The sequence below is a fragment of the Phodopus roborovskii genome, unplaced genomic scaffold (assembly GCF_943737965.1).
Source record: "Phodopus roborovskii unplaced genomic scaffold, PHOROB, whole genome shotgun sequence".
NCBI classification, from domain to species: domain Eukaryota; kingdom Metazoa; phylum Chordata; class Mammalia; order Rodentia; family Cricetidae; genus Phodopus; species Phodopus roborovskii.
Window position 1 is genome coordinate 937,379 of NW_026126638.1, and position 139,533 is coordinate 1,076,911.

Sequence of the window (139,533 nt, forward strand, 5' to 3'; positions counted from 1 at the left end):
CAATCTGCCTACATACCTCCTGGATACCCTATTTTTTCCATTTAGTATTGATCAAATAGAAAGAAACTGAGAATCTCTGCCCCCTATCTTTTCCTGACTAACCTTGGATCCTTTCCCCCCAGGGAATTGTGTAGAATAAACCTTTCTCTTTGGATCAGGTTCCACAAGGTACCAATGTGGCTGACAGCCAAAGTAAAGAACTAGAGAGAGAGTTTTGAGTTTGGATCTCTGTGGGTCAAAGTCTACCTAATACAGTTCAGATCCTCTGACCCAAAGAGGAGGGCTCTGAAGCTTAGCCAGACTTTGTGCAAGACAATTAGTATGTCAAAATATCAGCCTTTGGCTTTGGACTCAGGCCTCTTGGGCTTACTTTGTAGCTCCGCCCCTGGGTGATTCTGCTTAATTTAAGTATCCACCTCTTTATTCTTCTAAACTTTAGCCCCTTGACCTACCCACCTGCTTAGAGGAAAGCAAGTGTCTGAGGACCTAACAGCTAGAGGAAAACGGGCTGCAATGTAGCGTACTGGTAGAGCACGTGCCTGGCATGCACGAGGCCCTGAGCACCAAAACCAAAAAACAGACGACAAATACCAAACAGCCTTCAGAACTAAGGCGATTGCCCAGGCTCGCCCTTCACAAACAGACAGGTCGAGTGGTTTAGAAAAGCCTAAGCCAACACGGAGTCCTAAGGCGCTAAATTCCAGCCTGGCCCAGGGGCGCCCTCTGGCGGCAAGTCTCCCAACCCGGATCCCCTTTCCTTGTGGGCCTTTGCCAAACCCCAACTAGACCTGAGCTAAAGTGTCACCACTCCTCCGCGTCAATCCGACGTCTCTCCTCCATCCAGAGGACCGTTCAGCCACCCCTCCTCCCGTGCGTTTAAAGGTCCCCACCGGGATCCGCCCCACCGGGATCCGCCCCACCGGGATCCGCCCCACCGGGATCCGCCCCACCGGTCGCCCACAGACAGCGCCGGCCCCCGCGAGGAAGGTGCGGCGCACCCAGCCCCCACGCCGCGTTCAGCCGGCCCCTCCCGACTCCGCCCCGCCCTCCCCCACCTTCGCGGGAGCCTCTTCCTGTCCCTAGATCCCCGAGCCCGCTTAATGAGGCCGCCCACCGGCCCCAGAGCACCCGCCCTCCCGGGCTCCGCCGCGCGCGCGCGCGCGCGCGCCGCCCCCTCCCATGCCGGTGGGCGGGGCCCCGCGGCCCGCCCCGGGGGCTGCCCGCCGTGACGTCACTTCCGCCCGGGCCTGGCCGAGGTTCGGCTCCGCGGGCCGAGGGCGGGGGTACGGAGGTGGCAGCTGAGGCTGGAGGCGGTGCGGCAGGCGAGAAGCTCCCGCGCGGACCAATCCCTGCGTCCCGGGCCGCGACCCTGCTCCTGCAGCGCTCCGAGGAGAGGCCGGCCGGATGGGCCGCTGAGCCCGAGTCGGGGACCGGTGAGGCTGGGGCGCCGAGGCCTGCCTGCGCGGTTGCAGGATGGCGAGCCCGGGAGCGGATCTCCCTCTCCGGCTCGCCCGGCGGGAGGCGCGGGCTGGCTGGGACAGCCGCGGACCGGCTCGGTGGGCAGTGATGTCGGCCGGGGAGGCCTGGCAGAGGCCGGCGCCAGCAGAAGGCGGAGCAGTTGGGGTCATTAATGGGGCGGCGGGCCGCCGTTCGGGATTCTCGTCGAGCCTGGCGTCGGAGGAGGAGCTGACCATGGCTCGGGGAAGAGGATGGCGGGCGGGGGTGGGGGGGCCACACTGAGAGGCTTGGGAAAAATTCCATGACCCGTGAGATGGATTTGGAGAGCCGCTGGCTCCCGGGACTGGAAGGTTGTGTGGTCCACCTGCCGAAGGGTCTCCCTGGAGTTTGCAGGGGTCAGTGACAGTGTGTGTAAGAGACAGCTTTAAGAGTAGCTGCACTGAGCCGGGGTGCAGAAGCCCGGCCGCCTGCATGGAACTCGGCCTCCGTGTCTTCGCAGTGTGGAACCCCCTGGAGCTGAGATCAGGATGTTCCGCTTCATGAGGGACGTGGAGCCTGAAGATCCCATGTTCCTGATGTGAGAACCCCCCCATCCCACCCCCCACCCCCAGTGCTTAGCGCTCATCCCACACTGCCTCGGGTCTGAGCAGTTCAGACAGACCTCTGGGTTCCCGTCTGGAACTGGTTAGAACTAGCTGGGTACTCAGCTGCAGCTCTGTTAGAGGGAAGTTGGCTTCGGTGCCACTATGTGGCCCTGCCTTATTTTGGGGAGGTGGGGAAGACTGGGTTTTGACAGCTTGGTCTTTTTGCCACGTATGTTATATGCTCACTCCACAGGGACCCCTTTGCAATTCACCGTCAGCACATGAGCCGCATGTTGTCAGGTGGCTTTGGATACAGCCCCTTCCTTAGCATCACAGATGGTAACATGCCAGCGACCAGGCCTGCCAGCCGCAGGATGCAGGTAACAGTTGGAATATACCTGAGATGCAGGGTGGTTAGTAAAGCAAGCTGTTACCAGCTTAAAAGGGACATGCTCAGTGTGGCAGGCTGAGGGGTGGGGCCAGGAGTCTGGGAAAGGGGCATTGGGAGTCTTAAATGGAGGGCGCTGGCCTTGCTCGGTATTTAAGGTGGAATGGTCTCTAACTTGTGTTCCTCATGTATTCCTGTAGGCTGGGGCTGTCTCTCCCTTCGGGATGTTGGGAATGGTGAGTCTTTCCGTTCTTGTTCCCCTGTATTTCAGATACATGTACAGACTTAGATGTTGTTTCCAAATGTACCCCTTAGGATAATTCAGAGCCCATAGGGTATATAAATCCAGGAGCTAGGACTGGAAAGATGGCTCCACAATCAAGAGCACTTGGCTGCTCTTCCAGACGACCAAGTTCGATTACCAGCACCAAACGGCAGCTCACAACTGTCTTATCTCCAGCCCCAGGGGATCCAATGCCATCTTCTGGCCTTTACCATACATTGCACCAATGTAGTACACAGACATACATGCAGACAAAACACCCATACATGTAAAAATAATGTTCATACACACACACACATACACACACACACGTACGTGCGTGCGTGCACACAGAATCGTAGAACTAGATACTTCTGATGCCTCTAAGTTCTTGGTCACTGAGGAAAATACTATTGTATAGCATCCTTGGGTGTATCCTGAGAGCCAGGGAAATAGAGTTTGGGATACTCTCATGACTGTTAGAATGTTAGAGGCTTTAATCGATTGACTTTGACTCATATAAGGAAATGCAGCAAGAGAAGGATCAGAGCAGCCACCGAGCCTGAGGAGGCGGCCAGCGTTGATGGAGGAGGAGTTGGGTGTTCTAGTTAGATGTATAGGAGGAAGAGGAGGGGCCTGTCCTCAAAGCTGGGTGGTAGCTGCAAAACAGCATTGCCATATCCCCTTTGCTTTCCTGACTGTCTTTCATCTTTCCTCAGTCTGGTGGCTTCATGGACATGTTTGGGATGATGAATGACATGATTGGGAACATGGTATGACTCTTACTCCATGTCCCTCCCGGGCCCTTTCTCAGTGGCCGCCACCACCCTTGGCCCCTTATGTAAGGCAGGAAGGGGAGAAGTACGCTAAGAAGAGGGTGGATTGGGTGAAGTAACTGAGCCAGAGGCCCTGCCTGCTGTCCTTCCTGTGAATGGTGACCTGTGGGGAGTTGGGGGGGTGAGGGTGTTTCCCTATGCTTGCATAGTTTAAGAACAAACAGCTGAAGGGTGGGCGCTCTTCCAGAGTAGCTTCCCTCATCAGTCTGACCCTCCCCCTTCTCCTCAGGAACACATGGCCGCTGGAGGCAACTGTCAGACCTTTTCTTCCTCCACTGTTATCTCCTACTCCAACACTGGGGATGGTGCCCCGAAGGTTTACCAGGAGACATCTGAGATGCGCTCTGCCCCAGGCGGGGTGAGTAAGGAGCCCCCCCACCTCAGGAGTGGGTCATGGGGTTGGTGCAGCCAGGGCTTTGGGAGGTAAACTGAACGTGCCACATTCACCTCGTCCCAGATCCGGGAGACACGGAGGACTGTCCGGGACTCAGACAGTGGGTTAGAGCAGATGTCCATTGGGCATCACATTCGGGACAGGGCTCACATCCTCCAGCGCTCCCGAAATCACCGCACAGGGGACCAGGAAGAGCGACAGGACTATATCAACCTGGATGAAAGTGAGTCTGCCTTCCTTCTGAGTAGCAGCCCCAGGTCTAGTCCCTGCGAACAGATCAGAGCGTTCTCTCCCACCGCACAGCATCTCAGGCAGAGTTGAGGGTGCGCCCTAGGCTTAGGCCTTGTTGCCAGCTTCAGGGCTGAGTCAGGTGTTGCCAGGGAGGGGGCAGACCTGTGCCTGTAGTCAAGTGTTGCTGGTCTTTACCCTTCCATATCTAGATCGGTGATTGGGTTGTTATTTTTCCTGCCTTTACTTCATCTTTCTTAAATTAGTGGCTTTATTAAATCCCCCTGGTGTGTGACTCCTGGTGGCTTTCTCCGGTGTGGTTGTACCAAAATGGCTTCCTGCCCTCGTTCTAACATGCACCCTCTCAAGCCTGGTTTCTGGTCTTGGAAGCTGTGGCTCATGCCCCCTCCTCCCCCTGCACTGTATCATCCTTAGGTGAGGCAGCAGCATTTGATGATGAGTGGCGAAGGGAGACATCCCGATTCAGGCAGCAGCGTCCTCTGGAATTTCGGCGCCATGAGGCTTCTGTAGGTGGGGGACGAAGGGCCGATGGGCCGCCCCGCCTGGCTATCCAGGGACCTGAGGACCCCCCCTCCCGACAGTCCCGTCGCTATGACTGGTGAAGGCCCCAGGCTCTCAGCCTCTCTTGTAAGTGCCTGAATGGAAAGATGACAGACCAGAGGAGGCTGGGTGGCAGACCTGTGTGCCTTTTGGGTTCCCAGCTAGTCATGCCCTTGGTAGTGTAACTCCGCTGTCATGGTAAGAGACGCTTGCTCCCTGTGAGTGGCTGGAACAGTAGCCCCAACCAAGGCGCCTGTGTCTTCTCTCCCTGTGACTCACTCATTCATCTTTTCTTCTCCAGGTACAGGGTGAGAGGCTGAGAGACCATCCCGTGAAACAACGTTGTCCTTTCCAACTTCATCCCAATTCAATATTAAATTAACAGGCAAGCTGGCCCCACCTCTCCCTGGGGTCTCGGAGCCTTTTACTGCCCCGTTTACCTACTTTTTCCGTCTTTTATCCCCTCACCACGATGACCCCACCCATCTTGTATCCACTAACTTGAGTTTTCATTTCCTGCTCCATCTCCAAGACTCTTCATCTTCCTCTGAGCCCCTGCCACACATTGAAGGTTTCGGGGTGCAAGCTCTGGGTTTAGGGGTCACCACCCCTCAGCTCCCCTGGATCCTGCCCGCCTCTTCCTCAGAGCCCTTTGAGGGCTGAGGAGGGAGTGGACTAGTTCCCAGCTCTTTGTCCCTTCTCCCACCCCACATCACTAAAATACTTTCCTATACCCTTCTCTGCCTTTATAAAAATAAATGATTTGTGCAACTTGTAACTAGGTGTTTATGGAATAAAGGAGAATGGAAAAAAGTAAGATTCTGGCTGTACTTTAATTCTGTTTTTCCCTTAGTTCAGTCCTCCTGTGTCCTAGTCACTTCCTTACCTCCCCTCTTGGCTCCACATGTGGGCCAGCTCTCTTAGGGTTCCTTTTGCTGTGATGACACAGATGACACAGGCCTGGTGCTGGAGCAGTAGCTGAGAGCTACAAGCAAGAGACTGGGAATGAAGCCTCAAACCGGGACACCTCCTAGTCCTTCCTAAACTCCATCACAGTGGAGACCCATTCAAATTATGGACCTGTGCTGGCCACTTAGTCAAACCACCACAGCAGCTCCTCGGTCAGAATGTACCCTATGGGGTTGGCCAGCTCTTTCTTGGGGCAGACATTTGTACAGGTAACCTTACACAAGTCTAGAGGGAAGGACCAGGGATCAGCATTCCCTGAACTCATCAACCCCACAAATGCTAAGAATTTGAGCCAGGAAAGGGAGCAGTCGAGGACAGGAGGAGCTCACATTTCTCAGCATGCTCACTCTTGCTTTGCAGCCAAATAGGTCACTCTGTCCCTCCTGCATGCTAGGCAAGCACTCTGCCACTGAGCTGTGTCCCCAAGCCAGGTTTCCGGTTTTTACCCCCTTCTGCAGACATAGACTCTTGCAGTCCCAGATTGGCTAAATAGCTAAGAATGACCTTAAATTTTGAATCTCCTGCCTCTGCCTCTTGAGTGGTGGGATTACAGGCATGTGCAACCATGCCTGGAAGCATTTCAGGTTTCTGCTGTTCAGTTATCTTTCTGCTGATAAAAGCCAAACTGCAGGGCCAGGCGTGGTGGTAGTGAACGCCTTTAATCCCAGCATCTGGAAGCAGAGACAGGTGGGTCTCATAATTGAGCTTAGCCCGAGCCACATAGTGAGAATCCTGTCTCAAAAAACACAACAAACCACAGGTAAAAAGACCTTAAGGTTATGATCTCTCTCAAAGAAGAAAGGATTCCCTACGAATGATAGACAAATAGATCCCAGTGGATAAGTGATTGTCTAGTTGACCAAGAAGCAGAGAGATGAAATTGAGCCTAAGATTCAGGCCCTGGCTTACTTTACTAGCCCAGAACAGTTAACACCTTTGGTTAGAAGGCTGGTGAAGATGCATGCCTGCAGGGGCAGCCTTGTGTGGGTTTTGAAGCTGGTAGGTTAAAACAAGGCACTCCAGCCCTTTAAGTGTAAGCTCTAACATGGGTGGGGAGGCACACACTTCTTGAGTGTAGAAGCAGCTCTCATGGGTGAAGGAGGACCAGAGGCTTGGTCCCCAGGCCGCTCTAACTTGGTCTTGGACAAGTTTTGCACTTATCTGGGCCTTACATTCCAATTGCAAGAGATCTAAAGTGTGCTTCACGCCCAGACTCTTTCTGCATCACAATATTGGTGGTGTCAGGGCATTCCAGTGATCTTTCCATTCTGTTCGCTTTGTGGGATGGGATCTCATATACCTCAGGCTGGCCTTAAACTCAATGTGGAGCTGAAGATGACCTTGAACTTCTGATCCTCCCAGGGGCTAGAATTCCAGGCTTGAGCTACCACACCACAGCCAGCTTTTAAGTGTAGTTATGGATGGACTAGAGCAGGGCAAGGACCTAAGTGCCACCACCCAACCTGTGTTCCACACTCACTCATGTCCCAGGTCTCAGGTATAGGTGAGTGGGGTTTGTTTTGTTTCTGTAGTGCTGGTGACAGGATGGGATCTGGGCTTTCTCACACATGCGAGTCAAGTGTCCTACAGGCCCCAGCCCTAAGGGAACTAATTTTCCCCTGGTCACCTGCTGTAGTGGTTGGTCATTTCACCTTGCTTCAGCCAGAGTCATGTGGTTGTAGTGTTCTGCAGGGACATACTGTAGGACACAGGGAGCCAGTAGAAGACTGGGTTAGAAAAGGACTACCATTCTGGGTGCCCCAGCACCTCACCTCTGAGAGCAATCACAGTGAGGGACAGCCAAAGAGCAGGGAAGTAGTGCTGTACCCCTTCAGTCCCAGTATGGGGAGGCAGAGGTAGTGGATCTCTGAGTTTGAGGCCAGTCTGGTCTGTATGAGTTCCAGGACAGCCAGGGCTATGCAAAGAGTCATCATTTTTTTTTTTTTTTTTTTTTTTTTTTTCCTAGATGGGTTCTCTGTATAGTCCTGGCTGTCCTGGAACTCTCTCTGTGTAAACCGGGAGCCCTTGAACTCAGAAATTGCCTGCTTCTGCCTCCTTTGTGCTGGGATTTAAAGGCATGTGCCATGGAAGGAAGGAAGGAAGGAAGGAAGGAGGCAGGAAACGACTCTCCTGAGAATGCTAGCATTTTACTCCGGGCTCAGCCTCAGGGCAATGCCCTCTCTCAGCCCTAGACACTGGGTAGACAAACTCAGGTCTGGCTCCACCCCAGAAAAGTACAGGTCAGAAGAGACTGGTCCCGGGTGTGAGACGAGCAGGGAAGTGCAGATAATGCAGTCAATAATGAGCAAAACGTAGCCAAGCTCAGCCCCTTAGGGGCAACGCCGCTGAGCGGCCTTCCTCCTCCCAGTACTAGTTCCCCGCGTCAGAAGGACTTTCTGGACATTGGAGGCCTGGGTTCATGGGGTCACACCTCAGAACTCTGAGGGGGCTGCAGAGGACACAGTGCATGAGGACCAAGCAGCGTTCTGCTTCTGATGTTTCTACTACCCTTTGGTGCTCTCTGGTGCCCCTTAGCCCCCACTCTCCTCAGAGCGCTAAGGCACTTCAGATGCAAACTGGAAGTCATCCTCTTGGCCTGGACTTGGCCCCTAACCATCCATTCTCCCAGGTGGCTTCCCCCATGTCTCAGCTCTCCCTGTGATGGCAAGTGGAAACAAGTGTGGCTCTGCTCTGCCGCGGTTTGGATTTTCTCTCTCTCCTACTGTAATGGCCCAGCTTTGGTACTTTCTCCGTCTTCCTTTACTCTGTGTCCAAGTCGCTTATAGATGCTGTTGCCTGGAGAACCAGAAACCAACCTGTAGGAGGATCACAGAAATCCCAGGCATGGTGACACGTGACTATAATCCCAGCGCCTTCACTCTCGAGGCTGAGGAAGAACTGAATTCATGACCAGCCTGGGCTACATACTGTCATAGCTAGATGCCAGCCCCAGGCTATGTAATGTCTCAAAAGAAACTAAACTGAACTAACCCCAGTAGTCTGTGTTATCAGTTCAGATTTTATTCACTTATCTATTTACCTGTTTTATTTTTTGTTTTGTTTTGTTTCTGGCAAGGTCTCTCTATATAGCCCTGGATGTCCTGGAATTTACTATGTAGCCTAGACTGGCCTTGAACTCACAGATCTGTCTGCTCTTCCTCCTGAGTGCTGGGATTAGAATCACGAGTCACCACTCCCAGCTCAGCTCAAGTCTACTTGATTACACATGTCAAAACAAGTCCAGCTCTTGAGGTTCAGGGCTGAGGGGGCAGTGAGGAGAGAAGCTTTACCTCTTGCTGTTTTGTGTTAGTGGGGAGTTCAGGTTTTTTGTTGTTGTTGTTGTTGTTTTAGATAGGGGCTTGCTATGTAGCCCAGGCTGGCCTTGAACTTGGCACTTCCCTGTTGCCTCAGCCTGGGAAGTGCTGAGATGACATGATACCTTGCCCAGCCTTTGTATGTACATGATTGCCATTCCAGACAACACGCCCTCATTTAGCTATATCTCCAGCCCTCTTTGCTGTCTTTTTCGAGGCAAGTTCCTCTATGAAGCTTTTAATTCACCTCCTACCCCAGTTTCCCTGAGTAGCTCAGGTCAGAAGCATGTACTTCCACACTCATTACCTCTTGCTCTCCCACTGTGTGGGAGAGAGGATGAAGAGGGGGAATTATGGCCTCATTGGTCCTAGGAGGGGAAAGAAACGAGCCCCTGCTGGTGCCCAGACTAGAGCCTTTGTGTGGCTGCTTTCCCAGAAGGGGCCCTGCTTGAGGGAAAGCTACCTTGAGGGATCTGTCCTACTGAAAGCTGCTGGCCCCTGGTCTGCGGAAGGCTTTGTGGGTGGTCCTGGGATAGGTGAGTTCCATTGTTTGGAGCTCCTTGCCCTTCCTCTGCCCTTTAACATTCTTCCTCCCTGAACGCCACCCCTCCGATGGTGTGCTGTGACCTTTCCTGCTTCTCCCAGCAGCGTCCATCCCTCTTCATGCTTGTTCCCTGCCATGTGGAGGGGGTGCAGGTTCTGCACCATCATCTTCAGTGACAGCAGTGGCAGTGTCCTCCAGCCAGGAGCCTGACCAAGTGACTGAGGGGGTTGAAGGAAGAGAGGAGAGGAGGTACCTAGATATGGGACCATGGTTGGGGTTCTAAAAGACGAGAGGAAGATCAGGGTGATGGCGAAGTGGGAAATGGTGTGGTGGGAGAAAGCAAAGCCACACTTCTTAGGGAATTTAGGGGAAGACATCCTGGGGCTAAGGGTATATAGGTCAGTTGGCAAAGGGCTTGCCTGGTTTGTACAAGGCCCTGATTCCCACCCAGCAAAATGTATTTACATAATTTCCATTCTGAGTTTTCCATAGGGATAAATGCCAATTCACAGAGATTGTGGTAGGAAGAAACAAATTGATCCCAAGTATAGAGGGGACTTAATTTATGATAGACATATCAATTTCAGAATTGAAAGACTGATCTCAGCTACTCAGGAGGCAGGAGCAGGAAAATCAAAAGCTCAAGGCCTGCGGGCTGGAGAGATGGCTCAGGAGTTGAGAGGACTGGCTACTATTGCAGGGGACCAAAGTTCAGAAGCCAGGGCAGGGGACCAGAGTTCAGATGCCAGCAGCTACACTGGGTGACTTACAACTAACGGCAACCCAGCTCCAGGGAATCCCAACATCTGCTGGCCTTTTTGAGCACGGGCTAATGCATGCACAGACAGACAGACACACACACATACACACAGAAAGAGAGAGAGAGAGAGAGAATAATTTTTTGTTGTTTGAGACTATGTAGCCCAGGTTAGCTTTGAACTACAAATCTTCCCGTCTCAGTCTCCCCACCTAGGATTCTGGGATTCTGGTAGGCACATGCCACCATGCTAGCCCTTACTTTCGCATTTGTTTTATCGCGCTGGGTTGAACCCACCATCTTGTCCAGGCTTTTCACTGTTTTGGTTTTTGAGAGGGTCTCATTCTGAACTCCAGACTGACCTAATTATGTGGCAATCTTGTACCAGAGCCTGATGAATACTGAGATTACAGGTATCGTCACCATGTCCTGCTATCCATTCCAGAACTAAGATACATTCCCAGCCCTGTTTATTTATTTAGCTAAAGACTGGGTATCATGTAGCCCAGCCTGGCATTTATTCTCTATGCAGGCAAGGATGACTTTAAAATTCTGGTCCTTCTGCTGTCTCGGCTGAGACTGGGATTCTAGGTGTATGTGCAACCACACCCAGCTTTATGTGGTGCTGGTGTCTGAGCCCAGGACTTCGTGCAAGCTAGGCAGGCACTCTATCAACCAAATTATGTTTCCAGCTCTGTATCGTTTGTTTTAAATTTGTTGAGATTTACAACACAGGATATAATTGGTCTTACTAATTGTCCCATGTATACTTGAAAAAAGTGTGTACTCTGCTACTCCAAGGGCAGTATTTTTCCTTTCATTCTTTCCAGTGGTGGTTTTGTTTTTGTTTTTTGAGACAGGGTCTCACTATGTACCCTAGGCTGGTCTAGAACTACATAGACCAGGCTGACCTCAAACCCAGAGATCTATCTGCTGCTGTCTCCTGAGTGCTGGGATTAAATACGTACACCACACATCTGACCCTTTTAAAATTAAAAAAAAAAATGTGTATGGGTATTTTGCTGCATGTATGTCTGGGCATCATGTGTGTGCCCAGTGCCCATGGAGATCAGAAAGGAGCATCGGATCTCCTGGAACTAGAGTCACAGACAATCCTGAGTACCATGCGTGTACTGAGACTTGGACCCCAGAACTCTGCTGAGCAGCTCCAACCTCAGAATGTTTGCCAAGTGTCAATTCAATCCTGCTGGTTGGTGGAATTGTTCGGTTCTGTATCTTGCTGTTTAGTTGCTGGTGATTGAGGTTATTGAGGTTATTGCTACTCCAGTTTCTTTATGTGGCTGTGATAAATATTCTGACCAACAGCAGCTTGGGAAAGGAAAAGGTTTATTTCAGCTTACAGGTGAGAGTTCATCATCAAGCAGGAACCGGAAGCAGGAACTGAAACAGAGAGGCCTTGCTAAGGCCGGGCCACTTGCTCCGATACCCTTTCTTATATAGTTCAGGCACACATACCTAGGGATGGCGCCACCCACAGTGGGAAGGCCTTCCTACATCAACAACAATTAAGCCTCCCAGCTGCAGTCACAGGCCAGTCTGATCTTGGTAATTCTTCAGTTGAGGGTCCCTCTTCCCAGGCTACCCAGCCGAAGCTAAAGTAACATGAAGGGCTGTCTATCCTGCCTGATCATGGCTAACATGGTGCCAGCAGGTCTAGCCCTCTCCTCTTCCTTGCTAAACCGTTAGATCACATTCCTAAAGCTAGCCACCAAGGTCTGTTCCCTTATTTAATCACTTCCTTATGCCCAACTAAAACACCAAGGTCCAACTATCAAAACACCAAAGTCCAGCAATCAAAATTCATTATTTGCCTACACTGGCTAACCTGTCCAATCAGGACACCAACTCATCACAACACAGAGTTCCCCCTTTTCTCCTGAAATCTCACTCCGGCAACAGGGCGGTGGTGGCCTACGCCTTTAATCCCAGCACTCAGGAAGCAGAGGCAGGCGGCTCTTCATGAGTTTGAGGCCAGCCAGATCACAGAGCAAGTTTCAGGACAGCCAGGGTTACTCAGAGAAACCCTGTCTTGAGGGAAAAAACAAAAAACAAAACCACCCGGGCAGAGTACCCTGCTGTCTTCACCAGATCTAGAGGCAACACTCCTGCTGCCTCTCTGGGGTAATACATCTCCTTTGCTCTGAGAATTTGGTGTCTGTGTGTGCTCTGTGGTGACTCAGAGGCCCCTTCATAACAGGTGTCTTCAATTGTATTTGTGGTTATCCATGTCTCTTAAGATCTATCTTCCTATGGCTTGAAGCTCTATAGTTATAAACATAAGTTACATTTACATACATTGTTTTCTTGGGACAAGGTTTTTTGAGACAAGGTTTTTCTGTAGCTTTGGAGGCTGTCCTGGAACTTGCTCAGTAGACCAGGCTGGCCTTGAACTCACAGAGAACTGCCTGCCTCTGCATCCCAAGTGCTGGGATCAAAGGCCTGCACCACTGCTGCCTGGCTGAAAAACTTTCTTTCTTTCTTTTTTTCTTTTTTTGTCATTATGTAATGTCCCCTTTTATCTGTTAACTGATAATACTACAACCAATTTTCTTTTTTACTGAAAAAATTTTTTATTATTTTATGTCTATATGGGTATTTTGTCTGAATGTACGTCGATGTACCACGTGTGTGATGGCTGGTGCCTGTATAGACCAAAAGAGGGCATCATATTGCCTTGTAGCTGCCAAGTGGGTGCTTGGAATTGAGCCTGACTCCTTTGGAAGAACAAGGAAACCTGGGGCAAGTGTGGCTCAGTACCTGTGGCTCCTCCCATCACTTCTCACCCTGCCCCCGGGCTTGGCTTCCCTTCCTCCCCAGCTTCTATATAAACTGGCCATTTTAGCCATGCAATCTGTTGACTTCGTTTGTCCACTCTTTCCCACCCATCCTCACCTCTCAGTCAGGAAGGCCCCCTCCAGAAGTGCCTGGCTGAACTCTCCCTCATATCTACAATAAAACTCTTCTCAGCCATACCTAGGAGAGGTCAAGAGCTCATCTTCATTCATTAACCTGAGTCATATCTCATGCCCCTTAATTAAAATGTTTTGGCATTTAGTGTGTGTGTGTGTGTGTGTGTGTGTGTGTGTGTGTGTGTGTGCGCGCGCGCGCGCACGTGTGTGTGTGTGTGTGTGTGTGTGAGAAGATAACTTTCAGGAGTCCTGAGAATCAAACAGGACGTCATATTTGGCAGAAGAGTCCTTTTGTTAGCTGAACCATCTTGCCTGTTCCAATTTAACTTATTTTGTTTAGTGTTTGATGGTGTATTTTCCCTAGTCTTTTATTTTTAACCCACTGTAGGATTTTTGGAAATAGCATATGGTTGAACATTTTAAAATTTGTTTTGATGAGTTGTTTTAATTGGAATGTGTAGGTAGGTGACTTATATTTAAGAGCTATTAATATGTTTGATTTATTTCTATCACTGTGTTTGTTTTTTGCTTCATATTTGTAATACCCATCACAACTTTCCAGATTTGTTCAGGTTCATTTGAGTGTTCTTTAGTATTCTGTTTTATTTTTTTAAGATTTATTTTTATTATTTTTGACATTTTGACTGTGAGTCTAATCTCTAATGGCTGAGCCATTTCTCCAGCCCTACTTTTATTATTTTAAGTTATGTATGTGTATGTGTGGTGTGTGTGTGTGTGTCTGCATGTGGGTATGCACGTGAGTGTGCATGTGCCTGCGGACGCCAGAGGCATTGGACCCCTTGAGCTGGTGCTTGGGATCTGCGTGGTGTGGGGGCTGGGAACAGAAACTGAGTTCTCTGGAGAAGCAGCCAATGCTCTTAACCATTAGGTCATTTCTCCAGCCCCTTTATTTTGTTATTTGAGACAGGGTCTCATTATGGAGCCCAGGTTAGGGATATTCCCACCTCTGCCTCCCAAGTGTTGGGATTCCAGGCCTCTATTACTGCACCCTGCAGGTAATGTATTGATTTTTTTCATTAAATTCTTTCTGCATACATATTTTTAGTGGTTGTTGGGTAGGGATTGGCAAGCTTCTCCCGTGGCCTGATGATAAATATGTTGGGCTTTATAAGCCCGATATCTGTTCCAACACTCATCTTAGACACCGTGATACAAAAGCAACCTTATGCAGTATCTAAATAAATGAGGCATAATTATGTTAAAAATTTTATTCATAAAAATGTGGGGGCAGGAGAGATCCTCCATGTATAAAAGTGCTTGCCTTAGAACCCGTTAGTTCCCAGAGCCTGCATTTAGAAACCAATGGCAGCAGGGTGCTGGGGAGAGGAAGACAACACTGGCTCACCCGCCTGGCCCGCTAGTGAGTGTCACTGAGAAACAAAATCAAAAACAAAACAGAAACCAGGGATGGTACCTGAAGAACAATACCCAAGGTTGTCCTTTGACCTACACCACACATGCATACCTGTGTGTGAAATGCATCCACCCACACATGAACACCTCCCCAAACACACACACACCAGGTGAGGTAGTGAGCCTGAGGACTATGGCTTACCAAGTCCTTCTCTAGGGATTACAGTAGGCACACTTGCCGATGTATACTTAGAATTTGTTTATCACCTTAAGTGAAACATGCAGGTAAGTTGCCAGCACACAGGTCCCTTTCCAGTCTTTTCTTGTTGTTTTAGGACCAGGATTTCTCTGTGTAGTCCTGGCTGTCCTGGATTTCACTCTGTAGACCAGGCTGGCCTGCCCAGCCACTGCCACTGTGCTGTTATTGCCATGGTCTCCAGGTACAGCTTAGGGGAATCAGCAGGAGAGACTTTATGGCAGCGCTATGTCAGTCTGCAGCTCATGGATACCCTCCTGTGCAGGCTGCCTTAGGGTCCCATTCTGGCAATAAAGGAGAGGGTAAGCCGGTACACTGAATCTCAGGCTCTTTCTGCTAACACTTTTCTGAGATCCACGCATTCCAATTGGGGGTGTAACCTACCTGGAGGAGATGAGAACATTCTAAAGAGACATTTGGGTCCCCTGCTTTGGCTATCAGTTGGGGGGAAAAAAAAGACTCCAAGAAAACTGGAATCCTTCACCCCCAACTACCCCCTCCCCCAAGACATGGGTTTGTTTCCCTGTATAACAGCCCTGACTGTTCTAGAACTCACTCACTTTGTAGACAAGGTTGGCCTTGAACTCAGAGATCTGCCTGCCCCCTGGTTTCCCCATAAATTTCATGCTGGGAAAGAGACGTTTAAAGCCTAAGCCAGCCAGCAGAGAAACTTTTCCCTTGGAAAGAGATTTACAACTGTGGAAAAGATGACGGGTCAGCAGTGGGCTGTCCCACATCCTGACCTAGTCCGCTTTAGATTGGCATGACTCTGACCCTCCACTTAAACCTTAATCTCACTTCAGGACCTCAAAGACGACTGCCATGGGCTGCCAGTGCAGGGGTGGCCACTGGGTCTCTGTTCCTTTTTCCAGTGTGGTCACACTAAGTCCTTTTTCCTCTTTTTCACTATTAAGTTGGTTCTTTAACTCACTTAATGAGTACAGATGCTAAGTCCAGCTTGCTGGGGATACAGGCTGGCCTTCTAAGTCCAATAATGAGAACAGGAGAATGACAGAGTAATATATATGCCTATTGATTCCAAAGATGCATTGACTTTTAAGTCTATGGGTGTTTTTGCCTGCGTGTATGTCTGTGCACCATGTGCATGCAGTGCCCATAGTGGCCAGAAGATCCTTTGGAAGGGATTGTTTGATGCTATGTGGATGCTGGGAAGCAAACTTGGGTCCTTAGCAAAAGCAACAGGTGCTCTTAACCACTAAGTCATCTCTCCAGCTCCAGCAAATAGATTCAGGCAACAAACAAACAAGCAAACAACACAAAAATCACCCCAGTTTCCAATGCCCAGAATGTTTATATTGTGTATTATCTAGGGTTTTCAGTCAATATATATTTACCAAACATCTAACCAAAATAAACGAACAACTCCCCCCCAGAACGGCCTGTATACCCTGCCCCACGTATCTCCTACTTGGCAGAGCAGCAGGTGGTAGGAGCTGGAACTGGTCCTGCTCTCCTCCCTAGGGTGTTACCTTTCCTCCTCATCCTGCCTCAGGGTGTGGCTTTCCCAGGCGACCACTCTTTAGCTCATCCAATACTTCTTAGCTCATAAACCTTCAATTTATAACCACACACTGGAGAACATCAAAGGACACGTTCTGTCTTGCTCACTGTCATGCATGTACTCAGCTTCACCTTGCTCATCCTTCCCGGATGGTGGCTGGGCCTTTGCCTGTTGTCCAGAGCCCTGAGGTATCCATCAGCCTTCACGCCATCCATGTTATCATTCATCTGGGCAAGGGTGCTTCACACCCAGGACTTCACAGTTTAGAACTGAGAGCCACACAGGCTAGAGAAAACATGTTCTAGAGATTCTTATATTTAGTGTATGTGGCCATGTGTGGGCATGTTCCTACCATGTACACATGAGTGTATGAAGTTATGAGGGAGGTTTACCCACTAAACCATAAACCATATCAAATTCAAATTCCCTTTTAAGACATATAATCTGATAAGAATTGGCACAGGGATTTTTTTTTTTTTTTTTTCAAGACAGGGTAACTTCAGAGCCTGTTCTGGAACTCACTCTGTAGACCAGGCTCAAACTCTGAGATCTGTCTGCCTCTGCCTCCAAGTGCTGAGATTACAGGTGTTTGCTGCCTCTGCCTGGCTTGCGGTTTTGAAATACTGCCACAGAAACACTGCCTTTGGTGAGGAATTTCCATCATGGCTGCCAATGCTCCATGCTTTCTGCCAGGCTCACCTTATGTAAAAAAAAAAAAAAAAAAAAAAAAAAAAATAATGCCACCCTCTTGAGCACAGACCGGATCGTTCAGTGGTGGAAATGGGCTGTCACTCTCTGACTTCACCTTGTTGGTGGGGTCTTTCTGGTTCTTGCTGTGATGGTGAGGGCTACGTGAGTGGCCACCAACTATTGCCCAGTGTCTTCCTCAGCACAACTACCCGTGAAGTGGTTCCTGTTGACAACTGAGTCTAGAGGGAAGTCTGCCTCACTTGAGCCTTGAGAGAGCCATGGTCCGATTTAATATCCTTTCTTTTTAATGGTACTGGGGATCAAACCTATGACAGGCAACTGAGCCACTCAACAGCTCACACTTAAATTGTAGCCTTGTGAGAACCCCGAGGCAAGAGTTCGGCTCAGCTGTACATAATTTCTTACCATAGAATCAACGACAGTAGATGCTGGGGACTTTTCTCGTGACAGGAACTTGCTACATAAGCCTGGATAGCCTGGTGCTACATAAGCCTGGATAGCCTGGTGCCACATAAGCCTGGATAGCCTGGTGCCACATAAGCCTGGATAGCCTGGTGCCACATAAACCTGGATAGCCTGGTGCTACATAAGCCTGGATAGCCTGGTGCCACCTAAGCCTGGATAGCCTGGTACTACATAAGCCTGGATAGCCTGGTGCCACATAAGCCTGGATAGCCTGGTGCCACATAAGCCTGGATAGCCTGGTGCCACATAAGCCTGGATAGCCTGGTGCCACATAAGCCTGGATAGCCTGGTGCCACATAAGCCTGGATAGCCTGGTGCCACATAAGCCTGGATAGCCTGGTGCCACATAAGCCTGGATAGCCTGGTACCATGTATCCCAGGCTGGCCTCAAACTTGCAGGAATTCTACCTCATCAATGCTGGGGTTACAGGTGTGCACCATCATACCATAATGCCTACCTAAACAGGCTGATCTGTTGCAGCAGCAACTCAATGCTTTATGTTTCTCAAGTCTGTTCCATTCACCTGTTCGACTAAGTTCACCTAAGAAGAAACTTTTCCTACCACTTTTGAGTTTTAGTAGTTTTTTTTTTTTTTTTTTTTTTTAAAGACAGGGTTTCTCTGTGGCTTTGAAGGCTGCTCTGGAACTTGCTCTGTAGATCAGGCTGGTCTTGAACTCAGAGATCCACCTGCCTCTGCCTCCCGAGTGCTGGGACTAAGGCATGCACCACCACCACCTGGCTTTAGTAGCCTTTTTATGGATTTCACCAGATTTTCTTGAGTTATTTTTAGAGGACATGTGTATTTGTGTGTGGTTATCTTCAAGGGGATGCAGGTGCCAATCATCAAATCCCCACGGAGCTGAAGTTACAGTTGTAAGGCATCTACTATGGGGTCCTATGTAGTAATACGCACTCTTGACAACGGAGCCCTCTCTCCAGCCTCTGGGAATTTCTGATCTCTAACAGTATTTTATAAAACAGTACACAGGGAGTTCCAGGCCAGGCTCTGCTATATAGCAAGATTCTGAAGGTACATATGATGGTACATACCTATAATCCCAGCCCTCGGAGGAAGCAAGAGGACCAGGGATTCAAAGCCACACAGTAGGCTCTGAGCCAGCCGGGGCTACATGAAACCCTGGCTCCAAAACACAAACTAAACAAAGACAAGCAGGAGGTGGGGAGCAATCTCCGTAGCAAAACTAAGGATGACAAAGCCTATGGAAACCCACTATTTTGTAAGTTCTCAGGGTCTGGAGAGATGACTTCCAAATAAGAGCACGGACCCAGGTTTGATTCCCAGCACCCACATGGTGGCTCACAACTTCAGTTACAGGGGATGATACCCTCTTCTGACCTCTGCAGGAACTGTCAGAGCAGACACATGGTACACAGACACACAAGCAGGCAAACACAGACATTAAATTAAAATCTTAAAATACAAGCTGGGTGGTGGCAGTGCAAGCCCAGCACTCAGGAGGCACAGGTGGGCTGACTTCTGTTGAGTTCAAGGCCAGCCTGGTCTACAGAGCAAGTTCCAGGATAGCCAGAACTGTTTCACTGAGAACCCTGCCCCCCCAAAAAAAAAAAAAAAAAAAAAAAAACAAAAAAAAAAAAATACAAATATAACAAGCAAAGGAAAAAAACAGACTATGCATGTTGCATTATCTGCTACTGTCTTACTTCTGCTTGTTTTTTTTTTTTAAAGATTTATTTATTATGTATACAGTATTCTATCTGCATGTATCCCTACAGGTCAGAAGAGGGGAGCAAATGTCATTGCAGATGGTTGTGAGCCACCATGTGGTTGCTGGGAATTGAACTCAGAACCTCTGGAATAGCAGTCAGTGCTCTTAACCTCTGAGCCCTCTCTCCAGCCCACTTCTGCTTGTTTTTAACCTATTAAATTTATTTATGCATTCACACACACACACACACACACACACACACACACACACACGTACGTACGTCAGGGGATAACCTGCAGTAGTTCCCTCATTCCATGCGGAGCCCAGGGATGGAACTCAGTTTTATCAGAACTGGAGGCAAGAGAGCCTTACATGTTCAGCCTTCTTTGCCAGCTTAAGGCAGTGAGTACTTATGACACAGGGTGGTGGTATTAGGGATCAAAATCATGGTCTTAAGAGCAGTAAACACTCTACCAATGAACAATACAGCCCTAGCTGTTGTTCTTTTTGAGAGAGGACTTTAATATGTAGCTCAGACTAGCCTTGAACTTAAGAGCCTCCTGCCTCATCCTCTCAAGCTGGAACAAGAATGCACCAACCACTGTGTCTGCCTGGCTTCACCTTTTTAAGTCTTTATGTGAGTCTGGGAGGCCAGGACAACATTGGGTCAGTCCTCACCTTCTGTCTCATTTGGAAGTTTCTTGTTAGCACAAGCACACTCCCTCCTCCCCCCGCAGTGCATCCTGGTTAGCTGGCCCATGACCTTCAGGGTATTCTGTCTTCACAGCCCATGTCCTGGAAGCACTGCACCTGCAGCCACACCCTTCCAGATTCGACAATGGATCTGGGAGTATGAACTCAGGCCTCAAGCTTGCACAGCAAATGTGTCATCTACTGAGCCATGTCTTCCTCCAGCCCCTGGCTTAATCATTTGTCATGTTTCATGTATGTGAACTCTGGACTTGCATGATTTTTAGGGTTGGATATCTAAGACTGCAACACAGAAGGGATATGGGTATGCTTGTAGGTGTTATGATTCTTGTTTAGAGGACTCCCTTAGCGCCCTGAGCACATGGAATCCTTAACCTTTGAACAAATTTCATGATTAAAAACCAAGCCCTCACTGAGCATTGGTGGCTCATACCTTTAGTTCCAGCATTTGAGAGGCAGGAGGATCTCTGTGAGTCTGAGGCCAGTCTGGTATATAGAGTTAGTTCCAGGACAGGCTCCAAAGCAATACAGAGAAACCCTGTCTCGAAAAACAAAACACACACAAAAAACACAAAAATCTGAAAACCAACCAAACAATTCCCCGCCTTTAATCCCAGCACTTGTGAGGCAGAGGCAGGGAGAGGTTTGTGAATTTGAGGCCAGCTTGGTCTACACAGAGAGTTCCAAAGAGCCAGGGCTAAGTAGAGAAATGCTGTCTCAAAAAAAAAAAAAAAAAAAAAAAAAAAAAAAAAAACAAAACAAAAACAAAAACCAACTTAGCCCTCACTACTTCCCCAGTAACCATCTCCTTTCCTTATGCTTTGAAAGCAGGAATCTTCGGTACACCAAAGCCAGACTGCACTAATGTGCCCTGAGGGATGTGAGTGTGTGTGTGTGTGTGTGTGTGAGAGAGAGAGAGAGAGAGAGAGAGAGAGAGAGAGAGAGAGAGAGAGAGAGTGTGTGTGTGTGTGTGTGTGTCCCGCCCAGGCAGTTCAAAGCCAGTTTGGGGTTTTAGAGCTATTAATGTGAAACGTAGAAATAGTGGTCTGGGACCAACCTCCAAAAGGAGATAACTAAGCTCCAGGGGAAACTGGGTCCTAGGTAGGGGCCAGAGGGCAGATCAAAACACCAGAAGCTGGCACCTTCTGTACACTGGAGGGTCTGGGACAAAAACTTTGTTTCAGAAGCAAGAGAATCAACTAGCTTATCTAAGGCAAAGCTGAGACACCATGAGTAACAAGACGGTTTGGTGGTACACACCTGCAATCCCAGCATTCAGCTGGACACAGGAGCGTCCGGATCCAAGGTCATCCTTAGCCATACAGTACATTCCAGGCTAGCCTGGAATGCACGAGACTGTCTCAAAACAGTTAACTACCCCCAAACAAACAAACAAACAAACAAAAAAACACAGTACCAGGACTTTGACCTTACTTCCTGGTCCAATGACTGACTGCTAGGGGCAAGTAAGAGTAATTTATCTATAGCCAGGCATAGTGGTGTGCGTCTTTAATCCCAGTAGTCTGTGAGTCTAGGCCAGCCTGCTCAATATAGGGAGTAACAGGACAGTCAGGGCTACAATGACCCTGTCAAAAAAAAAAAAAAAAAAAAAAAAAAAAAAAAAGCAACTTGTCCTAAATCCCCAGCTGAACACGGAACAAGCCCTACGAGTCCCCTCGAAGACACGTGAGGGGTCAACTGCCCACCTTCAACTGTGTTCCCCACCTCTAAGAAGCAAGCAGTGTTCTAGGCCGATTTCCTGCCATACTTCTTGGAAAACTCGAATCTGGACAAAAGGGTCAAAGATCAACAAAGCTGATAGTTTTATGAGTTTTCAGTGTGAAAATTCAAGTTCCCTACCAACACCTCCCCTTGTAATTCTATGAGGTGAAGGAACAGACTAGACTGCAGGTCCTCGAGCGTAGCGACAGTGACGGTCAGTCTGCATCTCCACTGTCAGGACATAGCGGTGCTCAGGAGGTGCCCATTACTTCTGAACATGGGCTGAGGTATGGAGCAATCTGTCCAGGGTCTAGGCCTCCTGGCTGCTAGCCAAGAGTCTGCAAACAGTATCTGGTTCTTTTCACTTCCCAGCACTCGGCTTTAGAGTGGACTGGGATTAGTCTTCTCCCTGTTAACAAACATCAAAGACAGAAGAGGCCCAGTTCCTGGCATTTTTGTACACAGATTTCTCATAGATTTATTTCTGTGTCATGTTATATATAGACCTATTCATATATACCATTTTTCTGTAATATACAATCTATATTCCCTTCCCCACCAAAATCACAAGAAGAAATACAAATCCTTCCAGGATTTCCACTGGGTTTCCTAAGATGATTAGCTAACAAAGAACCATTTCTTAGCATCTCAAAAATAGCTGTTCTGGGGCTCTGGGGGGGGGGGGGTCACTGAAGCAGCAGTATTCCCAGGCCCAAGGAGATGAGACAGGACAAGAAACAACTGTAGTGTGATGGGATCTGGGGTGAAAGTGTCCATTGACTCCCAGAATGGCAGACTGGCTCCAGAACTCTAAGGCTGGGATGAAGGTGGCGGACACCCTTCCCCAAGGCTTTTCAGTTGCAGCCCAACAGGCACAGGGAAGGAGGAGGAACTGCAGATTAGGCATGCAGGGGTAGGCGTGGTAGAGAACACCTGCGGGTGTCGAAGAGAAAGCGCCCTCCACAGGACTGCCAACCTGATCCATGACAGGGGTAATGGACAGAAACAGTGCCGAGCGAAGACGAGAGCCAGCATGGCAGGGGAGAGGCAGTGGAGCACACAGGGAGCGCAGACAAAACGTGACCGTACTGGCCTTCTCCCTACGGAGGGTGTGGCTTATGCTTGGGGGTGGAGGAGATGAAAGTCATGAGCTAGGATTATCAGCTGGCCAGGGGCACAGAAGGCTCTGAGGACTCCTAAGGGGTAGACAGGAAGGCAGCTGGGACCCCACATTCCCAGGGAAGAAACAAGTCCTTTCAGTTCGACTTGGACCAAATCTTGGCGCTCCCTCGGAGTCTGGCAAGGGGAAGAGAGAAAGAGGGGATGCAAGGGTCTCCTAATTCCTGCAGGACACCCCCATTCCCGACCCCATGCAAAAGACTAAAGCAAGAGGAGCAGCCAGGCTGAGGCCCCGGAGGTAGAAGTGGGGTACCCAGAAGCAAGCGGCTCCCCGCACGGGCTCACCCCTTGCCCTTTGAGGCTTTCTTGCTGGGCTGGCGCTGGTTGGTGCCAGGAGCTGGTTCTCTCAGCTCGGTCAGGTGTTGTTCAGGGTCCTGAGAAGTGGCTGCAGCAGCTGCCGCTGTTGTAACTTTAATGGTTTTTTTAAGGTTGGCAACCTATCAGGATGAAAGGAATGGCGGATACAAAGTAGGTCCTGGTTATCTTATCAGTTTGCCTCTGCCACATCCAGCCTGTGCACAGGCCAGGGGCCCAGGCTGGAGCTGCAGTTAACCCCCTTCCCTGCCTGCTTACCTCACTCTCGATCTGCTGCTTCAGGCCCAGCTGCTGCTCCTTGTGCTGGTTGGCACGGCTGACTTGCTCCTCGATGCCGGACAGCACAACCTCACAGCCTACGCACCTGTGGGAATCAGAGCAGATGAAGTGTTAGTAGAAGAAGGCTGTGATCAGACTCACAAAAACAAAAAAAACCCCAAAAACTCCAAGGGCGTTGGTGGTGCACTCGGGAGGCAGAGGCAGTCGGATGTCTGTGAGTTCAAGGCCAGCCTGGTCTACAGAGCTAGTTCCAGAACAGGCTCCAAAGCCACAGAGAAACCCTGACTCAAAACAAACAAACGAACAAAGAACAACAACAAACCCTCAAAAGCAAGCCTCCAAACTTGAGTGGAAACCCTTGCCTAAGCTGGGAGCCCTCACCAGGCACCTGGGAACCAGCTCCAACAGTATTCTCATCAGCAACACCCTGGAGTAGGATAAGAAAGAGCTAAGACAGTAGTTGAGTGACACATACAGCGTGGGCGGGGCTGAAGGTTGGCGGGGAAATGGCTCAGTGGTGAAGATTGCTCTTCAGAGAGCCTGAGTTTGGTTCCCAGCACCCACACCGGGGAGCTCCAGGGGCATCTGACAACTCTGGCCTCTGTGAGTGCCTGCCCTCATCTGTCATCTGTGCACCTACTACTCCTCTACTGCATACACACATAACTAACAGTTAAAGTAAATTAAAACAACAAAAAGATGAGCGTAGGAACCACACACAAAATAGGAGTTCCGGGCACGGTGGTGTATAATGGTGCACGCCTGTAATCTCAACATCTCAATACAGGGAAGCAGAGGCAGAAAGACTTTGAGTTCAAGGCCGCCCTGGATTACACAGCGAGATCACAATGAAGTTATGCAGGGATGCAAAGAAGAAATTGAAAGAGAGACCCACTGCCCATGGTGCTATGTGCCACTGTACTAAATTCAGCCTATGACAGTGGCAAGCCTCAAGAACACCACTCACATTCCCTTCCCCAATTGCTGCTCCAACAATCCTGCCTCTTAGCACCCAGTGACTCCTTCAAGCCCCCAGAGGAAATTACCGGTCTCTTTCTCCCCACTGGGCTAACCCTCTGCACCCCAATCCCTGCTCTCTACTGCTCACATAAGGGGATGGTTAAGGCCTGACAAGTTCTCACCACTCCTGCAGGGTTCGGGCAATGGCACTGAGGTCCTGGCGCTGGATGTCCCTCCCGATGCTGTAGTCTACCTCCAGCCGCTGATTGCGCTGGTCCAGGGAGCCACGAAGGATATCGGCATACACAGCCTCAATCACAAGGTCTTCCAGCTGGCGCACGTTACGAAGGGCAAGGGCCTCCAGCAACACTGCATATGGGATACACTGGGTCCAGGGGTCAGACCAGGATTTGTGGGGTTCAAAATCAGAGAAGGGCTTTCCATAACCCTCCTCCCTGTTTTCCCTACTGCTGAGTCCACATCCCCTCCATTCCTATCCCTAAACCATTTCCTAGAAAATGGTAGTTCTAAAGCAAAATGTATCACCACCTCAAAACATCATCAGAAAAGGACAAACCTTTTCTCTTTCTTTAATGTATTTTGACCCAGGCTCTCATTCTATAGCCCAGGCTAGCTTGAACTATGCACTCAGTATGTAGTCCAGGCTAGACTTGATCTCACACTAATCCTTCTGCCTCAGCCTCCCAAGTGTTGGGTTACATAAGTCATGACACCAGATTAAAAAAGACATTCTTAACACAATGACAGATGCTCTCCTACTATGCCTCACCTGCCACAGCACAGCAAAAGAGTGTGACACCTTCCTGGTGCCATTTCTTTGGCAGTCGCTAAGGCTATTGTATTACATCAGCTTGACATCAGAGGATTACATATAGGAGGGGTCTGGAGTTACTCTGCTTAACACTTGGACTTAGCCAAGTTACAAACTGGCCTCACCTTTGAGGCATCCACAACTATGAGCCTGATCCCAGCAAAAGTCACCAAGACTCAATCCTAACACACACCCAGGAGAGTGGAGACTAGGGACACATGATGTAATGTAACAAAAGGCTGCTCCCACAGGGACACAGACACTTCTGAGGTGCACAGTATGTCTTCCATGGGAGAAGAACCCATTTCCAGCTCTGAGGCTTTGTTGGCCTGGAACTCTGTACGGTGAATGAAAGAGGATATCGGCGGCCCAGCGGCTATTTTGACACCAAACACAAAAGTTGGTAACTTAGAACTTCTGTTCAAACTGAGAGACTACAGCCTCCATGACTACAGTTGAGACCAAGTCAGAGGGAGGTCAACAGCTCTCCTGGTGCAGACTCCCAGTAACAAACAAAAGGCTGTTTCTGGCTGTGGACTGCTAGGTGGCAGGACTGTCACTTACCTTGACTTTGGCAGCCAGAGTGACAACTGACAGATGCCGAAGCTTATTCTTCTGAGCCTCAGTAAGTGGGGGAAGATTCCTGGCTTCAGCTAGGGAAGGGGACAGAAGCCCAGGCATCTTATTTTTAGCAGTTTCTTACAAGTTTTCTGCACCAATTACGGTCGTAGGCTGCCCAGGGTCACTTATGGCATCTAAGTAGGGCATCCCAGGAATTTCTTCCAAGTCTCTCCAGAAGCAACAACCACCACCAACAACACCACCCCCCACCCCCACCCCCCGGTCTCTACAGATCCAGCCCCTATTTACCTAAGTAGTCAGCATAGGTCCCGTAGGCAAACACTGTAAGCAGCCGGAAGGTGGAGGCAAAGTCACTTTCTGCCAACTGCAAGAACATAAGGAAGTGACAAGAAGGAACTATTTTGAACTCAACTTTTTGACCCATTCTTCCCAAGAGTTCCTATCCTGGCTCACCAAGAGGCTTTCTCTACATCTCCGAACACTCACCGTTTCCCTAAGGGCTCACTTCTACCTCTAGCCCTTTGTTAGGCTATGCGTCAAATTCCTACTCTAAATCAGGGATGGAGACATTCCGTGTTCAGAGTATCACATGCACACACGTGAGATATTGTTATGTTATTTTTGCCCTCAGAAGACATAGGATTTATGGCCTCTGCTTCAGACTGTCCTCAGTGAGGTGGTCTTCTATTATCCACTAGTATTTCCTATCACCGCTCACTGCTCCTGGTACATCACCCCGCAGGTTCTCAGTCAGTACCCTTTAACAAGGCGACCCAGCATTACTAGTCTACAAGGATGCGCAGGACGGCAGCCCTCAAAGCAGACCCTTGCTAAACACCTGACAAACGTTTTCATCCATTTATCTGATCTCTTTAACGGAATACAAGCTTGAAGGGCAAGCCTGTCGTCTTACACATTGCAGCACATTAAACACTGTAAGGCAATTGGGAACTTTTTTTTTTTTTTTTTTTTTTTACTTAAGGATAAACTTTAGTTCACTGTAGATAAAACAGGCAAGCCAAAAAAAAAAAAAAAAAAAAAAACATTATATCCTGATTCAACCACAGAGGCCTCCTAAAATCAGCTCAATTTAGCCACACACTACTGTCAGCATCTCAGGGCAGAGGCTGGTGCTATAGTATTGGCAATCCATTTGCTCTATACTTTAAGCTTTGGACTGGCCATGTCTATGAATGGTTCTCTTTGCTGTGTTCATAACAGTTCACCATTGTCTTTGGAAAGAAGACAGTGTCTTCATTATCTACCATAAATGAATCCGTATATTCCACACTTGGGGAGGTAACATAGCAAGGTAATATGCTCATCTTTCTATTTTTAGGAGACTTTAGCTTTCCCATAATTTTACTTCTGTAATTGTTAGAGACAGTACTTTTTAGGTTTTTCCTTTTTGCAGTTCTAAGAATTCAAGCTATAGAGAGCCTTGCATTCGATAAGGGTGCTTTCACGGAGCTACATCCCTACTCCTTTTTGAGATGGAGTCTAAGTTGCATAGGTTGGCCCAAAATTTGTGATTTCCTGCCTTAGTATCCCAAATTCTGAAAAGGAACCCAAGGCCCCATTAATGCTAGGCAAGCATTCTATCAACTGAATTATGTTCCAGTTTCTCATCATCATTTTTAAGAGAAAACTGAGCATTTTAATAAGGTTTCTCTGATTGAAATGACATGATTTTTTTTATCTTTTTTTTTTTTTTGAGACAGGGTTTCTCTGTGTACTTTTGGAGCCTGTCCTTGAACTCACTCTGTAGACCAGGCTGGCCTTGAACTCAGAGGTCTGTTTGCCTGTGCAGGCTTTTTTTTTTTTTTTTGGTTTTATGAGACAGGGCTTCTCTGTGTTAACAGCATCGGTGGTTTTGAAACTCACTCTAGACCAGGCTGGCCTCTAACTCAAGAGTTCTATCTCCCTCTGACTCCTGAGTGCTGGATTTAAAGGTGTACCCTCCACTACCGAGCTGATGACATGATTATTAAGAGGTATCACACTGGTGAACAGACAGGCTGAAGTTACAAGTAGTATTCTGAATGACATGTACATTTGCTTAAAAATAAAAATTCCAGCTGGGTGGTGCACGACTTTAGTCTCAGCACTCAGGAGGCAGGGGCACTTGAATCTCTGTGAGTTCAAGGCCAGCCTGGTCTACGAAGCAAGTTCCAGGACAGCTAGAGCTGTTACAGAAAGAAACCCTGTCTTGAAAAACAACAGAATCTTTGGAAGCACACATACACAAATTGGGCTGATACAGAGAAGATCAGCATGGCCGAGCAGAATGACATGCAAATTCGTGGAGGGTTCCACATTTTTAAATAAGAAAAAAATTAAAATTCAGCACAAGGCATAAGCAGGAGAGTTGTCACAGTCCAAGGCCAAGCCAGACGATGACGACTACTAGTCTAGGGCAGCCAGGCCTTCACAGAGAAACCTTGTCTCAAAAAGCGTGTGTGTAGAGGGAGGGGACATTAAGTTTACAGATCCCTTTATCTCCAAAGAGAAATGAAGACCTTAAATGGATTGATGGTTAATTATCAATACCCCTGTTCACCTGATTGGTTACTGGTTACAAAATGAGCCCACGCATTCTTCGAAGAGACTTCGGCCCCAAGGTTCTCTGTGCACTACCCGGGCAAGCAACCCACCTCTCTAACATTGGGCATATCCAGCAGTTCCCCAAACACGTAGACACCAGGGGCCTCCAGCACCTGATGGATGAGTGTGGCCAGCGCTGCCCCCTTGGCCGACTTGGCAAGGAGCAGAAACTGCTCCTGGTTCTGCCCTGTCACCTTCACCTCCGCACTCATGGCGGCACCGAGGTGCAGGGCTCTGGTCTCAAGTTGTCTGGAGCTGCAAGGAAAAGAGGATCGTGAAGCTGAAGGTCCCTGGATGGGTCAGCTCAGGGGCAGAGAACGGCCCTCCAGAGGCACCGAGCCACTTCTGCAGTGAGAAATCGGGTCAAGAGGTCTAAAAACCAGCTCTAGGTTCCTTAAAGTCAGCCAGCCACATCCAGGCTGCCACGCCCACCCTGCCCCCCAATCTGGTGCCAAATCCCAAGCCCCACCACGTGCATCCCATTGAGCCCCAGGACAGAAGAGGCGGTGAGGGATGCAGTGGCACATGGTGTCCACCCCAACGACGACGCACCCCCAGCTCTGAACTCGTGTCCTGCACGTGCCCGCGACCACGTGACCTCACCTCCACGCTCCTCGCTCGTGGCTCCACCCCCTCCCTTAAAGAGGCAGCCCCGGGGACCGCGGGTCCGCGCGCAAGGCCGGGTCGTAGCCTGGAACAGTCTGCGGCAGCACCCGGGAAGCCTCGTCCTCCAGCGCACGGGGCGGGGCGGCCGCTCCGTCACCTCCGGCCGCTGCTCCCAGCCTTTCCTGCCACCTCCTGCAGGGCCGCTCTAGTCACCGCCTCTATGGCCAGCTTCCGGCCGTCTTTCCGCTCTCGGGAGGCGGGGTCCTGGCGGCGGTGGCCTGCTTCCGCTTTCCCACCGCCCGGGACGTGAGGTCTACGGCGCGGCTGATGGAGTTTATTGGTGCAAGAGCAGTGGCTGCAGGATGCTGAGGAGACGCCAGCTCCGGGGAGATCCTGGGTCGCAGGGCCGCCCGGGAGCTGCAGGAGGGGACAGGAGGAGCAGAGGGTCAGTGGCAGGCGAGAAGACACAGACAGGAAAAAATGGGGAGAGGACGGGAACGTGACGAAGTTAGTGGTAGACATAGTTTGGGTAGTTCAACCACTCATGCTTTAAAAAGTAAAGGAGCCGGTAGTGGAGGCACATGCCTCCTCTCCTTGCATCTACAGGGGGATGGAGAGTTCAAAACCAGCCTCAGCCCCATAGCAGTTTGGGCTATATGAGAACCTGTCTCGAAAGGAAACAAGTGGTAAAGGGGTGGGGGGTGTATTAGTGGGACTTTTAAGGTTTCCTTCCGTTAAATTTTCAGAGCTTTATTGTGTGACCAGACTTGGCCTTGGTTACCACACGTAATCCTTTTGACTACTTGAATCTCAGTTGATAGTAAAGTGAGGTGGAGGCAGAATAGAAAACTTAAAAGGTTTAAATGGGAACTTGTAATCCCACCATTCAGGAGGCTGAAGCAGGAGGATTGCTTTGAATTCGAGGCTAGCCTGAGCTACAGTGTGAGAGACCCTGCTTTAAAAACTTTCCGATCTTGGGGTGGTGGTGCACACCTTTAATCCCACCACTGGGGAGGCAAGGGAGGTGGACTCCTTAGTTGCAGGCCAGCAACTTCTGCATAGGGAATTAATTCCAGGATACCCAGAGCTACTGCATAGTGAGAGCATGTCACAGACAAAACAAAAACCCTTTAGTATATAAGGTAAAGCCATATGTCCCTGGTGCATATCTGTAATCCCATCACTCAGGAGGAGGCTGAGGCCTAAGAATCCAGAGTTCATAGAATGACCTCATATCTTGAGAGAGAGAGAGAAAGACAGAGGCCTAGAAATGTGAGCTTCCTAAGTAACCTGTGAGACGAAAGGACATACTTATCTTACCCCATCACTTTACAAAAGAAAGCGAGGCACAGTGGTACATGCTTGTAATCTAGCACTTGGGAGGTAGACGGGAGGATCTTAGGTCCAAAGGTAATCCAGGCTGCCTCGTGAGTAATGACTTCGGGCCAGTGTGAGTTACATACTAGTGGGAGAGTGTTGGGGAGAGGGGAGAAGAGGGTTAGAAAAGAAGGCAACAAGGAAGGGGAAAGGAGAGATGATCTTGAGTTTTAGTCTTGATTCGCCGTAACCCACCTGTCTAGTTGGCCTTAGTTTGCCTTGGAACTCAGAGAGCTCCGACTGCTTGTGCCTCCCCAGTGCTGGGGACTAAAGGCATGCGCCATCACTGCCCGGCCTAGTTCGCTTTCTATTGCCATAAAACACTGCCCAAACACAGCTTGAGGAGGAAAGAGTTTATTTTATTTGGCTTCCATGTCCTGATCACAGTCCATCTTGAAGGGACTTCAGGACAGGAACTGAGCCGAGGCCGTGAGGAACGCTGCTGCTGCTTACCGATTCGCTCCACAGGGCTCACATTCAAACCCTTTCTTGTGCCTTTATCACCCGCCATGGGCTGGGCCCTGCCACATAAGGTATTAATCAAGAAAATGACCCCAGGGCTAGAAAGATGATGCAACATTGAAGAATTCTTGTGAGGGTGGTGGTGTCACAAGCCTTTAATCCCAGCACTTGGGGGGCACAGGCAGGACAGCCAGATCTTTTGCACAGAGGAACCCTGTCTCGAAAAACCAAAACAACAACAAAAGAAGAACACTTGTTGCTCTGGCAGAGGACCTGGGTTTGATTCTCAGCACCCACAGCCATCCATAACTAGTTTCAGGGAATTGGATGGGCCATGAGAAATCACGTATGCATATGGTGCACATACATAACATACATGACAAACACATAAAGTAAGTAGTTTTTTTTGATTGGTTTTTGTTTTTTGAGACAGGGTTTCTCTGTGTAGCCCTGGCTGTCTTGGAACTTGCTCAGCATACTAGGCTGTTCTCCCAATTCATAAGATTTTTTTTTTAATCCTTTTTTTTTTTTTGTTTTCAAGATGAGGTTTCTCTGTGTAACAGCTCACTTGGTAGACTAGGCTGGCCTAAATATCATCGATTAGCTTGCTTCTGCAAGAAAATGGCTTTACAGGCAGGAATGGTGGCACACACCTATGATACCAAGAGTTGGGAGGCTGAAATAGGATCACAAGTTCAAGGCCAGCCTGGGCTATATAGTAAGATCCTTTCTCAGGAAAAAAAAAATCTAAAATAATGTAAAGGCAAGTCATAAAAAACTTTTAAATTGTACGTTATAAGCTGGAGAGGTGGCTCAGCTTTTAAAGGCTAGGCTGACAACTAAAGAGTTCATTTGAATTTTATAAAACATTTTCCAGAAAACAGGAAAACTTAGAATGAGGCCAGAACTATTTTGATAAAATCAGACAGAGGCAAAACTAGATCGGAAACTGTAAGTCAGCATCACTCAACCAATACCAAAATTGTCAGTAAAATATGAATCCCAAAGTGTAAACAAAGGAGGGTATCAGGACATCTTGAAGCCAGATGTGATGGTTTGTGCCTATCATACCAACATTTAGGATGCCAAGTAGGAGGATTGCTCTGAGTTCAAGGCCAACCTACAGTGTGAGATGAAGTCTTAAACTCCCCAATCAGAAGGTACATGGGAATAGAGGAGGCCTAGAATACATACATACATACATATATAATTTATTTATATGTGTATGTGTGGGTGCATATGTACCACAATGAGTGTGTAGAAGTTCTCTCCTACGTTCCACCGTGGTCCTGGGGATTAGACTCAGGTCATCAGGCTTGGCAGCCAGTGAGTGCCTTTACCCCCCCAAGCCAGCTCACTGCTTACCAAGAAGATATTCTCAAAGAGGACCAAGATATAAACACTAGCTTTATCACTTACCAAGACCTATACTAGGATGTATACAAGACCATAGGTATAGTTCTGTGGTAGACTGCATGCTTAGCATATATGAGGCCGTAGCTCAATCTCCAGTACACAAAGGGTAACACGCCTTTAATCCCAACACTCGGGGCAGAGGCAAGTGGGTCTCTGAGTTGGAGGCCAGCCTGGTCTATAAATTGAGTTCCCGGACAGCCAGGGCTACACAGAGAAACCCTGTCTGGAAAAAAACAACAAAAAAGAAAGCATACTGTTGATATAATAGTCCAGATCAGATTCACACATATAGACAACTTGATGTGTAACTGTTTGCACTTTCAAGCAGGAAATAATGAACATTTCCCTGATTCTGAGATGATTCTGAGAACTGGATATATATGAAGAAAGATAAAATTGACTCCTTACGTCTAATCATGCACAAAAATCTATTCCCAGTACACTACAGAGTAAATATAAAGGGCCCTAGGAAATAATTCTGAAGAATATAGCCATGGATTCAAGACAGGGGAGTACTTACTTATTTTCACTTTTTGAGAGAGGTTGTCTCTATAGTCCTGCCTGGCCTGGAATTCTCTAGATGTCTTCCTCTGCTTCTTGATTATAGTCTGGGACATAGGATAGGTGAGGACTGTTAATGTTCATTCTAACTATAAGGTGAAAATACAGGTACATTTGGCAACATTTGTTCATCAAAAGACAGGCCACCAGATGGGGATATGGGTCAGTAGAGTGCTTGGCTAATATTTACAAAGCACTGGGATTAATCCCTGGTACCACATACAGCATTTGGTGCTGCAAGCCTGTAATCCCAACACTCAGGAGACTGAGGTAGGAAGATCATTGTGGATACCTAGTGTATGAGGCCAGCTGGATTTTGTGAGACCCTATCCAAGAAAGACACCAGTGAGAAGAAGAATTGGGCTAGGGAGATGGCTCACTGAGTAAGGTGCTTTCCCACACAAGTATATATGGATGCTATCAGTTCCCAGTACTCATGTAAACCACGCTGGGCATAGCAGCATACACGTGTAATCCCAGTTCAGGAGATAGGGAGACCGGATTCCTGGAGTTCACTGTCCAGTTAAGACTAGCAGAACTGGCAAGCCTCAGCCCAATGGGAGACCCCTTCTCAAACAAGGTGGATAGCTTCTGAGGAATGACACCCAAGGTTGTTTTCTGGCACGCACACACACACACACACACACACACAGAGAGAGAGAGAGAGAGAGAGAGAGAAACATGACTAACAACAAAAGAATGGTCATGATGAGGCCCCAGGTCCAATCCCCAGTACTACAAAGAGAAAGAGAAGAATGCTTCAAAGTACTTATTCTTATTTAAAAGATGTGTCCACGATGCAAAAAAAAAAAAAAAAAAAAAAAAAAAAAAAAACCCCACAGGAAAAAGAAGAACAAAGCTGAAAGCCTTAACAATAAAGTTATAAATGTGAACTAGAAGTTTGAACTAACACATTAGAAAAGAAATCTGCAAATCAACAAACAGAAGAAAACTTCCTCAATTTCATTTGTAATGACGGAAATGCAAATTATGGCCACAATAAGTAGCATTGTCCACACCAGAGCTGCTAAAATTAAAGCCTCAAAATACCAGATGTTGCCTGGGATTCTGAAATGCCCCTACACAGATAATGAGAATACTAGTGGTTAAACGTTTTGTTTTTAAACATAACCGTCCCAGATTGCCCTCAAATTTAGCTGTTTCCTGACTTAGAGTGTTGGAATACAGGACTGTAGTACCATGCCTATACTTAAATCACTTTGGAAAAAGTTTAGCATTATCTAATAAAGTAACATAATTTACCACGTATATAGAAATACATATGACATTATTACATACATTATCTCCAAAATTAAACAAACTATATTGTTAAGGAATACATACCCATTCATAGAAACTACGAAGAAAAATCCGGGGGCTGAGGCTAGAACTCAGTGGAGTACTTCCTAGCATGCACACATCCCTGGCTTTGAGATACAGCATGGTATAAACTGAGCATGTAGCCTGTGCCTGTAATCTCAGCATTCAGGAGGTGGAGACGGAAGGATCAGGCGTTCAAGGTCCTCCTGAGCTACACGGCAGTTTGGGCTATGTGAAACAATGTCTCTAAAAAAAAAAAAAAAAAAAAAAAAAGAATAAAAGGAAGCTGGTAGTAATATCACCTTTAATCCCAGCACTTGGGAGACAGAGGTAGGTGGATATCTGTGAGCTTGAGGCTAGCCTGGTCTACAGAGCGAGTTCCAGAGTAAGCAGAACTAGTGAGAGACCCTGTCTAGAAAAAAGTGAGAGAAAGAAAAGAACAAGGAAGTAATTTTCATAAAAATCACTATGCTACCTCTCACTGGTGAGGAATGAAAAACATAATTGGGCAGGACCTACTGTCTTTTGAATTACATACAAAGCTATTTTTATTACAGTGATTAAACAGTGTGAATGCTGTTACTCTGTAACTATTCCCTCTAAGTACTCATTTATTTTACGTTTTGCTACCTTTATATTTCTGTCTATTACATTTCAAAATAAGAAAGGCTTTAAAAGCATTTCATCCCGAGCTGGAAAGACAGCTAGCTCAATAGTTCAGAACATGTATTGTTCTCGCTGATGGTCAGGGTTTGGTTCCTGGCTGGTACATCAGCTGCCTCACAACTGCCAGTCCCTGTGGATCCGATGCCCTCTTCTGACTTCTGCAGGCACCTGCATGCACATGGCACACAGTCATGCAAGTACACACGCATACACATAAATAAAAAGTAAACATAAATCTTAAAAAAAGCAATAGACTGAAAAAAACATTAAACACCTCTACATGATAGAAATTCTAGGAATCTAGAAGTGTCTTCCTTAATTTGTAGTAAACATTATATTTACTGTTCATTTGTTTTTTTTTTAGACAGGGTTTTTGTTTTTTAGACAGAAACCCTGTCTAATAATATAATAAATTATAAAACAAAACAAGCAATAGAAAGATAGCTTAAATCTATTATCAGGAAATTTCAATATTAAAAAGTAGTGGTTATGGGCATTGGTGGCACACATCTTTAATCCCAGTACTTGGGAGGCAGAGGCAGGCAGATCTCTGTGAGCTTGAGGCCAGCCTGGTCTACAAATTGAGTTTTAGGACAGCCAGAACCACAGAGAAAACCTGTCTTGGAAAAAGAAAGGAAAGGAAGAAAGGGAGGAGGGAAGGAAGGTAGGTTGAGGCTAGAGAGTTGACTGAACAGTTAAGAGCACTTGCTGATCTAGTAGAGGATGGATGCAGGTTTGGTTCCCATAATCTAAATAGTGGCTTACCACCCTCTGTAACTCCTGTCCCAGGGAACCTGGTGACCTCTTCTGGCTTCTGCAGGGACTAGGTACACACGTGATGATCATACATACATTCAGGAAAAAACTCATAAAATACAATAATCTTTTAAAGAATTCAAGACCAGCTTGGAATATTTTTATTTATATTTATGTAATCTGTATGCATGTTTTGTTTGCATGTATGTCTGCGTTACCACATGTGTGCCTGGTGTTCAAGGAGGCCAGAACTGGGATCTTTGGGATGGCTGTTACAGATGATGGTGAGCTGCCATGTGTGTACTGGGTCCTCTGCAAGTAACCTTTTTGTTTTGTTTTGTTTTGTTTTTGGAGACAGGGATTCTCTATGTAGCTCTAGCTGTCCGGAACTCACTCTGTACACCAGGCTGGCCTCAAACTCAGAGATCCAACTGCCTCTGCCTCCCGATTGCTGAGAGTAAAGGTGTGAGCCACCACTGTCTGGTTGAGAGTTCATTTATTAAAAGATGAAATATTGAGGATGGAGAGATGGTTCAACAGTTAAGAGCACAAACTGCTCTTCCAGTGGACCCAAGTTTGTATCCAGCACCCATATCAGGCAGCTCACAACTGCCCTGCTATTCCAGCTCTGGGGGATCTGCCTCTTCCAGCCTCACCAGGCACCTGAATTCAGATGTACATAGCCAGACAATGCATGCCTATAATTAACTTATGTTTATTGTTTATTTTTAGACAGGTTATCGCTACATAGCCCTGACTGTCCTGGAACTTGCTCTGCAGACTAGAGATCCACTTGCCTCTGCCTCCCAAGTGCTGGGATTAAAAGCATATGCCGTAACCACCTGATTTTTTAAAAGAGGAAATGTTTAAGAAGGGCTAAGTAGATAGTTGCACAGAAAGACTAAATGAAACAAAACGACAGATGGAAATAATACTGGGAAATTGTCAGGAAAAATTATATATAGAACCGAGAAACTAAACCACCTATGAAATATGTTTGCCTCTTCTGGCATACAGAAAGACACACACACACACACACACACACACACACACACACACACAGACAGAGAGAGAGAGAGAGAGAGAGAGAGAGAGAGAGAGAGAGAGAGAAAGGGAGTGACTGGCCTTTGATTATGGGAAGATGGAGGTCATAGGCAGTCTTCACAAGAGAGATTTCAGGAGGTGAGATACGGCAGAATGCAATCAGACTATTGAGAGGAAACCCATCATTAAACACATCAGAATTTAATGACTGCTATTCCAGAGGACCTGGATCAATTCCCAGAACCCAGGCGATAGCTCACAGTGGTCTGTTAACTACAGTTCCAGGGGATTTGATGCCCTCTGCTGGCCTTGGAGGATACTGCATAGATGTACCCTTAAATGCCAAGTAAACATACACATAAAAAATTGTAAATATTATGATTACACAGTCAATACCTATAATAAGAAGGCTACCTTAAATGCCCTTCCTCTATAATGAGATTGATGACTACCTTAAATGCCATCATAGAGCCTTCATCCAGTAGCTGATGGAAGCAGAAGCAGAGATTCACAGCCAAGCACTGAGCTGTATTCCTGGAATCCAGTTGTAGAGAGGGAAGAGTGACTAACAAAGGGGTCAAGACCAGGCTGGGGAAACCCACAGAAACAGCTGACCTGATTGAGTGGGAGCTCACGGACCCCAGTCTGACACGTGGGGAAGCAGCATAGGACTGAACCAGGCCCCCTGAACGTGGGTGTCAGTTGGGAGGCCTGGGCAGTCTATGGGGCCTCTGGCAGTGGAACCAGTATCTATCCCTAGTGCATGAGTGGGCTTTGGAAGCCCATTCCCTATGGAAAGATACGCCCTCAGCCTAGATAGATGAAGGAGGCACTAGGCCCTGACCCAAATGATGTGACAGACTTTGATGATCTCTCATGGGAGGCCTTCCCTTCCCTGGGGAGTGAATTGGGGTGGGATGGGGAGTTGGTAGGGGGCATGGGAGGAAGAGGGAACTGGGATTGGTAAAATAAGATTGTGTTTAATTTAAATAAAAATTTGATTTAAAAAGTTAATAAATATATACTTTTTAAAAGGGGCAATTAAGAACTTACAAAGCCGGGTGGTGGTGCATGCCTTTAATCCCAGTGACTCCACTGCTAAATTGGAACATCCATCTTTTTCCTACAGGCCTAGAATATCTGACAGACTCTTCTGTGAAGCAGGCATTTTACAAGCAGCCACTTCCCTTTGTGTGCTGCTTGTCCAGTTTGGACAGCAAACTGTCAGCAGCTGAGGCAGGGACAGTTTCTGTGCCCAGTGGTTAACTTTGCCACAGTAAAAGCAAACTCCATATGGAGGTTCATCGGTGCCCAGCATCCTTTTCTGAAGTAAATTGGTGCTGCGAGGAGCAGATGTGTCTCCCTATCATGAAAAGCCTTGCTATTAAAACAATAAAATGCCATATTCTGTAGGTGTCTGAAGCGTTTGAAGATCACCTGTCTATCTAAAATATATTTCTTCATGACCTTGAAAACATAGCTAACACCACTATGAGTTTGATAGTTATAGATGACTAACTATTATTATCCTAAACAGCTTTCAAGGACTAAAACATTACATTACATTTTAAATGAACTGTATAGGTACAATATCTTAAACAAGAATAGAGACATATATACAGTATAACAAAAATAACCCTGAATTTGTATCAATATACAAAAATCCATACCGATGCAAAATATTTGAGACTAGTGGTTGTTCAAAAGTAAATTTAAAGAACTACCCCTTTATCCCATCACTTTTTCCCTTCAGAAAGAGATCCCTGATATAATCTCCTTTGTTCAGCTTTTTTCCCAACCACGATCAGCAACAATTTGTAACCAATCCCTCAAATTATGACAAACATTCATAACCCATCCTCTTGGGAGTGTGGGTGTCATGTTCTCTAGACGGCTTTCTGTTCTCTGAGGGTGATAACATCTTTCGGGGAAAACCCTGAGAAAACTGGAATAATGGTCAAGTCCTGGGAAAACTAGCCATAACATTTGTCTCTAGGCTCTGTGTAATGAGAACGTGAAAGGCCTATTTCCAGCCCTGGCTACAATAGTCTGTGCGGTTGGACCGTCTCAGCCAGCAACCTTGAAGCTGCTCTGGATGTAGAACCCTGAGGAAACGGCCATCGAGGGACTCTGAGAGATTGCATCACCCGGGCCGCCCATTTTCATCGGTATCAGGTCCCCTTGCTCTAAAACACACCAGTGTTCATAGGTAACACACATATCTGCATTAACACAAGTATGGGCTGTGCGTTGTGCACAAGCAAGTAAAAGATGATTTTTGTTTTGTTTTGTTTTATGTTTGACATCACCTGCCTTGTAGTTTTTCTAGGTTTATTTCTTTATGTCTGCAGCCAGGATTTTCAGGGGACCTCCCCTGATCAAATCTGATCTCTATCAACCTTGAAAGAATCCACAGCCTTTTGTTTTCTGTGGAAACAAAAGCATAACCTCTTCTCCAACACAACAGTTTTTTTTTTTTTAACTTCCATTTTGAAGTTAAGACATTTAAAAATATATAGGTTGCAGCAGGGCAGTGGTGGCATACACCTTTATTCCCAACACTCAGGAGACAGAGGCAGGTGAATCTCTATGAGATAAAGTCCAGCCTGGTTTACAGAGTGAATTCCTGGACAGCCTTCAAAGCTAGAGAAACCCTGTCTCGAAAAACCAGATATAGGACCCAGGCTGTCTGTGTATTTTCCATCTTAACATGGCTTATCCTTTTTATATTATTTTATTTTCTCTTTAAAGACTTTATTATGTTTTCTATGACTGTCTATATCCATTTTCTGTTCTTTTTTTAAAAGCTCTATACACAGTTTTTGAACACACTGTAACCTGTCTAGAGGTTTGTTTTTTTTTTTTTTTTTTTTTTTTTTTTTTTTTTCTATCTGGGTCTGTCTTTACTGATTATCTGCAGTGTTCTCTGAGTGAGACAAATTTTTGTTGTTGTTGTTTTTGTGAAACGAATCTGCTATGCCAGCTACCACATGGCTCAGTTTAGCACATGAGTGGCAGCTGGCCCCAGTCAGCAGGCAGTCTCTGCATGCATGCTGAGCCTACCTGAGAGACCTTGCTCACCAGCAGAGACCTGCATTTGACTCCATGTTTTGAACTTTTCTTTTCTTTTTTTTAGCTTTTTTCAGGCCTTGTGTGGATATATGTGGCCTGATGTTGGGTGCCATGTGTAGATTTTTCTATGTGCTGCCAGCTCACAAAATTCAACATGGAGACTTATTATTAACTATGAAAGTTTGACCTTAGCTTAGGCTTATTTCTGACTAGCTTATAGCTTAAATTAACCCATATTTTTAGAATCTATGTTCTTGCACATACTCATTATCTCATCTCCATTGTACCCATCCTGGCTGGCATCTGGCTGGCAACTCTGCCTTTCTTCTTCCCAGAGTTCTCTCTGTCCAGAAGTCCTGCCTAACACCTCCTGACTAGCTATTGGCCATTTAGCTTTTTATGAAATCAGTCACACCATGTAAAGGGATATTCCACAACCCTGCAGTCTGAGTCCAGTTGTTGACAGTGTGTGTAAAATCCAGCATGGCAGCTTCTTCTCCAGGGTGTTTGCTCACTACAGAGACCTCCAATGGAGCTAACTCCTCCCCCTGTGCTCTGCATAATAAATGCACCAAGGTCAAAGTTGTTGGGTAGTTGGGGCCCCTTTATTAGCATTCACACAGATTTTCTGTTCTTATGTTAGTGTGTTTTCTTATTTATTTATTTATTTATTGAGACAGGCTTTCTCTGGTAGCTTTGGAGCTGGTTCTGGAACTCACTTTGTACACCAGGCTGGCTTCGAACTCACAGAGATCTGCCTGCCTCAGCCTCCCGAGTGCTGGGATTTTGGGTGTGAGCCACCACCACCCACTTATTATTTTTTTTCTCCCCCCCCACGGTAAACACAGCCACCCCCCCCCCACCACCACATCTAGTATTTTATTTCTACATTGGTGTTCTTGTAGAATGGGGACCGAACCAGAGTCATGGCCATAGTAAGGCAAGCTCTGAGTTATATGCTCAGCTCTGAAAAGAAAGTTTATTTGTTTTTATGTGTATGATTGTTTGCTTTCATGTGTGAATGTATACCGTGCATGTCCTGGTACCTGCAGTGGCCAGAAGAGGGAGTCTTGGAACTGAATTTACAAACCCAGGTCATCTGCGGGAGCATGAGATACTCTTTACCACTGAACAATCTCTCCAGCCCTGGCAAAAAGATTTTATAGTGCTATTCTTTTATATACATTAGAAACTTTGGGAGAATACATACAGTGAGCCACAGAGGTCAGGGAGAGGAGCTGAAGGATGATGGAGGCAATGGAAACGAAAACCTCCGTTCTGTACTTGCTTTGGACATGTGCTTGTGTTACCAATTCAAAATAGTGAGTTACAAGAGATAAAAAATCTTTGTAAGAAAAACTTTATGACATTGGAAAAAGAAATACTAGACAATGAAAATACTTTCCATGCTCCTGGATTGGTAGATTGGCTATACTATGAAAAGCGATCTACAGATCCAATGCAATCGTCATCAAAATTCCAGTGACAAATTTCACAGAACTTGAAAAAAAAAAAAAGCCCTATGATTCTCATGGAAATTCAAAAGACCATGGATAGGCAAAGCACTTCTAGGCAAAAAGAACACAGTCAGGGGCATTACGTTACCAGACTTAAAACTGTACTATGGAGCCATAGTGACAAAGACAGCATGGCACTAGAGCAAAAAAGCATGTAGGACAGTGGGACACAATGAAAGACCCAGTGACAAGTCCATACATTTATGGAAATCTCTGTGACCCAGAGATCCATCTGCCTTTTCCTCCTGAGTGCTGGGATCAAAAGCACCCACTACCACATCTGGCTTTTTTTTTTTTTTTTCTTTTTTCTTTTTTTACAAAGTGTTGAAAATATGCACTGGAAAAAAAGAGATATCCTTTCCAATAAATGATGATCCCAATAGTACAGGAAATAGTTTCAAGAAATGATAAATAGGATTACATAAAATTTAAAAGCTTCTGTATAACAAAGCGATCAACAAAGAGACAGAACTTTCTCCCATAGAATCGGAGAAAATCTTGGCCAGTTATACTTCTGACAAGCAGCGGCTGTCTGGAATATATAAATGACTGAAAACAGTGAACACAAAAACCTGTCCACCAGTAAATGGGCCAATAAACTGAATTACCAAAAGAAGCCAAACCCGTGCAGGCTCCATGGCTGCCACTTCTGCCTCTCAGCCCTGCGTAGTCCTTTCTGTGGGCCGTGTCCTTGGGTCCTCGACCCCTCTGGCTCCTACAGTTCTTCCTAGGCATCCATAAGCATCCACGAACTCCAAGGGGAGGTAGGTACCTGATGGATCTCCAATTTGGACTCTCGAACTCTACGTAATGTTCCGCTGTGTGTCTCTGCATCTGCTTCCATAAGCTGCCAGAGGAACCCTCTCTGGTGGTGATTGGGCTACACACTAATCTATGAGTATACCAGAATATCATTAGGAATCATTTTACTGACTTAAAAATAGTTTTTAAATAAAAAGAAGTATAATTGGCCAAGAAATATTTTTAAACCATTTCTTTATTTACTTACTTAATGTGCACTGGTGTTTTGCCTGCATGTATGTCTGTGTGAGGGTGTTGGGTCCCTTGGAACTGGAGTTACAGACAGCTGTGAGCTGCCATGTGGGTGCTGGGAATTGAACCCAGGTCCTCTGGAAGAGCAGCCAGTGCTCTTAACCACTGAGCCATCTCTCCAGCCCTGGCCAATAAATACTTTTAAAGTATTGATGGGTCTGAGGGGATGGCTCAGTGGGCGAGAGTGCTCGTGCTGCAGCACCACAAGGAAGTTAGGTGTGACAGTGCGTATGTTTATAACCCTAGTGGGGGTGGGGGTGGATGTAGGAAGGGGAGAAGGGGAAGCTGCTGTCCAGCCAGCCTAGCTGAAATGGTGGGCTTCTAGCTCAGGGAGAGACCCTGTCTCAAGGGACAGAGGGGAGCATCAAACAACCTGCCCTGGCCTCCGTGTGTGTGCATCACCCTCCCCCCTCCTCTCCACACACATACATGTTCAAAGCAGTGGAGAGATCACATGTGTGCATCCCCCCCACATACATGTACAGGGCAGTGGAGAGATCACGTGTGTGCATCCCCCCACATACATGTACAGGGCAGTGGAGAGATCACGTGTGTGCATCCCACACACACACACATACATGTACAGGGCAGTGGAGAGATCACGTGTGTGCATCCCCCCCACATACATGTACAGGGCAGTGGAGAGATCACGTGTGTGCATCCCCCCTCACACACACATACATGTACAGGGCAGTGGAGAGGTCACGTGTGTGCATCCCCCCCACATACATGTACAGGGCAGTGGAGAGGTCACGTGTGTGCATCCCACACACACACACATACATGTACAGGGCAGTGGAGAGATCACGTGTGTGCATCCCCCACACACACACATACATGTACAGGGCAGTGGAGAGATCACGTGTGAGCATCCCCCCACATACATGTACAGGGCAGTGGAGAGATCACGTGTGTGCATCCCACACACACACACATACATGTACAGGGCAGTGGAGAGATCACATGTGTGCATCCCACACACACACACATACATGTACAGGGCAGTGGAGAGATCACGTGTGTGCATCCCCACACACACACACATACATGTACAGGGCAGTGGAGAGATCACGTGTGTGCATCGCCCCCTCACACACATACATGTACAGGGCAGTGGAGAGATCACATGTGTGCATCCCCCCACACACACACATACATGTACAGGGCAGTGGAGAGATCACGTGTGTGCATCCCCCCCCATACATGTACAGGGCAGTGGAGAGATCACGTGTGTGCATCCCCCCCACATACATGTACAGGGCAGTGGAGAGATAGCTAAGGGAGTAAAGGTGCTGGCTGCCAAGCCTGAAGAACTGAGTTCAGTCTCCAGACCCCATAAGATTTCATCTCACCTCTGTCAAAATGGTTTTTGTCTAGAAAGCAAATGGCAGCAAATGCTGGCAATGATGTGAAGAAAAAGGAAGCCTTGTCCATTGTTGGTAGGAGCATACACTGGAGCAGTCACAGTATGAACCAAAACAACACTAGAACTACCACGTGTTCCAGCTTTGCCATCTTGGGCATGTACCCAAAGGACTCTGCATCCTGCTGCAGAGACACTTGCTCATCCGTGTCCATGGCTGCTCTTTTTACAATACCGAGAAAGTGGAGGCGGATGTCCATTGATAGGTGAACGGGTCATAAAACTATGCTACATATAAACCACGGAATTTCATTCTGCCACTAAGAAAAGCGAACGTATGACGTTTGCAGGGCCATCACTGGAATGGGAAAATATTATATTAATTGAGATGACTCTGGCTCAGAAAGACAGATACTGCATGTTCTCTCTCAGATGGAGATCTTAGTTGCTAGCTGTTAAACAAGCACATGCAGTGAGAGTAAATGTGGGTAAATGCTGGGAAACTAGAAAAGGTCCAGAAGACAAGAAAAAGGAGGCTTTGAGCGGCAGGGAGGGGAGAACAATAAGACCCATGGGATAGAGGGGGGCGGAGCGCTACAGGGAGGCAAGAGAGGGTGGGCAGATGGGAGGAGACACCAAAATGAAGGATGTGTGAAAATACCATAAAGAAACCTGCTATTTTATAAACTGAGATCATGAATTATGGAGTAGGGAGTGGTGGTTCTTGCTTGTAATCCCAGCACTTGTGAGGCAGAGACAGGCAAATTTGAAGCCAATCTGGTCTACATAGGGCATTCTGGGCCAGCCAGAACTACGTACGTAGCAAGACTATCTCCAAAACAGCAGGCAGTGAATTACAGGCATCAGTCCTTTAGAGTTGGTGAGGAGAGGCCATCTTCTGAAAACGCCCTTCCATAATGGGAAGCAGAGAAAGGATCTGTCTGAGGACGTTCGGCATGCCTGCACACTGCTGGCAATGGCCAAGTAGACATGGGGATGGGAGGGTTAGGGTACGGAGGGACAGTTGCTGCAATGACAACTTTGAGTAGTGACAGGGTCCACCAAAAGGGCAGTGGTGCAGGAAGATGGGGGGTGATGAGACAGAACTCTCTGGCTACTTTTGTTTCTTTTCTTTCTCTCTCTGTCTCTCTGTCTCTCTCTTTTTCTTTTCAACATAGGGTTTCTCTGTGTCCTGGCTATCCTGAAACCTGATCTGTAGATCAGGCTGGCCTCAAACTCACAGAAATCCACTTGCTTCTGCCTCCTGAGTGCTGGGATTAAAGATATAAACCACCACTGCCTGGCTTTCCATATTCTTTGTCTTTTTCTTTTCTCTTCTTTTCTTTTCGAGACAGGGTTTCTTTGTATTGCTTTGGAGACTGTTCTGGAACTCACTCTGTAGACCAGGCTGGCCTTGAACTCACAGAGACCCACCTACCTGCCTCTGCCTCCCGAGTGCTGGCATTAAAGGTGTATACCACCACCACCTGGTCCGTTTTCTTCATAAAGCAGCAAGACCATCAGCTGAGAGAGAGACCGGGCATTTGAGGAAAGGGTGCATGGGACTGTGGAGCCAGCTAGATGGTTCAGTGGGTAAAGGCACCTGCCACCCAGCCCGATGACCTGAGTCTGATCCCCAGGACCCACGTGATGGAAAGAGAGACACCACTTGTGTAAGTTGTCCTTTGACCTCCACACCTGCGTTTAGGGCACAGGTACACACACATAATTGTTTAAAATAGAAAACATGGAAATTTGACTGGCCATGGTGATACATCCCTATAATACCCAGTACTCAGGATGCTGGGTTAGGAGGATTGCAAGTTCAAAGCCAGTCTAGGGAAGGAAATCCAGCAGACAAATATGGGGAGCACTATCTGAGTATAGACTAGGAACGAAGATACCAGAGCCTTGCCCATGCTAAGCACTTGCTCCACCCATGACTCAGAGCCCCAGCCTGTCAATCACACGATAGCTCACTGTCTCCCTTACTAAAGTGTAAGCTCACAAAGAGTACAGTGGCTTTGCTCTTCCCTGTGTGCCCTGGTCCAGTGCCCTACCCTGCTTGCAGTTATGTGCAAAAACTATTTGCTGATGTCTGGGTGTGGTGCTGCATTCCCATAGTCCTCACCACTTAAGGGAATGGAGACAGGAGGCGAGGAGTTCAAGGTTACCCTTAGCTATACAGTGACTTCAAGGCCAGTCCAGACCGCATGGAACTCTGTCTCACATGAACAAACCTTCGTTGAAAGGAATAAGAAATACTAAAAATAACGGATCGTGATGCAAAGCTCCATGTGCAAGGCATGATAGTGAATGGACATTCGTTTGATAAATGAAATGCAGCCCTCACCAGGTTACAAGGAGTGTACTAGAGCCCCCCCCCCCCCCCCTCCCCCGGAGGTGGCAGGAATTGTGCGCTTCCTGGCATGGCCCTATAGCTGTGTATGCACTGCCTTTCTCTTGCCACTGGGAGACATGAGAGGCTATCTCCCTGACTCACTGCTGTTTTGACGTGGAACGAAAGGCTGTCAGGGAAGGCAAGAAGGAGAGTAACTGCTGCAGATGCTGGTCTCAACAGCAGGCTTGCTTCCTAGAGGCCGGAGTGCCCGGGTAATATAGCGCTAAGGACAGAAGGAGGATGGCCAGGAGGTGTGTGCATGAGAGCAGAGGCTCAACCGCAGCAGAGCGGGGATGAGGGAAGGCAGGCAGGCAGAGAGGAAAAGCAGGGGTAGCAATGGAGAGAATGGAAGGGGTTCCGAGTGGGCAGGGCTGGTCTCAGACTATGTTCACCCGAGCAATGAAGGTGGAGGGTTTACCACGGGAGGAAGCACCGCCGTCAGGATAGGGGTGAAGATGACAAATGAGGTGTTTGCTCTCAAATGTACATTGGAAGACAATAAACAGTAAACATAAACCCATGCCAGAAAGCGATGCCTCGAAAAAGGCAAAGATGCAGCGGAGACCCCGTTAGGTTTGGGGCAGAGATTAGGATGTCAAGAGATAGGATGTAAAGATAGACAGTAGGGAAGACAGGGACTTGCATAGGGATTCTGAGGGAGTGACTTCTGACGCTCTGGAACTTCAGGAAATCTGATTTGGCACAAGTACTATCTGTGTATGAGGGAGTACATTCTGGTGGCTTTTACATTGTATCTATTCAGTGCGCATGCATGCGTGTGTGTGTGCGTGCACACGCACACACACATATGTTGGAATATGTTGGTCAGCAGACAACTTTGTAGGAGTTGGTCCTCTCCTTCCACCCCATAGGTCTTGAGTATCAAACTCAGGTTGTTAGGCTTGGCTACCTGCTGAGCCATCTCTCCCTCCCCTTGAACATTTTAAAAGGGAAGAGCTTTCAGGTTTTAAAATATTACTGCCAACTATAAAGAACACTTTGTAAAAAATGAAAGAGCTACTGTGATTCCAGATGTGAGACGGCAGCTTGGATCTGGACCCTAACAAAAGAGATGAGGGGGGTGGACAGGGGATGTACTTGTGTCCAGAGTAGAGGCTGCAGCACTTGCTGATGCTAGAGATACTACGAGGGAACTGAAAATCAAAACTTTTTTATCTTGAACAGCAAGGAGTTTTCATGTCTCAGGACAAAGAGCCCTGGACAGAAGTGAATTGGGGGTGGAATAGTTCAAGGCATCTATTTGAGTCACATCAGGTTTGCATGGCTATTAGACATCGGAGTGAATATGTCAAGTGGGTGGTTGGACAAATGAGTCTGACACTATGGAAATAAATTTAGGACTCACTGACATTTACAGAGTATTTAAGCCCTGGGACTGGATGAGATCACTGGACAAAGAATGTGGGAAGAGAAGGCCAAGGACTAAGCCCTAAGAGGCTCCAACACTTAAGAAGTCCGAGCTGAGGAAGACTAAGAAAGAATAGCAGGGAGGGTGGAGGGAAACTAGGAGAGTGTGGTTTGCTAGAAGTTGTGGGGTAGGGGATGTAGGAGGATGGAGAGAGATGAGAGGGTAGAAATAGGGCCAGAGGAATTCTTCAATTACATTTTCTTAGTGTGGGTGTGTCTCACAAGCCTGGTTAGAGGTCTGCTGACAACTGAAAGGAGTCATCCTTCCACCATGTGGGTCCCGAGGGTTGGAACTCAGGTAGTCAGGCTTGGTGGCAAGCACCTTTTCCCCCAGAGCCACCATGGCTCAGGTCAGGGCCTCTCAGAAGACTGGGTCTATGTGAGACTGCTCCGGGCCATTTGTGAATGGCCAGAGAAAAGCTTCTAGAAGGAATAGCAGGTGCAAAGCAGGTTCCAGTTGCCTCCTTCTAGGGACATGTGCCAGCTACACTGCAGCTGAGACACAGAAATTCCTGGGAAAGAAAACCAGGGATACCTAGAGACAGGAACCTACAGGGCTTCCTTGTAAGCCACAATAAGTAGTTTGTATATTTTGATATCCTTGGAAAAGCTAAGGGCAGTAAATGGGTATCAAACCACGTAAGGACTGTTTGGGTTGCTTCAGAGGGAATAAATTATATAGCAGGGTCAAAATGAAATAAGAGGATTAAGCTATTGGGGCACTCTAATTTGTTTATATAGTTTTTTTTTCTCCTACCCCTCCCTGGTCCTCTCATCCATGGTCTTGAACTCCCATCCCTTTCCACCCTGGCCAGAGTTGGTAAATCAAATGTATGGGTAACTCAGAATCTCAGAACGTCTTGGGGGATCAGAAATCATGGGGTCTGTTGAGCTGCGCTTAGGTAGTAGAGGGAGAGCGTGTCATCATAACCCAGAGAACTGGTTGTCTCTGTCCCCCATCCCTGCTGCCCTCCCCAGCCTTGCTTCCACCTGGGACAAAAGCTGAGCTCGCAGTGTGGCACGCGATGAGTTAAACTGTGCGTGGCCTACAGACGTGAAGAAGAGAGGCGGAGACCAAGTGGTCCTAGTCGCCCGCCGAACCCAGCCGAGCCCGGCCGAGCCCAGCCGAGCCCAGCCGAAGCGAGCATCTCCCGCTGCCGCCGCCGCCGCCGCCCCGCGCCCTGGGCGCCCGCCCCCCTCCGGCTCCATCGCCTTGCTGCCAGGCAAACCTCCCGACCATGCCCGGCGCCCCACCCGCTCCTGCGACCCCCCAGCCCCGCGCAGCTCCGAGCGCCTGCAGTCGTCGCGCCGCTACGCCAGGCATGCAGGTGAGAGAGGGGGGACCCAACGCCCCCACCCGGAGGGAGTGGGCCCTGCCCTCCCCAGTGCCAGCTCCTCGCCCTTCGCCTCCAGCCCCTCCTGGTCTAGTCCCCTGTCGGGCCCCAGCCGCCAAGCGCTCCTTTCCACAGTGCTCTCCATCCCTCCGCTGTCTGACTCCATCCTACCCTCCTGGTGCAGCAATCAGCTTCTCCGCGGCTGCCTCCATCCCGCCTTTAGCTCATCCTGCAGCTTCGGGCATCCTCCTGCCTCAGGTCCCTTTTCCGCTCTGGGTGCTCCCTCCGAATCCCTTGGCTGATCTTTTCCTGGTTTCCCCGGCTTTCCAGCCCTGTGGAGGGAGTGCAGGCCTGTGGGATTGGCAGACTTGGGGGCTCTGCTAGGGATGGGGCCCTGTTCCCCCACCCCACCCCCAGTTCGTTTTCTGCGCACAACAGGTCGGTGAGGAGCGCGAAGGGGGTGGGGTGGAGTACCAGCTCGGAGACTGCGGACTTCTTGGAGGGGGTGACAAAGGGGTACGGGGTATGTGTGAAGGGGCTGGAGTTGACGTTGGTGGCAGGGGATGTAGCAGACAGCAGACCGAGAGGCAGGTGGGTCCTGGAGTCAGCGGGCCACTGGTGTCTCTGAGCCCTTATCCACTCCGCTGATTCGTTTACCATGTCTTTCCCGGCTTCTGTAACCTCTCTCCCCAAGCCCCCAGGCCTACCTCGTTCCTTTTCCTTCGCGTTCACCTGCCCTCCAGCTCTGTCTCCCTAGGCCTTTAAATTTCAAGAAACAATTCCTAACTCCTCCATCTTTGCTGTTCCGTTTTTTTCCCCCTCTATTCCCATCCCTTCCTCTTCTGATTTTGCTTTCACACCATGTTCTTTTCCATCTCCACGACTTTCTCCTCATGTCTGATCTCCATCCTTTCCTTTCTCTTCCACTCTCTTTGCTTCTGACCTGATCAGACCCCTCGGTCCTCTCTCCCACCTGTCCTCTGGCTTCCTCCTCCCCGCCCTCTTCTCCCTTCAGCGTCCCCCGTGATTCGTCGGTAGCCCCTCTTCCCTCCCATCTCTTCCCAGATGCTGCACACCTTTCTTCTCACTCTTGACCAGCCTTTGCCCTCTCAGCCCTTCACACCCCTCACGCCTATTGTCCACCATGCCGTGTATTCCCTGGGAACCCAGAAGACACAGGGTGTCACTTGCCCCTTCTCTCTGGAGACCCCAGCCCCCTGCTTGGAGACTGCACTTCCTCTGTGAACCAGCCATCTAGACTCTCCTAGGACTTTGCCCAGAAGAGCCACAGTTGGGGGTGGCTTCCTTTTGAACACCACCCTCTTTCAGAATGCACCTATGCATTTGGATGGCTAAACATCAAGAGCAAAAGTCATGCTCCATAGCTTTTCTCCCACCTACCATTTTTCTGGAAAGGCAGCTAGCTTCTGGGCTTCGTCGCAGGAGAAGTGCCTGGCACTACAAGAGGTGAGGGGGCTTCTAGCACCCCCTGCCCTCCAACACTCATGAAGATTGACTTCCCTTCCCTCCCCCACTCTCAAACTCCCTCCCTAGCGGTAGGTGCTCAGGGAATCACAAGGTTCTTGGCTCTAAATTAAGATCCAAGAAGCCTGAAGCTGTGGGCAGAGGAAGTGAGAGGGAAGGAAGCCAAAGAGGCAAGAGTAGACAGACCCCGGGCCAGGAGGTGGCAGGGACCTCTCTGGGATGTCGGGGGTGGGGCTGGGGGCTACTTGAGGGAGGTTTCCCCTGTAAGGGTGCCTCGAAGCAGCAGCTGGCTGACTGGTAACTGCGCGTGGCTGGGGGGAGGTGGGGGGGGCACCAAGGGGCAGATTTGGTGGAGGGATGAGCTGGGGAAGTAACACAGGGCAGGTTGGGGTATGACACCCTCATTTTTCCTCCAGTAAAGGCTGAAAATCTGGGTCACAGCTGAGGAAGACCTCAGACACGGAGTGCAGGATGTGGTGAGTTTGGCCCAGCAGAGGGAGCTTGAAGACCACGTTCCCTGAGGGATTGGGCCCTTTCCCGCCTAGGCCAACTCAGGGTTACAGGAGGACTGACCTCCCCCCCCCCACCCACCCAAGAAGAGACAAAATGAAGCTAGGGTCTTCCTAATTGCACATCTCTTCTAGCAGAGAAACCTGGAGGGAGGTACCCGAGCTTTCTGGTGTGCGCCTACCCTTCTCATCCATGAGCTCACAGTGACCCGGGTCTCCCTGCTTTTTCTTCCTTCTTATAGGCCTGTTCTACTGCTGTCCCAACTCCTCCCTCTCTGGCCACTGCTATTGCTACCCCTCCCACTGCCTGTTCAGGGCTCCTCCCCTCGATCCCCACCAGCCCCAGCCCGTCCCCCCTGCGTCCGGGGTGGCCCCTCAGCCCCTCGCCATGTGTGTGTTTGGGAGCGGGCTCCTCCACCAAGCCGATCCCCACGGGTCCCAAGATCACGTCGGCAAGTTCTGCCGGGCACTGCACCTCCTGCCACCCCATCGGGCTTTGAGGAAGGGCCTCCCTCATCTCAATACCCCTGGGCTATTGTGTGGGGTCCCACAGTATCTCGAGAGGATGGAGGGGACCCCAACTCTGTCAATCCTGGATTTCTGCCCCTGGACTATGGCTTTGCAGCCCCACATGGGCTGGCTACCCCGCACCCCAACTCAGACTCCATGCGGGATGATGGAGATGGACTCATCCTTGGGGAAACACCTGCTACCTTGAGGCCCTTCCTCTTTGGAGGGCGTGGAGAAGGTGAGTGAGCAAGGCTGGTAGGGATGTGAGGGATGGGGAGGGTGGCTGAAGACTATGCCGAAAATGAGGGGCCCATCAGCCAGGTTCTAGGCTGGCAAGGATGCAGAGGAAGGGATGCTGCCAGCACTCTGAAGGAGTTCAGGTCCACTGTTGAAGACAGATGTGTAAACATGTGGGGATGAGTCAACATAATAAACACTCTAAAAGAAACACAGACAGCATGTTGTTAGGAAAACAGCTAAGTGAGAGACTGTTTTACCCTGGGGCTCGGGACAGATCAAACAATTGACATGTGAAATAAACCTTAAAAACAGAATGGGTATTCTTGGCAGAGGGATGCTATGGAGGAAGGTCTCCACCAGGCAACATGTTAGCTCATACTGTGCTGGGTGGTGGTGGCTTAGGGTGGGGCCATGGAAGATTGTCTGATATCTCTACCCCCATTTCTACACTGGAGGATGGTTCTCTCTGACCTCAGAGCCTTATGCTCATCACATGTATGTGTAAGATTTGGTACGTGTGATGTTTGGGAACATAGAGGAGCGGACAGCTCAGGAGAAAGTTGATGACAAAGAAGGCCAGAGTCCAGAGAAGTAGACAGGCAATGTGGATTCACAGGGCAGTACTCAGCCACACCCTGCTTTGGCTCTGCCTCAGGCCTCCCAACAGAGCTGTCTTCCCTCTTTTTATCAGGTGTGGACCCTCAGCTTTATGTTACCATCACCATATCCATCATCATTGTTCTTGTGGCTACTGGCATCATCTTCAAGTTCTGGTAAGCTGGGGGAGATGTCTGAAGGCTTGTAAAGGCTAGACAGAGGGCAAGATCAAGGACATCCGTCTCACTGGAGTAGGAAATCATGGACAAAGGGAAGAGAGTGGAAAAAGAAAAAGAAAAAAAAAAAAAACTAATTGGAGTGGAGGAGGACTGGGAGAAACCAGTGCAGATTCCCCCAGAGAATTACAAGGGTAGTGGGAGGGCTATACCAGGGACTTTGGTGGGCAGCTCTCCAAGACAGAAAAAACTGAACCAGGCTGCAGAAGCCTTTCTTAGGGCTTCTATCCAGGAGGGATCAGGGGAATCGGGAGCTTTCTTTGTACACATTTAATGGTGGGTCACATAGTCCTTCACACTTTACTGAGAGAATCATTAGACTCAGGTGCCCATTAGCTGACTTTGAACTTGGACTAAAGCTGCCAGGTTCCTGCAGAGGAGAGAAAGGGCTCCTCTGGGTCTCAGTGTGGCAAGGGGCAGCTTGAAGGGGCTTTGCATTGGTGGGGAGGGGGCACTAAGCTTGTGGCTCTCCAGAGATGGTTTAGAGGGAAGCAGAAGGAATACTCTGACGGGTGCACGGTCTCGGAGGACAGTCTGTCCTGTGAAGAAGGGGGGAGGTACCAGGCAAGGGTGAAGAAGCTGGGTTGACCAGAGGTACTGGCCTAAGACAGAGGGCACTCGAGTGTGTGAAAAGACCTCTTTCCTTCTGATGCACAAGCTGGGACCGCAGCCAGAAACGGCGCAGGCCCTCAGGGCAGCAAGGTGCCCTGAGGCAGGAGGAGAGCCAGCAACCACTGACAGACCTGTCCCCCGCTGGAGTCACTGTGCTGGGGGCCTTCGGGGACTCACCTACCCCCACCCCTGACCATGAGGAGCCCCGAGGGGGACCCCGGCCTGGGATGCCCCAGTCCAAGGGGGCTCCAGCCTTCCAGTTGAACCGGTGAGGGCAGGGGCCAATGGGATGGGAGGGTTAAGAGGGAATGCAACTTAGGTCTCCAGACCTTTGGTAGGTCTTTTCGGGGTGGGTGGTCTTCTCCACTGTAGCCCATGACTCTCCTTCCTGACCTGGTTCCCAGGCCTCCTGGGCAAAGGGGACTCCTGCCTCTCCTCATGTCCTGTTGGGCCACCCTTTAATCCCAGCTCTGCCCTCTTTACCCTGAGTACCGGCTGTCTTGGACTTCTCCTTCAGCCTCGGCCTCCTCCTTGGTTCCTGACTATGCGCTTTCCCTCTTCCTCTCAGGATTCCCCTGGTGAACCTGTGATGCTCCCCATGTTGGGGTGCTGCCAAGCAGGAGGCCACCATCCACTGAGGGTGGGCAACCGTGGGGAACTGGGACCGTGGTGGGGCTCCCAGCCCCTGCCCTTGCACATCACCTGGAACACTCACTGACCCCATGGGCAAGCCCACCTGTTTGCCTCCAGTGGCTGGGGGCTTCCCACACTTGTGACTTTGGGTCCCCATCCCCACCCTTGCACATTCACATGAAAGCCTTGCACACTCACCTCCACCCTCACAGGCCGTAGCGCACACTCACGCTGTCCACGCTGCTCTGCTCCGCGTCCCGTCCCGCCTTCGTCTGCTCAGCTGGCTCCCTGCTCTCTCCCTCTTGTCACACATGTTCTATCCCCTCTGCACTTCCTGTGCCCATCTCAGACTGGGCTGTGCTCGCTCTGCCCCAGCACCCACTGGTCTGGTTTCTGTGGCCCTTGCATGCTGCCCTAGAGGTGGGTGGGAGGTGAGCTAGGGGCTCCTCGCCATCTGTCATGGCCGCATCTCATTCCATGCCTTGCGTTTCATTGTCCTTCCATCCCAAGGGCACTGGTATTACTATTACTCTGGGGGCTCCCCCATAGGAATGGGGGTGGTGAGGCCCAATTGCTAAACCCTGTCATCCATCTGAAAGATGGGCTTGGGGGGTCACCTGCTGCACTACACGAGAAGGGACTTCCATGTCCTCCTTTCCCTCCCAAGTCCCTTGTCTGTCTGTCTGTCTGTCCTGGCTGTCTGTGTGTATGTGTCTCTGTGGAATTCAGAGCCCCCTGAACAGGTCCCTCTCCCCACCTTTCCCTAACTGTACCTAGGCTGCCAGGGACTGAAGCCAGCTGGTTCAAGGCCATTGGGAGCTCTGCCTCCACATCCACCCTTCTCTCCCTGGGTCCCTCATGTCCCCCTCTCCCCCTCCTGCCTCTCACCCCTTTCCTCTCCTCAGGTCCCCTTTCTTGTTGGTTTTTCCACCTCCCTTCTTTCTCTAACCTGGCTCCTATGCTGTGATATATATTTTTGTATTATCTCTTTCTTCTTGTGGTGATAATCTTGTGGGATGTAAGTTTCAAAATTTTCAAATAAAGCCTTTGCAAGATAATTAAGTGCCCTGTTTTGCCTTATAACCCCACCCCCTGCACACACACATACACACACACACACACACACACACACACACACACGAGGACTGGCAAGAAGGAGAACAGTTAACAAAGGGGAGATGGGGAACTTCTCCAGACTAGGCTGTCACCTGGCCTGCTCTACCTGAAGCTGGGGGCTGACGGACGTTTTAACTTGGGACAGGATGGAGGAGCTGAAGGAAGGGTACCAGAGGAAGAGCCTGCAGGAAAGGAATGGGAGCTAGGAGTGTGCTTGCTTCTTCTTTCTTGGTGAGGGTCAAGAGAGGGAGAGAGAGGAGAGACAGAAAAAGAGGGGGGCAATCCTTAGGACAGGCAATGGGACAAGCCAGAGAGCAACTGATTGATTGGAGACAAGTCTCTCACTCTGTATTCCAGACTGGCCGGGACTAGATCCCCCCACCTTGGCCGCCTTCGTGCCGGGCTTACAGGCATGAGTCACCACGCTGGGCAAGACAGCAAAGGCAGAGGATAAAGGGTCAGCGGAGAGAAAGATGGAGGGGGGGAAAAGTGAGCCACAGGAGAGAGGGTGCTCTATTTGGTTTATTTTCATCCTCGCTCCTGAACATGCCCCTACCCACAACTGCCCGCCAAAAGCTGTGCTGCACCAGAAGCCCTGTGGTTAGCTCATTAGCTTTTCCATTCCTTGGAAGGCATTTGCTGGGTTGTGGGGGTGGAATCAAGGGGTGTGTCTGGGGAGGGAACACAGGCTGCCCAGCTGTGATCAGTCACCTCTGAGGTCCCATTCTAGGCTTGGCTCTTTAACAGCCCTAGTAAAGCCCACACATCAGCTTCTCAGCTGTTGCTAGGCTCTGTTGCTGTGGTAACCACCCAGGTCTTGCTCACTCCCCAATCTGTGCCTCACCTGCTCCCTGGAAATGGGTAGCCCCAGGGAAGTAGGAGACAATATAGTGCCTAAGAGGGCAGTGTGGGCTTCCTGCACTGTACCTGCCTCTATGTGTTTCATCTTTGAAGATATAAGTAGGGATGTTGTGTGTTTTAGATGCTGGGGAGCTGTACTGTACATCGAGGGAAGTGTGGCTGAACCCCTAAAGCACAGGGTGATGAGTATGGGGGAGAAGGAATGTATCTCTCAGGACAACAGTAGTGTTTAGGACAAATGAACCAACCAGCAGAGGTATGAGGCAAAGAAGCCTTCTGAGGAGGGCTGTCAACACACCAGGGGACCTAGAGAACCCAGAGGTGTCAGAAAGAAGGGAAGCAGGGCAGTGGGGATGCCCGCCTTTAATCCCAGCACTCAGGAGGCACAGGCAGATTGGATCTCCGAGTTCTAGGCCAGCCCGGTCTACGAAGAAAAAATAAAAGTAAGAAGGAAAGGAGAGAGCTGGGAGGAAACTGAGGGCGCAGGGGAGGCTGCTGAAGGCTGTGTTAGCGAAGGGCTCTGGGGAAGTGGGGGAGCCTCCTTACCCTTTCCAGCTTTCCCCACAGGGCTGGCGCCCTTGCCAGAGGAGAGGAAAGGAAAGAACATTTGGTGCAGAAGGGCAAGGAACTCGTGTTTGGAGGGCTCCCTGCTCTCACCTTCAACAATTCTCTTTAAAGGGACAGTGTGACCCTGTGGCTCATCCATATGCAAAAGGCACACATGAAGTCCCCTAATGAAGAAGGAATTAATTGCTGTCTGATTAGACTGCAGTCCTCCTAAATTTAAATAAATTAAACACACCATTAAAGACACTGGAAATCTCACCTGTTTCCTTTCCCCCAAATGCCCTCTCCTCAAGGAAAGGCAGAAGGCCAGAGAGATGGGAGAAAGGAGACAATCTGGGTATCTGGATTGCCTAGAGTTGTGCTAGGACTGGGTCAGTGCTAACAGGGACAACACATGGGGCCCCGGGGAACAGACCTTGATTTTCCTCTTTTTAAAAACTTGAACAGAGGCTCAAGTCCTCTTGAGCTTTGCATAGTCAGAGTTATAGAGGGAAAAGAAAGCAGGGGCCAAGCTGCTCTTTTGAAAGTTTCTTGAAGGCTACACATCACAGGCCTGATGGGAGGTGTCATCCTCTATCACCAAACGCTTTGTTGAGACCATCAAATGACTCAGCCAAGGTTCTCCCGGGCACGTTTCTGGAATGCTTACCCTTGTGGCACGTACCAATGCAGGGGATGGGGAAGCCCCCAGGAGGAGGGATCTCCTAGCAGAGCTCAGGGTGTGGAAATGATTCAAGATGGAAACTATGCCAGCTGGAGAACCCCAGGCTAAAATTAACAGCCCTCCTCCCCACCATGTCCTACATATACTGCTCTACAGCTTTGTTCTAGGGGGTTAAGTCACTCCTTACAGCAGAGGCAGAAGGGCTGCCAGAGGCACCAAGGCTCAGAGAGTGGTTGATGAATGTATGCAGGAGGCAGAGCTGGAGAACCAGGCCTTCTGGGAATTACTGTCTTGATTCCACATTCCTTTCCTCTCCTCCCTTCTTCCCTTTTTCTTTTACCTCCTTCTCCTTTGCAAGCGAAGTCTTCTCTATGTAACCAAGGCTGGCCTGACTGTAACTCTTAATCCTGCCACAGTTTCTTCAATGCTGGGATTACAGGTACATGATGACTGGGCCACTTAAGCCCTTATCCTGCTAATTTGCCACTGAAATCAACACAGACTCAAAAATCAACAGGGCTCAAAAATGTGATAAAAAGAAAGAAACACTCTGTCTGCATGGTAGCTTACCCCTATAATCCCACTTATTGGGTGATTAGAAAGGAGTTCAGGGTCATTTTAGCTATGTGCCAAGTTTGAGGCCAGTGTGAGCTCTGTGAGAGCATCTCAAAACTCCAAACAAGCAGAAACAAGAATAAAAACACAGTAACAACAACAAAATAATGCTAGGGAGATGTAAATCTGAGAATCTGGGTCTGGTGGCTCAGATCTGTGATTCCAGTACTGGAGAGGCGGGAAGACACCTGGGGCTGGATGACCAGGTGATGTAGTTGAATTGGTGAACTTTATTTAGGTTCAGTTGGAGACCTACCTCAAAAAAAAAAAAAAAAAAAAATGAGCACAGGGACTAAGGAAGACCTCTGGTCTCCACATACACACAAAAACTCAAACCAAAACAAAGATGAGGTGTGGTGGCTCATGTCTGTAATCCAGCACTGAAGGAGACTGAGGCAGCAGAACTGGGAGTTCAAAGTTCTCCTAGCAAGTCTGTGGCCAGCCTGGACCACGAGAGATTCCGTCTTCAAAAGTAGGCAAGGCTGCCTGCTCAACCTGATCCCAGGCTAAGCCAAAGCTACATAGTGAGACCCTATCTCAAATAAACAACAAACTAACAAATATCTAAAGGTATCATTTGCTATTCCTGGCTGTGACTTGGGGGTGGGGTAGTCACAGTCTCACTTTAATTATCTGTAGAATAAGATCATAGTTATTTGTTAGAACAAGTTTGCTTTCTCACTGAGGAAACACAATTCGACATTAGCCAAAACAGTCCTGAGCTCAGAGAGACTCTAGCCAGATCATGCTATTTGGCCTTGTGGCTATGCAGATTTAATAAACAAATAGATGACAGATAGATAGATAAATGTATTGTCTTAAATATTAAAGAATTCATTCCAGGTTTGGTACTGAGATGGAGTTTTGGGAACCACATCCTTTAATTACACCAGTCAATTGCTGCAGACGGAGCTGGTATAGGAGACCAACAAGAATCTGAAGGACAAAGGAAATTACATTTATAGACTTCGGAGAGTAGGGGTCTCAGAACCTAGCGGATTAGTGAAGGAAGCAGATGGGATATAAGCAGGCATTTAGGAAGTTAATCCCATTGTCCCATCCTGCTGTTAGATGCCAGCAGTTTTGCAGCTTAGGGAAGGTACTAGATAGGATAGAAGGAAGCTGATCCCCTCTACAGGGGCAGCATCTGTGACTTAACACATTATTTCAGTATCTAGTGTGAACAGTTTCTTCCCTGACAAATCTTGCTAGAGATTCAGAATACAAGTTAATTAAAATTTACAGTAAAAGCTATAGACAAAGAGGGGCTTGAAATCCCATAACTTAAGAGGTGGATGCAAGTAGAACAAAGATTCAAGGTCAGCTTTACCTATATAAAACCCTGTTTCAAAGACAAAGCGGGGCAGTGGTGGCACACACTTTTAAACCTAGCACTTGGGAGGCAGAGGCAGGTGGATCTCTCTGAGTTTGATGCCAGCCTGGTCTACAGATAGAATTCCAGGAAAGTCAGGGCTTTACAGAGACATCCTGTTAAAAACAACAACAACAACATAATAAAGACAAACACACACAATAAATGCTATAAAATTTTATTTTATTTATTTTTTGGTTTTTCAAGACACGGTTTCTCTGTATTGCTTTGGAGTCTGTCCTGGAACTATCCCTAGACCAGGCTGGCCTCGAACTCACAGAGATCCGCCTGCCTCTGCCTCCTGAGTGCTGGGATTAAAGGTTTTCGCCACCAGTGCCAGGCTGCTATAAAATTTTAAAAGAAACTTTGGGTTGGAGCAATCCGGGAAGGTTTCCTGCAATAGTTCATAATGAACTGCTCATTTATGCAACAAACATTTTCTGAACAGCTTAAATTCTGGAATCTGTTGATACCACAGGGAGCAGTTCAAAGTCCTCGTCCGTATGGAGCTGGGAGGAAGTGGTACGCTGAGTGTTGTACTTAAAAGTAAAACCTGGTAAGAAGATAGAGATGTGGGTGGGGGGCAACAAGAAAAAACAAGGCAAAGACAGAGTACTCAGTGTGGTCAGCCGAAGACAGACGGAATTTTGATAGCACTTAGGCAGGAGCCCCAAACAACTAAGGGCACATTATGTATTACCTTTTCTTGACTATTCAAAGCAATGAGACTCTCCCCACCCACGCTCAGCAAAGACATTCGTGAAGAGCCAAGAAAAAAAAGGTTAATTGCCCACAACAGCCTATGACACTCCGACATGAACCGTGACCCCTGTCTTTTAAGACTCGGTAGTACCGTCTCTGTGAGGCTGAAGGGATGGCTCAGCGGCATGGAGTGCTTGTTGCTCTTCCCGAGGTTCGGTTCCCAGCACCCAGGTAGGGAAGCGCGAAGCCATCCGTAACTCCAGTGGGCTGCTGAGGGCAGCCGCACACACTTACACTGATGAATACGTTTAAGTAAATAAAATAAATCTAGAAAACCGCACACACACTGATAAATACATTTAAGTAAATAAAATAAATCTAGAAAAGGAGGGGAGAACCGAGACTGTCGATAGTGCCTTGATGCATAATTCATGAACCCGTCCAGCTTCCACGCTCCCACTTCCCGATTTGTCTCTTCCGGAAGCTCGGGAGCGCTCTCCGAATGCTCAGCTTCAGCCCTTAACAGAAGCCGCCTTCACTTCCGCCGGGCGTCACGTCGAGCGATCGCTGTACAGGTCCCCGGGCAGGAGCCACTTCCGCCCTTTCTTGTCGTAACTTCTGCCCTCACTGTCCCTGAGCCCTAGCAGCGCCGGATGTATTCTGGCCGCTCCCGGAAGTGACTCGATCTTTGAACTCTTTTCCCCCCCCTTTCCTGCAGCCACCCTCCCTTCGCTACTTCCCTCCCTCTCCTCCCCCCCCTTTTTTCGTTTCCGGCTCTCCCGCCTTCTCCCCGCGAAACGACTCCTCACTGAGGCTGTGGGGGGGGGGAGGAAGGTGGGCGTGGAGGAGTCGGGGTTCCCGGGAGCACGAGCCGCAGCACCACTTCCGGGTGAGTGTTGAGGAGGGCGGGCGGGCGGGAGGGCGGGGGGCCGCACACTGCCTGCGCCCCCGCCTCGCCCCGCGGGTGTCTCGCGCACAGCCCTGCGAGTGTGGGGTCCGTCTGGCGCCGGCAGTGCATGCCCGCGCGCCCCGCCTCTCGGTCCCCGGCCCGCGCCCTGCGGGTCCTCGCGCGCCCCCGCCTCCCGTCGTCCCCGGCAAACGCCGCCCCTCCCGCGCGCTGGCTCCGGCGCTGCTGCCGCCGCCGCCGCCGCCGCCGCCGCCGCCGGGTGAGTCTCGCGCCGCTGCCGCCGGCGCGCGCCGAGCTCCTCGCTCCTCCCCCTCCCCTTTTCCTTGGGCGAGCGCGGCGCGGCGAGGGGGGGGTCCACGGTGCGACTGTAAGTGTGTCTGTCCCGGAAGCGGAAGTGGCTGTGGAGGAGCGGGCGATGAGGAGGAATGGGGGGGGTCTAGGGGGCGGGTGCCTGTCTGGTGGGTGGCAGAGTTCAGCTCCCTGGAGGGGTGAAGGAGGGACGTCCCAAAGGCCGGTCTTTGAGGAAGGGGTGGGAGTTGACATCGGGAGGAAGGACCCAGCTGGGTGTCTCAGGGGAGCGAAGGGTTCAGGGGGACAGCCGGGGGTCTCCAGCATAGAGACCACTGAAGGCTGAAGGAGGGACTTCTTGGCACAAGGCCTTGGGTAGGCAGGGGTCGAAGTCCTCGTAGAAGTGGAGTGGGGGGGCGAGGCCAGAGGAAGTGGCTGGGCCTGAACTTGGCACTGTGCCTAAGGGCTTGGGCACCCCCTACCCTTAGCTTTGCTTTCAAAGCCACTTCTTAGGAGCAGGGACCTGCCTTCATCTCTTCTGTCCTCTGACTCCTGGTTACTTGTAGCCCCGGGGAATGAAGAATAAGTGTCTGGTCCCAGGAGTGAAACCCAAATGCTGGTTATAGAATTCATCTTAGTTTTGGGGAGTTGGCCTTAGTGCCCTCATATCCACGGGGTGGGTGCCACTGATCGCCTGTGACTCTATCCTTCCATCCTTGGATTGCTAGTTGGCGAAGCTGCCCCATTGTTAGCTTGCTGACACTCAAAGAACTTGTGAGGTTCTCTGGTGGCCTCCCCTTATTGGCCTCTGTAACCTAGAGAATTTGTTTCCAGAAAGTTCAGGAGCCCTGGAAAGGAGAAGGAATAAGACGTCAGGAGGAAGAGAGAGAGAGGGTAAGACAATCTTGGGTTAATGATTTGGGAGGAGATGGGGTCGTAGTCAAATGGGGCTTTTTGTTTGTTTTGTTTTTTTCCTTAACAATGTGATAGAATTATTGAAGTAGTCAACACTTCTGATATTGGTGTTTGCTGTTAGATGGGGGAAAGTGGGCCTTTCTAGTTTATCATGGTGCTCAGGAAGTTTTTCTGTATAAGTTGGTACCTTTGTTACCTTTCATTGCCATTGGTACTCTTCAGGAATGAAATATGAAATGCTTATGTGAACCATTGAATGGACTTGAGTTATGTGGAGACACAGGACCCCGATTGCAAGGATAGTCTTTATAGTGTAGCAGCTTACAGAAACAAGAAGAGCCAAGGTTGGAGTGTCTTTCCCGTTCTTAGTGTCCAGTGGACTGTTTGAGTGATGGGGATGATTGAATTTGATATGTCAGGTGGAGATTTTCAGGGAGAACACTGCAAGAGATAAAGTTAAGTGATGTCTGCTGTAGTAGAAAGTCAGAGATATATCAAAATGAGACCTGGCGCTAATAGTGAATCCTTTATATTTTACTTTTTGGAGACAAGATTTTTGTTTTGTAGCCCTGGCTACATAACATAGAAGGTGACCCTTCTACCTCTGCCACCCAAGTACTGGGACTACAGGTGTATGCAGGTGTGTGCAGTAAGGTTCCGTATTTGAAAGATAGCAGTTCAAAACAAAAACCAACAGAGCCTGGAGAGATGGCCCAGCAGCCAAGAGCATTGGTGGCTCTTGCATAGGTACTGAGTTCAAGTCCCAGCACCCACATGGAAGTTCACAACTGTCTGTAACTGTGGTCCCATGGGATCTCATGCCCTCTTATGCAGATGAAACACCCACATACCTAAAATAAGTAAGTACATCTTTAAAAACAACAACAGAGGCTGGGCAGTGGTAGCACATGCCTTTAGTCCCAGCATCCGCTCAGGCAGGTGGATCTCTGGAGTTGGAGGCCAGCCTGGTCTATAAAGCTACACAGAGAAACCTTGTCTTGAAAAAAAAAAAAAAAAAAAAACAAACCAAAATAAAACCAAAAACAACAGAGGGCTGGAGAGAGAATTCAGTTAGGAAAGTGCTCATCATGCAAGCATAAGGACTTAGGCTTGATCCCCAGAGTCCATGTAAGAAAGCTGGGCGTGCACTGGGGAGGCAGAGACAAGTGGATCCCTGGGGCTTACTGGCTAGCCACCTTAGCAAAACTGGTGAGACCCATGTCCCAAAATAAAGTGAATGGCCCCTGAGTAATGACACCTGAGGTTGTTCATAGGCATCGATACACGTGTGCACCTTCATGAACATGCACAAGATAAAATAGCAAAATTGCAAACTGTGGTCCTCAGCATGTCAGCCAAAGCCTTCACGTTTGGATGGTTGGAAACACTGAATGTTTGGGTGGAGGGACAAAGCTCTAGTCAGGGGTGCTTGCTCCATTGTAACACCTACTTGTGCTTCCAGTGATTCCTTTGGAAATAATCTTTTGTACTTTTGAATTTATATTTCATATCTTATTTGTTTGTGTATGTTTGTACTCATAATAGAGGTCAGGACAACTTGCAGGAGTTGGATCTCCCTGTTGTGGATTTTGGGGATTGAATTCAAGTCATTAGGTCTGGTGGCAATCAGTGTCTCCACAGCTCTTTTTTTTTTTTTTTTTTTTTTTTTTTAACTTTATTTTTTTTAAGATAGTGTCTAGTCTGGAGATGTGTCTCACACCTTTAATCCCAGTGCTTGGGAGGCAGAGGCAGGTGGATCTCTGAGTTCAAAGCCAAGCCTGATCTACAGAGTAGAGTGAATGTCAATCAGGACTACACAGAAACCTTGTCTTGGGGGGCAAAATACAATAAAAAAAAGGATAGGGTCTCATGTCGTCTGGGATGACCTCAAGCTCATTTTGTAACTGAGCATGACCTTGAACTTGTGATCCTTCTGCCTCTGCCTGAATGCTGGGGTCAGCAGTTTTATGTCACCCACATTTATACAGTGCTTGGGATCAAACCCAGGGCTTTGTGCTTGCAGGGCAAGCCCTTTCCCTAATGAGCCAGTCACCAGAATGAGATAGTAGACTGGGAAGAAAAGTACTAATGCAGTCATGATAGTTTTGGGTTTTTTTTTTTTCCTGTCTATGGACCTAGACTTTCCTTCTTAGTAACAAAATAGTTGAAGCTTGATGAAGTAGCAAAGTTGAAGCTCGTTTTTCATCTGGAGGCTTTCTTGTTATTTTTCCTTTTTTTGTTCTCTGGGGTTAAGAGAGGTCTTCTACTTTTTCCCAAATCCTAGAGCAAAGCCAGTTATTTTCTTCTTTCTTGTTTTATGTTATTTTTATTTTATTTTATTTTATTTTTTTTGAGACATGGTCTCTGTAGCCCAGATTGGTCTTTTGTGTATGGGAGTCATGGTAGGGGAATGAAGGAATATGTTTGTGGATGCATGTGCCATGGCCCAAGTAGGTCAGATGACAACTGTGGAAGTCAATTTTCTCTTGTACCTCTGTGGGTTCTGAAGATAAAGTTGGTCTGTAAGCTTGGTGGTGATCACCTTTGTCTGCTGATCCATATTGACAGCTCCAGGTTGGCCTTGAAATCATAATCCCTGCTCCAGCTTCTTGAGTGCTGGGATTGCATGCAGGCACCACCACACCAGGCCCTTTTTTTTCCTTTAATTTTGTTAATGGATAAAGTTGTTGCCTGCATGTATATCTGTATCATTTGTAGGCCTAGTGGTTCTGGAGGCCAGAAGAGGGCATTGAATTACCTGAAACTGAAGTTACAGATGGTTTTAAGCTGCTATGTGGATGCTGGGACTTGAACCCAGGCAAGAGCATCCAGTACTTTTAACTACTGAGCCATCTCTTACGCTCCCTGTTTGCTTGTTTGTTTGTTTTTCTCACTACATAGATGAGGTTAGTTTTAAAGTCACCAAGATCTCCTGCTTCTGTCTCCTGAAGGCTGTCAGGCACCACAATGAGCTTTTTTAATTTTACTTTTTGGTATTCAAGACAGGGTTCCTCTGTGGGTCCTGGTTGTCTTGGGACTCACTTTGTGGATCAGGTTGGTCTTGAACTCAGAGATCCACCTGCCTCTGTCCCCCAGTGCTGGGATTAAAGGCTTGCGCCTCTGTTGCCTGACTTTTTTGTTTTTAATTGTATCAGTACAATTGAAAATGTTAGAGATACTGGGTGGTGATGGTAAAGCACACCTTTAATCCCAGCACTCAGGAGACTGGCAGGTGGATCTCTGTGAGTTGGATGCTGCCCTGGTCTCAGAGCCAGTTCTAGGCTAGCCAGGACTAATATATATAGAGAAACCTTGTCTTGGAAAACAAACAAAAATAGGTAGAGATATTTTGTGTAGAGATTGTTTTCTCCCATCATATCAGTGGACTTCTGTAGGTTGTGTGAATGTTGGGTAGTTTGAGGGGGAGTTCCTCTGTGATAAGGAGAGAAAATGTGTGTTAAAATGGCAAGTCAACAAGAATCTGAGTGTGTGGCATCTTGGGCACCATTTTCATTGTTTTAGCCATGACCTTCATTCTTGGCTCTCGAGCTAGTCTCATGTCAAGGGGTATGTAGATTTTGGATAACTTATCAGGAGAAGGATAGCATAGATAGCTTCTTGTTTTTTTTCCGTGTGTGTGTGTGTGTGTGTGTGTGTGTGTGTGTGTGTGTGTGTGTGTGTGTATTGGTTCTTTCCTTCCACCATGTACATTCTGAGGATAGAACTAAGGTTATTGGACTTGGCTGCAAGCACCTTCACCTGCTAAAACATGGTACCTTGTCTGTAGTGCTTGAGATAGGGTCAACACTTGGTGCCCAGATTGGTGTGGAACTGTGTAGGGCAAGAGCCAGCCTCTAACTCATATAGCAGTCTTCCAGTCTCAGCCTCTCAAGTGCTTAGATCACAGGCATGAGCTACTGTGTCTGCAAATTACAGCATTTTTCTCACGTGTCATTTTAGAGCTAACTATGCTTTGTGGGCAGTAGTTCTTATATGCCTGATTTTGGGCTGTCCTGTTTATTGGAAATGCCTCTTTTATTTTGAGACAATCTTACCATGGATCCTTGGCTGGGAATAAGGAGACCAAGCTGGCCTTGAACTCAAAAGAAGAAATAGACCCTCTTGCCTCTGACTGCCCAGTGCTGGGATTAAAGGCCTGTGCCATGATGACTGGCAGGTTGGGGTTTTATTTATTTACTTGTTTTAGTTTATTGCATGTTTTGCTATGGAAAGGGGATGCACCACAGAGCACATGTGGGATTCAGAGCATATCTTTTTTTTTTTTTTTTTTTTTTTTTTTTTTCAGAGCATATCTTGTCATAGTCTGTTCTCTCTGCTGTGTGAGCCCTCGGGACTGAACTCAGACCACCACCAGGCTTGGCAGCAAGTGCCAGTACTATCTGGTGCTCTGTTACTTTTTTTATTTTTAATTGAAAACATTTACCAAGCAGTGGTGGCATACACCTTTAATCCCAGCACTTGGAAGGCAGAGACAGGTGGATGTCTCTGAGTTTGAGTACAGCCAGGTCTACAGAGTAAGCTCCAGGACAGCCAGGACTACACAGAGAAGCCCTATTTGAAAAAAACAAACAAGAAATTATTTAATGAGTATGAGTATTTGGCCCACATGTATATATTTACACCATCTGTGTGCCTGGTATGTCAGAAGATGGGGTATGGATGGTTGCAAGCCACTGTAGCGCTGGGAACTGACCTTGGGGCTTCTGTAAGAACAAGTACTGTTAGTTTCTGAGCCATCTCTTCAGCTCTGGCTCTTTGTTACTTTAAAAATAGGGTTTTGTTTTATTTTGTTTGAGACAGGGTTTCTTGTATCCCAGGCTAGCCTTGCTGTTTAGAGTCAAGGGTGACCTTGACCTTCTGTTCCTCCTACTTCGAATTTCCCAGCTCTGGAATACAGGTATATATATATACTGCCACACCCAGTTTATAGTGCGGAGGATCCAACTCAGGCCTCTTGCATGCTGCATAGGTACGGTACCAACTGTGCTGTATCCCCCAAACCTGCTTGTAATTATTGTTTTTAATTTACTCTTTTGAGATAGGGCCTCATGTATCTCAGGTTGGCTTCAAACTTGTTAAATATATTAGGATGCCCTTGAACCTTTTAAAAAAAGTATGTGTATGCTTGTGGTTATGTGTTTGTGAGTACTCAGGCCAGAGGAATTGGATCCTCCTGGAGCTGGATTTAGAGGCAGTGTGAGCCACCTGTCATGAGTGCAAGGAACCAAACTGGGATCTTCTGCAAAAGCAGTTTTCACTCTTAACCACCAAGCCATCTCTTTTGCCACCAACTCTGAACTTCTTTTCTTGCTTCCTCCTCCTCCTAATTAGCCTGATTGGTACTTAACTGTGTCTGCAAAAGGCCGTTCCACCATTTGATCAGGCCAGCTGCTTCAGCATGGTGGGGAACATGGTAGACCAATGAAATCCTGTGGGCCCACTGTCACAATTCTCTGGCTGTGAAATGAGTTCTTGGTCAGAAACAGTGCTACCTGGAGTGCCATGATGGTAGATGAGGCATTCTGTAAATCCACAGATGGTGCTTTTGTCAGAAGCATGAAAGGCATAGCAGACTAAGTTCTGTTCTAGTAAGAACTAAGCAGTTTGCTTTTCATGAAGAAAGTGGTGTGATATAGTTAGCCTGCCACCAGGTCCCTAGCTGGTAATTCCAGGAATGATGCCTATGGCTAAGTAGCAGCTGTAGCCAGGAAGTCCATTTGGTCAAGCCCATGCATAACTTCTGTCCCTGACACCATGGCAACTTTGTTCTCTGCCAACATGGTGACTTTGTTCATGGGCCCAATGGGCAATGACAGGGATGGGGGGGGGCTCAGTGTCCACAGAATGGGTCATTCTGTCTACTTGATTATTGGACTCTGCTGAGTCACCTTTGGATGAGCATTTGCGTGAAATAAGTTTTTTCACCTCCTTCACTTATTTGGAGAGATCCACTCATCTACTTCTTCTCCAGATGTCTTTCTCACCAATTTTCTCATCATGCTCTTTCCAAGTCTCTGACCAATCAACTAGTCCACTGGTTATAGCCCATGACTGTGTGTTTTACCCACTGTGAAGGCTTCACTTTCCCTGTGTCTTTCAGGGTTGTCCCAGAAAGGGGTTATAATGCTGGGACTGTCTACTTCTCAGTGTTCCCTGAATAGAATATAGAGCCGTCAGTAAACCAGGCTCAAGTTTTCTCTGCCTCAGTCAGCTGATCATAGGACACACTCCATGAGACTGTAGGTGCATGTTTGGACTCAGAAGCCATTGTAATGGGGGCAGAAATCTCAGGCATTTGGGCAACTTCTTCATGTAACTTGCTTGTATCATCTATTACAGGTTATTGTGGGTTTGGTTAGTTTTTGTTTGGTTTTGTTTTTTCATGTAAGAGTTTCTCTGTGTAACAACCTTGGCTGTCCTGGAACTCATTCTGTAGACCAAACTGGTCTCAAACTTAAAGAGATTTGCCTGTCTCTGCCTTCCAAGTGCTGGGATTAAAGGTGTACCACCACTGCCCAATGGGTTTGTTTGTTTTAACATTTAATAATTGTATATGTGTGTGGGCCTGGGTGTGCCGCTGTGCGTGTGCAGAGGTTAGAGAGAAGACAACTTGTAGCTATTAGTTCTCTTGTTTCATTTTGTAGGAATAAGGGATCAAACTTAGGTTGTCAGGTATGGCAGCAAGTGCCCTTATGTGCTGAAGCTGTCTTGTTAGTCCTTGATTTTATGGGTTGTTTGTTTTTTTTTTTTTTTTTTTTTTTTTTTGGTTTTGTTTTGAGACAGGAATCTTAGTATCTCAGACTGGCCTTCTATGTAACAAAGGGAGAGGATGACCTTGAACTCCTGATCCTCCTGTCTCTGCTTCCCACTAGTGCTGTACATATAGGCATGTGCCATCACACTTGGTTAAGATTGGCCTTTTTATTCATACTCCATTCCAAAATGAATACATTGGTATCTAAGTGAAGTTTTGTGAGAATATAGTCTTGAGCTGTACATCAGTTTGCTCCTATCAAAAACTTTGTCAGGTGGTTGCTCACACTTTTAATCCCAACATTCAGGAGGCAGAAGTAGGTAGATCTCCATGAGTTCTAGGCCAGCCAGGGCTACATAGCAAGCCTGTTTCAAAAACGTAAAGCAACATTAAGTTTGGAGAACTGGAGAGAGAGATGGCTCAGCCATTAAGAGCACTTACTGCTCTTGCAGAGGACCCAGATTAAAATTTCCAGAATCCATAGGGCAAGTCATGATTATCTCTGAATCCAGTTCCATGGTCTTCAACGTTGATACAAAGCATGTGCATGGTACATATACATACAGACATACATACATACATACATACGTACGAACGTACATGCAAACACTCATACACATAAAAAAATTTTTTTTAAACTCAAAAACTTTAAAAGCCAAAACTTCAATTTGGGAGTTGGGAGATATAGCTCAGTGGAAGAGAACATTTGACTCACATTGGGGAAGCTCTGTATTCTATCCCCAGTATTATTAAAACAATGTCAGGCAGGTGATGGTGGCACAGTACTTTAATCCTAGCACTTGGGGAGACAGAGGCAGTCAGATTTCTGTGAGTTCAAGGCCAGCCTGGTCTACAGATGAGTTCCAGGACAGAGAAAACTACAAATGGAAACCATCTCAGGAAAAAATTGAAAACATGATTGAGAACTACTTGAAAAATAGTTCATTCTTAGAAGGGTGTAGGTGTTTGTGCAAGTCTGTATTGAGTGGAACTCAGAGAACAATTTCAGGTGTTGTCTTTTAGACTTGGTCTCTCATTAATCTGGTACTCACTAGTTAGGATGACTGGCCACTCAGTCCCAGGGATCCTCCTCACCTGTGCGCCTCGGGTTTACAAGTGCTACTCTCAGGTCATGATTGCTAACATTGTGCGTGCGTGTGTGCGTGCGCGTGCACATGTGTTTTCAAGGGTTATTTTATGTGTATTAGTGTTTTGCCTATATGTATGTGAATGATTGGGTGCAATGTTGGAAACAGCCCTGGAATTGGATGTAAAGGAGGTTGTGTGCTGATTCATGGGTGCTGAGAACTGAACCTGAGTCTGCTGCAAGAGCAACAGGTATTTTTAACCACAGAGCCATCTCTCTGGTTGGTTGGTTGGTTGGTTTTTTGAGACAGGGTTTCTCTATAACCCTGGCTGTCCTGGAACTCACTCTGTAGACCCGGTTTACTTCCAGCTCAGAGATCCTCCTACCGATGCCTCCCGAATGCTGGGGTTAAAAAAGCTTGTACCACCTCTGCCTTTTTTTTTTTTTTTTTTTTTTTTTTTTATTTATTTATTTATTTATTTTTGTTCAGTGTAATTTTTTTCCTTGGTAACTTCCTTCGTGTATGTAATGTCCATTGTTCATATCCATCCCCATTACCCTTTCTTATTCCCTTTGGACCCCTTCTTTCCTACTTCATGCTTTCATGCTTTTTTTTTTTTTTTTTTTTTTTAATGGCTCACTGAGATTGCTTGTATGAACAAGAATGTAGGGTTATTTATTGAAGAAAAATGACTCCTCATACTCTAGCAGCCACTAGCTGCCAATAATAGCACCTCAGCCAGAGGTAGGGTTGCATGGTCCTCAAACTCCTGGCAGCCTTGAACTCCCTCATCCTCTGGAGGACTGGAACTGTAGGTGTGAACCACCACATTCAATTGCCTTTTGAGACTGGTCTTTTAGAGCCCAGATTGACTTTAAATTCCTTGTGTAGCTGAGGATGACCTGCAACTTCTGATTCTGGTTTGCCCCCAGTGTTTGGTATTCCAGGAGTATACTGCCCCATCCAGCAGAGCCTTTTTCTTAACCTGTTCTTTGCTGCCTGGGTTTAGTTTCTTGTCTCCAGATTCCTTATTTGAAAATGCAGAAGCTGGCCTAGGGGATACATGTCTTTAATCCCAACAGCATTTGGGAAGTAGAGGCCAGTTCGGGCTATATGAGACGTTATCTCAAACAAACAAACAAAAACAAGGCCATCCAGTTGGCTCAGTGGGTAAAGGTGTGTCCTGCCAAGCCTGACACCCTGTGCTCAGCCTCCATAAAGCGCACAGTGGAAGAACCAGCTCTTGCAGGTTGTCCTCTGTCCTCCACATGTGCGGTAGTTTGTACATGTGTTTCCACACCCAATATAAATAAAATGTTAAGAAAAGAATTTTTCATTAGGGTCTTACTGTGTAGCCCTGGCTGGCTCACAGAAATCTACCTGTCTTTTGCCTTGTGAGTGCTAGAGTTAAAGCCACTCCTAACCAAGAAAAAAATTGTTAAACAAACACATACCAAAAGAAAACCCAAAAATCAAAGGAATAATTCCTGGTTTTTAGAATTGTCAGGATTAAATAGTATTTATACATCGTAAGGTCCTTCTATCATTTTCTTGAAGACTGGTTCAGACAGGTAAAGGTACTTTCCAATCAAGCCCAAAGACTGAATTTGGTTCCCAGAAGCCATGTCAGGTAGAAGGAAGAGAATTGACTGCAGAGTTGTCCTCTAGTCTCTGTATGTCCACTGTTGCTCCTACATATCGACACCCAATACTTTTCTTTTTTTGCTTCTTCGAGAAAGGGTTTCTTTGTGTAGCCTTGACTGTCTTGGAACTTACTCTGTAGACCAGGCTGACCTCAAACCCAGAGATCCTCCTGTATCTGCCTCTCAAGTGCTGGAATTAAAGTCATGCACCATTGTAGTTGGACTTTTCTTTGGGCCACCAGCTCAGTAAAATGATACGGAGACTTACTATTAAATATTAAGAGAGCTTAGCCTCTTCTTAAGCTCGTCCCACTAGCTCTTTTTCGAGACAGGGCTTCTCTGTGTAATAGTCCTGGATATCCTGAACTCACTCTGTAGACCAGGTTGGCCTTGAACTCACAGAGATCCTCCTGCCTCTGCCTTTAAGTGCTGGGATTAAAGGTGTGCTCTACCGCCTCCTGGCTCCACTAGCTCTTATAATTTAAATTAACCTATTTCTGTTCATCTCTGTGTGACTCATGACTTTTATCCCTCCTGCCTGTCTGTGTCGTCTGTGTCCTCTGGTGAATCCACCTCTCTTCTTCCCAGAGCTCTCTGTGCCCTCAAGTCCTTGCTATGCCTCCTGCGTAGCTATTGGCCATTTAGCTTTTATTAAACCAATCACAGTGACATGTCTTTGCACAATGTAAAGGGATATGCCACAGCACGTCATCACCGCCTGGCCCATAAGAACTCTTTAGTCTTGAACATGATACACACTGCTGCTGCTTTCATCCACACGACTGGATGGTGGTGGCCGATAGCTCCAGTTGCCTGTGGTAGTGTTCCTGTAGAGCGTTTGCCCTTTTTATACACTGTATAAAGGACTTGCCCTGTGTGTGTGTAATTATAAGTAATCTGTAGAGATGTTCAAAGTGAGGTTTAAGTGTATGTCTTATAACATTGTTTATTTTGTGTGTATGATGTTGTGTGAGAGAGTTCAAGGGCATGTTCACATGCCATAGTATGCATGTGGAGGTCAGAGGACAAGATGTGGGAGTATTTTATAAAAGAAACTTGAAGGGTGGCTCATTGGGTATAAAGGTGCTTACTGCCAAGCCTGACAACTTGAGTTCAGTTCCTGGGACCCACATCATGGAAGGAAAGAAATGACCGCACATGCATACTTACACATATAAATGAAACTTTCAGTAGTTTAACATGTACTTTTGCTATGCAGAGAATGGGTCTTGGAATCAGTCCCCTGGGGGATACCCAGAGTGACTTTTGTAACTCAGGACCTGGCATTGTTCTGTCATTTAATATTGATCCTTACTTGTGTGAAGCTGTCAAAGCCACAGATTTGGTATATTCCTTTCTTTCCTTGGCTGAAATACATTTCACTTCCTTTGTAGATTTTAAGAAATTCAGAAGTTGGCAAGAATGTTTAGAGAGCAAAAGCCCTTGATACCAATCCTGATGACCTGTGCTTGATTCTTGTAACCCATATAATAGAAAACTAATCCTCATAAGTTGTCTCTGACCTCCACATGTACTCACACAATGTAAACATAAAGACACAATAAGTACAGGAAAATTGAAGATGCTGTCTACTAGAATAGACCATATGATGAGCCAGTCATGGTGGCTCATGTCTGTTAATCCTAGCTCTGGGGATGCTAGGACAGGAAGATTGCCTTGAGTTCCAGACCAGCCTGAACTACTATGTCAGACTTGTCTCAAAGTTGTTTTTTGTTGGTGGTGGTGTTAATAGTTGAAAAGAGATCTGGGTGTGATCTCTGAGTTCAGGGCCAGCCTCATCTATATTGTGAGTTCCAAGATAGCCAGGGCTATATAGAGAGACCCTGTCTCAGGTTGTAGGGTGGGGGGAAGTAAAAGAGAAAATGGACTAGAGAGATGGCTAAACAGTCAAGATCACTGGCTGCTCTTCCAGAGAACCTGGGTTTGATTTCCAGCACCCCCATGGCAGCTTACAACCATCCGTGACTCTAGTCCCAAGGGGATTGAGATTGGCCTCCGAGGTCCCTGCATGCATGTGGTGCAGACATACATTCAAGCAAGTATTTATGCACATAAAATAAAAATCAAAATTAGTAAAAATTACAGGAAGCTGGGTGTAATGGAGAGCACATATCTTTAATTCCAGCCCCCAGGAGGCAGAAACAGGTGAATTTTGTGAGTTTTGGGCCAACCTGGGGTACATTTCAGGTTTCAGGTCAGCCAGGGTTGCATGAAGATCCTGTCTCAGGAAAAAAGTATTTTTTTTTTCCTGACTGGACTCAGTTTGTTGAAAGTCTTTCCCACTTGATGGAGTCGGGCATACTGGCTTCTCTGTCTCCCTCTAGGCTGGTGTCTGCTGTCAGCCCCAATGCATCCTCACTGGAAGCAACTCAACTTGTGCTAAGCCCTTCCTTCGTTTCCTGAAAGCCGGTTGCTCTTGACTCAGCTTGGTGTCTTTTGTTGTTTAGTTGACACTTATTGCCCATATTTGTGGAGGACAATGTGATAATTTGATACATGGATTCTAACAATCAAATTAGGGTAATTGACATTTCCTTCTCTTTAACAAAATTTATTTTTTGGTGGCAGTGTTTAATCCTGCTGTCCCTTTTCTGTTCCACCATTCTTCTTAGTTATTAATTTTTGCATATAGTCTCACTATGTAGTCCCAGCTGGCCTGCAATTCTCTACATCAACCAGGCTAGCCTGGAACTCACAGAGGCCTGCCTGCTATGCCTCCTGAGCACCCAATTACTATTGTATATGTGCATGTGAGTGTGCATACATACCATGGGTATGTATGTGAGAGAGAGTGTGATGAACTGGAGTGTCTTCCTTGATCACTCTCTACCGTAGAAATTGAGGCAGTGACTCTTGCTGAACCCAGAATTTCTCCTTTTGATAGTCTGGCTGCTTGGGCAGTTCCTGACTCCAGCTTGTAAGTGCTAGGGTTACAGGTGGACCACCACCCAACTGGACTTTAGTGTGTTTTGGAGACCCACATTCAGCTCTTCATGTGTGCTGAGTCATCTCTCCAACCCTCTTGATTTTTTACTTTATTCTTTTTATTATTTATTTTTCCTTTCCTGAGAGAGGGTTTCTGTGTAGTGGCTGCCCTGGAACTCACTCTGTAGACCAGGCTGGCCTTGAACTCAGAGGTCCAGTTGCCTCTGCCTCCCAAGTGGTGGGCTTAAAGGCGTGCACCACCACATCTGGTCAGAATTTCTTTTTAAAACTGGTAATCTGTGTTTGAAGAGTGTCTTTTCTTCCAGTGGATCCAAGTTCAGTTCCCAATACCATATCGAGTGGCTCAATGCTATAACTCTAGCTCCAGGGGATCCAATTTTCTCATCTGGGCACCTGCATATACACACACTCAAGATACATGTGTACACATACACACACACACACACACACACACACACACACACACACACACACAATAAAATACAAATTTTTTAGACTGGTAATTCCCTGGTTCTTTCTGCCCAGCTCGTCATTTATATAACCCAATGAGACAACCTGTTCTTTAGTCTTGGTGAGATTTGTCTGGTGTTGTCCCAAGTACCATCTAATACTCAAAGATTGATTCTAGGCCAGGTGTGGTGGTGCATGCCTATAATCCTAGGTAGATAGGAGGCTGAAGTAGGAGGACCACCAGTCTGAGGCCAGCTTGGGCTGTTGAGATTATTCACATTCCTGCCAGCCTAAAACCTTTTCAAGCTGTGTAGAATTGCAGTTCAGAGATGTGTTGATTGGAAATCTGAAAAAATATTTTTTTTCAAGGAAAATGGATTTAAGGAATAAAGGAGAAGGGGAACAATGAAAGATAATATGGCTGTTTTCAAGCTTGTGAAAGATTGGCTGTGTGTGGCCATAGCATAGGTACATGTCTTTTCCATGACGTCATTTCTTTCATTTCAAAGTAAAATACCAATTCTGGTTTTTTGAAGTTTGGCATACATTTTGTGACTCAATGAAATGTGCATATATTTTGTTATAAACATTAAAAATTGTGTTTTGGGGTGGGCCATACTGCTTGATGATCATTTCTGTTCATCTGTTATTTTTAGAGAATGTTTCAATAAGCAGTCCACACTGGCCTCAGCCTCTAGCCTCCTGAGTGCTTGAGATTACAGCCCAGGGCCACTTTGTCTGGTCTAGACATTGAGGTCATGAGTGTTAATTCCCAACTATGTGGTCAGGTGCCAGAGACCAGGATTCTAGCAACTACTCTGCTCTATTACTAGCATTCAGTAGTTATTCCCAGGTGTGATGTGTGGTGTGTCTCTTTTCAGGTAGAATGGAAGAGTCTCACTTCAATTCTAACCCGTACTTCTGGCCTTCTATCCCCACAGTCTCAGGGCAGGTAAGTGGTATTTGTTTTGTTTTCCTCAGTATTTATTTGAGCTCTGAGGCGTAAGTTCTTCATGATGTTTCTACTGTGTGGAGGCTGAAGCAAAGTAAAACATACCTTGTTTCACTGAGTCTGTTATCACTGAGAGTTCCATAATGTTTGGGTCTGGCTCCTGTTTAGAAATAGATATCAACTCCTTGCTTCTTGATCTCCAAGGAGAAGACAGTGAAGCATCCTTAGGGAGCACAAGAAACCAGGCTTGCTTGGTCTAAAGAGGGTACTCCTCTTTCTCTCCTTTTCTTTTAGATTGAAAACACAATGTTCATCAACAAGATGAAGGATCAGCTATTGCCAGAAAAGGGCTGTGGACTGGCGCCACCTCACTATCCCACTTTGCTGACAGTGCCTGCCTCAGTGTCCCTGTCCTCTGGCATTAGCATGGACACTGAGTCCAAGTCAGAGCAGCTGACCCCACACAGTCAGGCCTCTGTTACCCAGAACATTACTGTGGTCCCTGTGCCATCTACAGGACTGATGACTGCGGGTAAGCGCCCTTGCTTCTCTCCAATCTGAGGTATTGATCTCTCATGATCAGTACCCCAGTCTGGAGGGCTCTGAGGACATGGGGAGTGGGGTATGTGTTTAATTCCTCAATCAGATTTTTATTAAGTGCCTACTGTGTACCTAGCAATGTGCTAGGCATTGTGGGGGATACAAAGAAGTAGAAGATGCGGTCCCTGCCTTTGAGGAGGTGACATTCTTTCCTTCTCTGAATCAAGGAGTCTCCTGTTCTCAGAGGTGGAGAAGAGAAGGGAGTCAATCAAGGGGTAAATCTCATTGTTACCGGGGGGCTGGGGACAGGGGTTAGGAAACCATTGTTTTTGTACAGGGTTTGGGATTTCCTGTGTAGTAATGGGCTGGAGGGTGGTGGGAGGGGTTAATTAGACAACCATCTGGGGGAAATAAAAATAGAGTAAGAGTCAGAGGCGAACAGCATGACCCCATCTCCTTTTTCTCCCAATCCTAGGTCCTGGTTTGGTAATCACATCCCCCTCAGGCTCTCTTGTGACCACAGCCTCATCAGCTCAGACCTTCCCTATTTCGGCTCCCATGATTGTCTCAGCTCTTCCCCCTGGCTCACAAGCCCTACAGGTGGTCCCTGACCTCTCCAAGAAGGTAGCATCATCCCTAACTGAGGAAGGAGGCGGTGGTGGTGGAGGTGGCAATGTGGCTCCTCCTAAACCTCCTCGGGGCCGCAAGAAGAAGCGGGTGCTGGAATCAGGGCTTCCTGAGATGAATGACCCTTACGTCCTTGCCCCTGATGACGACGATGACCATCAGAAAGATGGCAAGACCTACAGGTAGGACTCATAGCCAGGGCAGGACGGGTTGAGGGTCACTGTCTCAAGCCTCCCCTGTCTTCTTTGGGTCCTGCCCCCAAGTCAGGCTCTGTTCTCAGCAGCTATCACCTGAGGGCCACTTGCATGTCCAGGTGTCCTATATTGTGATAGGAAGGCAGAGCTGCTGCCACTTGTAGTGGTTTAGACCTCTCCTTCCACTCCCCCTTTTAAAACTCAGGGTGGCACGATCCTTAACTGAGTTTTAAATGACAGGAGAGTTTCTCTCTTGTAATAAGGCTTCCGAGTGGGTTCCAGACCATGTCTGCAGCTCCCTTTTTTCCCTTTCTGTTTCTTATTTTCCAAGAAATCTTTCTGGAAAGCCCCTTACCTAACCTGTGCCATCCACCAGCTCCAGCTCCACCAGCTCGGGCTGTGTTGAACACTGAGCCCATCAGCCCCTGCATGGTTGGGATGGGAGGAATCTCCATGCAGAGGTGGGAGGAATAGACCACCTATAAAATGACTTGTTTGCTCACCTTCAATCATGGGAGTCATTCTGACCCTGCACTTTCTCTCACGTCCATCCCAAAAGAGCACATGCGTTTTTGCATGTGGCACTGTGTACAGAGAAACTCCTTGTCCCTTGAAAGTTGAAATAATTTTTATTTCCTTGAAAACTGTCAGGGTCCCTAGTGGGTTTTGGACACTTGGTCCCAAGGTGCAGAATGGGTTAATTATTATCATAGCTTTGATATGTACAGACAGGGGCAGATTTGCATGGCTGGGAGACTGGTTCTGTCCTTAGTGTACCGAGATGGGCAATGTTGTTCCCATTTTTAGGAGCGAAGGGAACTGCGGCACAGGAAATGGACAGAGCCTTGGGCTCATGGATTCAGTTCCCGGCTCCACCACGAACTTGCTGTGTGACCCTGGGCAAGTCCTTTTCCCCTCTCTGCGCCTCAGTTTCCTCATCTGTAAAATGGGGAGAATTCTTTGTATGCCTCCCATTTGTTGGGAGTATAGATAATATTTAAAATGTTGGGAAGTTCAGAAAGATGAGAGCTGATCATTACTTAGCATCATTTACTTGAATGTAGTTCTATGGAGAGTATCCACAAGTACAGTATAAATACCTCTTTCTACGTGAAAGAGAGGGCGGTGTTGCTATGCAGAATATGTTGAGCACTGCAGAATTCCAGCTGTAATTCAGAAGTTCATTGTAGCTTTATTATTACAGGTGTACCCCACTTTATACAATAAGTGTTCCTGGAAAATGTTTACATCATACCATATTATAAAGGTACCTGACAAGTTTGATTCATTTAAAGGCATTCTTTTACTATATCAGTTGAAATGAAATCCCTTTTAACTTGATTGTGTAGATACCTGGATTTTTATTTTATTTTATTTTATTTTTTTTTTATGTATTAAAGTGAGGTCATTGTGACGTGAGATGCATTAATATAACAAGTTGAAGTAGTGGATGCAGCCGGCAGCCCTTCTGGTTGACTAGGGTTCTCAATTCTCCCGTTATTTTTTTTTCTCCATACTAAAATTATTCTGAATTTCCCAACTATGTATGACTATATACATGTATGTGTATATAAAGAACTGTGAGTATACAGTTGGAAGGAAGCCTTCTAGGACCTTCTGCCTTCAGTATTTTTGAAATTCTTAAAAGCCCCTACACTTGATTAAAGGGAACCCTGAAATTGAACTGTTACTAATTATATCCTAGTTGAAAAAAAATTCCTTCAGAAACTTCAAATTCTAAAGTCCAAAGGAATCTTCTAAATCACAAAGAATCCTGGCTTGCTTTCTTACTGTGCAATTGAACTTGAAAAAGAAACTTGATTTTGGTGCCTATGTACGTCAACTACTTCTGTTTAGCATGACTGGGTGGGTATTGGAGGATTTAGGTGCTGTTATTGTGGACAAGCCAACTTAACTTGATCAAGTCTTTGTTCCCATCTATGAAATAAATGGGAGGGTCAGTCAGATCTATTGTGTGAAAGTATTTTAAGGGGAAATCTGAACATTTAAACTGTTTTTTAGCATCTTAGAAAAAAAGCTGGAATAATTCAGAGTGATTATTGAATCCCAGGCCATTGAATTGCATTTCCATTCTTTTTGTATTTTGGTTTTTTGAGACAGGGTTTCTCTGTATAGCTTTGGAGCCTGTCCTGGAACTCAGTCTATAGACCAGGCTGGCCTTGAACTCACAGAGATATACCTGACTCTGCCTCCCAAGTGCTAGGATTAGAGGTGTGTACCTCCACTACCTGGCACATACCATTCTTACTTATTATATCTGATGTACATGGTGTCTATTGAAGAAATGAACTAAATGATGTGTGGTGCTAGCTCCCCCCACCCCGCCATAGCTGTCCTGAATCAGACTTCTAACCACCCAGTACCTTACAGTAAAGGATTTACTTGTCTTCCTAGGACTTGCAGAGTCCCTAAATACAGGTTAAATATTCCATCCAAAAGTGGTTGAGACGTTTGGCTTTTTTCAGAATTTGGAATATTTGCACATGTATAATGAGATTCCTTGGGGATGGGGTTCCAAGTCTGATCATAGAAATTTGTCAAGCTGGATGTAGTGGCTGGAAAACACTGGCAATCTCAGTACTCAGGAGGCTGAGGCAGGGGGATCAGTTCAGTGCCAGCCTGGTCTATATAGCCTCTCAAACCAAAAATATAGTTGCTGTGAGGCTGCTGTGAGACTCTGTTGGGTCTGCCAGCCTGTCTTAGTCCTGACTCAGAAAGGCATAACTATCCCCTTTCTCTCCAGATAGTGGCTTAAGCCTAGGCGTGCTCTCCTTCACACTATGGACTTCGTAACTCTTTCTCTGAAATTTCTCCAACCTATGTATCTGCTAGACTGTCCTGTGGCTGAACCTTCATGCCTAACTTAAAAAGGCATGGCTTTTTTTCTTTTCTATCTTCCTCTTTCAGGTAGCTGCCAAACTTTATAGCTTGCCTAACCTGCAGTTTTTCTTTTAAACTTTAATAAAATGGTGTTCAAGCTTTAAATAAGGGAAAGGCATTAATTTGTTTCAAATATACCTTATATAGGTAGCCTAAAGGTAATTTTACATAGTATTTTTTAGTGAGCTTGTGTTTTGATTTCCTTCTATACCTTAAAGTAACATGTAAAATTTTTTCACCTATGATTGTAGTATCACTGCTTAGGAAATTTTAGGTTTTGGAGGATTTCAGAGTTTAGGTTTTTGGATTAGGGAGGCACAGCCTGCACTTTAATGGTTACCTGAGGTCATTGCTGTCACTTGACAGATAAGATATTCAGCCCCTGCATGAATACTTATAGTGCCAGGACCTTGCTGTTAGCTTAGCATTGTGGCATTATAGTAAATAGTTTGCCCTCTGACAAATTGTTTTTGGAGCTTTGGGGTTCCTTTTTATAGAATTAGGAGAATAACTACCAGGTTATTTTGAGTTTAAAAAAGGTGTTTAAAAGTACCTATCCCACCCAGTCCCTGTCATTCTCAAGCAGCAGTATGGTCATCATGATGGCCATCTGACAGTTGTCATTGGCATTGTCATTATACCCTAGGATCTTTCTAGAGTTGTTATTCTGTTGCCAGTCCTTTGTTTTGTTTTAAGACAGGGTTTCATGCAGCCCAGGCTGGCCTTGAACTCTGGATTGTCCTGCCTCCTACTTCTCGAGTGCTGGGATTACAGACATGTGCCATTGTGCACCAAGTTTGCCAGTCTATTTTCAGTTAAGTTTTTCAAATTCTTATGAAAGCACTGAAGATTTTATTTTCTTTCTGGTTTCTTAACACATGGTCTCTTACTGTAGTCCAAGTTGGAATACAGGCCTATTTCAGCTCTTTATCATAATTAACTTTCACTTCAAGGATGATGGGACTTGAATTAAAATGTATGATTAAATTTAATATTTGAATTAAAATGTGTTGGGGATAAGGATACAATTCAGTAGTAGAGCTCATACCTGGTATGTAGCAGGGTCTAGGTTCAAGCCCCAACACTGTAAAACCATTTTTAAAGCGATGAGCATGTTCTACCTGAACTGAGAAATTTTTGTTATCAAGGAACGTATTTTACAACTTTAGTTCAGTGTCCTATAAGTGACATTTTGCCCAATTGCTAACCTCAGTCTTTGTAAAATACTTGTATCATCATGGGCTCACCCATCAAAACTGAGGCTGTTAGCAATAATGCCACTTTACTAATGAAGAACATTTAATTTAGCACTTACCTTTGGTTCTGAGTGCTTGCTGGCCCTTCTAGAGGCAAAAATTAATATCTCCATTTTAAAGATGAGAAGATTGAGATCTAGGTTAATGGGCCACCTCTAACTAAACTCTTGGACTAGAGCCCAGGCATCTAGCTAGACACCCAGTAACTGTTTACTTTGGACCATGCTGATCTCTCCTGCAGTGTTTGGGTGTCTCAGTCAATACCAATGACTGATAAACTGGTACTCAAAAGTTTTCTTGAGACTTACAAAGTAAGTAGAGAATTGGTGGCACACTCAGGAGGCAGACGCAGGCAGATCTCTGTGAGTTTGAGACCAGCCTGGTCTACAGAACAAGTTCCAGGACAGGCTCCAAAGCTACACAGAGAAACCCAGTCTTGAAACCCCATACCCCCAAAAAGAAAATTGATTATATCAATTACTATGCTTTTAGCAAACACATTAACACACAGTGATAACATTTTCTCAGCGGGAACTTGTTCTAGTGATCTCAGCTATTTTCAAATAAATTCTTCTGAAATGAAAAGAATGCAAGAGTCATCATTTCAGACCCTTTGATGCCCAATTTATAAAGATAAGGTGAAGAGGAGAGAAGCTTACTCTAGTGACCTGACTTCCAGACTGCCTCCTTTTCTGCTAACTCATAGTGTGCCCTGGCAAGCTGTTTCTAACTCATGTATAAATAACTTACTCAATTCAGTCTAAGGGGATGTGGCTTGACTTGCAGAGGCTTCCTTATTTGATATTGTTGTGTAGTGTCAGAGGAAGGACCTCCTTATTTGATATTGTTGTATAGTGTCAGAGCAAGAAGGACCCAGTGGTTCAGAGCAAAAGTATATTCAGGGCTGTTGATGTCACCTAGGAATGCCAGCATTGACTTCATGTGCTAAGAAAAAGGAGTTTAGCGTAGTACATCATTGCTTTTCAATTCACTGTTGTTGTTAAGAGTTAAGGATTATAATCCACTACTAACTGTTACCTTGGCTTGTTTCAAAAGTGGTTCTCATTTGATTGGCTTGAGGCTGGGGGCAAGAGCAGGTGATTAATGGAACATTAGCTACAGGATAGAGACCAGATGTGGTTGGGAAAGCCCCTCCAAATAATTCTGGTACTTTCCATCTCCATCTCTTTAGCAGTCACTACAAAAAGGAAGTAGGGAAAATCACTGAGAAGATAAATGTCTGGAGATGGAAGATCTTAGCTAGTCAGTTTTCCTTCATCTTTTGTATTTCAGGGTTGGGGGAGTTGGTCTTGAAAAAATACCAGGAGACAGATAAATATGGAGAAGTTAAGAATGGAAGTTACCTTGAAAGTTTGGAACCTTCACTGGCTCAGTGAAATTTTTATCAGTGGTTCTCAACCTGTGTGTTGAACAACCCTTTCACAGGGGTCACCTAAGACCATTGGAAAACAGACATATTATGTCATAGTAGTGGCAAAATTACAGTTATGTAGTAATGAAATAATTTTATGTTTGAAGGACACTACAGCATGAGGAACTTTATTAAAGTCACAGCACTAGGAAGGTTGAGAACCACCGATCTGTATTCACCCAGATCATAATATTTACCTGTATTACCAAGGTTGAATGCTTATTTTTGTACACTCGGGGTATCTAGTCATTTACTAAGCATTGATTGCGTATTTCTGAGTGCTCAGTACTGTGTTAGCTTAGGCAATAAAGAGAAATAAGAGGCTGGGCATGGTGGCACACAGTTATGATCCCAGCATTTGGGAGGTGAGAAATAAGAGGGTCATGAGTTCATGGTTAGTCTGAGCTACATAATGAGTTCAAGGCTTGAGCTACATGACACCCTTTCTTAAGAAGAAAAAGGAATAAGTAAAAGGTCCTGCAAGCTTCACCATGTAGTTAGAAGAGATGGGTGCAGTTAGGTGGGCTCCTCTTGGCAGGGTTGTGAGGCTCAGCAGCACCTCCTGGTGGAAAGGCTCTAATGTTGTCCTTGCTTGGCTAGGTGCCGGATGTGCTCACTGACCTTCTACTCAAAGTCGGAGATGCAGATCCACTCCAAGTCCCACACCGAGACCAAGCCCCACAAGTGCCCGCACTGCTCCAAGACCTTCGCCAACAGCTCCTACCTGGCCCAGCACATCCGCATCCACTCGGGGGCCAAGCCCTATAGTTGTAACTTTTGTGAGAAATCGTTCCGCCAGCTCTCCCATCTGCAGCAGCACACCCGGTAAGGCTGCTCTTCCTCCCCACCTGGCTGCGAGACTCCCAGGGCCAGGTGGCTTGTGCCAACTGTTTTCTCCTTTGCCTTTTGAAATCTTAATTCTCTTTTGTTATTGTCTGAAAATTAAACTGTGTACCCTAGCAGTATGGGGGGGCCTTGAACATTGTGATTTCCAGTCCCCACCTCTGGAACGATTTTTGTGGTTTCTCTCTGTGTCTGTTTGGAAATCTTCTACAGAGCAGACCCTGCTTTTACTATATGCTTCAGTTCAGAGCCATGGTGTGCACTCAACTTCAGGTCCATGGGGAACAGGCGGTATTGGCCTATGTTCAAATTGCTATTTGGAAACAGGGTAACTGTGGTGAGTGTGCAACCTTAGGAGAAGGCCGAGGGTTGACGAGATAAATGCTGGAAGGTTACAAGAGCCATGGGTTGCAGCTCTTCATCATCTCACTGCCATTCTAGCCACCAACTTGCAGTCAGCGACAAACTAGACGTGGGTGTCCTCTTCATTAGCCTCTCCAGCCGGAGCTTTATTGGGAGGAGGGAGGAGGGGGTGCTCTCATCCGTCAAGCAACATCATTTCACCCAGCAGAGAGCTGAGCCCATGGTGTCGAACTGCTTCCTCCTCCCCCTTCCCTCCTCTCCTCTCCGGCAGGATCCACTCCAAGATGCACACGGAGACCATCAAGCCGCACAAGTGCCCGCACTGCTCCAAGACCTTCGCCAACACCTCCTACCTGGCCCAGCACCTCCGCATCCACTCGGGGGCCAAGCCCTACAACTGTTCCTACTGCCAGAAGGCTTTCCGCCAGCTCTCCCACCTCCAGCAGCACACACGGTAAGGGAGAGGGGCGGCTACTGAGCCTGCCCGCCCGCCCGCCCCGCTGGCATGCCCTCCCCACCCCCGCCCCCGGACACATACAACCACCCGCATGCGGGGGGCGGGGGAGAGGCCTGGCTGGAGGTGAGACCTGGCTGGAGGAGAATATGACTGGCAGCAGAAAGAAAAGAAGTGGATGCCAAGAAACCTTTCTGGAGCACAAACTGTATCATAAAGACACAGTGATTGTTTGGTATTTCTTGATTGATTAAAGACAGAGACAAATTCGGAACAAAGACAACTATTTCCTTCACTTTCCTCCCTGAAAATACCAAGCACGCATCTCACCAGATTTCTTCTTTGGCACTAAAGCAGAGACATTTCAGAAGACCTACTTCTAGCCCTCAAGATGCCAATTACAAATGGGAGATATAATCAGATATAAGCTGGCACCAGCAACAACAAGCAAGACTCCCAAGGGATGACAAGAGTAGAGCACAAACGGAATCTGAGAAACATTTACCAAGAGCTGAGAACAAACCGAAGAAGCTCCTACTTGATAAATAGGATGCTTGCATCTAATCCATCATTTCGGAGTTCCTAGCAGAAGGGAGTCTGGCACTGGAAGAGCTGATGGTTTCCTTTGGTGCTGTCTCAGGATGAAGTGGAGTCCTGACTCCGGGCAGTTGGCTATCTCACCTTGCTTCTTGTGGATATGATGTTCTTACCCAAAAGTGATGAGACACTGCCTTGAGGAGTTTGCTGAGGGGAGTCTGCTCTTCATATATTTGAGGCTTTGATCACAGAGATGGTTCTGAAGTCTCTGAAAAGGGGCAGGTGTTGGGGAAGAGGTTCTAACCTCAGGATTTCCTGACATTAAGAGATTATTAGACTAGGGGGTAAAAAATTCCTAGAAATTTCCATGCATTTCCACTAATGTCACCGCTACTTTCAACAATCATAACTTGTCCTTTGATTTCAGAACTATCTCTGGATATGATGCTCAAGGTTGAAGGGACAGTATCTGCCTATAGGGTGGGAAACAAGGAGGAAATGTTGCGTATTTTTTTTTCCCCCTTAAAAGTATAGTTACCTTTTGTTTCTGAACATTCACCATAGAATGGTTTCTGTAGGAGTAGATTTGTATACCACCAATCATGACCTGCCTGTGTTCTGGATGCTGAGGCATCAGGCCCTCTTCTGCCAGCACAGTGGGCTCTTGTTGAACTGAGTGCTGTAGGCAGTGACTAGATATCAGGCACTACAAAGTACTCCAGGTCAGAAGGAGCTAAAGCTAGTGCCTCAAGCAGGTGCATCTGAGGAGCTTCCTTAGGAGGTACCCTCAAGAACCTGTGATCTGGTGCGGAGCTGATCTCTAAGTGACCTTGCTGATGTCCATGCTCTTCTTCTCATCCTGTACAGAATCCACACCGGTGATAGACCATACAAATGTGCACACCCGGGCTGTGAGAAGGCCTTCACACAACTCTCCAATCTGCAGGTGAGTGTCTGGTTTCCACATGAGACCCTGAGTTCGAGACTTGGGAGTGCCATTTGACTAGTACTGTGATTCTCAGAGGTTTTCAGGAGAACTAAGTTCTCTTCTAAATTATTGAGGTGAAGCTGGGCCTGCTAGCCTTTAATCCCAGGTGCTTGAAAGGCTGAGGCAGAGGATTCAAAGTTCAAGGTCTGACTAGTATGAAATGAGTTCAGGTCAGCCTGGACAACTTAATGGTAACAGTGCCTCAACATTTGAAAAAAAATAAGGCACAGATAGTAAAGTGCTTGCCACAGACATGAAGGTATGAAATTGTTCCTACAACCCATTTAAAAACAAAACCAAAAACTAGTCGTTTCCCTATATGCTTGGCGTCCCAGCACTGGGAAAGTGGACAAAGGCAGATCTTTGGAGCTGTCTGGCCAGCCAGCCTAACCAAATTGGCTAGCCCCAGGCTAATGAGGACCATGTTGAGAAAACAAAGTGGGTGCCTCCTGAGTTATGACACCAAAGTTGTCACTGGCCTCCAGGTGCATCTGCACCTGAACATACCCCCAAAAATATTTTTTTAAGGGACTGGGAGCTGATGAGATGTTTCAGTGTTAAATGTACTTGTCATGCAAGTCTGACCACCTGAGTTGGACCTCCTAGAGCCAACAATGGAAGGAGAGAACTAACTTCTAAAAGTTGTCCATTATCTTCTACTCATGTGCTATGGCAGGTACACACACAATAATAAAATTTAATGGGGGGGGGGGGAAAGACTGGTTCTGGAGTTCACTGATAGTTCTTACCTAGCATGTGCCAGGCTATAGTAGGTTCAGGCCCTAGTACATACCACATTTTAACAAAAACAAAACCCTTAGGTGGCTAGAAATGGTGACATGTGCCTGGAATGAGCCTACTCTGGACTACAGAAGAAACAGATAGTTAGGGTCTGGAGAAATGGCTCAGCAGTTAAGGGAATTTGCTGTTTTCGCAGAGGACCTGAGTTTATGTCCCAGTATCCATGTCAGGTAGCTTATCACCACCTACCTGTAACTCCAACTCCAGGGAACTCAGTGCTCTTCTGACCACCCTAGGCACCTGTACAAATATGCATATAAAAATAATGTTGAAAAAATACCTGTGACAACCAAGGATTTCACATTTTACTAGGGAGTTTTGTTTTTGTTTTTTTCCTCATAGCCCACTCTAGGCAAGCCCTCTATCACTGAGCAATACACACAGTTCTTGTGATTTTTAAAAACTATTTAAATGGTGTGTTGTCTAACTTGGGCTGGCCTTGAACCTGACATCCCAACTCTTCAGCCTTTTAAGTGCTGGGATTGTAAGTGTACTACACCCAGGAAAGTGGCTATATTCTGTCAACAAATATAGTCAGTCTATAACATGAAAGCAGAGCTGCTTCTGGAGCTCTCTATTTTTGAGAATGTGTTTTACTGCAGCTAGAGCTCACCATGTTTGACTAGACCAGTAATTGTTTCTTCCCCTGCCCAGCACTGGGATTCTCTGTAATTCTTGGTGCACACCATCACACCCAGCTCTTACGTGGATGCTGAGCATGTGAAGTAGGGTTGGTTCTTAATGCATAACAAGCACTCTACCCACTGACTTACCTCCTCAGTCCTTGTCTTCATTATTTTGAAGAGTTTTGATTCTGTGAGCCCCTGAAAAGGGCCAGGTAATCCCCAAACCTCACTATTAAGCACTGGAAGAGGGAGACCAGGAGCTGGAAGTCATAGGAACTTCTAGGACCTTAGTTTTATGCCGTGTGAAATCCATTTCCCCCTTTAGCCACTAGTCCTCGTGGAGAATGGGAAACTAGGGTGTCAAACTAGGATGTCCTGTGCTGACCATGGGGCTCGCTCTCCATAAAGGCCAAGGAAGGAATAGTACTCATTTTGGTGTCTCTTGTTTGCAGTCTCACAGACGGCAGCACAACAAAGATAAACCCTTCAAGTGCCACAATTGTCATCGAGCATACACAGACGCAGCCTCACTAGAGGCTCACTTATCTACACACACAGTGAAGCACGCCAAGGTGTATACCTGCACAATCTGTAGTCGGGCATACACATCGGTAAGTGCTTGCTATTTTCCCTTCCCATACATATCTGTGTCCCTTCTTGATGGAAGTCTGTTGGTGAATAGCTTGCCCCTGCTCTTGATTATTAGAGTCAGTATTCAGATATAATTAGCACCATAAGCAGTAATTCTTCATTCTAAACGTATAAGCTTTTGTGATAGAGAAAGGTTTCAGTTATTTTCTATGAGATTCTAAAACAAGATACTCAAATGGTTTCTTCATTCAGAGATCTTTCCTGCTGCCAGCTCAGTGTCCATGGTGACTTCTAAAGGTCCCACTCCTTTCTTCCCAACTCAAGAGTATCCCTTTATAGACATTACAGAGGAGGAGCCCAGGGTGATTGTTGCAGGTCATCTCTGTCCCTTGCTTTCATCATAACTTCTTTTTACTATCTCTCTCAGGAAACATACCTTATGAAACATATGCGCAAACACAACCCTCCTGATCTTCAGCAACAAGTGCAAGCGGCGGCGGCAGCAGCAGCAGTAGCCCAGGCTCAGGCTCAGGCTCAGGCTCAGGCTCAGGCTCAGGCCCAGGCCCAGGCCCAGGCCCAGGCTCAAGCTCAAGCCCAGGCCCAGGCCCAGGCCCAGGTTTCCCAGGCATCACAGCAACAGCAGCAGCAGCAACAGCAGCCACCACCACCACCACAACCACCACACTTCCAGTCTCCTGGGGCAGCTCCCCAGGGTGGGGGTGGTGGGGACAGCAATCCAAACCCTCCACCCCAGTGTTCCTTTGACCTGACCCCCTATAAGACGGCAGAGCATCATAAGGACATCTGCCTCACTGTCACCACCAGCACCATCCAGGTGGAGCACCTGGCCAGCTCTTAGAGATCCGTTCTGCCATCCACTGGAAAGAGGGAGAAGTTCTGGTCCCTCCTTTGTCAACTCCTCTTGGTGGGAAAGTTCTCTTCTTCCTTGACAAGTCCTGTTTCCAGCTCCTTGGTCCTCAGGCATGGCTTCCTTCAAGACAACCATCCTTAATCTCAGCTGCCCCTGATTGACAAAGGAATCCTGAGCTGATAGTGTTACCCAACAGCCCCATCCAAGCAGAGCTCTTCAAACTGGGGGTTGGTGCTCGAGAGAGGATCTGCTATGGCCTCACATCTTGTCCAGTGTGGGCACTTACCTTTCTCTCTTCTCATCCTCAAAGTTGGGGCCAATGGAAGGCTAGCTGCTGGCCCTCCCAGATAATAGAAGGAAGCTCTAAATGCAACCAGCCTTCCGTTCTACACTTACCTGTAAAAGAACAGGGTTTGCACGTGGCCTGACCCCTGTGAGCCATTTTCTTTTCCTTACATGGTCTCACTTCATATTGGGTGGTGACTGTACCTTTTTATTTCTAAGAGGCACAGTAGCTGATGCATGGTCGCCAAGGTGCCAGAGATTCCCCAGGTGACCCAGGGTGGTATTCAAATGTGGGTTATGATTTTTCCTTGTAGCCTCCATCCATCTCTGTCAACCAAGGGCCTATATACTCTGCCTCACCACCCCAGTCCAAGGAGCTATGAGAACTGTTCTCTGCAAACCCTAGCCAGGGTATTGCAGAGAAGGGAAATGTCAGGGCACACACACGGACTGGACTTAGCTCCCTAGGTGCCACGGTCAGATGCCGGACATGGATTTATATATAAATATATATATATAAATATATATATATATATACCTGCTCATTCACGGCCATCTTTGTTGTAACCATTTCTGTGTTTATAAACTGCATTATCTCAGAATTTTCATATTGATGTTTTATTTTTGTCTTATTTTTCTCCACCTTGTCCTCTGGCCATGGCATTTTAATTTTCTTTTACCTTTTAATTTTTTAAATCATGGCAGATTTCAAAGAAAAGAAAATTAAAATCAGGAATTATACAGTTGTTATAAAGCAATTTAAAAATGAAAAAAAATCTTATGTACAAACTAAGGGGTGTTTTTAGAACATTGTATAGAAATAAATTGATGTTTAAGGATGAGAGCAGTGAGCTACTGATGTAAGCTAGCATGGGAAAGGCTATTTGGGGGAGATACTCAGGACAGCATTAAGGACTTAGACTGGAATGTGTGAAGACTGAGTGCTTGTGTGATAAGCCCCATGTGTATGAATCCTCAGCCATTTTCAGTTTAGGAACATTTGTATACAAATTGTGTCGTGGGGATTGCATTGCCTCCATATGTGAGAGCATTCCCTACCCTTTACCCTCCACACCATCAAAGGGGAGGGCAGGATGTATGTATGGCCTCTTCTAAGGACCTGCACTACCTGTTCCTCCCGTTTTGTCCAAATTCTACTGGGTATTGTGTACATGTTCATGTGTGTGTCATTAGACTGCAGTGCCTAAGACCAGAGGTTTCCAGTCATGGAAACCATAACGAGCTACTGGGCTTAGTACCGAAGAAACTGCAGAATGCAGTGAGCTTCCCGTGATACCGTGCTTATCATGTTCACCTAACAGTGGAAAACAACTAGTTGTACTGGACAGAGCATGATCAAGAAACCTAAGACTTCTCAGTCTACCATAAAAGGATTCGGCCTAATTTCCAAGACTGCTTCATGAAGATCAAATCCTTCATACAGTACTGAAAAACTTGACAAAGTTCTCAGACTTGAGAACTAACAGGCATTTCCTAGTGATGTGGATGAGTAAGACCCATTTAATTTGGGAGTAGGCATCCAGGACAGTATCTAATGTATTACATTGTTACTTAGCTTCCTGATGCTTTTCTCTCCTCATTGACTACTCTCTGACAGCCCTGTTTTCATCACAAGTATTGGAATAAGTACCTCAGTGGGTGAATGTCCATTCCTACTCCCACCCAATGATTAATATTGCCTCGTTGTTTAGAGAAAGTACTGGAGAGAGATTTAGTTATCCCAACAGCATGCTCTAGTAATTAGAATGGGGTTCACAGACTACTGCCATGCTTTAGCATTTGGTCAGTAGTAAATTTGGCGCTTTTTTTTTTTTTTTTTTTTTTTTTTTTTTTTACATATTTGGTATGAGGGAGCTAAAGTTCTGTCTTAAACGTATGCTGTGTGGTGCGATTACTGTGGAGATATATGAACTAGAAATGACAGCTATCTTCAAGACTACCACCACTATACAGTATGCGGTTCGAGTTGTTTCCCTAAGGTATCAGCAACCTGCCAGCCACAATGGATAAATACTTTTGACTAGGGGGATGTCTGATGTCTAGGTGGTCTAGCTATCATAAACCTTGATGACCTGGCCTTTGTTAACGTCATACATAAATTAAAATACAAAGCAAAAATGTGGGATTTCCCGTTAATGGCACAACTGCAAAATCAATGAGTGTTGTGCTGTATGGTGAAAATATGTTGTATAAAGAACAGGAACCTAGCCAGGTGTGGTGGCAAACACCTTTAATTCCAGCATTCGCAAGGCAGAGAGATAGGCAGATCTCTGAGTTCGAAGACAGCCAGGGCTACCTACACAAAGAAACCCTGTGTTGTAAAAAGGAAAAAAAAAAAAAAAAAAAAAAAAAAAAAAAAAAAACCTAGTGAATAGAGGTGCAAAAGTTTTGCAAGGCCTAACAATTTACGAAGAAAGCATCTGCCTCGGAGATTATTCCTGCTTCAGCTTTTGATGACAAATTTCAAAATAAGCAAAGCAAAATAGCTGGATTCCCTAATTCTAGACAAAATAGCTTCTTCCCCCCATTTAGCAAATATTCCTGTTGGGGAGTAAAAAAGTTTGCTAGAGAATGCAAAATGGCGACCTCGTGTGATGTCATACCTGTCTCGGTAACATACTGGGGTCTTAAGGGCGGAAGCGAGCTAAAGCAGCCTCGCTGTGGGCGATCGAGACTAGCCGTGGAAAAAGGTTCAGTGTCGGGCGGATGTATCTGAGGGCGGTAGTTTAGTAAGGGCGGAAGTTCTTTTAAGTACGGAAAGGCTCTAGTCCAAGAATGGCCCCAGCGCCTGTCTAGTTTCAGTCACTTCCGGGGCGGATCGGAAGTTGCTTTGTTTTGCTTCAAGATGGCTGCTGGGATGTATTTGGAACATTATCTGGACAGTAAGAGCAGACTAAAGAAGCGGGTCATGGGTCATGGAGTGGCGTGGAGGGTCCGGGTTGACAGAATCTATGGCTCTGAGGTCCTGGTGGCCTGAAGCTCACAGTTGGGAAAGAGTTGCGTGGGAAGATTTATTCGAGAGTGGAGGAGGAGGGGGCGGGGCAGTGGCAATAGAGGCCTCGCTGATGTAGACCAGGGTAGGACTCTCCGGTGGGGTCAGGGCTATGTTTTGAAGCGTGAAGCGTTTGTGGTAGCAGGGAAGGTATTTCCAGACTCTGTTCTTCAGGGCCCTTGGCCCTGGGCTAGATTTTTCTCTCCTGAGTTGCGCAGGGTCGGTATCACTCATAGCCATTTGGAACAGCTGCAAATATTTGATATAGTTTCCTTTAGTCATTTATGTCCCCAAAGTGGCTTCTCATGAAGCTAGGTGGATGGAATGGAACGACCCCTTGAGTTGTTAAACTGGAACGCTTGCATAATCCAGTTCTCATAAAATGAAGTATGTGTGTTGACAGACTGGGAAGTTAGAAAATAGGCTGGAAGTAGGTTAAACTGTTTTATGCCAAATTAAGACGTTTGCATCGTAAAATAGAGTATGGATTTTAATAAAGGAAAGAAACCTATCAGTTCATTGTAGCAGTCCAAGTCAGAAATGCAAGCCTGATCTTAGAGAATGACAGAAGTTTTTAGTTAAACATGACAAGATTTGGTTAACTTCATGATTTGAGAGAGAAGGAGAAATCAAGGTGAATTCTGCAGTGTAGGGGATTTGGGCATCATAGCATTATATTTACTTTTTGCCTTAGATGTAAGCATAGTCTGTGACAGTAAGATTATTCAGGGAAAAGAAAGTGAGCAAGTAAGAAAAAAAGATAGCAAAAAAAAAAAAAAAAAAAACCCTCAAGAAAACAGCCTTTAAAGGATTAGACATTCGTGTTGAAGTTGCTGGGTCTATGATTTAGTAATTGTAAGACTAGTAGGAAGTAATCGCTTGCATGAGAAGACAGTGCCTACAAGGGATGGATCATTTGATTTGATGATCTGTTGGTGTCTTAAAGTAATCCCAGGAGCTAATGTTGAAGGTCCTTTTTGTTGTTTTGTTTGTTCAGACAGTGTCTACTCTACATAGATAGCTGAGAATGACCTTGAACCCCAGGGCCTCTTTCCATCTCTGTGCTGAGATTCTAAGCATGTGACACCATGCCTGGTTTAATAGAAACGTTTTTAAAGTTTGAGTTGGCTTTGTAGAAACACTTTAAAAATTGGTGGGTGTGGTAGCACATGCCTTTAATCCCAAGTCTTAGGAAGTACTCTGAGTTTGAAACCAGCCTGGTCTATGTAGTGAGTTCTATGTAGCCAGCCAGGGCTACATAACGAGATCCTGTCTCCAAAGGGGGAGGGGGGAGTGACGGTAGAGCACTTGTCAGCAGGTGCAAGCCCCTGGGTTTGAGGTTCATTCTCCACCACCAAAGCAGGGGTGGGATGGGGGGTTGGGGGGAAGAGTGTTGAGATTAAGACTTTGTATATGCATGGCAATTCTAAAACATGAGGGAACTTTAAAGTAGATACAGACATGTATCTGGTCCTGGAAGGTTAGGGAGACAGACACTGAGTAACTGTGTTAATTATTTCCTTACGGTTGGCTATAAATACTAAAAGTATTCCCCAGACTACTTTGTCTCTTATCCCAGTCTGGGAAAGTCAAATTCTGGGCTGCGCTTTGAAGAATGAGCAGAAATTGAGTGGGCGAGTAGGTAAGGTGGGGGTGGTATAAGGAAGATGACACTCTTGGGAACCAGCCAGTGAATGTGAGGCAGTCAGAAGGCCAGCGCAGAGCAGAGAGATGGCATGGCTAAGTGAGATGAGCAAGGTAGAAAGCACAGAGCACAAAAAACAAGGGGTTACTGGAAGGTCATAGTGTGTATAATGAGTACTGAAGGAGCTAGGTTGGTACGTTTATGTTGGGGGCAAAGAAGGTAGAGGCAGAAACTGAAAATAAGGGGAAACTGGTTTGTAGAGTGTTTCCAAAGAGGACTCGATGGTCACACAGAGACAGGCTAATTGAAAAAGAGAGGTGAACCTTCTCTTTTGAAAAAAGGCAAATGGATCCTTCACAGATAAATCCATCATATCAGGGCTGGGATGTTAGGAGTGCTTAGCTAGCATGCAGGAGACCCTGGGTTTGACCCCCAACACTGCATAAATCTGGCATATTGACACAGAACTATTAGGTCCCAACACATGGGAGTTTGATATTCAGTAATCAGAAATTCATTGTTGGTCATCCTTGAATACAAAACAAGTGTGAGGCCAGCTTAGACTACAGAGATCCTGTTGCCAAAAGAAAAAAGTTTCAAATGAGCGGAAACTGAACTGCACTTTAATGTTGAGTTACACATTTTTGGAAAATGATTTTTTAAATAATTTTTAGTTATGCGTTGTGTGGGTGGTGTCTGTGTGTATATGCAGGAGTACAAGTCCCCTTGCAACCCAGAAGCGCTACAACCAAACTGTGGTCCTCTGCAAGAGCGGTCAGTGCTCTTACCCACTGAGCATCCCTCCAGCCCCTGCCCTTTGGTCTGTTTGGGTTTTTGTTTATTTGTTCTGTTTTGTTTTGCCTTTGAAAACAATATCTTAAGCCAGGCAGTACTGGCTCATGCCTAATCCCAGACTTGGGAGGCAGAGGTAGCTGGATCTCTGAGTTTGGGACCAGCCTGTTCTACAAAGTGAATTCCAGGACAGCCAGGGCTGTCTCAAAAACCAAACCAAAACAAAACAAAAGAAAACAAAACAACATCTTATATAACCCAGGCTGGCTTCAAATTCTTTATGTGGCTGAGGCTGACTTAAGCTCCTAACTCTTCTGCCTCCTGCTGCTTCCAGCTTGAACTTCATTTTAAAAGGGGCTCTAGGGCCAGTGAAGAGCTCAGTGGTAGAGCACTTGCCAAGACCAGTATAATCCAGTAACTATTTCTCTGTCTTGCCAGGTATTGAAAACCTCCCGTTTGAATTACAGAGAAACTTTCAGCTCATGAGGGACCTAGACCAAAGGACAGAGGGTACGTACAGAATAGCAGGCTCTTGCTGATCATCATTTCCCCCTCTTTTCTGTTATGTCTGGGCATCATGTGTGTGCCTGGTGCACAAAGAGGTCAGAAGACAGTATCAAATATCTTGGAACTGGAGTTAAGGATGGTTATAAGCCACCATGTGGGTACTGGGATCTGAACCTGGGTCCTCTGCAAGAGGAGTCTGTGTTCTTAACCACTGAGCCATCTCTCCAGCCTGCCTTTCATGGAATTCTTAAAAGAAGATAATGGCCATCCTCGTTGTACTTTTCCACATCAAATGGAATATTGAGACAATGACTCAAGAGGTTAGAGATGCCGAGCTGGCCAAACAGCTCGGGGGTAAAGGTGTTTGCTGCCAAGCCTGATGATCCTGGTCCAGGGGGACCCACATAGTAGGAGAAAACCTCCAGAAGTTGGTCCTCTGACCACCACCTATAGGTCATTGTACACATTCATCCACACACAAATTATACGCACAAAATAAATAAATATGGTTCGTAGATGTTATGATTTTTGTGCCTTCTTCAAGAATTCAAGACACTGACCATAGATGTTTCTACTGTGTTTGTTACCTTTGCGTGATAGCCATAAATTATACCTCATTGCATTGACTATGTTACTATGCAGTACACAGGACTTTAGACTACAGCTCATATTGGTTGACAAGAACTTTGCTGATAAGCTCTTAAAAAGAAAGAAGGGTCAGGCATGGAAGCACAGACAGATCTTTTTGAGTTCAAGATCAGCCTACTCTGTATATTGAATTCCAGTTCCAGGCCAGCTAGGAAAACATAGACTCTGTTGGGGGTTGGGGGGATCTTTCAGGTACATACTCAGTTTAAGGTATGCCTGGGTTATATGAGACCTTTTCTCTAGATAGAGAAAGATAGATAAATAGACAGACAGACAGACAGACAGATAATAGGTAAAACTAACCAATAATAATAAAAACAAGAAAGAAGACAGAAGGCTTTAGTAATCATCAGGAGATCTGTACTGTATTCTTCTGCTCACAGATGCATTAGCTATTATCTCAGGCCTTGGGCATGGAGCAGATTTGGCTACACTGAGGTATCCATCTGGAGCCTAAGAAATGCTCAGGTTGGTCTGCTCTAGATTTAAGGTTCGTGTTGAAAGTGCCCTCATACCATTCTATGTAGCCATGTTCAAAGATGTAACAGGCTAGGATATGAGGAGGCCATGTCGTGAGTTACTCTGGCTACGTTTCTTCATGAGGTGTATTAACTAGCATCCTGGACATCTGCCACTGACAGCAGCCTGCCAGATGGCTAGAATCGCTGGATTCCTTGGTAATGAAAGTCTTAGGTCTTGAGTCCGTGCTCAGAGACCAGCTGGGGATTATGGGATTGTGTACTTTCCCCACTTCTTTTGAAGGCCTGGAGTGCAGTGACATATGAGCATAGCATGCTCCCCATCGCTCTCATTGTCTGGTGTTGCACTGTTACAGTCTTTGCCTCTTTCCATTGGTGTTTGTGTGAGCCCCACCTAATGTTAGGGAATGGACATCTTCAGGTCAGTGTTCTGGGACATCACCAGCCCTCTTAGTAGTAAGGTGTTTGGACCAATATCTAAGATGAACAAAATGACAAGAATTGTAAGCAAATTGCAACTGATAATCGGCAGCTGGTTGCTCACACCTATAATCCCAACGTTCAGGAGGCTGAGGCAGGAGGACTTGCTTCTGTTTGAGGTCAGCCTGGACTACATAGTACCGTTCCAAGACATCATGAGCTACAGAATGAGACTTGGTGCTCAAAAAAAATGGAAAGAAAAAGTAGGGTGGACAGTTAAGGATGCAGATGCAGCATTCCTTGGAGGAATTAGGACCTAATGTTAAAATTTCAGACCCAGAACTGTGGCGGCTTAGGCAGGAGGATCCTAAATTTGAGGTCAACCTGGGCAAGACCCTATCTCAAAGAGAAAGAGATAGAGAGCTCTGGAGGCCACAGCACCAATAAGTGACTCGCCCTGGTTTGCAGCAGTCAGGTCTGTCAGGGATGCGATTAAAACAAGAAACAAGGTGACCTTTGGAACCAAACTCATGAGGCAAGCAGCAAGCAAGCCCTGCAAAGGAGCATCCTGAACCGACATCAGAAATGCACTTCATGTTAACATGTACACGTCTGAGAATCCCACAATGCCTTTCGGGAGTCTCAGTTCCAACTCTGGCAGCCATGTTTTCTGCACCTTGAAGGCACGTTAAGACAGTCTCAGCCAGGCACAGTGGCCTATGTTTGTAATCCCAGTGATAGGGAATCAGAGGCAAGAGGATATCCCAAGTTCAAGGCCAGCCTGAGCTACATACTGACACTGTCTCAAAACAAACCAGAAAAGGCCCAGATAATTTCAGTGTTGCATTTCCTGAGCACAAGGCACAGTACTCGTGAGCATACATTTCAGTTGGAAGGTTTTGATGGCCAATGGAAAAGGTGCAAGGAACAAGAGGAAGAAGTGTGTCTCACCCGGCCAGCAGGGGCCTTTGTGACCAGGCCTCTGTCTCTGTTGTAGACCTGAAGGCTGAAATTGACAAGTTGGCCACTGAATATATGAGTAGCGCCCGCAGCCTGAGCTCCGAGGAAAAACTGACCCTTCTCAGACAGATCCAGGAGGCCTATGGCAAGTGCAAGGAATTTGGTGACGACAAGGTGCAGCTTGCCATGCAGACCTATGAGATGGTATGGCCCTGTTCATGGCTTCCCACCTATCTCCCAATCTAACCCTCAGGGGCTTAGGCCTCTCCTTCAGCTGTGTTGGGATCTGTTCTGGGTCTGGGAGAGTCATCAGTCTACCTTAGCTGTGCTCCTCCCATTGGAACCAGCCTTGTACCTCTTCCCTTCTTCCTCCCCCACAGGTGGACAAACATATCCGGCGGCTGGACACAGACCTGGCCCGTTTTGAGGCTGATCTGAAGGAGAAACAGATCGAGTCAAGTGACTATGACAGCTCTTCTAGCAAAGGCAAAAAGAGTGAGGAGGGGGTGGGGCTGTGAGATGCGGGCGAGGACTCAGGGAGAAGAGGGTAACTCCAGCTATGAGGGAGCAGCATCACCTGGAACCGGATCAAAGAGGACTTAACCCATCTTTCTATCTCTGCCTTCCGGCTTACCCTTTCTTCCTAGAAGGCCGGACCCAAAAGGAGAAAAAAGCCGCCCGTGCCCGTTCCAAAGGGAAAAACTCAGATGAAGAAACCCCCAAGGCTGCCCAGAAGAAGCTAAAACTTGTGCGCACGTGAGTATGCCATAGGACGCCCACTTCCCAGCCAGCACTGCCTCTCGCCACTTTCCCTGTCTTCTGTGCCAGTAACTCTCTATCACTTTGGTGTCTGCTGGGTGGAGAAGAAGCCATACATCATTTGCCTCACCATGATCTTCTGGCACCTCAGAGCTCAGGTTGTAGCTTCCCTTCCTGCAGATGACATTTGTCTTCCTCTTGGCATGCAGAAGTCCTGAGTATGGGATGCCCTCAGTGGCCTTTGGCAGTGTCCACCCCTCTGATGTGTTGGATATGCCTGTGGATCCCAACGAACCCACATATTGCCTTTGTCACCAGGTCTCCTATGGAGAGATGATTGGCTGTGACAACCCAGATGTGAGAACTGTTTGCCTCAGGATTGGGGGAGGAGCTCTGAGGGGCGTAAGGGCATGAGCAAGGAGGAGGTGATTGGGTTGACAGAGGGACGGACCGCAGAACAGGATGCTGGTTGGACTGGGCTGCCTTGAGACTGCAGGAAGTTTCTCAAAGGCTCGGGAGTCTGCAGATGGCGCCTTTCCCCTCCACCCTGACTGCTGTGTTCCACCTTCCTTTTCCAGTGTTCCATCGAGTGGTTCCACTTCGCCTGTGTGGGGCTGACAACCAAGCCTCGAGGGAAATGGTAAGTGACAGAGCTGTGGCAGGAGCTGGATACTGTCCCCGAGCTAGGTGGAAGGCAGAACACAGGCTTCACTTACTTTTTGTCTGCCCTGCTCTTCTTTGTCGGTTTTTAGGTTTTGCCCACGCTGCTCCCAAGAACGAAAAAAGAAATAGGTTTCCTTGGATTCCATCCCAGATTTCTTCCAAATCCCCTTGACCTGGGCTAGTGACAGAGAGGAATGCCTCTGCTGGGGACTGGGGGTCCAGGGAGATGTCGACAGTGCAGTACCGTCATCCCTTCTCCCTCTCCCTACTCCTGGTGCTGAGGCTGCATCCATACCCCGGTAGGGAGGGTGCCACAGCCAGTGACGGTATGTGCTCTCGCCCCACCCTCTCCTTCAGAGGGAAGTACCCCCTCACTGTCTTTTGCCTCCATGGTGAGGCTGGTGCTGTATTTCAGAGGGAGGGACCTCTTCATTCCCCTCGCTTTGTATTTAAGGGCTGGGGCAGTGGAGTGGGGCACTCTCCCAGTCTCCTCTACCCTTCCTTCCCCTACCGGGGCTAGGTAGGGTAAACTTCTTCATTCTCTTTCCCTTTTCCATGGTGAGGGATCTTCTAGATCATTTGGGCTCTGGCCTAGTTGAGTGATTACCCCTTCCTCTGTGACCCGGGGATTTATCCTGACTTTGAATGGAAGAGGGGCAAGGTGGAACACAGATAACTCACATGTAAAAGGAATTGGGGTAGGTAAATAAAAGCTATCCACGCTAGCCTGCTGTGTTTATTGTAGAGCCTGTTTCCGCACATGTGATAAACATTCTTTTTGCATTCCCTGGATTGGATGAGAGGCAGGAGGATGGCTTGCCGGAAGTAGGCCAAGACATGAAACCCAAAATGGTACTTGTCCTGTGATATCTACAACTTGTCCCCCTGAAGGGGTGTCTTGCATTGGGGGACTCAGAACTTTGTAATTATGCATCTGCTCTCCATGAAGCACTTTTCACCTGATTCCAATAAATCATGTATTTGTGTTATGTATGTGTGCTGTGATAGTGTTAGCTTGATTTCTTTTAAATACAAAATACACGTTTAACCTCAGCTCTGTGGAGGCAGAGGCAGGCAGATCTCTGTGATTTTGAGGCCAGTCTGGTCTACAGAGCGAGTTACAGGACGGGCTTCAAAGCTAGAGAAACGCTGTCTTGAAAAATAAAATAAAATTAAGTATTTTCTTCCCATCCTCCAGTGCTGGCCACCTGCCCCCCTGGAAACAGTAAGTCCCCTGGACCACTGAACCATCCTTACGCCTGTGTTCGCCTTGGTGGACCCTGTGTTCACTTTAACTTTGGCCCTGTTTCTTACCTGAGGCGTCCTCTCTAGCTCCTGGCCAGGTTGGCCCTGCCTTTGTTTCAGATACTCCAGCTCTGCTGCCCAGAGTGCTGTCTGTATCAACAACTAGGTTTCCATCCGACTGGGTACATTATTTCTCTAAGCCCCGTTGTTTATCTGTAGAAGAGGCGGTAGTACACACTTGGGACTTGGGCTAAATGGCAGAAAGCAGTACACAGGGCCGGGATTTTAGCTCTGCAGTAGGAGAAGCGAGGATCTAGGTTCAGTTCTCTGCAGCGCAAAAAACAAATTCAAAGAAAGTAGAACCGAGCATCAGAGGGCTTACTCTTCGGGGTTGCTGCCGCCTGTAGCGTCTGCCTTGGGTCCAAGGGCCCCCTACTGGTGCAGCTCACAGGAGTGCACCTCGCGGCCTGGCCCCGCCCTCACCTTTTGTGACGTAGCACCTCGCCTCCTGCCTCCGCGTTAGCAGCCCGTGACCCACAGCTCTCCGAGGCTTGGCCCGTTGGAGGTCGCTTAGGTGGATCTTCCCAGGCCATGATGAAACTAGCTGCTGGCTTCCTTCTGCTGCTTCTGAAAGGTGAGAGGCTAGGGTTGGCCGGTTGGAGACTGCCCTGGTCTGAAAACGCGGGTGGATCTTCCCTGGGGTTTCCATATGACCCCAAAGGGCTTGAGGCCCCTGCCTCCTGAGAGCCCTTTTCGTGGGTTCTGGGACTGCTGTCTCCATGTGGTCGAATTGGACCACTTCCTGACTTCGGAGAGGTGGGACTTTTATCTCTTGTTGCTACAAGTGTCTAGGGACACTCTAGTCATCAGGCATCACCCAAGACACTCCCCCCCCCCCAACACGCGCACAAACACACCAGTTCTTAATTAATGGGGAGTCAGCTTCTAGTCTGGGTCTGAGCACTGGACGTGGAGTATGTTTGGGGTAAGGTTCATTCTCATCTATCCCCTACTCTGCAGTGCGGCTCCTGCCTGTAACACCTCTGTCAGCTGAGGAGTCATCTTCGGCCTCCACTCCAGGCAGCCCTCTCTCATCCACTGAATATGAACGCTTCTTCGCCCTGCTGACCCCCACCTGGAAGGCAGAGACCACCTGCCGCCTCCGTGCAACCCACGGCTGCCGGAACCCCACTCTCGTCCAGTTGGACCAATATGAAAACCACGGATTGGTACCAGATGGTGAGGGCCAGACCGGTGGGGAAGCTTAGGCTCAGGGCAAAAGCTTCGTGCTCATATAGAAGGCAGGGGGCGGATATAGCTGGCAGCTGAGCCAAGGTCACAGAGACCTTGACTCAGCCCCCGCATTCCTATAACCACACACACCATGGGTGCTGTCCTCCTCAGGTGCTGTCTGCTCTGACCTCCCATATGCCTCCTGGTTTGAGTCCTTCTGCCAGTTTGCTCAGTATCGTTGCTCCAACCATGTCTACTATGCCAAGGTGAGAAGGGTTGGGTCTCGTGATCCAGAACCAAGGTAGAGGCTGTGGGAGCGGGAAATTGAGGAAGGACACCATTTAATTCGTGTTCCCTGTCAGTCTGCCAAGATGAGTACCGTCTCCGGTGCTCACAGGGGCTGAACAACCCTTGTTCCTGTGAGTAAAGGAGAGAAGAGATCCCAGGAAGAGGTAGGGAAGGTGCTCACAGGGGCTGAACAACCCTTGTTCCTGTGAGTAAAGGAGAGAAGAGATTCCAGGAAGAGGTAGGGAAGGTACCCCTTCCATTGCTTCAAAGGGTCCACGTTTTAATTCAAGTCAGCTGGGAAAGAGTGAAGGCAAGCACATAGCCTAAAAAATGCCCTTTCTTAGGACAAGGGGCTCCACCAGGGACTCTGGGAGCTGTGACTTGCTTGGAAGGGTCTGAGGGATCCCCAGGAGCAGGAGTGGCTCTCTGGAAAAGGCATCCCTGCTCTTCCTCCTCCCTTGCAGCGAGTCCGGTGCTCCCAGCCAGTCTCCATCCTGTCACCCAACACTCTCAAGGAGGTAGAGTCTTCCGCAGAAGTTGCTCCTACCACCATGACCTCAGCCATGGCATCGCATGCTACAGGTGAGACCTCCCAGTGTTGGGAACCCACAGTTCCCAGGGGTCAGGGGTCAGGGGTCAGGGGTCAGGCCTTCCTTGGCAGTAAGAACAGTGATGAGTCGTGGATTGGAGAAGCTTTCTTTGCATGAAATAAGTCAAGACTCTCTTGTCCCAGAGTTTCTTCCGCTATTACTTAAGGTCTTTGTCTGAATCCATTTTTCCTAGTTCCAAAGACAGGTTGGCCTCAAATTCATAGATATCTCCAGTTAATAGCCCTGGCTACTCTTCCAGAGAACCTGGACTCAATTCCCAGCCCTCAGGGGGCAGGCCTGGGAAATCCAACGCCCTCTTCTGGTCTCCACAGGCACTGCATGAACATGATACATGGACATATATTCAGACAAAACACCCACACACATAAAATGAAAATAAAAATAAAAGCCTTCTGGGTCTCTTGCAAATTAATATCTTCATTTTAGAGAGTATTTGGACTAGGAGCATAGCTCAATGGTAGAACATATGCTTAGCATGTATGAGGCTCTAGGTTTGAATCCTAGTAACCCCCTCCTTCAAATAGAAGGAATTAGTTGCTAGTTCCTTAGACTACATGGTGTTCTCTAGATGAATAAAGGTAACATTTGTTCTAGGGAACAAGTACACTTGCAAGCAAATGGAAAGGTGACACAAACACACAAAAAAATACATTTGTGGTGGTAATGTCTTTTAATTTTGATATTAATTTATTGATTGTATGTACAAATATATTCACATGTGTCTGTATGTGTGCATAGTATGTGGAAATCAGGGGTCAACACTGAGTGTCTTCCTCAGTCACCACATTTATTTTGAGACTGGGTTTGACTATGTAGCCCAGGCTGGCCTGGAACCCACAAAGATCTGCCTCTCCAGAATGCTGAGATTAAAGGCATGTACCATCATGTCTAGCTTAGACCACCTTAGTTTTTGAGACCAGTTCTTTCAAGAAACTTGGAGCTGGGACTAGAGAGATGCCTTAGTGGTTAGAGCACTGACTGTTCTTACAGAGGACCTGGGTTCAATTCCCAGCACCCACATGGCAGCTCATAACTTTCTGTAACTCCAGCTTGTGGTGATGCAATGCTTTTAATCCTAGCACTTGGGAGAGGCAGAGGCAGGTGGGTCTCTATGAGTTCGAGGCCAGCCTGGTCTACAGAGTGAGTTCCAGGACAGCCAGAGCCACACAGAGAAACCCTGTCTCAAAAGCACAAAAAATAAAAAACAAACAAAAACAACTCTCTATAACTCCAGTTTCAGGAGATCTAGTAACCTCATCCACACATACATCATGCAAAACACCAATGCACATAAAATAAAAAGTAAATAAATCATAAAAAAGACACATTTTTAAAAAACAAAGAAAGAAGAGAAAAGAAATTACAAGCTGCTGGGCAGGGTGCCACAGGCCTTTAGTCTCAGCACATGGAAAGCAAATGGAACTCTATGAATTCTAGACCATCCAAGACTACATAGCAAAACTTTGTCACAAATAATTGTGGGGCAGTGGACTTGCACACCTTTAATCCCAGCACTCAGGAGACAGAGGGTCTCTGAGTTTGAGGCTAGCCTGGTCTAGCTAGTTCCAGTATAGCCAGGGATACACAGAGAAACCCTGTCTTGCAAAAGCAAAAATTAATTAATAAAAAAGCCTGGAGCTCACTGGCTAGCCTGTAAACCCTCAGCATCCTTCTTCCCCACCTTCCCAGGACTGAGATTACAGGCACATGTTGCCATACCCAGCTTTTATATAGACTTTAAAAGCCGAACTCAAGTCTCCACGCTTGCAAGCTCTTTACCAATCACCCTCCAGACCCAATTTCTTGATTTAAAACAAACAAAACAAACCCTTGTGTTATTGTTTTAGAGACAGGGTCTCCAGCCTCAGGTAGCCTCAAACTCAGTATGTATCTGAGGTTGGATTTGATGTCTGCCCCATCTCCACCTCCCAGGTGCTAAGACCCCAGGCCTGTACCGCCATGGTGGCACATAGAAATGCGGTTTCTCCAGGGGAAGGAAGTCTGATCCCTTCTTTTCTCTTCTCTTTCTTGGTGTCTTCTGCACCTTGCTGCAGCCACAGAGCGCCAGGCCTTCCAGCCTTGGCCTGAGCGGCTCAACAACAACGTGGAGGAGCTGCTGCAGTCATCCTTGTCCCTGGGAGGCAAGGAGCAACAGGGCAGCCGGAAGCAAGCACAGGAACAGCGCAAGCAGGAGCAAGTTCAAGAGCATAAGCAAGAGGAAGGGCAGGAGCAAGAGGAGCAGGAAGAGGAGGAAGAAGAGGAGGAAGCAAAGCAGGAAGAGGGGCAGGGGACAGAGGAGGGCCTGGAGTCAGTGTCCAGTCTGCAGTCAGACTCAGAGCCCAAGTTTCAGTCTGAATCGCTGTCTTCCAACCCTTCCTCCTTCACTCCCCGAGTCCGAGAAGTGGACTCTGCTCCACTGATGATGGAGAATATCCAGGAGCTCATTCGGTCAGCCCAAGAGATGGATGCAATGAATGAACTGTACGATAACTCCTGGAGAAGCCAAGGCACTGGCAGGTACAGGAAATTGTGACTTCCTCATGGGCCCTGCCATCCCTGCTGCCTTCTTTGGAATTGCGAAGCCCACTTACCAGCTTTGGTCTCCAGACCCACTCAGATCTGCTTAGGCTTCAGGCAAAACTAGCAATGGCGGGCCCCTCCTGTCCTGTGCCCATCCTTGTTTTAAGCCCCACCCTGGGTTCTGGTCTTATCTCTGGCCTTGATTAGCACTAAAGCCTTCAGAAAGTTATTTCTCCATTTTGTTGTTGTTGTCGTTGTTCTTTAATATTTATTTTTACTTAGGTGTATGTGTGTATGTATGTCTGTATATGTATGTCTGTGTGTGTGTGTGTCTGTGTGTGTGTGTGTGTGTGTGTGTGTGCACATGTGTGCAGGTGTCCATGGAGGCCAGAAGAGGGCGTCGGACCCCCTGAGACTACAGTAAATGGGTGGTTGTGAGCTGCAAGAGTGGGTACTGGGGACCAAACTTGGGTCCTCTGGAAGAGCAGCAAGTGCTCTTATCCACTGAGCCGTCTCTCCAGCCGCTGTTTCTCCATGTTGGACTTTAGTTCCTCTTTTGTAAAGTAGGCAGTTGGTCCAAGGTCCCCTCAGGCTGCAGGATGGAGGTCCTCTGCTAAGCACGCTGAATGCATATGATCAAGACCAACTGCTCAGCGGAGGGGAAGAGTAGATGTGGTTTTTCTGCCCCACCCCTCTAGCCCATCCCCACTAGTCTGTACTGTCTTCTTGCAGCCTCCTGCAGCTGCCCCACACGGAGACCATGATGGTGCTATGCTATTCCATTATGGAGAATACCTGCACCATGACTCCCACAGCCAAGGCCTGGAGCTACATGGAGGAGGAGATCCTTGGCTTCGGGGATTCGGTATGTCCACCATGCTATTTAATGGATACATGCCACTGGACATCCCATGGGCCTGGCACTGTGTGAGCCATGGGTGAGGGGGCTGGGCAATGAAAGCATGAGGCATAGCTGAAGAGATTCCTGGAAGGACATCTCTGGCCACCATAGAGGAAGGTTCAAGACCTAGTCTGGAAGCCAGTCCCATCTAGAAAGCATTCTTCAGATCTTCAAGTTGTTAGGCTATAAGCCATGCTTGAATCCTGTTCAGCATCTTCAGTACCTCTCTTTCCAGAAGGTTCATAGAGCCTACTCCTGTTGAGTCTGGTGGTGCAGGCTGTAGTCCCGGCTGCTTAAGAGGCTGAAGCAAATGAGTCACACGTGGAATGGGCAGCAGAGTGAATGCAACTTAGTAAGACCCAGTCTCAAAAACAGTGAACAAACAGAGGGCTGAGGATGAAGCTCAATGGTAGAGCACTTGCCTAGCGTGCAGAAGACCCCAGGTTCAACCCCCCAGTACCAAAAAATAGTATACACAAAAACCATTTGTATTAGGATTTTCTGGAAAAGCAGAACTGGTAGAATGAATATATATTAAAAGGGTATTTATTAGATTTGCTTACATGATGCAGTCTATATAGTCCAACAATGGCTGGAGAGGCTGGGAACCTGGTAGTTACTTAATCTGTGAAGCTGAACGTCTCAGAGGCCCCAGACTGGCACTGGAGGCCTAAGGATTCCTGCAGAGCTGCCGGTCTTCAGTCTACGTTGGAAACCCAAAGAAGCTGATTCCAATATCAGTAAAGGAATGCTGCATCAGCACAATAGATGGGCTTGCCAGCAAGCATGAAGGCAAGCAGGCAAAAAGCAAAGCTTGCCTCTCCCTTCTCCCTATTTTCTGTGCTACTGTCATCCTGCCTGGATTGGGTTGTTGTACTTTTCCATTGACCTTAATCACAGGACACAATGACAGTAAGAGATGCTCTAAAGCAGTGGTTCTCAACCTGTGGGTCATGACTCCTTTGGGGAACCCATATCAGATAGCCTGCATATCAGATATTTGCTTTATGATTCTTAACAGTAACAAAATTACAGTTATGATGTAGCAACAAAATAACTTTATGGTTGGGGTCACCGCAACAGGAGGAACTGTGTTAAAGGGTCGCAGCAGGAGAAAGGTTGAGGACCAGAGACCTAAAGTGTCCTCTGCACTCCAGACATAATCTTATCTCCATTATGAAGAAGGGATCCAGTTTCCCCTTGGTAGTCTGGATCAATCACCCCTTCTAACATTTTTTTCTTCTTAGCTTGTTGACTTCAAAGTATAATGAGTCCAAAGTGGCCAGGGGGATGTCTTAGCTTCCAATGAAATGTAATGTTTCTTGTGAATCCTGGAAGGAGCATTCCCCCTTATGGAACTAAAACTTCTAGGCTAACAGACCATAAAGTCCAAGGAACTGGAAGAAAAAGAAATATCCCTAGGGGGTCACTAGAGGCAATAATGAGTGGTACCTATTCCCGTTTCCACTCCTTGCTTCCTAGACCATGAATCCTGGCTACAGAAGAAATACTAGTGTATACTGGAGGTTGATTCAAATCATATAAAATCTTCTGAAAAACACTGCCCCAGCCCTCTAGGCTACTCCCATCTAATTGGCACTGTAACTGTTTTTAAAAGCCATTCCAAGGACTGGAGCAATGGCTCAGTGGTTAAGAGTACTGGTTGCCCTTCCAAAGGACCCAGGCTTAATTCTAACCACCCATATGGTGATTCACACCATCTGTAATTCAAGTCTCAGGGGAATCTGATGCTCTCTTTTGGCCTCCAAGGGCACCAGGCATACATGATGATCAGATATGCACACAACATAAAATTCAAAGAATAAAAACTCATCCACCGTTCTATCAAGCCAGCTCTTCAGGGTGATGGGAAACATGGTAAGACCAATGAAATCCACCAGCATGGGCCCACTGGCCACTTACTTGACTCCGAAGTGAGCTCCTTGATTATAGAAGCAAAGCTATGTGGGACACCATGGTGATGGATAAGGCACTCTCTGAGTCCCTGAATGACTTCACCAGGAACATCGTGTGCAGGAAAGGAAACTGGATAAGTACTCAAGTAAGGAGAACACAGTGCCACCTGCCGTTAGATGGATAGCTGTTGCCCTGGGGACAGGTACCATAATCTGTGTCAACATTCTCCAAACAAGCAGGACTGGTTGAATGTATATTGAAAGATTTTCTTAGATTGTCTTACATGATATGGTCTGGATAGTTCAGAAATTGCTGCCTCACACTAGAGAGACCAAGAATCTGGGAGTTGTTCAGTCCTCGAGGCTGTGTCTCGACAGTCCCAATCAGGCACTAAAGCATGGGAGGTTCCTGGAGAGCAGCTGGTCTTCGGTCCACATCGGAATCCCAAAGAAGACGGTTCTAACATTGGCGAAGGAATGCAGGAGCAACAGGGTAGATGGACTTGCCAGCAAGAATGAAGGCAGAGAGACAAAAAGCAAAGCTCCTTTCTCCCTTTTTAAAATCAGGGTTACCAGCCTACATTTAGGGTGGGTCTTTCCACTGTGGTCAAGGAAATCCCTCACAGGAATGCTCAGTGGCCTGCCTGTTAGTTGATTTCATGGAATTGGTAAAGAGATTCCAGTTCCAACACATCTTCCCATTTAGCAAGTCCATTCCCAGAAAGATATGTGCTTTTTTTTTTTTTTTTTTAAGTGTGTCTTTGTTGTCATTGTTATTGTCTGAGGCAAGGTCTCTGTCACGTAGGCTGATCTGGAGCTCCCAGGTTCAAGTGACCTTCTCTCAACCTTGGGAAAAGTTAGTAGCTGGGGTACAGGTGCACCCTAGCACACACAGCTCCTTGGTTTTGAAACAGTACAATTTAGCAAACAACCACTAGCTGACCTACCATTCAGTCGTCTGTTTCTTCCACAAACACTGATTGGGTACCAACTGTCTGCTAGGCACTTGGGATGCTGGCAGCGTACAAAGCAGATTCGATGCTTGCTCTCTTGGAAACTAGCTGGGGAGAAAGAGATGTAAAAATAAGACTGGAGTGTGATCAGTGGGAGAGTTGCTTTTATATCCAAGGCACTTGAATTCAATACCTGGTCCCTCAACCACGGAACTGGGCACTGTGAGAAGATCAGCACTGGGAAGGGACAGGGAGAAAGTGCCACTGTCCTCAAGGTGCTGAGAAAGCAGCCGGTGACATCAACAGGCCAGCCTGTGTGATTGCAATGATTAGAGAATGTTATTAGGGGAACTGGAGTTTTAAACTGAGACCCGAAGAGACTTAAGGCAAAGTAAGGGGCCCAGTGGAAGGTTCCTGGTAGAGAGAACAGTATGCACATGCGCACAAAGGCTCCGCCGCAAGCAAGACCTGAATGTCCCTGAAGAGCTCAGAATGAACATATTTTCTGGCCGGAAGAAGCCTGAGCCTGATGTGGGAGGTTCAAGTGGAGTGGGCAGTATTATCAAAGGGTGTGCTGGAGAGAGGATTTTTAGAAGTGTAAGTTCAGAGGTCATAGACTCAGGGTAGTGTGCTTGGATAAGGGAACAGAGTCCGTTTTACTGAGCACATAATAGCAGAAGACAGAGCAAAAAAGATGGGTACTATTGTAGAAAGTCTGGATGCCGGCTGGATGTTGCAGGAAAGGGAGAACTGATAAAGGTTCAGGCCCAGGGTCCTACTGCTGTCTGCCCTGTCTGCTGCTGCAGGGTGAGGAGGGCCTGACAAGGAGCTCGCACCCTGTTTCAGGCTGTACCTTGGGTGACAGCGAGATTCACTGAAGGTGTGCTTGGCCAGATCTTTCTGGTTTTGCTGAGGATGCTCATTTGGGACCAGCACTCAGCTAGGAGATGGGTAACCCCACCCTGAAAAGGCTTACAGGAATTGGCAGGTTTGGAACTAGGCATTTGATGGAGAACGGGTCTGAGAGATGGAAAGACCTGGACCCATGTCCAACTCTATTCTTAACCACATGGAGCCTCACTCTCCTCGTGAGTAAGTGCCAATGTTTTTAGTTAGTATCTATGGGATTGATGATGTTTGTTTGATGCTTGTGTGTCTCACCATGTAGACCAGGCTGGCCTGGAACTCAGAGAGCCACTTGCCAATGCCTTCAGGGTGCTGGGATTAAAGACATGTGCCACCATGCCTGGCCGGGTTTTGTTTGTTTTCTTTCGTTTTGTTTTTAAAGAAAGGATCTCTAGGCCAAGCTGGCCTGGTACATGAGGATTCTGAACTAACTCCTGACCTTCTGCCTCTACCTTCCAAGAGGGTAACTCCCTGACTGCCTGTTTTTTTTTAGGCAGTGTCTTGCCAAGTAGCTCAGGCAGTCTCAATTTTATGACACTCCTGCCTCTGCTGGCCCACACTGTCACCCCTGCAAATGTTATTAGCACTGTCATTAATGGAGAATTAGGATCCTTCTCGGGCTAGGATGACTCCCTTCCCTGTGTTAGATGCCTGTGGTTACTTGACAAGGAAAGTTTGGAGCTCAGGAGGAAATCAGAGCTGGTAATAAAGATGAGGGTGCCACCTGCAAATGAAGTGTACTTAGGAGCTGAGGGTTGGTCCCCAGGGAGTCTTAGGAAGGACAGAAGAGGAAAGCCCAGCAAAAGGCCTTAGGGCAAAAACATCAGCCATTAGGCAGCGGGCTCTGATGCAAGGGAAAGAGCAGCCTGCCGAGACTCAACCTCTCACTCAAACTCCCGCCCCAGGTCTGTGACAATCTTGGACGGCGACACACAGCTGCCTGTCCCCTCTGTGCATTCTGCTCCCTTAAGCTGGAGCAGTGCCACACTGAGGGCAACGTGCTGCGACAGCGGTGTGATGCTTCCCACAAGATACCCTTCATCAGCCCCTTCCTCTCAGCCCAGAGCATATCCACCGGCAACCAGGTACCTGAACCCGGAAGCCTGCGGCAGGGAAACGGTAAGGAGGCCTGGGGGGTGGAGAGGCCCCTGCCTCTCACATGTCCCATGTCCACAGGCAAAGATCCCAGAAAAAGGCCGCTTTGCTGGACTGGATATGTACGGAGGGCTCAGCTCAGACTTCTGGTGTAACCGGCTTGCCATGAAGGGCTGTGAAGATGACCGAGTCTCCAACTGGCTCAGAGCTGAGTTCCTTAGCTTCCAGGATGGGGATCTCCCCACAAAGGTCAGATCCTTTTCTTCAACCTTAGCCCCTCAGCCACTCCCAGTTCTTCTGGGCTACTTGTTCTGGGAAAGCCCGAGTTTGGGACCCCGACTCTGAGACCCAGTCCTTAGTGGCCCCTGCCACTCTTCAACAGACCCTTCCCTCAGTAAAGAAGGGTGACATTCAACAAGGCAGGAGGAACCCTGCCCAGTGAGAAAGCTCCAGGCTGGGAGGCAGGATGGAAATAGAGCCGTCCCAGCTCTGCCAGTCATTCGCTGAGTGGCATTGGTCAAGTCGCTGTGCCCTGCAGGCCAGAGTTATACTCACTGCTGCAATAAAGCCTAGACCCCGGCCAGTGCTGTGGAACCTGCCCCCTCTTGCTCAGTCTGAACCCTTTTCCCACCTTGTCCAGCGCTTTCCCCATCAACAATACCAGCACACTTCCCCTCACCCCCAAGCCACGACCTCTGAGTTGTTATCATCTATTGTTGCTGAGAGCTAGCCCCCAATCCCGCTCCACAGTTTGACAGCAGGCAAGGTCCACTGTCACTCACCAGATCCTGGAGCCCTTCCCCTCACTCAGGCTTCCTGATATTGGACCACTAGTTGGGCCACTTTCCTATGCTGTATATGCCCACCTGTGTGCGTGCGTGCGTGCATGCGTGTGTGTGTGTGCGCGTGTGTGTGTGTGTGTGTGTGTGTGTGTGTGTGTGTGTGTGTGTGTGCGCGCGCGCGTGTGTGTTGCTAGGCATCGCATCTAAGGCCTATGTGTGCTAGACCCTTAACCACCTCCTTCTGTACCCCCAGTAAGCTGACCAATAGGGCACCTCTGATTCTCCTTACCTCCCGACTGCTTCCCAGGGACCTAGCACTGAGGGTAGGGGAAGGCTGAAGGAGGCACCGTGGGGTGACCCCAGCTACGCAATGCTTGCTGCTGTAGGGCTCTGTTCTTCCCAGTACTGTCATGACCGGTACTCTAGAGGCTGTGTCCTGTCAGGGTTTTGACACTCTGTCCCTCCCCCGGCTCCTGATATAGATTTGTGACACAGACTATGTCCAGTACCCAAACTACTGCGCCTTCAAAAGCCAACAGTGCCTGATGAAAAACCAGAACCGAAGGGTGAGGCGCCCCCCCACCTCCCCCACCCCTGCCACCGTCCTCACCCCTTACCATCCCCTTTGTGTTCCTGGGAGGGTCTGTTCCGAGCCCTTCTCTTCCAGAAGCTGGGCTGTAGAAACAGTTGCCTGTCTGCAGCTCTGAGGCAGAGGTCCCCACACAGTAGTGTCCCTCCCTCTTCCTAGTCTGAGGGAGCCGGGCCCTCTCCGGCTGGAGCAGGCAGGGGCAGGGATAAGAGGGATGGGCCCTGAGGCCCGGGCAGAGGACCCTTACTGGCCTGAAAACAGGCCTCCCAGCCTTGCTCACCAGGTAGCCTACAGTAAGTTACTTCCTCTCTGAGTCTAGGCCTCCTCAGGCCTTAAGGAGGGTGAGCTCCTGGAGCCCATCAGTACCGCTTTCTGTCCCCCCCCCCCCCCCCCCCGTCCTGGCACCTCCTCACTTCCTGCTCCTACTCTTTTGTAGCTGTCCCGCATGAGGTGTATGCTGAATGAGAACTACAACGTGCTGAGCCCGGCTAAAAGTGAGGAGGTTATCCTTCGATGGAACCAAGAGTTTAACACTTTGGCTCTAGGCCAGTTTGGATGAGCTGGGGTCTGTGCCATCCCCACCCCAGCCCTACCTTTCCACTTTCTCATCGCTGTTAGACCTCATCTGTCAGTTGGCTTCCAGGTGCCCCTCACAGGTCTCTTGCCTGGCCCCTACTCACATTTTCCTTGGGTTGGGACAGCAGTCCCAGAGAGGTCCATGCTGGGAGCTCCATGTGCCTTGAAGAATACCTTCAAATAAAATGTTTGTCTTCAGCCCATGTGCTCTGTTCAGTGTGGTTGCCACCCTCAGCACGGATACCCTCACTCCCTAGGAATCTAGCTCCAGACTCTCATAGCACTGAGGAAGCATCCCGCACCAGAAGCGGCGGGCTTGAATGGTCAAGGGGTCCCCCTGAAAGGGTTGTGACTGCAACCCCACAGGTGGAGATAGCTGAGAGAGGGCGCTAGCCTGCATCTCTGAAGCTCTGGGCCCCATGAGTTCACATGCAAATGTGGGGTTCTCAACCCCGGAAAGTATGAGCGAGCTCACACTTCCCTTTACAATGAGGGAGGACAGCGAAACTGCAACCTGGCGCTCAGAAACCCTCGCTGTGGGAGCTCTGCCAGATGGTCTGAGTGACAGAGCACCTTGGCGGGTCACTTTTTCACCTGCCTGGAATCATTTGGACACTCACATAGTGGATACAACTGGGACACAGTAGAGTCTCCTCCATAGGTTACCAGTCATGAACTGAACTTAATGAACACGCAGCAGAGCCTGGGGTTGGTGGTGTAGCTCACTTGGCAAAGGGCTTGCCTAGCATGGAGGACACCCTGGGTTCAGTTGGGTGTGGTGGTGCATGCCTTTTATCCCAGCATTTAATCCCAGCACATGGGAAGTGGAGGCTAGAGGATCCGGAATTCAGGGCATCATCTGTGGCTGCAGACTTTGAGGCTACACGAGATCCTGTTTCCCAAAGTGGGGGCTGGGTAATTGTGGGGGACTAGAGACATTGGTTATCAAATAAAAGCTGAGCAGGCTGAGCAGGCCTGGTGCCTTAACTTCAATCCCCAGAACCCATGTAACAGGTAGAAGGAGAGAGCCAGCCCACAACGTTGACACAGGTACCATGGCATGATTGCACATTTCCCACCCACCCACCCACCCTCTCTCTCTCTCTCTCTCTCTCTCTCTCCCCTCTATGTGTATATGTGTGTGCCTCTCTCTCTCTTTCTCACACACACATACCTTAATAAAAACATTTTACAAAAAACTTTGTGTGGTGGTATATGCCTGTAATCCCAACACTTGAGAGGTAGAGACAGGCCAACCTGGCCAAATGCTGGGTGTGGTAATGCACATCTTTAACCACTAGCACTGAGGAGACAGAGACAGGTGGATTTGTATGAGTTCTAGGTCAGCCTGGTCTACATAGCAAGTTCCAGGACAGCCAGACCTACATAATCGAGAGATCTAGTCTCAAAAAACCAAAACAACAAAATTAGGAGGCAGGAGAGAAGGCTCAGTGGTTAAGGATACTTGTAGAAAACTCAGATTTGGTTCCCAGAACCCATGTCTGGTAGCTCACAACCAACTGTAACTCCAATTTCAGAACATCTACTCCATCTTCCAGCTTTCACAAGCACCTGCATGCACCTTGCACACATAGACACACTCAAACACACATGTATATAAAATATTTTAAATTTATTTTTATTTTAATTAAAATTTAATTACTTAATTTCTCCCCTTTCTGTTCCTCTCTCCAATTCCTCCCATGTTCTCACTCCCTCTCAAATTAACGGCTTCTTTTTCTTTGACTGTTAATGTTACACACACACACACACACATATGTGCTGAGTTGATTTAGTGTTGCTTGTGTGTATATAGTTTCAGGCTGACCACTTGGTATTGGTTAAGTAATTAAGGGGCTCATCCCTGGGAAAGACTAACTCTTCCTCTCTCAGCAGTCCGCAGTAGCCAGTGCTTTCTCTACAGGTGGACTCCTGGTGGGCGCCCCGTACACATTAGCATGTACTGGTGGTGTTATTGTTCAGATCTTATTTAGGGAGCCGTAACTGCTGAGGTTTCCCTGTCATTTCTAGGCGACATTTTCACATTGGACTTCCTGTTCCTCTGGTTCCACAGTCTTTCTGCCCCATCTTCGGAAATGTTCCCGGAACCTTAGGTGCAGGTGGTGTATTATACATGTATCCACTGGGGCTGGGCACAAAAGTGGCAGTTGATCTTTGCAATTTTCTGACGCATAAAATTTACTTTAAAAAGGATCAAGAGACTGCCAGTCATTGTACACCTTTAATGCCAGCATTCAGGAAGCAGAGGCAGGAGGATCTCTGTGAGTTCAAGGTCAGCCTGGTCTATGTCCTGACTTCTAAGCTAGTCAGAGATACATAATGAGACCTGTCTGTTAGTATTCAGGCATCTGTATGGCCTGTCCTTGGGGTTCTGACAGGATACGCCCTCAGCTGCAGCCACTAAGAGCACCATCTGTGCACATTTGCTATGTTCCCACTTAAAAGGGCCCTGCCACCTCTCCTCTCTCTCTCTCTCTCTCTCTCTGCCTTTCCCTCCCCCTGTCTTTCTCCCTCCCCCCTCCCTCTGTCTCTCTGTCTCTCCTCTTCCATCACTCTTGTCCCCAGGAACTGGTCTCTGCCCCCCCTCTGCTCCTTTTTCTGCCACTTCTCTCTCTTCTTCCAATGAACCTCCTATGTGAATCCTTGTTTGTTATAGTGAAAGCTTCATCTTAGCCCCTGGCATCCATATACCCTGAGTCTGGAATATTGTTGTGGAAGTTCCACCCAAGCCCCTCCCCCATGTCCCTCCAAATCCTGCTGCATCTCAGAAAGCCTGCCAAATGACGACCCCTCCCCCAGAGATGCTCAAGACCACTCCCACAGGGTATTTAAACTGCCCCCAGAAAATAGACTTATGGTTTTCCAGTCTCCCTCTCCCGTCTTCTCTCTGGGAGGCTGGAAGGCCATCCAGGAGCATTGTGTCCATTAAATGTGGGCTTCTTCTAATTTGGTTTGATTTGGCCTGATTTGGATTGCTGCATCGGTGGAGAGGCTTATCTGAGTGTAGAAACTTGTCACTGTTGTGTGGCATGACCTCTCTTCACAGTGTTTTTTAAAATTACAACACTCTCAAAAAAGGAAAAAAAAGAAAAGACAGGAAAAGTTGAAACATGCCCAAAATAGTTGATCTGGGTGTGGCTTAGTGGTAGAGCACTCTACACGAGATCCTAGATTCAATCCTCACAAAGGAAAAAATACAATTAGGATAACGCACCCCTAAGTACCCTCAGCCAGCTGGAGTGATCAACCCATGGCTTATCAGCAGAATGTTAAGGCTGCATTTTGTCTAGTGTTTGCCAAACTCATTTAACCATAGTACCTTTTTCAGCTACCTTAAGTGAAGGGCTATGCTCAGCCCAAAGATGCAGACAGGAACCACCATAGGCTCCCTGACTCCAGGAGCTCCCAGCCTGAGGCAGAGGGAGAGGAGGAAGCATCCAGATTGGCCCCGGCTTTGATGGAGGAACTGGGTGTGTACTGGCGGGAGAAGGCATGCCCATGGGCCCTAGGCAGGGGAAGATACAACCACGAGCCACATGAAGTAGAACCACCTAGCTGACCCAAGAGAGGAAGAGAGACAGGCAGGGAGGAGACAGGTGAGGACAGAGGACAGCATGGGGGGGGGGGAGCGGGTTAGTCATCAGGCATCAGTGGGTGGGTGTTCCCGGAAACTGCGCGTCCCGTCCGTGAGCCACAGTTGGGGAGTTGGGTGACTAGAGTTTCGGGCTGGATTTTCATCGGCTCTTGGGACTGGCGTCTCTGGTCTGTTTGGGAAGGTGTCTGTGGTCAAGGCTTTTTCTCCACTTTGACAGGAACCACCCAACCCGGGCGGCGGGGTTGGGTGAGTGCACAGAGCTGGAAGGGATGGACTGAGATCCGTGAGGTGGGTGTGTCAGGCCCCGCCCAGGAGCAGGTCCTTCCAGCACAGCTCGGCCCAGCCCAGAGTGCCAGCGGAAGCAGCGGCAGAGGAAGAGCAGCAGAGCTCAGGTATGGGGGTGACAGGTGGGGGATGTTGGCGAGGAGGAGACCGTGGGTGGGACACGGGCTCTCTGGATGAAGTGAAAGGGCAAAGGAGCTAGCCAGCCCCCTGTGGAGAGATCTTTCCCAGGGAGCCTGAAGAGGCAACCAGCTCGCCCGCACCTGAGAAGGCCTGAAGCCCCCCTGTGGGCCACCTCTAGGCTCCTGCTTTCACGCTGACCCTGAGCTCCCTGAGGAGAGAGCTCGCTGAGATCTGCTCCCCTCACACCCACTCATCCTGCGGGACCAGGTCCTATCCTGGAAGACACCGAGCTGAACTGGTCCAAGTCGGCTAATGAGCTGACTGGGTCACCAAGGTGTGTTTTATGTGGTTATTTGGTGCTGAGGGCAGAATAAGTACAAGCTAAGCGCTTGCCCTAGCACTGAGTGCCCCACCCTGAGATACAGCCCAAGCTGGCCTCAAAATCTGTATGTAGGCATGGAAGACCCCTCTCCCTCTCCCTCTGGGGTCCTCGGATTGCAGGCATGGACCACCACACCAGCTTTCTGTAAGTGCTGGGGGTTGAACCCAGAGCATGCTAGGCAAGCACCCTACCAACCGAGTTACATCCCCAGTCTCCTGATGCTTTGGGGGAATGAAGTCTTGATCCCTCATCCTGTCTTGTCAGCTTTCCTGGTAGTTGAAACTACCCAGGTGTGCCAGGATGCTCAGTCTCCAAAGTCTATTTTTTTTTTTTTTTTTTTTTGCTATGCCAGAGATTAAGCCCAGGGCCTTGTGAATGCTGATAATCTTTCTCCCACTGAGTTACTCACCCCAGCCCTCCCAAGTACATTTTAATGGGTCTTGGGGAGGCACCGCCCCAATGTGAAATGCTGTCATAGAAGGGCGCCGGGCTGTATGGTCTCTGTCCCCATGGCTTTGACAGAATATGGCTCATGAGTGGCAAAAAAGGGGAGGAAAGGAGCTATTGTGCATATGTGGGAACCTGCGGAAGGCTGTCTGGACCTTTGCCATACTTGTGCAGGCCACTGCCTGCCTGCTGCCTATGGTTTTAGGGGCTCAGTGACAAGAAAGGGACTCACTGACTCGTACTTCCAGAATTCTTCACTTATGGTAAGCTGAAGTCATAGCCCTGGGGGAAATGGAGGCAAGGAATGTGACACAGAACCTCACTTCCCAAACGAGCAGAGAGACACTCGAGGCCAGCTCAGTGTGCGCTGGCTGATGCCATTAGCTCTCTCTGCCCCACTCCTCCCAGCGTGTACCCCACTGACACAGAGACCTTTTATGACCGGGGGATGATGATGATGATAATAATAATAATGAGCCAAGGAGGAGACAGCAGAAAAGGGGATAGAACAGCCGTGTAGCAAACGCACATGTGCTTTGGCCCTGGCTGCGCAAGGCCCTGGGTTCATCCGCAGCATCAAAGGGTGTGGGCCTCCAAGACCAGTGGGATGATGGAAGTTCAGGGTAAGGTCACCCAGCCTAAAAGGCTCCAGGAGGTTATTCAGAAGAGGCAGGACCTGTCAGGCTTGAAGCAAAGGGTAAGATACACACAGGACACAGATCAGCTCGGGGCTGAGTCTATAGCAGTGACTTTTCTGGGGGGGGGGGAGTTGGAACTTTCTTTCCTGTTTTTCCAGCTTTGGAAGGCAGGGTGGAGGGAGAGGTGGGTAAGCCGTCATCTATACATCAGGGAAGCTAATTATTGAGCTCTGGGCCACCTTTGACTTCTGTCTTCCCCAGAAGAGTGTTTTGTGAAGGGTGATCATACTCCCAGCACTCTGGAGCCTGAGGCTGGAGAATTGTCATGAATTCCAAGTCAGACAGAGCTATGTGCTGAGACCCTACCTCAAGGAAAGGGAAGATGGGGGGGGGGCACTGAAGAGGGCTAGGCGGGTTCAGGGAGGAAATGGCTGTGCTCAGGAGGCAGACTGGATCTAAAGCTGATGTTGGAAGGGCAGGGAGAGAAAGGGGGGGGGAGGAGCAAGGCAGCCCTGAGAGGGAGATGACAGGACCCCAGTGACCAGGCAAGGGATGGCTCTCTGTGTGACCTAGGCCATAGGAGGCCTCTTCTCTCTTTCTGGTGGCCCCAGACTCTACCTCCTTCTAGGCTGGGTGACCTCACTCTGAACTCCCCAAGCCACTGACCCTCCCATCTTCTCCCTGGCCTCCGTCTCAGGAGAGGCTGACAGGCAGGGTTAATCTGTGCACCGGAAGGGCCCGAACACACCTTTTAGTTTAATTTTGTTTTGAGAGAAAGTCTAACCATGTAATTCTGTTGCCCTGAACTCACTATGTAGAAAAGTGTGCACAGGGTTTCCTTGCCTGGCCTGAACCTGGGTATGTAGACCAGGCCTGGGACTTGTGGTGGACCTCCTGCTTTCTGCCTCCCAAGTGCTGGCATTGCGGGTATATACCAGCAACCTGAGTCTGGGACAGAACTAACGAGTCTAAGACTGGGTTCTCAGCAAACCCAGGGGCCCTGTGAATGGAAATGATGTCACCCTTGCACCCAAGCCTGTCAGGGGAGAGGTGCTCCATGCAGGGTTAATTGAGCAGAAGCAGAGGAAGTGTCTAACTAGCAACTTAGAAAAAGGAGTGCTGTGGCTCATGCCTTTAGTCCCAGCACTCAGGAGGCAGAGGCAGGTGGAGCTCTGAGTTCGAGGCCAGCCTGGTCTACAAACTAAGTTCTAAGACAGCCAGGACTGACTGTTTCACAGAGAAAAACCTGTCTCAAAAAAAACAGAAAAAAAAAAAAAAAAAAAAAAAAAAAAAAAAAAGAAGAAGGAAAGGAAGGAGGGAGGGAAGGAAGGAGGGAGGAAAGGAGGGAAGGAAGAGAGAGAGAGGAGCACTATTCCTGGGTTCCGGCTGAGAAATGACCTGAGGCTATCCCAGAAATAACTGTAGGCACAGAGACCTGAGTTTTGGCCCTGTGGAGAAGGCAGAAAGCTGGGAATTGGTAAGGGGAGTCAACAAGCAAGGGATCTGAGGCACATGTGACAGACACATGGTGTGGGAACACAATGATAGCTGTGGGCAGACTCTTCCTGTCTTCATCACTGTTGAGTCTGTGGCCCACAGCGATCTTCCTCATTGTTACATGCTGGCTGGGGAGAATGGCCCCTTTGGGCAGAGCTTGGGGAGCAGCGTGGAGGACCGATCATGAGCTAGCCTCCTGCCCACTTTACTCTTGGTTCTTACTTCCTGCCTGTGGCAGAAAATAGCCCTGCCCCTCTCCCTTATCTCTGCCAAGAGCAGCACCCAGCCCAGCTCAGAGGGCAACGGAACAGGTCCCAGAGGTCCTGAGGAGGTAAGGAGCAAGGGCCCCAGATGTGCACATGGGATCCGGAAGACAGAGACACCTGGAGCAATTGGCCTACTCTGATTTGAGTGGTGTGACAGGCAGAGAGCCCCGTGTTTCTGGTTCCTCTATGTTGCTTGTGGTTTCTTTGGCTCTCCGTGCCTGCGGGTTGAGGTATGTTTGCATACATCTGTATGAGCATGAGCTTTTGAAGGAACCTGGCTCTCGGTGCATCTGTTTAAGATTCTCCCTGAGGCAGGGGACAGGACTTCTCTTTCTTCTCTGGCCCCTGTGGCTCTGCAAGTGTAACAGCGGGTAACACAGGCACTGATTTGTATGCTAATGTATGCATGCCTCTGAGTGTCTATGTATGGAAATGTGTGCCGCGTGCTTATGTGACATCAGTGAGTGTCCACGTTACCAAGCTGGGTAGGCCACCATGGCCCTCCTCCATGCTGGTGAAATGAAATGAAATGCCACTGTCCTTCTTTTCAGAAGTAGCTGCTACACACACACACACACACACACACACACACACACACACACACACACACACACACATTTTCCCTCATCTCCCCCCAGCCTGGCCTCTTCTTCAAGGCAGAAGTGAGGAGAGGGTCTGTGCTAACCCTTCCACACATGACACCCCTTTCCATTTCCTGTTTGCCTCCTTTTTTGGCAGTTTTTACCTATCTTTGCCATCTGGTCTGGCACTGAGCCCATACAGCTCCTGAGCCAGGAGTGGCCAGGGCTCAGGGAAGGAGGGGAATGGGGTCAGGGGCCAAGCAGGGACCTTAGCAGATTGGCCTTTGTGTAGCCACTGAAAAGAAACCCAAGAACCTCTCTTTGGAATAGGGTAATGAGACGTCACAGTTTCCCTTTCTGGGAGACTCTTTATGTAGCAGTTCAAAGAATCTTTGGCATTTTGATCTGCTCAAACTTTGTAACTTGTTTTTAACAGAAAGACAGACTTGAAATTATTGGAAAAGAATGCATTCCTGCACTCTGTGTCTAGAATGTGATTAGTATCTTCTTAATGTCAGGAGTCAATTGATTTTACAAGTAAAATGGTAAGATTTTGGTTAGAAATGACAGTTCTTGCTGTTTTGCTTACAAGCTGTTACTGAATTTTTGAATTTTTTTAATTCCCATTAATTTTGTGGTGACTTATTTATTTTTAGTTTGGTGTTTGGCCTGTATGTATGTCTGTGTGAGGGTGTCAGAACCCCTGAAACTGCAGTTATAGACAACTTTAGCTGCCATTCGGGTAATGGAAATTGAACCCTGATCCCCTGGAAAAGCAGTCAGTGCTCTTAACCACTGAGCCATCTCTCCAGCCCCGTTATTATTTTTTAATAATGTATATGCATGTGTCTATCTGTGTGTGGGCATATGCAGGTGCCTGAGGGGACCAGAGGTGTTGGAGTCCCCGGAGCTGGAGTTGCAGGTTGGGGATCACCTGACATGGGTGCTGAGACATGAACTCTGGTCCCTGTGAGAGTAGCAGGGCTCTCGCTGCCAGCCCAGTGTTGTCCCTGTGGCCTGTGCACGGCTTGGTGTCCTGTGAGTCTGTCAAGAACACAGGCAGAAGTGTGGCACATGGTTAGGTGATGTCAGTAGCACTAAGCTGATTGTTGGATGGAAACCATTTTCCTTCCAAGTGGCCAAAGAGATTCACTCAGGGGACCTAGGTGCAGGGCCAAAGAGTGTGTCTAAGAACACATCCTCACCCTAGGGCTTCACTGTCTAGTTGGGTGAAAGGATAAATACACAAAACAGTGGGTGGATTCAAAGCACTTAAAAGCAGCAAGCTAAATAAATGGCTTTTTTCTCTTTGAGACTAGGCTGGCCCTCACTCCTGGGCTCCTCCTGTCTCAGCCTCCTGAGTAGCTGGGACCTCAGGAATGTACCACTTCTTGCCTAGCACTTAAGTACTTCGGGGAAAGTTGTTAAGAGGCATATCTCGGTGTGTGTATGTGTGAAGAGATGGGTGTATGTGGCCAGGGTGCTAAGAGCGTTAAAAAGGAAGTGGGTAGTGAAATGACTGTCAATTGGACAAATAAGGAAATGAAATGTTACCCATGGGCATAGATTTCATGTGGGCAGTAAAAGACCAGCTACTTTCTCTATGCAGCACCCATCCACAAACCCTCCTATTCACTCTTGTTAGGAGCCACAACGGACAGCTTGGACTTTGGAGCTGGGCGGCCAAGATTTGGGTCCTGCCTTCATTCCTCAGAGACCAGATCTTGTGTTTTGTTGTCTTTCCTCAACAGTTAAGACAAGCACCTGCCTCAGATAACTGTGGGGAGGATTAGAGACTACAGGCACAGCCCGGCTAGGATATGGTGACTGGGGTAGCTCCTGAGGTGACAAGGACGTGAACTGTCCCGTGAGGCCCCTCCTTTTCAGAGCTAAGGAGAGGGGCTATCATATACATAGGAACAGCTGAGGTCGCACAAAGGAAGGGGCTAGGCCACAGCGGCCCTGCACAGAAAGACAGAGCCGGAAAGGGGGTGGCACAGCGTCATGTAAAATGACTGGGTTCCTCAGGTCGACAATGGGAAGAAGGACATTCCAGGTTGAAGAAGCACCAGCTGCCAAGGCAGAGGCCCGAGAGCACAAGGTATGTGCAGAATTCACCGGCTTGCTGTATGTGGAGCAGAGAGACTGGGGGCAGGGGAGGTCCTTTCCTTTTCAGTGTGTTTGCATCTCCTTCGGTACCAGCATCAGTATCTGTGGGATACTAGTATCTCAGAACCCCCCAGATGCCAACATTTCTGGAGGCATAAGTCCTACACGTTATCCCTACATCTTAAAGCACCTGTCTGTCTCTGAGACTGGGTCAAGTGCTACATGCCTGTAACCCCAGCACTTGGGGGGTGGAAGCTGGAAGAGTAGGAATTCAAGGCCACCCTCGGCTACTTAGTTTTAGAGCAGTGGTCACCTGAGACCCTGTGTTCTTCCCTTCTTTCTTGAAGCCATCTATTTCTAGGTTGCTTATAACCCGTATGATACGATGTAAATCAATTTCTGTTGTTTTTATTCCATTTTCTCTTTCTGTGTGTGTGTGTGTGTGTGTTGTGTGTGTATGAGTGCACATGCCAGCTCACACTGAGCCCCTTGCCCTGTTTGTGTTTTGGGAAAGGGATGAATTTCCCTATATAAGCCTATATATTATATGTTATATAAACCTATACTATTTCCCTCTGTAAGTCCAATGTATTGTACTTCCTCAGCCAGCCTACTTTTTAGGGGAAAAAATTAAAGATTTATTTTTATGTATATGGATGTTTTGCCTGCATGCATGTCTGTGTGTATCACGTGTGTGCAGTGTGCATGGAAACCAGAGAGGTTATTGGATCCCCTGGAACTGGAGTTGTAGACAGTTGGGAGCTACATGTAGGTGCTGGGAATTGAACCCAGGTTCTCTTGAAAAGCAGCAAAAACTTTTAAAACCAGGTTTTTGTTTGTTTGTTCTAGAGGTCTCTCTGTGTAACTCTGGCTATCTTGAAACTGGCTGTGTAGACCAGGCTAGCCTTGAACTCGTTTCTATAGGGTCTTCCTCTAAAGCGCAGGCTGACCTTGAACTTGGGATCTTCTACCTCAGCTTCCTGAGATCTGTGATAACTACCATGCCAGACCTTATACTTCCATATTTTTTTTTTCAAGACAGACTCCTGGTTTTTGTTTGTTCTGTTTTGTTTTCTTTCTGAGATGGGATCCTGCTGTGTTCAGTGATAACCCTGCCTCAGTACCCCAAGCAGCTAGATGTAGTCTGTTTGTCTGGTTTTGTTTTTGAGACAAAGTCTCACTCTAACCTAGGCTGAACTCTTAGCAATCTTCCTAAATGCTGGGATTACAAGTGTGAGGCACCACACCTGGCCTTTCATTGAGACAAGATTGCATGTAGCTCAGGCTGGCCTCTGCCCCTCAAGTCTGTGTTTCCTGTCAGGGTCACCAAGCCTGGCTCAGATCAGATGCAACACCCCCCACCACTTCCCCGTGTCTCCAGAACCTCACACAGTGTAGTCCAAGCTGGCTTCAAATCCCTTCTGATCTAGTGTTTAAAAACATCTTTAGATGTAGTCAGTGCATTTCATGTGTGTGTGTTTTGCTTGCATATATGTATGTGTACCATGTGTGTGCTTGGTATCCAAGGATTTCAGAAGAGGGCATCAGATCCCCTGAAACTAGAGTTGCAATCCCATCATGTGGGTGCTGGCAACCCACATCGTCTGCAAGAACAGCAAGCGCTCTTCATCCCTGAGCCATTTCTCCAGCTCCTGCTTTAGCCTGTTAAGTTCTGGGACTACAGATTAAGTCCGACTTTAGATCCATTAAAAATAAAATTGACCTAACTGTACAGTCTTGGCTGGTCTGGAACTTGCTATGTAGATGAAGTTGGTCTCCAACTCACAGAGACCCTGCGTCTGTCTCCCACATGTGCCACCATGGCTAGATGCATATTAAAAAAAACATTTGTTTTCTTTGAGATTGGATGAACATATATTGCATATATGGAGGGCAGATGCTGTTTTCATTGTTGAAATTGGTATTTATGGAGGAAGTATTTATTCCCTTTTAACTATTTTATTATGCTTCCTACAAATCTTGAGATGCTGGTTGCTGGAGGGAGAACAACAAAAAATAAAAAAGCTCCCATGAATTTGATATAGTCTGGCTTACAACTTAGTACCATAACCTAATTCATTTATTGAAATGCTGGAGATCAAACCCAGGTCCTTGAATATACAGGCAAGTAGTTTACCACTAAGTAGAGCCACAATCCTAACTCAATTCTTTCAATAGTGTCTTTAATATATAACATTTATTTTGCTTATGTATCACTGGCACCTGTAGAGGTCAGAGGACAACTCTCAGGAGTTAGTTCTTTCTACTTTATGGGACCCTGGAATCCAACTCAGGTGGTCAGGCCTGGGCACAGGTGCTTCTATCCACTGAGCCATCTTACCAGCCTTTTGGAAAAGAATTAGTTCACATATTAGTTTACATATATGGGTGTTTTGTCTACATGTATACTTGCACACCAGAAAAGGACATAAGATCCCATGAGATTACAGTTATAGATGGTTGTGAGCTGCCATGTGGGTCCTAGGAATTGAACTCGGGACCTCTGGAAGAACAGTTAGTGCTCTTAACCACTGAGCCATTTCTCCACCCCAATTTAGTATTTTGAAGCTAATACTCAGAATCTAAGACAACTCCTTTTCCCGAGGTGCTATCTAGACACCTATGTTCAACAGCAACATTATTCAGTAGTCAAATGTAGAAACAACCCATGCCCACTCACAGACAAGTGATAAGCAAAACGTTGGGTACACATTCTACAGCATAGGCTGGGTCTGCAACCAGAAGAAGACTGTAAGCTTAGCATTAGTTTTTTTGAGACAGGGTTTCATGTAGTTAAGGCTGGCCTCGATCTTCTTTTTTTTTTTTTTTTTTTTTTTTTTTTGCAGGGGTGCAGTTTCAAGACTGGGTTTCTTTGTGTAGCTTTGGAGACTGTCCTAAAACTTGCTCTGTAGACCAGGCTGGTCTGAAACTCACAGAGATCCAACAGCCTTTGCCTCCCAAGTGCTGGGATTAAAGGCATTCACCACCATGGTTCTGTCCCCGAACTTGTATATAGCGGAAAATGGCCTTGAATTTCTCTTCAGTCTCAGCCTTCTAAGATGTACACTTATCACTTGTGGGTATTCTTCGTGTTTGTAAGGCCCTGGGTTCCAACCCTTACCAGCACTGAAAAAACTGTCACACACTACGACATGGATGGCTGTGTGGAAACATGGATGGAAGAATGATCAGATATGGAAACAAGATGCTGAGTGAAATAAGCCAGACACTTAGCAAACACTGTTTCGTTCCACTCCCGTGAGGTATCTAAAACAGACAATTCAGAGGCAGAAAGTAGAAAGGAGGTACCAGAGACTGGGGAAGGGGCGAGGTAGGCAGTATTACTTCGTGAGTATATCCCTGTTGGGCATAATGAAAAAATTCTGTTTCTGGAAATGATTTGTGGTGACAATTATATATTAATGGCGCAAAGGTATATTCTTTAAAGTGATGTTAGGGGACAGTGAGATGACTCAGCAAGTAAGTACTCTCAGAGTATTTGCTGCTCTTCTAGAGGCCCCAAGTTTCTTCCCCAGCATCCAGGTCAGGTGTCTTAAAACCATCTGTAACTCCAGCTGCAGGAAATGCTTGATTCTGGCCTCCTCAATCACTGCACTCATATGCACACTCCCACCACACACAAATACACATAATTAAAACAATATCGACAAAGACCTGGAGAGCCAGGTGGTGTGCACCTTTAATCCCAGCATCTGGGAGGCAGAGGCAGAAAGATCTCTGTGAGTTCCAGACCAGACAGGGTTACACTGAGAGATCATGTCACAGAACAGCCACAGCTACACAGAGAAACCATATACACATAACAACAACAACAACAAAAAGGTTGGAGGGTGAAAAGACTTGCCACTCTTGCAGAGGAGCCTCCTGCCTTCTTCTAGACTCCAAAGACATCGGGCTCACACAGGATGCCCATCCATACATTCAAGAAAAATGCTCATAAACACAAAATGAAAAAAAGCATTTAGAAAAAATACATTTTAACATTAAAATAAATGAAATTATGTTAGAGATGGGCGCAGCGGGAGCGCCCCGCATTCCCAGATGACAGAGATCTCTTCAGCCCTGAAGTCAGGCCAGCCCGCCTGGGCAGCACAGTCAGACTGTGTCATAGGGAGAAAAGTAAAATAAAATATAAAAAGTAAAAATGGAGCTAAGGATGGTGTGCACACCTGTAATCCTAGCACTTGGGAGGTTGGGGCAAGAGGCTCAGAAGTTCAAGACCATTCTCAGCTACACAGCAAGTTTGATGCCAGACTCTATCTCAAAAAAAAGTCAAGGATTAAGTTATGTTTATTCTGATACAACACACACACACACACACACACACACACACACACACACACACACTGTGTATGAAGCAGGGACAGGAAGATGGCTCCTGTGGCCTCTTGCACATGAAGGGGGTGGGGTCCTAAGACCCTACCTTGTCCATTATCTACTTGGCTGTCCTTGGATACACCAATTGGTTCCCTTGTAAGAAGTGTACTATGGTTTAGTAGAGAGGGCTCACACAGGAAACACCTTGGGAAGCTCAGCCCCTTGGGACAGCAGCTCTCAACCCGTGGGTTGTGACCTCTTTGAGGATAGCATATCATGTCCTGCATTCCAGATATTTACATTATGATTCATAACAGTAGCAATTATTTTTCGATGTGAAGTAGCAACGAAATAACTTTTATGGTTGGGGGGTGGGGCTGGGGTCACTGCAGCATGGGGAACTGCATAAAAGGGTCCAAGCATGAGGAAGGTTGAGAACCACTGCCTCCGGTCCTTCCCCCACTTTCCTAATGGGAATGCTCAAGTCTTAATGTGCCTCTGGCCCAGGCAGACGGCAACTGCCCTGGAGTACATGGTACATTCTTATTCCCATTTTATAGATGAGGGTATGGAGGGTTAGGTGAGTCAAGCTGAGTCCAGCAGGTCCCTCTGACCAAACCCAGCCCACAGGGGGAAAGGTGACTGATAAACAGGCCTGGGATTTTGTACTGGGCTTGAGAGACTGAACTTTATTCCTCAGATAACAGGGCACCAACCTGGCCGCTGGCCCAGAGAACGTGGCCATAGCCCTTCTCTCAGCCCTGTTGTGGTTTGTTGTTAGTCTTCCTCTAATGGAATGTGAAGTCCATGGGTAGGCCAGGCCTTTGCTTTTGCTCATTGCTGGAACAGCCAGGAACCTTCCGAGGATCCAGTAAGCATTTAAGGGAAGGAGGGAAGGCGGCTTCTAAGATCAGCACTTGAAGCATTTTAGTCTTACTTAATGTCCAAACAGCATCTTCATATGCAACCAGATAAGGAAAATGAAACTCAAAGAAACTGATTTCTCTGAGGTCACAAGGTGAGGCAAGGGACAAAGCCAGAACTCATGCATACCTTGTCTGGAATCCACGGCTGCAGGACCTGGGCAGAAAGATGGGACAAGATGGGGGGAAGAGCTTTGAGGCTGGGAAAGGACTCAGGAGGCCAGTCAGGTTAGCTGAGCATTTAGACTATGGTTCTGTCTCTAGTGACTTTATTCTTGGCTTGCGTTCTGATTCCAGGTCTGCACTGCTGGAGTTGTGACACCGAAGGCTTCCAGCCTTGGCCGATCATCTATCTGCCCCTGCGGCCATAGACCACGCTCCCATGTCTTGCCTCTGCTTGCTTTGGGACAGACTCTGTAGAGCCACCAGGCTACCACCCTGGAGGTGACAGCCATGCTCGGACCTTAGTATGCCCCATGATGCCTCAGCCTAGTTTCTCTTCCCACTTGGACACGATGTTTGCCAATTCTTCAGCCAACGCCTCTTCTACCAACAGCTCTGTGCCCCGGTGCCCTGACTACCAGGGTACACATCGTTTGCATATGGTGGTCTACAGCCTGGTGTTGGCGACTGGTCTCCCCCTCAACGCTCTGGCCCTCTGGGTCTTCCTGCGTGTGCTGCGCATAAACTCGGTAGTGAGTGTGTACATGTGCAACCTGGCAGCCAGCGACCTGCTCTTCACCCTGTCACTGCCCCTGCGCCTCTCCTACTACGCCCGGCACCACTGGCCCTTCTCGGACTTCCTGTGCCAAACGTCTGGCGCCATCTTCCAGATGAACATGTACGGCAGCTGTATCTTTCTGATGCTCATCAACGTGGACCGCTACGCGGCCATCGTGCACCCGCTGCGGCTGCGCCACCTGCGGCGGCCCCTCGTGGCGCGGCGGCTCTGCCTGGGCGTGTGGGTGCTCATCCTGCTGTTCGCCGTGCCCGTCGCCCACGTGCACAGCCCGTCCATCTGCAGGTACAAGAACATCACCGTGAGCCTGTGCTTCGAGAGCTTCAGCGATGAGCTGTGGAAGGCCGGGCTGCTGCCGCTCCTGCTGCTGGCCCAGACACTGGGCTTTCTGCTGCCCTTGGCGACTGTCGTCTATTCGTCGGGCCGGGTCTTCTGGACACTGGCGAGGCCGGACGCCACTCAGAGCCAGCGACGACAGAAGACTGTGCGCCTCCTGCTGATCAACCTCATCATCTTCCTGCTGTGCTTTGTGCCCTACAACGCCACGCTGGCAGTGTACGGGTTGCTGCGAGCCCACCTGGTGGAATCCAGCCTTCAGGCCCGCGATCAGGTGCGCGGTGTGCTGATGGTCATGGTGCTGCTGGCCAGCGCCAACTGCGTGCTGGATCCGCTGGTGTACTACTTCAGTGCCGAGGGTTTCCGAAACACCCTGCGCAACCTGGGCACCGCGCTCCACACCAGGCCTTTGGCTACCAATGGGGCTAGAGGGGTGCTCACCGAGCCACCCTCAGAAACCACCCAAAACACTGGGCAGGATGCCACCAGTCAGGGGCTACTCCAGCCGGCCAATCTGGGAACACCCATCACCCAGCGCCCCCAGGATTCAGCCCTCTGAAAGGATGAAGTGTCACAGTGTAGGCTTGGGTCTCCCTCGAAGGCTTAGGGTGTACATTTGAGGGAGGTGGGCTGGGAACTTGGACTTGGAACAACTCCAGTCCTAGCGTGCAGAAGGAAACAGGGTAGAAGAAAGGGCATTGGTGGTAACAGTGTAAGCCTCTGGTTTTTACGCAGAGGATCCCGGCTCAAGTATGTAGGAAACCATGTGGTGAGCATGTCCTTGGCTAAGGGCTGGTAGATGGAGCAGAGGATGGATCTCCTGCATTTAGGCCATCAGTCAGTCTGAGAACTGAAGGTTCCCTGACCTCGGTGGATCAACTACACAGAGGTTCATCTGTCATCTTCAAAAACAAAGCAAAACTCAGGGCTGGTGGTGGGACTTGGAGCCCTCTGCTTGCGCTTGCTGGGCGGGCACATTCCCACCGAACTCCATCCCAGCCCTTCCTGGTGCTGCCTTCTGTGCTGACTTGAGGGCCACGCACACCACGCCACGCCACCAGCCCTCACTTCCACTTGGCTTCCCTGCGCAGGTGGGGGGGGGGGCATAATACAAAGCTTTATTTGATATGCACTGACCTATTTTGTGACTTGCGGTAGTTTAGACTTGACACCCAGTATGAGGTGGTTGGGGCAGGGCAGAGCTGTGGGTTGAATCCCTCTCAAATCTAGTTTTTGGTCCCTTTTCTAGTCATCCTTTCTCCTACCACTCTCTGGGCCTTTTCCATTCTGTGTCTCATTTCCCTCCCTCTCCTTCCATCTCCCCCTCCCCCTTATATAGACTGTGCTGACCTTGAACTTGGTATACAGCAGAGGCTGCCTTGAGCGAGCTCTCTCTCTCTCTCTCTTTTTTTTTTTTTTTTTTGCTTTGGCTTTTTCAAGACAGGGTTTCTTTGTGTAGCCCTGGCTGTCCTGGAACTAGCTCTGTAGACCAGGCTGGCCTCAAACTCAGAGATCCTCCTGCCCCTATCTCCAGAGTGATGGGTTAAAGGTATACACCACTCAGCTTGGCTGTTTTTGAGACAGGGTTTCTTTGTGTAGCATAGGCTGTCCTTCCTAGAAGAATTCACAGACATCTGCCTGCCTCTGCATCTTGGATTAAAGACACCACAACTAGCTAGGTCCTCCTGTTTTTGGGGCTTCCTAAGCTGGGATTGTAAGCATGCGCACCACGCAGGCTGCAGCCAATATTTTATGGAAGTTTTATTTTTTGAGAGAGAAGCTCCCTACATAGCAAACACTCTGCCTATCTCCTCTCATTCATTCTCTCCATGCCCCCTGTCCTCCTCCCTTCCCCTCCCTCCCCTCTCCTCTTCTCAGACACTTCATCCCCCCTCTCCCCTCCCTCTCCCCTCTTCACATCCCCTCTTCTCTCCTCTCATTCCTCTCTCCTTCTCTGACCCTTAACATTTTAGCAATCAAGCATCATCCTCAGACTGTTTGGTCCCCAGTTCCTTTATGCAAAAGTTGGAGGGCCTGAAGAGCTTTTGTTTCTTCTTCTTTTTTCTCTTGTGATGCTTGCCATGTTATAAATTAAGGCTAACATGTTTTTGAAACATGGAAACACGGAGGCATACACTCCATTTAGCTAAGAGCAGTAATGTCATCACATTTCATGAAGCTTCTGTGAGAGCGTGGGTGTGAAAAGGACAAGGGACATGTGAGTATTATGAATATAGTTTTGACCTCAAGGACTTCCTCAAAGATCACTTTGAGATCACTTTGCTCTAAAGTATTAGAGTCACATCTAACTTCCTCTAGGACATTATTTTTATGTCTCTGGGATGAGGGCATTGATCAGCTAAATGCTAATTGTGGTTCCTAAGGCTCAGGACTTTCTGGAGGACTGGTAGGAACTGTAGGTCAAATGTAACATTATCTTGGGCTTTACCAGGGCAGCAGCCTGGAGGTGGGGAGTGGGGAGTGGGGGTTGGGAGTCAGGCCAGGGCCAGGGTGGAGCATTTCTGGGGAAGGAAAAGGAACAGTGTTCACCAGAAGACTGTCCAAGGAAGTAAGAGAAGGGAGGATAGTTAGAGCCTGTCTATTTAGCAAGCAGGAGGCTAGAAAAATGGTTTTCTTCCATGGTTGGGTTGCTGGGAGGGTTTGCAGAGATGGAGCTGTGACATGTTTAGACCCTGACATTGAGAATTGTTGTCATGTATGTGTCCTATATGCCCTATGTCCCTGTGTATCCCATTTCAGAGAGCTTTCCCAAGCGCTTCTGTTTCATTTCATTTAAGGTTTGGTGGGCCTTTTGTGTCTTTAGGAGGGCTTCAGTTGGTGATTTACAGGGGTAAAGTGACCCCTGGTGGCCAAATCAGGGAACTAACCTCACTTCTTCAGTGACAGGCTAGTATCTCAGCCCCAGTAGAGGAAGTTGGATGCCCACTGCCCCTGACCACCAGCTGCTCTATAGAAGGCCTGCTGTTAACATCTGTCCCTAGCTCATCGGGATTCAAGGTCTGTGCTCTCCCTGGCAGGACAGGATGAATGGCATCAACCCTCCTCCGCTAAATCTCAGGACATTGCACTACACAAGCAGCTGGACAGAGTCTTTAGAAGTTTTGGTGGTGAGGATGGATATAGCTCAATAGGTAGAGTGTTTGCCTTGCATGCACAAAACCCCGGGTTTGAAACCCAGCATCACATAAACCTTGCCTGGTGTTGTATGCTTGCAATTGCAGTACCCAAGGGGTGGAGTCCTGGTGGCACACCCTTTAATCCCAGCACTGGGGCCACAGAGAAAGGCAGCTCTCCAAGAGTTTCAGGCCAGCCTTGTCTACATTGAGAGTTCTGGACAGCCATGGCTACACAGAGACCTAGAGAGAGAGAGAGAGAGAGAGAGAGAGAGAGAGAGAGAGAGAGAGAAAATGAGCAGTGGAGGCAGGAAGCTGAGGAGTTCTAGGCTGTTCTCAGCTACACATTGACAAATTGAGGTCTGCCTCAAACAAACAAACAAACAAAAAACCGCTCCCAGCTGAACTGTGGGGGCCTGTGCCTCTAATTGCCTCTAATTCTAGTGTTTAGGAGGCAGAGGCAGGCAGAGAGCTCTGTGAGTTCAAGGCCAGAGAGGTCTACATAGTCAGGCCAGCCAGCAGCCAGGGCTACATAGTGAGACCGTCTTCCTAAAAAAGAAAAACAAAAGTAATTTGAGGGGTCTGAGTCTGGTATGCATGCCTATAACCCCACCTCCATGGATACTGAGGCTGGAGAATCACCTGCATTTGAGGCCAACATTTGTAAGTCCCTAGGTATGATCTCTAGCACTACAAAACTAAATAAATGAACAAACACATTGGGAAAAAAATGAGTACTTTTATATTCAGGTACTGAGCAGATTCCAAAGTGATTAAAACAGCATGTATCACCTAAGGAGCCATGTAACTTACTATTTATTCTAAATTTTGCCTGTATTATCTGCCTTTCTCCATCTCCCTAGGTAGAATGTAAGCTCCTTGGCAGGGGGAGCAAAGGTTTTTGTTTGGCTGGTCCATTACTGTATTTACTGGCATCTAGGACAGAGCCTGGCACAAAAGAAATACTCAATAAAGACTTACTGAATGAACAGTCAGAGCTTGTGATGAACTTGACTATGGGGACCACAGCCCAGCCAGGCCAACAGTAACTAGAATGGAAGATGGAAAACAAAGGTAAGTAGGGAAGGTACTGGCAGTTGACTTAGGGGAGGCCCTGAAAGTTGCCCGGTGAGGTTTGCTCATACACGTGCTTGTAGGACAGAGCTGTAGGGAAGTCAGGAAGGGAGAGTCTAGGGAAGAGAGTACTGTGTGAAGGCTGCAGTAGGGAAGAGTGTGGGAAGAAGTCAGGGAAGCAGGTTGTCTCCAGCCTGAAACCTGTGGCTGTCAGAGCCAAGAACTGTTCTGGTCCATTTCACCACCATGAGAACAGAGGCAAGACTAGATAAAAAGACCTATTGTAGCCAGGTGATGGAGGTGCACACCTTTAATCCTAGCATTCAGGAGGTTGAGGCAGGAGGATCTTTTTTGTTCAAGGCCAGCCTGGGCAGCTGAGTGAGACCCTGTCTCAAACAGGGGGCTGAGCATAGTTTTTGCCAAGAATGTATAATGACTTGGGTTCAACCTCCAGCATAAAAAAAAAAAAAGCATTAAAGGGTTGAAACAAAATATCCCTGTTCCCTCCCTCACAAAATAAACTATTATTCTGGTGGCAGAAGTGTTGTGACAGACACCTATAGTCCCGAACTACTTTGGGACCTATGGTTAGATTATAAGGACCTATGACCTTAGTTTAGAATTCAAGGTTAACCTGGACAATAAAGAAAAGACCAAGCCTGGCCACCACACATGCCTTTAATCCCAGCACACAGGAGGCAGAGGCAGATGGATCTCTGTGTTTGAGGCCAGCCTGGTCTAAGAGTGAGTTCCAAGAGAGCCAGGGCTACACATAAAAAACCTTGTCTTGAAAAAGAAAAAGAAAAGAAGGAAGAAAGGAAGCAAGGACCCTGTCTCTCAATAAATATACAAACAAATAAATTTTCTGTACACCAAGATTTCAATATAATGTTTATAATGTCTCTATTGTTTCTTTGTTTTGTTTTGAGACAGGGTCTCTCTACTTAGCCCTGGCTGTCCTCATACTCACTATGTGACCAGGCTGGCCTCAAACTCAGAGTGCCTGCCTTTGTCTCCAAGTGCTGGGATTAAAGATGTGTTCCACTATACACCTGGCTTGTTTTTTTTTTTTTTTTGAGACAGGCTCTTCTCTTACCTATCCCAGACTGTCTTTGAGCTCTCAATCTTCCTGCCTCCGTTTCTGAAGAGTTAAGATGTGTTCCACTATGCATTTCTTTTTTGAGACAGGTTTTCTCTTTGTAGCTCTGGCTGTCCTGAAATTGTTCTGTATTCCAGGCTGGCCTTGAACTCACAGAGATCCACCTGCCTCTGCCTCCCTAGTGCTGGGATTAAAGGCGTGAGCCACCACAGCCAGACTCCACCACACTTTTATAGGGTGCCTAATATTATTTAGTTAGAATAATAATGGCTTCTGGGATATGAATATTAATATGATTAGCCCCATTTCACAGAGGAAACACTGGAGAATCTGAGGTCTCAAGGCCAAACAACCAGGAAATGGCTCAGTCTGTTTCCTAAACTCTTACTTCCAGCCTTAGGGAACTTGCCATTCCCTTCCACAATCACATTCAGCCAGTGCAATTTCCAGCTGCTTTCCCCTCCAGACCCCTAAGGCCTTGCCGTACCTCTATCATATCTTGTCGTGTATCCATTTTCTCTGAGACCCCACAGGGAAGCTCCTTAAGCAGGAAAGTAAACAACACAAAATAGTTTCAGAAAGCCCCTGAAACTGACCAGATCCACTAGTAAACAAAACTGAGAGGAACTAAGTGGAGCGAGGGACGCTCAGACCAGGCCAGTTGCCTGAAAGAAGCAGAAATCCCCTGAGCTGCTGGAGAGGTTTAGACCAACTGAGTCCCTTGAAGGGACTCTCTCCAACCTGGTGAGCTGCCTGTGGACTGTGCACTGTGCTCCGGGTCCTAGCTCTGTGAGCTGTCACCCATGCTGGGGTGGCCTTTGGTGATGCATCTCCTCTAGGTAACTCCTCACCCATATTCCTGAAAGTAACCCCAACAAAACTCAGCGGCTTACCAAGTTGGACTTTGGTGGTATCCACACTTTGTTCTATCCTGGGCTCCTTACCTGGGGTGAGTAGAGGTGTGTTGCATTTCCCCAGGAAGTTTAGTCACACATCCATCCCTGGTTTCCTTACCTCCTCTTCCCTCCCTCCTCATGTAAACCACTGAGCTCTTCTGCTGGCCCACACTGAATCTGCCTTGTTATCTCTATACCGCTCTCCCATCTTCCTTCTCCATCCTAGTCCACTTAGTGGCTTCCCTGACCCTCACTTTACACTTGCCTTGGAACCCTGTGCTAGACACTGCAGGGCCCATTCATGTCTCCAAGTGTGTCGTTCCCCAAGCACACCCCACAGTGGCTGGCTTAGACTTCCTGCAATTGGCCATGACCATCTCCCCAAGTCTGCCATGTACTCATTTTTCTGACAGTCGATACTCTTACACCCACCAACTCAGCAAGAGGGGATGGTTATTTGATTCTTAGTTCCTCCAAGTCTGTCTCCTCTAGTGGATGGCCCGAAGACTTGGGGTGTAGTAGCAACCATCAATCTTGAGATACAGTTGAGGAGAATCAGGAGGGAGGTGAGCAACCCAAATGATGGCAGATCTGCTTCCTTTTTGGCCTCATACTATCTCACAGAAAAGCTCTGCAAGGGTTGCCAACTGGAGTTCCATGAAGCCTGGGGAAGGAGCGAGGTAAACCTCATACGGTCTTTCCTGCTATTTCAGCAGGCCCTAGAGACAGAGCAGGAGCTAAGACAGTTGTCCTATGCCACCTGCCAGAACTCTTAAAGCACTGGAAAGGGAAGTCTCTCCTACTGGGCTTAGAGAAAACCAAAGGCTTCCAGTACTTTGGAATCAAACAAACCTGGCTAGTAATTTTCAGCTGTCACTTCTTAGCAATGTGACTTTGACCAGTTAACCTCTGCGAGCCTCTGTTTCTACCCGTGAAATGGGGCTCATAGTATCTACTTATTGAGTGATTGAGGGCCAATGAAATTTGAAAGGCACTTTAGAAACCCCTAAATGGGAACTCCTTCCATCAAGGTCTTATGTAGGGTTTTGGGGTTCCTGGCCGTGCTCTTCTGAAAGACAGCAAGGACTCCAGGTGCATGGTCCAGATGAGCCCTGCTTCTGAGCAGAACTAGAGTCAGGGGAACTAGCAATAGGCAGGCTGGGCACGTTTCCATGGTGCTGGGTCAAGCAGGCAGCCTTGGGGCAGTAACTGGCCCATTGCCCTCTGGGGGCACTCTCTCCCCATGAGGCTGATGTCCAATCCTGGGGACTAATATGGAGGTGGAGAAGTGCATGAAAGGCAGAAGGAGCGACAGAATGAAGAATCAACGGTGGAGAAGGGACCAGGGAGAAGGCTGGAGGGGAAGTAAGGGCCAGGCAGGCACAGGGTGGGGCTGGGAGAGGGGCCCGTGGCCCTGAGGGCAGCGCCAGCCCTGGAGGGAAAGCTCCGACCCGGGGAGGGAGGAGGGACAGAGAGGGAGACCAGCAGCGCTGACACAGCCTCGATGTGTGGAACGGGCTGGGGTTTGGCCCACAGGTCAGGCGTCTGGCAGTATTATGGGATGGAGAGGCCTTAGGAGACAGGGAGAGTATTATGGGCTGGAACAGCCTTAGGAGACTGGGGAATATTATGGGCTGGTGAGGCCCGGCTCCAACTGGAGGCGGGAGGAAGGGGTGCGGGGCGGGAAGGGGGGGTGGTGGTGGAAGGGAGTATTATGGGCTGGAGGCCTCCTGCGACCAGAGGCAAGAGTATTATGGGCTGGCAAGGCCTTCGGTGGCCAGAGGGGGGAGCAGCGGGGGATGGCACCGGCTGCATGTGACTGGGGGGGGCAAGTTGGGGGGTGATGAGTGGGGGTGGGGAGCTTATTATGGGATAGCTCTTTGTACCTACTGCGGGGACTGCTTCTCCAGAAGATATTATGGGATGTCGTGTGTGGGAGGGGGAGGGGGGCTGGGGATTATTATGGGATGGTGGTGCAGAATTGGGAGGGCCCGAGGAGCTCTTCTCCAACGCCCCCCCACCGGTTCACCCCTTACTCTCTCCCCGTTCTAAGGTCAGCCTTCCTCCAAGACCTCAATGGGAGCACCTGAAATCCGTCCCTACACACTTCACCCACACATCAACAGCCACTCCCCCCTCCGTGCTGGGCACCTCAGCCCATCCTGGGCATCTCCTGTCTAGCAGCCACCTCCGGTCTGTGGAGGAGAAAATGTAACTCCTGGGTAATGGGGAGAAAGCCTGGCAGCAAGGTTGTGGTAGCCAGTGGTTCCCACCTGCATGTCACCTTTGACCCCCAAATTCTTAAGTCACTCTCCTTCCTTTCCTCCCTCGGGTCCACAAAGTGGGGGCCCTTGGCTCTCCCCTCCCCCGCCCCTCCATTTCCTCTCCACCTCCCTCCACAGCCGTAACCAGTAAAACAGGCGGCCGGCTATTATGGGATGGCTGCTCCCTGCAGCTCTGCAGGGAGGGGGCGGTCACCGCGGAATGTCTCTTGTGGGTGGCTATTATGGGATGGCCGCCTCTCTTCTGGGAGGGGTGGGGGCTAGGGAGGAGAATTATTATGGGATGGACTAGCACAGCTGGGTGGGGCTGTCCTGGGTAGGTAAAGCTCTGGGGAGGGCGGGGGGGGGGGGGAGGAAGGAAGAGGGAGGGAAGGAGCTGGCGAGGGTGGGGTGAGCCCTGGAGCCAGACCTGAGGCCTGGCAGGAGTAACTGGCTGGAGAGGTTTCTTTGGTGACAGCTGTTGGAAGAGGCTGAAGGGGCAGGCTCCATCGAGCCAAAGCCTAGGACACCTGGGTCCTCTTCCCATCTCGGGGGTTGCAGAATACGGGGTGTGAGGTGCGGTACTGGAAGAGCTCCCCGGCTTCCTTCTGCCTGTGCCTCCTATAGCCTGGGGACTGAATCTCATGCAGAGGGGTGAACACCGAAAAAGTGGGAGCTGAGTGGGTTCCTGAGGGACAGATGTCACTCCCCAAACCTCACAGGGGCTGCATCCTGTCTAGCTAGCTAGTCTTCACAAACCCTCTTTCGGTCAGTGCAGAACTAGCCGTCCCTGGGATCTTTGAGCAGTTTCACCAGCCATCCAAAACAGAGGTGTGAGGAGAGGAACCATAGATTGTATGCTAAAAACTCCAGGGTACTCTCCTCAGGGTGTTATTCCAGGTTCTTGTATACCATAGGGTGGAAACAGAATTCTAGATAACTGGCTAGAGAGGCTGCCCCCTTGGGTGCATTCATTAGGAGATTATACCATCCTTAGTCTCTATGGGCCAATCATGTCAGTAGCTTATTTATAATTTATCAAGGAGGTTAGCATGGGGCAGAGAAGGGGGTGGGAGGTACAGAAGCTTGAGGACCACAAAAGCAGCACAAAAACACACCCTGTGCCCCCTGGCACTCAAGAAGGCAAAATGGACCTGGAGGTGGAGATCTGGCTCAGCAGTTAAGAAACTGCTTTTGCAGATGCCCCAGGTTCAGTTCTCAGCGCCTTCGTGGTGGCTCACGGCTGACCATAACTTCAGTTCCAGGGGCTCTGATGCCCTCTTCTGTTCTCTTCACACACTGGGCATGTACATGGTGCACATACATATATGCAAGCAAGCACTCATACACGTAAAATAAAATCTAAAAGGAAAGAGTAAATAAAAATATGAGGAGGGATTTGAACCTCCTTGTGCTGGTACCTTATGAAGGTAGAATCCGCAGGGCAGAGTGGTGTGGTTGATGAAGTGTACCAATATTTTAAACCATTGGCAAGAGGCTATGGCTTGTAAACCCTCCATAGTTTATATTCACCTATCACTGTGGTAATGGGGTGTACATAGGAGAGGTAGGATCTGGGGAAGTTGGAGATATTTATTATACAAATGAATATGAAGTCCAGAGATATGGTTAATAGAAGAAATTGGGGATGGGATAGGTATCCAGCAGCACTGTGTAGGAAGGGACAGCTTTCCTTTAAGGAGGAAATACCTACATTATAATGTCTTAAATGAACCATATCCCAGCTAGACAGTGGTGGTGCACATCAGCACTCAGGAGGCAGAGGCAGGCAGATCTCTTCAGTTCCAGGCCAGCCTGGTCTAGTCCAGGACAGCTGGGGCTGTCTCAAACTCTGTCTCAAAAACAACAACCCCTGCCCCTCCAAAAAACAAAACAAAACAAAAACCAGGGACTGGAGAGATGGCTCAGAGGTTAAGAGCATTGACTGCTCTTCCAGAGGACTTGAGGTTCAATTCCCAGAAACCACGTGGTAGCTCACAAACGTCTGTAATGAGATCTGATTTCCTCTTCTGCCATATACATGCAAGTAGAACACTGTATGCATAATAAGTAAGTGAGTAAGTAAATAAGTAGAAGCTTGAATAAGGGAGACTATGGAAACCTGTGGGATGGAGAGAATAGCCAGTAGACCACAGTAAACTCATCCAGAGGGTAATCCAGAGAGCTCAGCTAAGTTTTGGAAAAAGAAAACATGAACTTTAAAGATGATGGTGGCAGCTTTTGGCAAGAACTAAAGTGGATTTGCTTGTTTTGAGATCTCTCCATGTCTCTCTGGCTGGACTAGAATTTAGCCTCACACTCAGAGATCCACCTGTCTCGAGTTCCAGGTTAAGGGTTTGTTCCCATCATGCCCTGTTAGACCTAATACTTCACTGTGGAGTGCTCATGGTTATACTCACAGGATTTGAGGAGAAGACACATCCAGCATCACTGGTAATCTGTCTGAGAGCAAGGA

At 47.8% G+C, this 139,533-nt stretch overlaps 7 protein-coding genes and 1 pseudogene across 21 annotated transcripts; 7 read left to right on the top strand and 1 right to left on the bottom strand.

The window, feature by feature from the left end:
• The first annotated feature begins 1,283 nt into the window (after nucleotides 1–1,283).
• Mlf2 (myeloid leukemia factor 2) lies at nucleotides 1,284–5,528 on the top strand. The gene is made up of 9 exons (XM_051207929.1): nucleotides 1,284–1,433; nucleotides 1,958–2,035; nucleotides 2,296–2,422; nucleotides 2,631–2,666; nucleotides 3,412–3,465; nucleotides 3,758–3,886; nucleotides 3,986–4,145; nucleotides 4,586–4,798; nucleotides 5,013–5,528. The coding sequence occupies exons 2-8, from the start codon at nucleotides 1,986–1,988 to the stop codon at nucleotides 4,771–4,773; spliced, it is 744 nt and encodes a 247-aa protein (XP_051063886.1). The 5' UTR covers nucleotides 1,284–1,433; nucleotides 1,958–1,985; the 3' UTR covers nucleotides 4,774–4,798; nucleotides 5,013–5,528.
• A 16,590-nt stretch (nucleotides 5,529–22,118) lies between these two features.
• On the bottom strand, nucleotides 22,119–29,240 carry Cops7a (COP9 signalosome subunit 7A). Its single transcript, XM_051207926.1, has 8 exons — nucleotides 29,030–29,240; nucleotides 28,477–28,681; nucleotides 26,111–26,186; nucleotides 25,805–25,893; nucleotides 24,591–24,793; nucleotides 23,428–23,533; nucleotides 23,140–23,291; nucleotides 22,119–22,971 (listed from the first exon to the last, which is right to left on the bottom strand). Exons 2-8 carry the CDS (start codon nucleotides 28,636–28,638, stop codon nucleotides 22,932–22,934), a joined length of 828 nt encoding a protein of 275 aa, XP_051063883.1. The 5' UTR covers nucleotides 28,639–28,681; nucleotides 29,030–29,240; the 3' UTR covers nucleotides 22,119–22,931.
• Nucleotides 28,045–28,144, top strand: LOC127213063 (uncharacterized; annotated as a pseudogene).
• Nucleotides 29,241–48,557: 19,317 nt separating the features above from the next.
• Pianp (PILR alpha associated neural protein) lies at nucleotides 48,558–53,619 on the top strand. 4 transcript variants are annotated; one of them, XM_051173205.1, is made up of 6 exons: nucleotides 48,558–48,796; nucleotides 50,704–50,763; nucleotides 51,039–51,544; nucleotides 52,238–52,319; nucleotides 53,038–53,259; nucleotides 53,560–53,619. In XM_051173205.1, the coding sequence occupies exons 2-6, from the start codon at nucleotides 50,759–50,761 to the stop codon at nucleotides 53,579–53,581; spliced, it is 837 nt and encodes a 278-aa protein (XP_051029162.1). In that variant the 5' UTR covers nucleotides 48,558–48,796; nucleotides 50,704–50,758; the 3' UTR covers nucleotides 53,582–53,619. The 4 variants fall into 4 exon arrangements, with proteins under 4 accessions (XP_051029162.1, XP_051029166.1, XP_051029165.1 ...); XM_051173209.1 differs by lacking the exon at nucleotides 48,558–48,796 and adding an exon at nucleotides 49,217–49,240 and having other exon boundaries at nucleotides 53,560–53,612; XM_051173208.1 differs by lacking the exon at nucleotides 48,558–48,796 and adding an exon at nucleotides 49,270–49,325 and having other exon boundaries at nucleotides 53,560–53,612.
• Nucleotides 53,620–60,281: 6,662 nt separating this feature from the next.
• Znf384 (zinc finger protein 384) lies at nucleotides 60,282–89,417 on the top strand. 8 transcript variants are annotated; one of them, XM_051173297.1, is made up of 13 exons: nucleotides 60,903–61,091; nucleotides 61,551–61,610; nucleotides 75,436–75,506; nucleotides 75,801–76,038; nucleotides 76,274–76,321; nucleotides 76,522–76,855; nucleotides 77,675–77,767; nucleotides 83,057–83,281; nucleotides 83,934–84,116; nucleotides 85,521–85,599; nucleotides 87,521–87,679; nucleotides 88,087–88,215; nucleotides 88,285–89,417. In XM_051173297.1, exons 3-13 carry the CDS (start codon nucleotides 75,441–75,443, stop codon nucleotides 88,516–88,518), a joined length of 1,788 nt encoding a protein of 595 aa, XP_051029254.1. In that variant the 5' UTR covers nucleotides 60,903–61,091; nucleotides 61,551–61,610; nucleotides 75,436–75,440; the 3' UTR covers nucleotides 88,519–89,417. The 8 variants fall into 8 exon arrangements, with proteins under 8 accessions (XP_051029253.1, XP_051029252.1, XP_051029251.1 ...); XM_051173298.1 differs by having other exon boundaries at nucleotides 88,087–88,203; XM_051173296.1 differs by lacking the exon at nucleotides 60,903–61,091 and adding an exon at nucleotides 60,282–60,410 and having other exon boundaries at nucleotides 88,087–89,417.
• Nucleotides 89,418–91,575: 2,158 nt separating this feature from the next.
• Nucleotides 91,576–99,694, top strand: Ing4 (inhibitor of growth family member 4). 5 transcript variants are annotated; one of them, XR_007833608.1, is made up of 9 exons: nucleotides 91,643–91,718; nucleotides 93,408–93,470; nucleotides 94,704–94,775; nucleotides 97,317–97,483; nucleotides 97,660–97,774; nucleotides 97,927–98,035; nucleotides 98,248–98,463; nucleotides 98,617–98,678; nucleotides 98,791–99,694. XR_007833608.1 is itself a non-coding variant. In XM_051173289.1 (9 exons), the coding sequence occupies exons 1-9, from the start codon at nucleotides 91,682–91,684 to the stop codon at nucleotides 98,828–98,830; spliced, it is 813 nt and encodes a 270-aa protein (XP_051029246.1). In that variant the 5' UTR covers nucleotides 91,646–91,681; the 3' UTR covers nucleotides 98,831–99,694. The 5 variants fall into 5 exon arrangements, 4 of the variants coding, with proteins under 4 accessions (XP_051029248.1, XP_051029249.1, XP_051029246.1 ...); XM_051173289.1 differs by having other exon boundaries at nucleotides 91,646–91,718; nucleotides 98,248–98,395; XM_051173290.1 differs by having other exon boundaries at nucleotides 91,648–91,718; nucleotides 97,930–98,035; nucleotides 98,248–98,395.
• Nucleotides 99,695–100,245: 551 nt separating this feature from the next.
• Acrbp (acrosin binding protein) lies at nucleotides 100,246–112,514 on the top strand. The gene is made up of 10 exons (XM_051173288.1): nucleotides 100,246–100,580; nucleotides 100,967–101,185; nucleotides 101,351–101,445; nucleotides 101,932–102,049; nucleotides 104,133–104,595; nucleotides 105,331–105,463; nucleotides 110,180–110,359; nucleotides 110,451–110,618; nucleotides 111,634–111,717; nucleotides 112,177–112,514. The coding sequence occupies exons 1-10, from the start codon at nucleotides 100,538–100,540 to the stop codon at nucleotides 112,297–112,299; spliced, it is 1,626 nt and encodes a 541-aa protein (XP_051029245.1). The 5' UTR covers nucleotides 100,246–100,537; the 3' UTR covers nucleotides 112,300–112,514.
• A 15,304-nt stretch (nucleotides 112,515–127,818) lies between these two features.
• On the top strand, nucleotides 127,819–129,672 carry Lpar5 (lysophosphatidic acid receptor 5). The gene has a single exon (XM_051173238.1). It carries the CDS (start codon nucleotides 127,995–127,997, stop codon nucleotides 129,150–129,152), a length of 1,158 nt encoding a protein of 385 aa, XP_051029195.1. The 5' UTR covers nucleotides 127,819–127,994; the 3' UTR covers nucleotides 129,153–129,672.
• The last annotated feature ends 9,861 nt before the right edge of the window (nucleotides 129,673–139,533 follow it).

Coding starts and splice junctions, on each gene's coding strand:
- Lpar5 (XM_051173238.1), top strand. CDS start 127,995: ATGATGCCTCAGCCTAGTTTCTCTTCCCACTTGGACACGATGTTTGCC.
- Acrbp (XM_051173288.1), top strand. CDS start 100,538: ATGATGAAACTAGCTGCTGGCTTCCTTCTGCTGCTTCTGAAAG. Junction 102,050..104,132: donor CATGGCATCGCATGCTACAG/GTGAGACCTCCC, acceptor ACCTTGCTGCAG/CCACAGAGCGCCAGGCCTTC. Junction 104,596..105,330: donor AGAAGCCAAGGCACTGGCAG/GTACAGGAAATT, acceptor GTCTTCTTGCAG/CCTCCTGCAGCTGCCCCACA.
- Mlf2 (XM_051207929.1), top strand. CDS start 1,986: ATGTTCCGCTTCATGAGGGACGTGGAGCCTGAAGATCCCATGTTCCTG. Junction 3,466..3,757: donor ATGACATGATTGGGAACATG/GTATGACTCTTA, acceptor CCTTCTCCTCAG/GAACACATGGCCGCTGGAGG. Junction 4,146..4,585: donor CTATATCAACCTGGATGAAA/GTGAGTCTGCCT, acceptor TATCATCCTTAG/GTGAGGCAGCAGCATTTGAT.
- Ing4 (XM_051173289.1), top strand. CDS start 91,682: ATGGCTGCTGGGATGTATTTGGAACATTATCTGGACA. Junction 98,396..98,616: donor TTGGCTGTGACAACCCAGAT/GTGAGAACTGTT, acceptor TTCCTTTTCCAG/TGTTCCATCGAGTGGTTCCA. Junction 98,679..98,790: donor ACCAAGCCTCGAGGGAAATG/GTAAGTGACAGA, acceptor GTCGGTTTTTAG/GTTTTGCCCACGCTGCTCCC.
- Znf384 (XM_051173296.1), top strand. CDS start 75,441: ATGGAAGAGTCTCACTTCAATTCTAACCCGTACTTCTGGCCTTCTATC. Junction 75,507..75,800: donor TCCCCACAGTCTCAGGGCAG/GTAAGTGGTATT, acceptor CTTTTCTTTTAG/ATTGAAAACACAATGTTCAT. Junction 77,768..83,056: donor AACTTGCTGTGTGACCCTGG/GCAAGTCCTTTT, acceptor TTGCTTGGCTAG/GTGCCGGATGTGCTCACTGA.
- Pianp (XM_051173205.1), top strand. Junction 51,545..52,237: donor CTTTGGAGGGCGTGGAGAAG/GTGAGTGAGCAA, acceptor TCTTTTTATCAG/GTGTGGACCCTCAGCTTTAT. Junction 53,260..53,559: donor CCAGCCTTCCAGTTGAACCG/GTGAGGGCAGGG, acceptor TCTTCCTCTCAG/GATTCCCCTGGTGAACCTGT.
- Cops7a (XM_051207926.1), bottom strand. CDS start 28,638: ATGAGTGCGGAGGTGAAGGTGACAGGGCAGAACCAGGAGCAGTTTCTG. Junction 26,187..28,476: donor ATATGCCCAATGTTAGAGAG/GTGGGTTGCTTG, acceptor ATGTTCTTGCAG/TTGGCAGAAAGTGACTTTGC. Junction 24,794..25,804: donor CTCTGGCTGCCAAAGTCAAG/GTAAGTGACAGT, acceptor CCCTGGACCCAG/TGTATCCCATATGCAGTGTT.